We start from the raw sequence: 144179 nt of genomic DNA on the forward strand, positions 1-144179 counted from the left end.
GACCTGTGCTGTACGTGTTCTTGACGGACAGCGCGCGTTCCCATTAATTTAATGTGTGTATTTACACATCAGTGTTTTAGCATGTATGCATGCTCTATTTTGTCCGTGTTCGCCGATCCATCACACCCACTATAGTCTATGGGTCTGTGAAAACCACAGAGCATTAAGAAGAGATGCTTTGAAAATTATTTTTCAGCTATGCAGTGTCAGTGAAACCCACACGGGCAGCAAAAAATGGACACACGGACCACACACAGATCCTTCACGGGCAGCTTCACAGATTTGTCTAAACTGCGATCTGCTACTCAGGAACAATGATTTTGTATGGGGATGAGCGATAGCAGCAACCACCACTAGTCTTCATACTGTGGAGGTGACTGCCGCATGTAAATGAAGCACTTCACCTCTACTTAACAAGCAGCCAATTGTCGGGAAGGAATGCTTCATGCCCAAAAATCAGCTGCTCCTTGCAGCATCTATATAAGCTTTAAGAGGCTTAATGAATCAATAAATAAATAAAAAATACAGTTCCAACATAGCACATGACCAGATAAAGCGCTAGAAGGTAGGGGGAGGCCGCATGGCATCGCGCTCACCTTTTGTTGTGTAAACCAGGCACAAAGCTCTTAAGTCATATAGTAGTAGTCCTTGACTACAGCACAGCATAAGGTTCCTGTATTTTTTGTCCAAAGTATGAGAACGAGTGATTGCTATGGCTATCACTTGTTCCCATACAAAATCATTGTTCCTGGGCAGCAGGGTGCTGTTTAGACAGCTCAATCTGCTGCCCTGGAATGATGACTTAAGGTGCCTGCACCTCATATCAAGTGATTTGTGACACTTTTAGATGGGCAGATTATTGGGAATGAGCGTTGTTGGAAATTTTGAAAATTACAGACGTTTTTGGGGAGTTTTAATTTCCTTTTTACTTATTTATTTGATCTAACAGTATGTCAGACAGAGAAGTGCCAGGCCCTGCACAGTAGATTTGCAGAGGCCTAAATGTCTCTGGCACTGGTCACAGCAGAGTAAGCGGGCCTGAGCCCCCATTGTAATCTAGCGGTCATGTATTGACCAGCAACCCAGCAGTTCTTGAATGGTTGACTCGGTCATCCACTTCATCCCAAGTGACATCTGACACCGCCAGCCAAGAGTCGGTGGGTTCGTTAGACACAACCTTAGTTGGCATGACCTGGGACCAGGCCCTGTGCCTTCACCTGTCCTCAACCTGCCTTTGTCCTTTTCTGTTCCCTCAGCCAGAGAAGTATTATATGCTGTGGGCTCAGCTCCACTATACAGCGAGGACTAGCTACTAGAGGACAGCCAAGATGTGGAGGAGACATCTGCCGCTTCCTCCGGTAGGCGGGCAAGTAGTAATGAGGAGAGTGGCGTGGGAGCTGGTGGTGTGAGCAGTCAGGCTCCTCAACCAGAGACTGTTGAGGAGGACATCAGTGACGTGCAGACAGTACTCAATGATGATGATGTAGCTGATCGCACTTGGGAGCTGGGTGAATTAAGGGCTTCATCATCATCGGGAGAAGGTGGCAGCTTGCCCGTGAGGCAGCGGCGGAGCCAGCAAGTTGCTAGCATGGCCGGGAGTCAGCAGGGTGGCAGCAGTTGAAGGTCGGGAGCCAAACGTGCTCGGGGTAGACCACCCACTCCACAGGAGCCTACCTGCCCGGAAAGTAGTGGTGCAGGGGTACACGGAAGCAGCGGCGGTAGCAGTCAGTCACCTACTCGGCGGTGTGGCAGTCTTTTGTTAAGCCACCGGAGGAGGTGAACATGGCCATTTGTAGAATCTGTGGGCAGAAGGTGAAGCATGGCCAGGATGCCAGTGTTGGCACCACGGCCCTGCGTCAACATATGCAGTGTCACCAAAAAGTGGCCTGGGAGAACCGTGGCTATGATGTGGTGGTCCAGCCTGCCGCAGCAACTGCTGCATCACCCAGTGACTTGCACCCGATTTCAGGCAGTCAAGGTTCAGCAGAAGGGAGCTGTCTGTCCTTTTCATCTTCTGCTGGTCCTGATGCTCCTGCTCCTCCTGCTTGTCAGTCATTCCATCAGCAATCGTTCACCGAAGCGATTGCCAAGAGACAACAGTATGTGTGCACTCATCCAACGGCGCAGAAGCTGAATGTGCTCCTGGCCAAGTTACTAGTGCTGAAGTTCCTCCCTTTCCAAGTGGTGGACTGCACCTTTCAGAGAACTGATGGCTTATGCCGAGCCGAGGTGGAGAGTCCCAAGGCGTCATTTCTTTGCCAAAAAGGTAGTACCAGCCCTGCACATGTATGTAGAACAGAAGGTGGGCCAGTCCTTGAGCCTGTTGGTGTCTGCCAAAGTGCACGGCAGCGCCGACGTGTGGAGCTATAACTATGGTCAGGGAAAATAAATGTGTAGCGAAATGGGTGTTTTTTCTACACAGGTGACAGGAGAGGAGGAGCTACAGGGCGATGAGGAAGACGAGGCAGAGGACCCAGACACACTGTGGCAGTATGCAGTGATGATGGAGGGAGGGAGTCCCTCTGAGTCACTTGCACAAATGGCCCGATGCATGCTCACTTGCTTTCGTAGTGACAGCCGAATTGTCACCATTCGGCAGAGGGATGACTTCTGGCTCTCCACCTTGTTGAACTCTCGCTACCGGTCATAAATGGGGGCCTTTTTTTACACCCGCTGAGAGGGAGGACAAACTGAACTACTATAGAGACATCCTAACTGCACCATCATCCATCTACTCGCAGATCTGACCAGGAGGACCCTCTGCGCTCACGTTCCTCTGCCATGGCTGCTGTGGCAGGGTGGGTGGGTAGGAGCAGTTCCAGCTCCATCAACAGCAACTTGAGTCTATCTAGAGTCGCTGATGAGCAGCTTTCCTCACCCGCCTAGTGAAGAAACTACTCACCAGCAGCAGCCGGTAGACCTGGAGCAGGACCTGAACCAGCAGGTGGTGGCATACTTGGACAGCACCCTGCCACCCCACATTGAAGATCCGCTGGACTACTGGGCAGCCAAACTGGATTTGTGGCTGCAACTGGCAGAAAAGCTGTCCTGCCCAGCCAGTAGTGTTGCATCAGAGCAGGTGATTAGTGCAGCAGGGGCCTTAGGCCCCTTTCACACGGGCGAGTTTTCCGTGCGGGTGCGATGCGTGCGGTGAACGCATTGCACCCGCACTGAATCCTGACCCATTCATTTCTATGAGACTGTGCACACGAGCGGTGATTTTCACGCATCACTTGTGCGTTGCGTGAAAATCGCAGCATGCTCCTCTTTGTGCGTTTTTCACGTAACGCAGGCCCTATAGAAATGAATGGGGTTGCGTGAAAATCGCATGCATCCGCAAGCAAGTGCGGATGCGGTGCGATTTTCACGCATGGGTTCTAGGTGACAGTCTATTCACTGTATTATTTTCCCTTATAACATGGTTATAAGGGAAAATAATAGCATTCTGAATACAGAATGCTTTGTATAATAGTGCTGGAAGGGTTAAAAATAATAAAAAAGTTAACTCACCTTCTCCTCTTGTTAGCGCAGATGCCGGTCTGTTCTTTATCTGTGGGCTAAAGGACCTTTGATGACGTCAGATCACATGCTCCATCACCATGGTGATGGACCATGTGATTGGAGCATGTGATCTGACGTCACCTCAGGTCATTCAGTCCACAGCTAAAGAACAGAGTGGCATCTGCGCGAACAAGAGGAGAAGGTGAGTTAACTTTTTTATTATTTTTAACCCTTCCAGCACTATTATACAAAGCATTCTGTAGTCAGAATGCTATTATTTTCCCTTATAACCATGTTATAAGGGAAAATAATACAATCTTCAGAACATCAATCCCAAGCCCGAACTTCTGTGAAGAAGTTCGGGTCTGGGTACCAAACATGCGCGATTTTTCTCACGCGAGTGCAAAACGCATGACAATGTTTTGCACTCGCGCAGAAAAATCGCGCATTTTCCCGCAACGCACCCGCCTCTTATCCGGGCAAAAAACATGACGCCCGTGTGAAAGAGGCCTTAGTTACCCCAAAAAGAACTTGCCTGTCTACCCAAAATGTGGAGAGACTGACCTTTGTCAAGATGAATCAGGCGTGGATCAGCCAGGATTTCCACCCACCAATGCCTGAAGCTTCAGACTAGATCATCCATGGTGCCACACCAACACTTTGACAAAAGAGAGTGGTTTCTTATGGCTACCTGCCTCAGCTACTATTCTGATGCTGCCACCCGCCTTTTGCCACACATCTGATGCCAAGTACTCCTTCTTTCACCCACCATCTTCAGCTGGTACTGGTATTGCCACCCACTGGGTCACTCTGTGGTTTCCTGATGCTGCTTCCACCTCCACACTATGTCACCTTGTCACTCTGTGGTCTCCTGATGCTGCTGCTGCCACCTCCACACTATGTCACCTTGCCACTCCGTGGTCTCCTGATGCTGCTGCCACCTCCACACTATGTTTCTTTGCCACGCTGTGGTCTCCTGATGCTGCTGCCACCTCCACACTATGTCACCTTGCCACTCTGTGGCCTCCTGATGCTGCTGCCACCTCCACACTGTCATTGTGCCAACCTGTGGCTTCCTCCTGATGCTGCTGCCACCACCTCCATACTTTGTCATTGTACCACTCTGTGGCCTCCTGATGCTGCCACCTCCACACTGTCATTGTGCCACTCTGTGGCCTCCTCCTGATACTGCTGCCACCTTCACACTCTGTCATTGGGCCACTCTGTGGTCTCCTCATGCTGTTTCCCTCTCACCACTATGTCATAGGGCCACTCTGTGGACTTCTCATGCTGTTCCCACCCTCCCCTTCATGACTGGGCCATTATTTTGCCTTTCGACCTTACTGACATCATCATTTATTTGACCCTTCTTCTGATCTGTCAGAAGGAAGGAAAAATGAGACGCACAACAGATCCTGTCCATGTAACAGCTGTAAGGCCTGCATGATATGGTCCCTATTTTGCAGCAGAATTGGCTTATGATTTGGTAGCCAAAAGCAGGAGTGTGTACAAAACACAGAAGACAAGCAAATATTCCATTCAAGTGTCATCTTCGTTTTGGATCCACTCCTGTTTTTTTGGGTTTAGCAATACTGATGGATTGCTGACTGAGTGAAGGTGGATGCTCCACAGACAGGATCCGTTTTTTGGGGGGTTATTGTTCTGACGGATCAGAGGAAAACTTACTGCTGACAACCTCTCTACTCTGTTGGGGAGCTCTACTTGTATAAGCATTTAATAGAACAGGTTCTGTAGACATCTATGTGGAATCAATTGCCGACGGTATAAAAGGAGTGCGCTTCTTCTTGACGCTAACATTGACCTGCAAGGCTGAGTTCACACTTGAGTTATTTGGTCAGTTTTGGCCCTGTAACTGCCCAAATAAGTGAAGTGAAGTGTGCAGTGATTCTAAGAGTGACGCCTGTCATCTGCATGTCATACTGACTCACAGTATTGTTTCACTACCACAGCAGACTCCCTATGCGTGTTACTGCAAGGCACAGTGTTCTACACCACTATAAACGCTCTCTGCAACCAAGAAATAGCAATTTTTTAATGCGATTCACCACAAATAAATTAGGATCAAACTAATTTTTTTCCAAAAATTTGGCGAACTGGCCGAATCGATTTTTTTTTTTATTTGCTCATCTCTAACTATGATCTTGAAGACAGCTGATAAGATCTTCAGCTGAATCTCTGGGGGAATAGAGTTCAGGAGGAGACATGAAGTACAGAGGGGACAGACTGTGGTAATGGAGACTGTATACTGTACAAGTGCTGCTGCTCATTAGCCACATCCCCACCTTCTCTCTGTACTTCATGTTTCCTCATGATCTCCATTTCTACAGAGATTCACCTGTATTCAGGATCATAATCCCTGACGAGCAGAGAGGAGAATGAGGCAGCTCTTTAGCTCCATGTTCTGAAGTAACTTGTCCTGCTGTGTGATTAGGGTTTTGTGTATATTAATAGGACGGCAGCCATTTTATTTCCCCTGACGATTGCTCCCTAGACAAAACGAGCCATTATAACTAATGAAAGGTATTTGGGAATATATTTATAATAAAGTAATATTTAGGTATTTTCAGTAAGTTTATTTTCTTAATTCCCAGAGAACCTATTTAAATGCAAGCGCTCAATATTTGTGCCTGTTGCTTTACCTGGCATGAAGCGGATTTGGTCAGAGTGTATCAGGGACTGTAGTGTATCAGGGACAAGAATAGTAATAATTTAATTTAGAAGCAAATTTGGCCAGTAGGAATCTGGGATTAAATGATCCTATCCCTGGCTTCAAACAATAAAAGTACAAGCGCCTCACACATGTACATAGGGAGTATGTCTCTTTGATAAACTGCTTCCAATATCTCCCTTAGCCTAAGGCCTCATGCACACGACCGTTGTGTGCATCCGTGGCCGTTGTGCCGTTTTCTGTTTTTTTTCGCGGACCCATTGACTTTCAATGGGTCCGTGGAAAGATCGGAAAATGCACCGTTTGGCAGTCGCATCCGTGATCCGTGTTTCCTGGCCGTGAAAAAAATATTTTTTTTACGGCCAACGGTTCACGGACGCATTCAAGTCAATGGGTCCGGGAAAAATCACGGATGCACACAAGATTGTCATCCGCGTCCGTGATCCATGTCCGTTTTTTCCTATCATTTCAATGGCAAACTTGACTTAGATTTTTTTTTCATTTTTCATGTCCGTGGATCCTCCAAAAATCAAGGAAGACCCACGGACGAAAAAAGGGTCACGGATCACGGACCTACGGACCCCGTTTTTGCGGACCTTAAAAAAAAAAGGTTGTGTGCATGAGGCCTAAGTTTAATAATATCATTATTAGTTTTATACCATTCTCCTACCAAGCCATCAAGTAAGTAACTGTATATAGAGTGGGAGTGTAGATAACTAGCAGTGAGAGATGTGTGCTATATAATAGAGCCATCACCTGCAAGTGGTGGCACATGCCCAACAGCTTAGTCACTGAGCATTAACTATGAGCATGCAGGGGCGGACTGGGAACTTAAAGTGGCCCTGAAAAAATAAAAAAAATGTAAAAGTGGCCCCAGGGTTGTACCTAGTCCAAACTGACAGAAGGCGGAGCAAAACAAGTAGGTAGGGCTCACATAAGCCACAAGTCAGCAGAGACAACAGAAATAGACTAGGCCAGCAATACCAAAGTACAGCACACACTGCCCCAGTGTATTGTAAGGGTATTTTTTAAGTACAGATTGGTTCTGTCCCTTTAATTCTGTTCCCTTTTATTATTACCATTCTGTGTAATGATGTGCGCTGTAAATTTAGTAGCCATCCCCCATTGTGCTGATAAGACCACATTCCTGAGTGATCTCAGAGATATGTGTGTTGCACATTGGATGAGGGGCTAACAGGTTTAAACTCTGTGGAACACATTCATTTGGGAGACTCCATTGATGACTTTATCCTAGGTAGGATGTAAGTATTGATTTTCCCTATCTCTTGTACACCCTCGAGTGTCGGCCATGCCTTTATTGAACGCATGTGACTGACCACATTCATAATCATGCATTTTGGGTGCGTTTTATTTTTGTCTGTAATAGTTTATGGACTGCAGTTTGAATTGTTGTGAATGTTTGTGGTTCTTTAGTATTTTGAACAACTTTAAATAGTGACACATGCAGTGTCGGACTGGAGTTTCTTTCCCACCAAAATAAATTATTCTTGGGGCCCAAGCCATATATCATCAATAAAGTGTAACAGGTGGAATAGACACTAGTGACAAAGCCAGCTCCAAATATATTTTTTCTCCTTGATCTTTGGGGCCCCCTACGACTTCAGAGACTGGGCCCACCAGAGAATCCTCTGGTACTCTGGTGGGCTAGTCCAACCCTGAACATATGTGGTAAAATGTGTTAACCCTTTCAGCCCCAGAGGATTTTAATTTTTTCACTCTTTTTTTATTTTTCATAGCCGTATGAGGGCTTGTTTTTTTGTGACAAGACTTGCATTTTCTAGTTCCACCATCTAATATTGCATAGAATGTAGTTTGGAGCTGGAAAAAAAATCCAAATGAGGTGAAAAAAAAAAAAAAAAATGCAGTTCTGCATTCCCTATAAAGTAAAACTGATCTGTTACATTCATTGTCCAGGTCAGTACGATTACAGTGGTACCACATATGTCTAGTTTTTCTGGCATTTTAATACTGAAAAAAATAAAAAAAACATAGAAAAGAAATGTTTTCTCTTTTCATCACCATATTCTGACCCTATAAGTCTTTTGTGTACGGAGCTGTGGCTCATTTTTTGCGGGGCAATCTACTTTTCATTGATACCATTCTGGGGAGTGTAAAACTTTTACTTAATTATTTAATTTCATTATTATTTACTTATAAAAAAAAAATGTCGGACGTGAAGCGACCCAAAAAATGGCGAATTGACCATTTTGACTTTTTTCTGTTTTGCCGTTTGCCACATGGGGAAAATATTTTTATATTTTAATAGTACGGGCATTTTTGCACGCTGCGATACCCAAAAAACATTTTTAAACTATTTTAGAGTTCTTATAGGGAACTATAACAAGCAATCATCAGGTTGCTTCTCTCATACACTCCAATTCATTAGCAATGGAGTGTATAAGAGTTACAAAGTATTCCTTTGGAGCCCTGCATAGGAACTAATGTGCAGCAGCTTCAGTTCGTTCCGGAGAACTGAAGCTGTCGCACAATGCATCTGGCTCCCCCGATCTCCGCCAGAGCACACGCAGAACTGCGTGCTTCAGGGTTTTAGAACATTCAGATGCTGTGGTCATGTCTGACAGTGACATCTAAAGGTTTGAAAGTTCGCGTTTCGGCATTATTGCCGGTCGCAGACATTAGCTCCAGGTGTCTGCTGCACGTGCGAGCGGGCACCATGTTTAAAGTCTTGGCCAGGTCAGGAAGGGATTAAACATGTAATGCAAGCGGCTACTCAACTGCATACCCTATGCGGTCAGCAGCCGCAAGCAGCAGGACATGTTTTACGTGCGGTCAGCCACATGTAAAACAGGTGTAGCCATCACAACTTTAAAAGCGCCAGGTCTATTTCCCAATTGACCTCTATTGATAAATGAGATACTGCAGTTCCTAACGGCATCATTGTTGCTTCACAACCGCGCATTGTGGCCTTACAACTAAGTACAACTTGTGCCACAAAAAACAAGCCATTATACAGCTATGTGAATGACAAAATAAAAATAAATGATGGCTCTTGGAAGTCTGGAAGTAAAAAAAAAAATGAAAATGCAAAAACAGAAAATGGCTGCGTCAGGAAGGGGTTAAGGAGGTAACAACAATAGTAAGACTTTTCTAATGATGTCAGGGAGGGTGTATTCTAAGCACAACATATACTACGCCGCTGTCACTGCGCGCTGTGGTTCACATATTAATCGTCAGTCTGTGGCTTTTCAGCTCGTTACCATATAAGGATGAACAAGAACATTTTTCTCTTTGTGTCTCAGCTTTGGTTAAACCCTATCAGAAAATGCAAAGCAGATACTGGATTAAGGGGAAAATCTTTAAGGCAGGTTGTGAAGAACAAAGACTTCTTTTAGAATGATAATTTAAGTAAAAAGAGAAACTGCTGATGCAAAGCTTCTCAAAAATGGCTCTGCGTATACAAACCCATTCTGGCGGAGATGCTTTCCAGAGACAACATTGCACAAGCCACCAATGAAACGCTGCTCTCTGCCTCCATGTTTACAACCCTGACATTGAAGGAGTGTGCATGTGCACTTTAAAGTGCTCCAGTAATGCAAAGTTATGAACCGCTACCTTCCTGAATGTCACATAAGCTGAGAAGGAGCAGCCGACCAAACACAGACTACATGCAAAGGCTTTTCTCCCCTCAGATCTTCCTGGAAACCAATCACTGTGAAACAGGCCGCCTGATCTCCGTCACTGAGCAGAGATGTGCCTGATTTCTGTCTGTAGCTTCTAAAGGGGGACTTCAGGACATAGGGTTGCAGCTAATCTCAATACGATCTGCTATAGAGAGCAGACCCGAATTGCATGACAATATAAGATGCCATAAATAGGAAGGCGTTCGACTTTATACATTCACAAACACAGTAGATATATATATATATATATAGACATATGCAAAACACCAAAATAATAATAATGAATTATAATAGACAATGCAGTTCTGTAATTACATCTTCAAGGGTATATAAGAGCAAGAAGGGTATATATTTAAGGCCTCTTTCACACGGCCATGTGCTAGCTGGGCCCGTACCTGAGCTGCGGACCGCAAATTGTGGTTCACAATGCACGGGCACCGACCGTGGGGCAGCCGCATGCGATCCGCCCGTTCCGCAAAAAAGATAGAACAAGTTCTATATTTTTGCGCAACGGAAGCACGTAACGGAACACCACGGAAGCACTCTGTAGTGCTTCTGTTCCGCACATCTCCGGATTTGCAGACCCCTTTAAGTGGCTGGTGACTCGTGTACTGCAGAACCGCCGCCGCAATACGGCTACGGAAGCACTACGGACGTGTGAAAGAGGCTTAATTCATCATGTTTTTTTTAATTGAGCACTTAAAGGGGTTGTCCCACAAAGAATATAAGGACCTGGGTCTGAATTAATTTTTAATTGCATGTATTATAGCTGCTGAGTTATTCAATTTAATCTATCTGTGTAGCGCCACCTGCTGTTTGCTCTTTTTCTAAATCTTCTGTCCAGCTCACTGAGGTTGACATAAATGCTCAGTTTCATCCTTCAGCTGCAGTAGAAAAGGCACATCCCTTGAGAGTGCACACACCCTAAGATGCCAGCTTGAAATAAATCCAGCAGAACATTTGCATTCTGCAAGAATATAACATCTCCGGTATAAGGTTTAGGCCTCATGCACATGACCGTTTTTTTGACGGACAGGATACACGGATCACGGAGGCGGATGACAAACGGTGCATTTTCCGAGTTTTCAACTGACCCATTGAAAGTCAATGGGTCCGCAGAAAATTACGGAAAACGGAACAACGGCAACGGGTGCACACAATGGTCGTGTGCATGAGCCCTTAATCAAATAAATTTAAAGGAGTTGTCCAGTTTCGGCGATTATTGGTTTATAGGCTAATTTTCATTAACAGCCTACATACAAGTACCTTTATTTCTTTTATCAGAGGTCCTCATTCCTCAGGCTGGAATCGTGTTTTTTCTTACAGCCGGTGACGTACCGGGCTCCTTACTGGTGTGCTAAGCCTCGTCTTCCGCTTAGCAAAGAGCCCGTGATGTCACCGACACAGAGGGGTTTTCTGGAGCATTCAAGGAGGCTGTTTCGGAGGAGGGAACTGGCAGCGCTAGAGAACGCCCCTCTGTGTCAGTGATGCTAGTATAGAGCATATACAGGGAGTGCAGAATTATTAGGCAAGTTGTATTTTTGAGGATTAATTTTATTATTGAACAGCAACCATGTTCTCAATGAACCCAAAAAACTCATTAATATCAAAGCTGAATATTTTTGGAAGTAGTTTTTAGTTTGTTTTTAGTTTTAGCTATTTTAGGGGGATATCTGTGTGTGCAGGTGACTATTACTGTGCATAATTATTAGGCAACTTAACAAAAAACAAATATATACCCATTTCAATTATTTATTTTTACCAGTGAAACCAATATAACATCTCAACATTCACAAATATACATTTCTGACATTCAAAAACAAAACAAAAACAAATCAGTGACCAATATAGCCACCTTTCTTTGCAAGGACACTCAAAAGCCTGCCATCCATGGATTCTGTCAGTGTTTTGATCTGTTCGCCATCAACATTGCGTGCAGCAGCAACCACAGCCTCCCAGACACTGTTCAGAGAGGTGTACTGTTTTCCCTCCTTGTAAATCTCACATTTGATGATGGACCACAGGTTCTCAATGGGGTTCAGATCAGGTGAACAAGGAGGCCATGTCATTAGATTTTCTTCTTTTATACCCTTTCTTGCCAGCCACGCTGTGGAGTACTTGGACGCGTGTGATGGAGCGTTGTCCTGCATGAAAATCATGTTTTTCTTGAAGGATGCAGACTTCTTCCTGTACCACTGCTTGAAGAAGGTGTCTTCCAGAAACTGGCAGTAGGACTGGGAGTTGAGCTTGACTCCATCCTCAACCCAAAAAGGCCCCACAAGCTCATCTTTGATGATACCAGCCCAAACCAGTACTCCACCTCCACCTTGCTGGCGTCTGAGTCGGACTGGAGCTCTCTGCCCTTTACCAATCCAGCCACGGCCCATCCATCTGGCCCATCAAGACTCACTCTCATTTCATCAGTCCATAAAACCTTAGAAAAATCAGTCTTGAGATATTTCTTGGCCCAGTCTTGACGTTTCAGCTTGTGTGACTTGTTCAGTGGTGGTCGTCTTTCAGCCTTTCTTACCTTGGCCATGTCTCTGAGTATTGCACACCTTGTGCTTTTGGGCACTCCAGTGATGTTGCAGCTCTGAAATATGGCCAAACTGGTGGCAAGTGGCATCTTGGCAGCTGCACGCTTGACTTTTCTCAGTTCATGGGCAGTTATTTTGCGCCTTGGTTTTTCCACACGCTTCTTGCGACCCTGTTGACTATTTTGAATGAAACGCTTGACTGTTCGATGATCACGCTTCAGAAGCTTTGCAATTTTAAGAGTGCTGCATCCCTCTGCAAGATATCTCACTATTTTTGACTTTTCTGAGCCTGTCAAGTCCTTCTTTTGACCCATTTTGCCAAAGGAAAGGAAGTTGCCTAATAATTATGCACACCTGATATAGGGTGTTGATGTCATTAGACCACACCCCTTCTCATTACAGAGATGCACATCACCTAATATGCTTAATTGGTAGTAGGCTTTCGAGCCTATACAGCTTGGAGTAAGACAACATGCATAAAGAGGATGATGTGGTCAAAATACTCATTTGCCTAATAATTCTGCACTCCCTGTACATGGAAGCAGGGAGGGTTTGTGCCTGTAGGCGTTGACAAGGCGGTTTTAGAGATGTTACTAATACTGATGAGAGAAAGTGGTAGGGGCTGAGACGTCAATCTGCAGAGTCGCGTGGGCACAATAAGGCAGTCCATGTGGGACCTATAAGTCAGTGCAGCAGAAAGTGACATAGAGGGAGAGCTGCAATGTAAATAAAGATTGCAGCGTCGGGGACCTGTAGAACCGCCAGAGGAGGGGGAAAAAAACTGGAACCATTCAGGGGGACCTTACTGCTACGTGTAAAGGTGAAATGTTAGTTAAAACGACTGTAACCCCAACAACCCCTTTAAGAGAGGATTTGCACAAAATGTGGTAATAGAGATGCAGACTTAGCTCATCTTCTTTGGTGGTGTCCCAAACTGTTTAGATATTGGTCCCAAGTAAAGGATTATATCAATAAACTACTAGATGAATAATTACAACTTGATCTACTTGTATTTGCCTTGGGTGATTTAGATGTTAGTATGTTGAGAAAAAGGACAAAATGTAATTTTATAGTTCAATTACTCTTTTTGGGCTCACTCTGTGTCTTACAAAAAGAGATGTCTAAAAAGATTCCTAGTCTGAATGACTGGAAACGTTTAGTGGGCAGGGTGATCTAGTACAGCCCACCGTAATACCCCAGTAGTTATAATGACCCCATGAATAATGCCTGCCTATAGTGCCCCCCAGTAGTACTAAAACCTCCTATACAGTCTCAAGTAATAAATCCCACCGTACTACCCCAGTAGTAATAAAGCTCACCACGGTGCCCTTCAGTAATTATAAAGACCACCATAATTCCCCCAATAATATTAAAGCCCCCCACAGTGTGCTCCAGTTGTATATATGCCTCTTATAGTGCCCCCATTAGTACGAATTCCCCTCAGAAGTAATGATGACGACCATAGTGCTCCCCAGTAGTAATAAAGCACCCATAGTCTTAATGCTCCCATAGTATTCACCAGAAGTATTAATGCCTGCCTATAGTGCCCCCAGTAGTAGTACTATTCCCTGAAAGGCTTGCATCCTGGCTGTGTAAGGATGACCTTCAGGCATATTGGCTTGTGGCCTGTGAGAGCGATTGACGAGACAGGGAGTTATGGTCTTTGGTGTCTTGCCTCAGTATTAAACTGTATCGCTGTCCTGGGGATGGCGATACAGTTTAATGTGGAGTGGCTCTAGCTACCAGCAATGATAAACTGCTGAATGTGAAGCCCGTCCTGCGTTCCCCTCTCATCCTGTGGCACATACCCATTGGGGTTCGTGTACTGCAGGTTGAGAGACACTGGTCTAGGCTACAGATATTGATCACCTATTCTTATGACAGGTCATCAATATCAGATCGGTGGGGTTCCAACACTCAACATTCCCACTAATCAGCTGTTTCGTGCAGCCACATACCCAGAAACTATACAGGGTACAGAGCTGGAAGCAGAAGGCTCTATAAATTGTGTAGTGGCCATGCCAGCTTCTGCAGCTCAGCTCTTATTTAAATGAATAGGAGCTCATCTGCGTGCCAGGCATTACACAGTGTTCAGGGCCTTCTGCTTCCAGGAACAGTAGGGTTGACAGTTGTCAGAGACCCACCAATCTGACAATGACCATCAATATTTAATAAAAACTGTATAGCTGGCACTCACACTATCTGACAATCTAATGTAATATTGTGATGACGTTGTATAGTCGGTAGATTGTGAGGATCACATGTAATAAGTTAGTTGACGTGATCCTCACAATCTACCAGCTATACACCTTCATCCCAAAATTACGTTCTATTGTCAGATAATGTGAGTGCCAGCTATATCGTTAGGTAGGGGTGAGGCGCTAATCGCTCTACCTTTTGGATCATCAATATCCATAGCCTGGACATCACAGTTCTAAATTGGTATCAATGGTTGTTAACTATTTTTCTCAGGCAGGTTATGATGGTTATATGAGGCTTCAGACCTCCAAACCCATGATTATTTCCCTGTGCAACGAATATCCCATTTGCTTCTGATCAGAGAGATAAGACAGCCCTGACTCAACATAGGTTGTCAATATCTGAAATCTTTATTTTCCAGCACATAGTTATAGTGTTTCTTGGGGGTGGGAACATTGTGTCCCTCAAGATCCAATTGCAATAATCCTCCTAGAACTCAGCAGGCATTGGGAAGCATGTGTTTGTCAATATACAGTTGAAACTTTGCTAAACAATGCTGACATCTGCTATATACAATACATGAAAGGGTTATTTTACATTGAACAGGTTTTTCTCTCCATGCTAACAAGTTTAAATAGGAAATCACAGGTTCCTGTCAATGTATGTGAGGTGAGATGTTAAATAGCCTTTTGGTCAGGAAGGCTGCTATTGTGTCCAGGACTGGCAGAGGGTGTGAAATATGTTAATGCAAGGTACTGCATTTCCACAAGAGATGAGGCTTGTATAATATATGTCTAATCTGTGATGTATCAAAAGTAAGATTATGAAAATCCCTTTCAATCCAACCATTGATCCCAACTTTTATATATATATATATAAAAACACGGGATCACTGTATGTTTTCCTCCATCTAAGGCTGTGTGTGTGTATATGTGCATGTGTGTGTATATATATATATATGTGTGTATATGTGTGTGTGTGACACATGAAGACACTAAAGACTATGAAGGAGATAAAAAAAACCTTCTGTGTAATTTGGCGCACAGTAGGAAAAAATCTCCTGCATAGTGAAAAGAGAGAAGAAAGAAAAGTAAGAAAAAACATAAGGCATGCAAGCTCTGCACATAGACTTTTACTGGGCTAACCCCGCCCTCCATGGCACATGGCTGCCCAGTAATGTTGCAGATAGGCAGGTACATTCCACCTCATGCCTTGACCAATAGAAATTCTTTTTAAACCTGGAAGGTATACATTCGCACATTTCCCGAGAGTGCCGGTGGGTGGCGCTCAAACACTCACCATCCACTACCACACTCAGAACATGCGCAAATGCTCCCAAATGAATCAGCCCTTTTTTTAAACAAATGTGGCCTTAATCGGACAGCATCTATTCAATATGGTACAAAGATGCTACTAACCCACAGTGAATCTCTGTTAGACATGGTTCCGAAAGGGGGGATCAGTCCCTGAGGAAGGTCTTTTAAAACAGAGTCGACCAAGAAAGGTGATATAGCATTCACATGGACACCAGTCTCACCAACCAATGTTTCATGTTGGGGCACCCATGGTTCAGTGAGACTGGCATCAGCGTGCCATACCCCACCGTTGCTGATGAGGACCCGCTGGTAGCTTTCACTAAGAACATTGCTCTCAGAGCCAGCAGCCATTAGATCCCTCTCAAACCAACGGTGGCGGCTTTCACATGGGTAGCAGGAACCAGAGTGCTGATCTATAGACCTACATGCCATTCCTAAGCCAAAAAGAAAGTCTACCATAGTCATCCTATGCTTAATAAAACTTTCCACGACAGTTCCCTCCTCTCTGCAATATGTCCCCTGTGTTCTTTGAGTCTCTTGCTGAATCTTCGGTTTCCTCAGCTTGCCCTCGTCGATTGTGGTGCTCCTTGGGTGTTATTGCCTCCATGATGATGCTCCATCCTTCGGTTCGATTCTTCAGGGAGTTGACTCTGAGCCCTGATGTGGTAAGGTGTGGCGTGGCGATGAACGTTTAGTTGGACATCCTTTCTATCAAAGACATAGGTTGATCCGTGGTGTATCTGGGAGCTGCGATGAGGATGTGATTATCTGCACGTGACTGGGCGATCCGATCGATCAAACAGCAGGAGCATCTCACCAGGATATATATGATAAAGAGAAAAACAACAACATGAGGATATATATTCCTATTTCCTTCAACCAGTTACCTATGGAAATCAGGAAATCTCCAAAACCACCCAAAGCTGTGAAAGGATTCTATCCCTCATTAGTAATAGCCCTATCTACGCCCTGAATTACAATGACTTTATCCATATGGGCCTGGACTTTATCCCTGGTATCTGCAGTCCTCTCCTATAAACTCACAGAAACCCCCCCTTAGAAGCTAAAAGATAATTCAGTGCCATCTTTTCCTCTAAGACAAGGGTTGGGTTGGTGCACCTGTTGGCAAGGGAAACAAAAGCGAAATATCATCATAATCAATGTTTAATTTTTCAATCAGTTTTGCCACATATTCCTCTTGTATCTGCTGCAAGTATCTAGGCATCAGAATTAATGGACTCATTGTCCATGGGGTTGGGAAAGGTCTGCCCATACTACTCCTCCCTTTGAGCATAGACCATTTAGCGTCTTTGGTCATCCCTTGAATCTTTGATGCCCTTGCATATATTGTTCTACTGGGCTGTGCAGACTGTACAATAGGCTGATTAGCATGCTCAGACAAAACCTGTTCCCCAGGTTCTGGGAAACCAGAAGCTATGGTAGAGTCAAGTGTGCGCATATCTTATCATCTGATTCTGTTGTTAATTTTGGGGGTGGGACAGGAGTTGGAGTCACAATGGGGATTCTACTTTGTTGTTTTGTATTTGAACTGCACAAGTCAGTCAAAAACTTCTGCACAGATAGCCATGCTTGGCCGCAAGTTTTCATATACATTTTATTCCAGTGAGGGTCTCCTGTGCCATGGAAAAGTGTCTATGTCATTCAGACATAGGCTCTTGATCATGGCCATATGAAAGTCTGAAAAAGACCCTTCTCTTGGGAACGGGTCAGTACATTTCATTCCTTCTGTCCATTTACACATATTATCAACCCAAGGATCAGTATAAAATGGACCTTAACACCTCTGGACAAACATTTTTTATTTAATTTTGTTATTTTTTTTTTACTTTCCCCCAATTCATTTTTAGGAAACAGTTTCGCCATAGAGATTTGCAGCAGACTCAGGGTACATGATTTTCAGTTCCAAATTTTAAAATTGTTTCTTTATGGGATCCTTCTTACCATAAGAATTGCCCATTTTTACTTAGCTAAAATATACAGTGAGATCAGCTGAATTTGAAGGTTTATCTAAGGATAATTATGTTTGTGTTCAGTGCGAAAATACTTACTGATAAACCTTATGCTTATCAGTTTATGTGTTTTTTTTTATTTTTTTATCCTATTTCTTCTAATTCAGGTTCATAACTACTCCTGAATTTATGGCAGATTTTTAACTATTCTGAATGGAATTACTTCTAATTCAGGCTCATATTACTCCTGAATCTATGGCAGATTTTTAACTATTGATGGCCAATTTTATACCTTCAATTTCAGCATGAACTCACATACAATCTATACACAGTCTATACAGTAAATTCAACCTTATACATATATATAACGACTAAAAATGCTTAAGCAACTATACAGCTATATACAGGTTTAGCAAAGGATATTCGTTGCACACAATACTGTTTTTCAAATTAGGGGAATACAGACCCCATTTTTTCTTCAGGAATATCAGATTCCTGCGGGATTTCAGATCCCTCTATTACTTTAGGAATATCAGATTCCTGGGAGACGCTTATCAGAAGCGCTTACCGGGTTCAAATAATCCACTCTTACAGTATAGGGCAGTGATAATATATATCTTAAATATAGAATCACTTACCCGATACTGCTTTGGCGGATCCCACTTCTGACACCAAACTGTTAACTATTTTTCTCAGGCAGGTTATGATGGTTATATGATGAGGCTTCAGACCTCCAAACCCATGATTATTTCCCTGTGCAACGAATATCCCATTTGCTTCTGATCAGAGAGATAAGACAGCCCTGACTCAACATAGGTTGTCAATATCTGAAATCTTTATTTTCCAGCACATAGTTATAGTGTTTCTTGGGGGTGGGAACATTGTGTCCCTCAAGATCCAATTGCAATTATCCTCCTAGAACTCAGCAGGCATTGGGAAGCATGTGTTTGTCAATATACAGTTGAAACTTTGCTAAACAATGCTGACATCTGCTATATACAATACATGAAAGGGTTATTTTACATTGAACAGGTTTTTCTCTCCATGCTAACAAGTTTAAATAGGAAATCACAGGTTCCTGTCAATGTATGTGAGGTGAGATGTTAAATAGCCTTTTGGTCAGGAAGGCTGCTATTGTGTCCAGGACTGGCAGAGGGTGTGAAATATGTTAATGCGAGGTACTGCATTTCCACAAGAGATGAGGCTTGTATAATATATGTCTAATCTGTGATGTATCAAAAGTAAGATTATGAAAATCCCTTTCAATGGTGTTTTATTTATAGGACAGAAAACACACATGGTGACAGAAGAGATGAATTTTTAGGATCTTCTGAATACATATTACACTGTTAACATTCATGAACTGATACAATACTCTCTGATATTATTTCTTTTCCTGGTATGAGGGTTTAGAATGCATTGTACGGGACAGCACCAAAAAAAAGATGCAAGGTGTCTTTCTGACATGACATTTTGAATCCTTATAGTTGTTCACTATGCTGTTCTTAAAATGACATTCAGAAATTAAATGCAGACTTGATGCAAGAGAAAGGCAGCTCTTGGTGGGCGAGATCTCATTTTATCAAGTAAATGTTTAAAACTATATATGAACAGTTAAAGGCTTCATTCACATCTGCATTGGACATTTTCGTTCTTCTGTTCAGTCACAGGAAGGTAAAAACTGAATGCAAGTCAAAGACAAACCGGTCATGTGACACACACCAACAGCGGCAATCGAACCCCATTGACTATATAGGGTATATCAGGCTTCCATCATGGTGTCTGTCATACTGTGTTATTTTGTAACATCTTTTACAGACTCTGCAATGGAAGCCTCCAATGCACATGTGAGCAAAGACACAGCTGCATGTTTGTTAGGCTACATGCACACAAACGTTGTTTGTTTTCATGTCCGCACATGAACGTTGTTTGTTTCCATGTCCGTTCCGTTTTTTGTGGATAGGATGTCCTATTTTTTTCTAGTTTGCAAACAAGCATAGGCATTATTACAATGGATCCGGAAAAAAAAAACAGACCAGCAAAAAAATTAAAAAAACGGATGCCATACGGAACGTCATCCTTTTTTTTGCGGACCGCCAAACACATACGGTCGTGTGCATGTAGCCTTATACACACATTGCGAAGATTTCTGCAAGAGATTACAAGAAATGTGACTGACATTGTGAGCACCACTATTTATCCCATATACACAACAGCAAAAATGCTGCAAGACCTTATCTGACATTGCATACTGTCTACACGTGTAACCTGGACATTAAGAATACATATGAAATAAATAGATCCATGCGTTAGTCTGACGTGTGAACATACTCTAACTACAGCTATTACAACAGTCTTCTTATGTATTCAACCACAATAATATAATAAAGGCAGGAAGATATGATGATATAAAGAATCAAAATGATTAAAGATAATCTTCTGAAGGCTACATGCACATGACAGTGAAAAAAACTGATGCCTTTCTGAGAGACGGACGTTAAAAATGGACCCATTCAATTGTATGGGGGCAGTCTGTCAGTGAAAAATGGACAAGATAGAACATGTTCTATTTTTCAAAGCCCGTTAAAAAATAACCCCATTGACTACCATTGGTCTTAAAACAGACGTGTGATGGCCGTTACAAAAAAAATGCACATCATGGACAGATACAGAAAACCAAATTGGTAGTCTTTGGGTATAATATTAATATATATATCCAATAGTTCTAACTACACGGTCAGGTTTCTGCATGCAGTTTTGGAAACCAAAACCAAGAATGAACTAAAAAAAAGAGGAGATGTCATATCTGACCTTATACACTTTCCTCTCATTTTATGATCGACTCCAGGTTTTGACTTCCAAAACTGCAAGCAGAAAACTAGTGTGTGGACGAAACCTGAGGCAAGAGTAGTCAGAAAACTTGTTCCATTAGAACAACTCCAGTGTTTCCTTCTTGGCATAAAAAAAAGTCACAAGGGACCTTGAGACCATCACAAAGAGTCCAACAGATTCTACATGTCTCCTGAATCCTTGAGCACTATTGAGATATTTCTGTCTCTAGAAATGTGAGACCAGTAAGGGCTCTTTCACACGAGCGGATGTCGTGCGTGGAATCCACTGCGTGAAAGAGAGCCAAGCCCCGTTCCGGACAGCAGAGACACGGAGCATTAACATGATTAATAATGCTCTTTGCCTCTTTGTGACCTTTTTGCTACAAAATCACGGTGACAACTTTATCTCACTGTGATTTTGTGGTAAAGAGATCACAGAGAGGCATGGAGCATTATTAACCATGTTAATGCTCCGTGTCTCTGCTGTCCGGAACGGGGCTTGGCTTTCATGCAGCGGATTCCACGCACGGGATCCGCTTGTGTGATCGAGCCCTAAAGCTGGAAACCTCTAATGGTACTGAAGGTGTTTGAGTGCTATATTATTTTGTACATTAACATAGGTGTGAGTTTAGAGACTCCACTGATGTGACTTTTTTGTCTCGCATCTTGAATGTTTTACATTTTCAAATATGAAGAACTATAGACATTGGCAGTTAATGTGATTAACGTGCTTTAAATAGTGTAAAAAATAAATAAATAAAATGCCTAATTTAGGCACCATCGACATGGCACACCTGTGTGCGAGGCACATACACTCCTGATAGTTCTATGGAGCAATAGGCTCTCTGTGTCACCTTCTTTTAGAGATAATGTGTACCTTAGATATTGTAAACAAGCCACAATTAACCCGTAGAGGACTCACGCTGTACTTGTACAGCGCTGGTGGACGTCACTTAAGGACCAACGCCGTACATGTACGGCGGGATGATCGGGAGGGTGCAGGAGCTGACCCCGCCAGATCAGCGGCATGGACCCGACAGTCACCAACAGCTGGGCCCCTGCTGCATACGCCGATGCCGGCGTATTAACCCCTTGTATGCCGCGGTCAAAGCCCTTCGCATCTCCATCGGGTCCCCGCACTGCAGAGGCGGGGACCTGATGGCAGAGAAAGCAAGCCCGATGTCTTCCATAGGCATCGGGGCTTGCCTTTTACGGAAGCCTGTGAGATCTAGCCCTTAGGCTGGTTCTCACAGGCAGGCTGTCAGCTTACAAGCTGACATGTAATGTATTACAATACAGGATGTATTGTAATACATTGCAGAGGGGATCAGACCCCAGAAGTTGAAGTCCCAGAGTAGGACAAAAATAAGTAAAAAAAAAAGTATATTTCATAATTTAAAAAAATAAAGTTTCAAGTAAAAGAAAATTAAAAATGTAAATTACATTTTCCAAAATAAAACATAAAATTGTAAAAATAAATAAATAAACCAGACATATTAGGTATTGCTGCATCCGTAACGACCGGCTCAATAAAGATATCACACGATCCACCCCCTGACCTGCATTTCGTAGAAAAAATGAAATAAAAACTGTGCTAAAACAATCATTTTTTGTCACCTTACATCACAAAAAGTGCAACACCAAGCGATCAAAAAGGCGTATACCCCCAAAATAGTACCAATCAAACAGTCACCTCATGCCGCAAAAAAGTAGCCCCTACATACAGTAAAACAATCGGGCAAAAAATAAAAAAAACTATGGCTCTCAGTATACGGAGACAATAAAACATGATTTTTTTGTTTAAAAAATGCATTTATTGTGCAAAACATTAAATAAAAAAAGTATACATATTAGGTATTGCCGTGTCCATAACAACCTGCTGTATAAAAATATCACATGATATAACCCCTCAGGTGAACATCGTAAAAAAAATTAAAACTGTGTCAAAAAAGCCTTTTTTTGTCACCTTACATCACAAAAAGTGATATACCAAGCGATCAAAGTCATATGCACCCTTAAATAGCACCAATCAAACCATCTCATACCGAAAAAAAATGAGCCCCTACATAAGACAATCGGCCAAAAACTTTAAAAAACTATAGCTTTTAGAATATGGAGACACAAAAAAATGCTTTATTATGCAAAACTGAAACAAAAAAACAAAAAAAGTTGTCATATTTGGTATTGTCACATCCATAACAACCTGTTCTGTAAAAATAGCAAATGATCTAACCTGTCAGATGAACACTGTAAAAAAAACTAAAAATAAAAACTGTGCCAAAACAGCAATTTATTTGTTACCTTACTTCACAAAAAGTGTAATATAGAGCAAACAAAAATGATATGTACCCTAAAATAGTACCAACAAAGCTGCCACCTTAGGCCTCATGCACACGACCGTTGTGTGCATCCGTGGCCGTTGTGCCGTTTTTTTTCGCGGACCCATTTACTTTCAATGGGTCCGTGGAAAAATCGGAAAATGCACCGTTTTGCAGCCGAGACCGTGATCCGTGTATCTTGTCCGTCAAATAAATATGACCTGTCCTATTTTTTTGACGGACAACGGTTCATGGACCCTTTCAAGTCAATGGGTCCGTGAAAGAACACGGATGCACACAAGATTGGCATCCGTGTCCGTGATCCGTGGCTGTAGGTTACTTTCATACAGACGGATCCGAAGATCCGTCTGCATAAAAGCTTTTTCAGAGCTGAGTTTTCACTTCGTGAAAACTCAGATCCGACAGTATATTCTAACACAGAGGCGTTCCCATGGTCATGGGGACGCTTCTAGTTAGAATATACAACGAACTGTGTACATGACTGCCCCCTGCTGCCTGGCAGAACCCGATCTCTTACATGTGGCTGTGATCCGTACAATTAACCCCTCAGGTGCAGGTTAATTGTGCGTATCATAGCCCCCTGTAAGAGATCCGGGGCTGCCAGGCAGCAGGGGGTAGACCCCCCTCCCTCCCCAGTTTAAATTCCATTGGTGGCCAGTGCGGCCCCCCCCCCCGCCCCCCTCTTCCTCCCTCTATTGTTTTAATACATTGGTGGCAGTGTGCGGCCTCCCCTCTCCCCCCCCCCCTTCTCGATCACTGGTGGCAGCGGAGTTCCGATCGAAGTCCCAGTTTAATCGCTGGGGCTCCGATCGGTAACCATGGCAACCAGGACGCTACTGCAGTAGTAGCAATAGTTGAAGCATCATACTTACCTGTTGGCTGCTGCGATGTCTGTGCCCGGCCAGACACAGACATCGCAGCAGCCAGCAGGTAAGTATGATGCTTCTTCTATTGCTAAGTAACCATGGCAACCAGGACGCGTCCTGGTTGCCATGGTTACCGATCGGAGCCCCAGCGATGTAACTCATATCCGACAGTATATTGTAACATAGAGGCGTTCCCATGGTGATGGGGACATTCAGGTTAAAATATACCATCGGATTGGAGAAAACTCCGATCCGATGGTATAAAAGGGACTCCAGACTTTACATTGAAAGTCAATGGGGACGGATCCGTTTGCAATTGCACCATATTGTGTCAACGTCAAACGGATCCGTCCCCATTGACTTGCATTGTAATTCAGGACGGATCCGTTTGGCTCCTCATGGCCAGGCGGACACCAAAACGACGTCACTCCGGTCATGACATGATCTTTTACCATGGTGATGGATCATGTGATGGAACATGTGATGACCGGAGTGACGTCATCACAGGTCCTGTTCATCTAATTAATGCTCACCCCAGGTCCTGTTCAGCAAAGGAGACAGAAGGAGATGCCGGCTACGTGAACAAGTGGACTAAGGTGAGTTAAATCATTTATTTATTTTTTTAACCCCTCCAACGCTATTTGACTATGCATTCTGTATTCAGAATGCTATTATTTTCCCTTATAACCATGTTAGGGTACTTTCACACTTGCGTTTTTCTTTTCCGGCATAGAGTTCCGTCACAGGGGCTCAATACCGGAAAAGAACTGATCAGGCATATCCACATGCATTCTGAATGGAGAGTAATCCGTTCAGTTTGCATCAGGATGTCTTCAGTTCAGTCGTTTTGACTGATCAGGCAAAAGAGAAAACCGCAGCATGCTACGGTTTTATCTCCGGCAAAAAAAAACTGAAGACTTGCCTGAACGCCGGATCCGGCATTTTTTTCCATAGGAATGTATTAGCGCCGGATCCGGCATTCAGAATACCGGAATGCCGGATCCGTCGTTCCGGCATGCGCATATCGGTAAAAATGAGAAAAATGTACAAGACGGATCCGTCGGTCCGCATGACAAGCGGAGAGACGGATCCGTCCTTGCAATGCATTTGTGAGACGGATCCGTCTCACAAATGCTTTCAGTCAGCGGCAGATCGGCGGATCCGGCGGCCAGTTCCGACGACGGAACTGCCCGCCGGATCACACTGCCGCAAGTGTGAAAGTAGCCTTATAAGGGAAAATAATGATCGGGTCTCCATCCCGATCGTCTCCTAGCAACCGTGCGTGAAAATCGCACCGCATCCACACTTGCTTGTGGATGCTTGCGATTTTCACGCAACCTCATTCACTTCTATGGGGCCTGCGTTGCGTGGATTATCGCACTGCAACGCACAAAGAGGAGCATGCTGCGATTTTCACGCCATGTATAAGTGATGTGTGAAAATCACCGCTCATGTGAACAGCCCCATAGAAATGAATGGGTCAGTATTCAGTGCGGGTGCAATGCGTTCAACTCACGCATCGCATCCGCGCGGAATACTCGCCCGTGTGAAAGGGGCCTTAGTCTTTTTGAATCTGCTGTTAAGGATGGCTGTAGTGTCCAGCCAGGAGACCACTACAGATGTGGAGCAGCTAAATGCAGAGAGAGGACACTTCAGTATGAGGGACTGCCAAGAGGGGAGCGGCACAAGGAATGTTAAAACTTCTATTTCTTACCTATGGAGCTAGAATAAGCAGCACCCTACTTACGAGTTAACTGCTCTGCAGGTCACCGGTCAAAACTGCAGACTGACTTCTTTTAATGGATACCATTCTCCTTGTCTAACTGTATTAGAAAAATGGTTTCATGGTCCATATTGAACATGGGCCATCACTACTTATACAGACATAAATGTGGTGAAAATTTCAGATTGCTTTAAAACTCAGGTTAACTAGACACTTGCCATTACAGTGAAAGGAAACTGTTACTGATTATATATGATCGAATTCAATAAAAAAAAAAAAAAATGAATGAAATAAATACATAGGATTTGTATTAATAGAATCTGTGCAGTATGTGGTATTTAATGATGTGCAATCGTTGCAGTATACTTTTTAGAGCACCAGATACATTACCTTCTACTGTATATTGGAACATAGAGATTATCAGATTTGGTAGAATAGCTACAGGACAGACAGGAATCCTCCTACAGCAACAAAATTAAATTCTAAAACTTATGACTATACAGTACAAGTACAGAAAATTACTTGGGCAACACAGCCAACAGAACTGGCATTATTTGTGCCAAATGAGTAACTGATGGCATAGCAATGACATGTTTAAAAATCATATTTCATTGTGTTTCAAACAATTAACAAGACATTTGAGCAAGCTGTGCTTTGAATTTATATAACTTTAGAGAGAGGTAATGGGTTGTTATGCTGGCCTAAGGTTAGGTAACCAATCTTTTCGTGGACCAGTTTGTCAACTCATACAGTAATAAGGGCTGGACGATTTGGCATAAAATTTTAATTTCTATTTGTTTGCAACTTAGGAACAATTCTCGATTTTCTTTCTACTCTCCGGCAGACCGATAGAGAATGACCATCACTGTAAGATTGACAGGCTGTCTATTGTGTCTGTAGCACAGCCTAATAGGCATACAGTCATGGCAGGCCTTGTGGTGCTTCAATGATTACTGAATTAAGTGCAAAAACAATAGGCCATCAATATCAGAATTGTGAGTGTCCGACTCTTGGCAGTCCCTCCGATCAGCTATTTAAAGTGGCCACTGTGCAGCCTCTTCATTAGTTACACTGTGTGAGAAGGCACAAGGTGCCATAGTGGATGATAGATACGGGTCACCGAGGTGCCTGGCTTTGGTGAAATGAACCAGTAGTGTTTTACGTCAGTAACGCTAGGTAGTTTAGCTGCTGGCTGCAACTGATCTGGGCTGGGTTTCACTGGAGTAGTCAAAGAGCAGGGGGAAGATGACTACTTCCAGGTATCCAGGCCAGGTTTTGCCTGGCCTATATAAGCCAGGAAGCCCAGGAGAGCTGTGGATGTGGTTCCTAGTCTGAAAATGTGTTAGACTTGGTGTACAGATGTGTGGAGTTGCTTCAGCAGAGAGTCTGCTATTGCCAAGTCTTTCTTCCCCCTCATGCTGGTGGTGGCAATAAGGGAACTACAGAGGACTGTGAGTCAGGCGAGTTCACATGGACTGTATATTTTTGTGTTTACATGCTGAAGTAAACACATTTTTGTTGATACTGTTTTTGGAGGGGAAAAAAACTTTTTTTTGGACTATTTCTGAAGTTGCCATTTGAGCTGATCGCCACAAATTGGTGGAGGATGCGAGGCATAAATTGTGACAGGAGGAGCCTTGCAGAACATGACTCTAGAGGACAACATCGAGGCTTGCCTCACCGTGTTCGAGGGAAAAGCTACCGCTGCATGAGTGGCCCGAAGTCCTGGCCGCATATTTAACCAGGGAGCTCTAAATGGCATATTACAATCTTATCCTGCAGGATGCTAGAGAGTACCCTAATTTAAAAGCGGAGATCGTGGCACGGCTCGGTGCCACCTTGGCTGTGCGGGCTCAGAGGGTACACTACTGGGCCTATTGCCTGGACAAACCGTTGAGATCCCAGCTGTTTGACTCATTACATCTAGTCCAGAAGTAGTTACAGCCAGAGGTCTGCTCCCTGGCCCAAATGGTGGGGCGTGTGGTCATGGACCAGTTCATGCACTCCCTTCCCCAACCCATACAGTGCTGGGTTGCACATGGTGACACCCATATGGCAGATGACCTGGTGGGACTGGTGGAGATATTCAATGCCATGGAGAAGTTCCTGGGCGGTCCAGGGAACCTAAAGTCACCCTATTGAGAGGCCCAGAGGGACTCGGACAGTCAGAGACTGGGGTTCAACCCCCCTCGAAAGGGTCGCGCCAAGGCCAGGGGGATGCCAGAACCAGTGACCAAAGTGATACCCTGGGAGATCATTTGTTGGAGATGTCAGGCCCCGGGTCATATGGCAACCCAGTGTCCCCTCACCATAGAGCCCATGGACTGTTCTGTGGGCTGGCGCAGTTCGCTCTTCGTGCAGCCAGCTTGCATCTCCATAAAAACCAATGGGAAGGAACCGCAGATGTGTACACGGACGATAAATGGGACTCTTGTCTCACGACTGGTAGACTCAGGGAGCTTGGTCACTCTTATCCTGGCCTCTCTTCCTCATGTGTTGGCCCCTGGGAAAAATCTGGGGGTCACATGTATGCACAGGGACACCAGAGTTTACCCAATGGCCCAGGTTACTCTGCAGACCGGCTGGTATACCCTGACGCACAATCTGGGGGTGGTAAAATGCTTGCTGCATGATTCTATTATTGGTTGTGACTGCCCTCTATTATGGGACCTGTGGGCAAAGACGGCTATGCCAAATAACCAATCTGGTGGGTGGAAGTCCAGAGGTAACCCAGGAGTTTCCCCTCTGACTGTCCTGGTAGGGGACAATGAGGAAGAAGCCACCACAGAGGAAATTGTCCCAAACTTTGAGGTCTCTAGCTGAAATTTTGGCACGGCCCAACTCCAAGACCTTGAAAGGGGCACTAGAGAATGTGGTGGTCCTTAATGGGGTCTCCGAGGAGCCTGGGGCTGACCTTTTATACCGGGTGACCTAGATACGGGACGAAGTGGTGGAGCAGGTACTAGTCCTGGGACCATATAGACGTATGGTTATGGCCCACTCCCATGTGTTGGGTGGTCACCTATGGGCAGACAAAACGCTTGAGAGGGTCCTACAGTGGTTTTATTGGCCAGGGTGTTACTAGGACATTAGTAATTTCTGTCAATCTTGCCTGGTTTGCCAGGTCACTTTACCGGTAGCCCACTTCTGTAGGCCTGTGGTCCCATTACCAATCTTTGAAGTCCACTTTGAAAGGATAGCAATGGACCTGGTAGGGCCATTGGTGAAAATCAGCTAAGGGGCATCAGTACATCCTTGTAATTATTGATTACGCTACCCGTTACCCTGAGGCTGTCTCACTACGGAACCCCTCATCCAGAAATATTGCCAGTGAATTATTCTCTGTCTTCTCCTGAAGGGGGATTCCCAAAGAGATTCTTACAGACCAGGGAACCCCGTTTATGTCAAAGGTGATGAGGGAATTTTGTAAAGGCAGATGGCATTGTGGAGCCATTTAAAAAGACCCTAAAGGCCATGCTGATGAAGGTTGTAGAGAAGGATGGGCGGAACTGAGCTGGTCTTCTACCGTACCTGTTGTTCTCCACTAGAGACGTGCCCCAAACCTCCACAGGGTTTTCATTCTTCGAATTACTGTATGGCAGGCACCCCAGGGGGCTCTTGGATGTGACAAAATAAACATGAGAAAGTGAGATCACGCCCTACAAAAGTAGAGTAGAGTGTGTAGCACAGATGCAGGAGAGGATGTCGAGGGTGATGCCAATTGTAAAGGAGCATATGCTCCAGGCATAAGAAGCACAGGCCAGAATCTATATGTCCGCCTATCTGAGACAGTTTTATCTGGGATATCGTATATTAGTGTTAGTCCCCACTGTTGAGAGCAAGTTTCTAGCCAAATGGCAGGGTCCCTACGAGATAGTGGAAAAGATGAGGCAGGTTAACTATAGGGTACACCAGCCAGGTAAGAGGAAGCCCTTTCAGATCTACCATGTCAATTTGATCAAACTCTGGAAGGAGAGAGAGACCCACCTGAGGCTTCTTGCATGATGACTCAACCAGAGTCTACCATTAAAACTAAAAATTTCAGAGACCCTATCCCCCTCTCAAAAACAAGTGTAGAGAACTCCTGTATAGGAATAAGGATCTCTTCAGAGAATCCCCGGACGTACTAATGTGATAGAACATGAGATCCTCACGGATCCCCAAGTGAGAGAACGTGAAACTGTATAGGATCACTGAAGCCTGCCGGAAGGACATTTCCAAGGAGGTCCGGAACATGATAGAGCGAGGGGTGATTGAGAGGTCTAAAAGTGGGTGGTCCAGCCCCATAGTGCTAGTGCCAAACCGCAAATGGAGATTTTGCAATGACTACCGCAAGCTTAATGAGGTTCCACGGTTGATGCTTACACCATGCTCAGGGTAGATGAGCTGGTCAAATTACTAGGCCCGGCGAGGTATATTAGCACCTTAGACACTAAGGGTTACTGGCAGATCCCACTGTCAAAAGAAGCTAAAGGGAAGACTGCTTTCTCTGCGCCTGAAGGGGCATTTCGAATGTCGTTTGGGTTGCAGGACCAAGTTCTAAGCCCCCATAGGGAGTATGCAGCGTGTGTTTCATCTTTAGTCCCGACTGGGAAAGCCATCTGAGAAAAGTTCAGGCCATCCTTAATGCCTTAAAGAAGGCTGGGTTTATGATTAACCTAACAAAATGTGCCCTAGGGATGAAGGAAACCAGATACCTGGACTACACAGTGGGGAGAGGAAAGATTAAACCGCAGCTTACTAAGGTAGAAGCCATTAAGAACTGGCCCCGCCTACTAACCAAGAAGCAGGTCAAGGCATTTATGGGAATTGTGGGATACTATAGGCGGTTCATCCTCAGGTTCACAGAAATAGCGGTTCCCCTGGCCAACCTGACAAAGGGCACAAAGTCAGCCATAGTGAAGTGGAAAGGGCCTTTTGAAGCTTAAACAGGCCCTGTGTAAGCAACCTGTGTTGCTAGCCCCAGACTTCTCCCGTGAGTTTGTGGTCCAGACTGATGCATCTGATGTGGGTCTGGGTGCAGTCATGTCTCAGGTAGTGAATAGAGAAGAGCAGAAAACTGTCCCCAGCAGAAAGGAATTATGCTATCATTGAGAAGGAGTGTCTGGCCATAAAATGGGCGCTAGACTCCCTCAGGTACTATCTGTTGGGAAGGAGGTTCAGGTTAGTGTTGGACCATGCCCCACTTAGGCTAGTTTCACACTTGCGGCAGGACGGATCCGGCCGGCTGGTCTCCCTGTTGGATCCGTCCTTCCGCTGTTTCGCCGAGCCGCCGCTCCGTCCCCATTGACTATAATGGGGACGGGGGCTGAGCTCCGGCGCAGCACGGCGAAAGCCGCTGGACTAAAAAGTCGGACATGCAGGACTTTTTAGTCCGGCGGCTTTCGCCGCGCACCGCCGGAGCTCAGCTCCCGTCCCCATTATAGTCAATGGGGACGGAGCGGCGGTCCGGCGAAACAGCGGTTCCGACAGGGAGACCAGCCTACCGTATCCGTCCTGCCGCAAGTGTGAAACTAGCCTAAGGTGGATGTAAGAGAAGATGGGGAATAATGCCCAAGTTACCCGCTGGTTCCTTGCACTTCAATATTTCTCCTTCTCAGTAGAACACAGGCAAGACAAGATACATGGGAATGCGGATACCCTGTCAAGGGTACACAGTCTGGTGGCTAAAGATACCAAGCCCCTGGCATTGGATGGGGCGGGGTATGTGAGAAGGCATAGGGTGCCATAGTGGATGACAGATACGTGTCACCGAGGTGCCTGGCCTTGGTGAAATAAACCAGTAGTGTTTCGTCAGTAACCCTAGGTTACTGACACTTGCTATTAGTAGTTTAGCTGCTAGCTGAAGCTGATCCGGGCCCAGTTTCATTGGAGAAGTCAAAGAGCAGGCTGGAATGACTTCTCCTACGTATCCAGGCCAGGTTTTGACTGGCCTATATAAGCTGGAAAGCCAAGGAGAGCTGGGAGTGTGGTTCCTAGTTGAAGGGTGATAGATTGGGTATAAAGCTGTATGAAGTTGCTTCAGCAGAAAGTCTCTTCCCCCTCAGGTGGTGGAGGAAACCAGGAACTACAGAGGACTGTGAGTCAGGCGAGTTCATATGGACTGCATATTTTAGTGTTTACATGCTGAAGTAAGCAATTTTTTGTTGATACTGTTTTTGGACAAAATAAAAAGACTATTATTTAGACTACTTCCGAAGTCGCCACTTGAGCTGATCGCCACAACTGCGATATACTGCAGAACTCTGTACTTTGCTTAGTGGCCGTGCTTGGTATTGCAGCTTTGTCCCATTCTCTTGAAGGTAACTGATACACTGCCACAATTATCTGGTCTGTTCAACTGTGACACTTCTGTAAATAACAAAATTATGTCGCTGTCACATATTGACAGCGAGAAAGATCAGAACCTATTACTCTCATCTCTCTCTATCTACAGTCTTCCAGTGACCCCAGGCATATTTGCCTAATGCGATAGGATATGTGCTTGATTGTCTCATACAGGGGTCTATTTGTTCCTACTTAAAGGGGTTTTCCTGGATTTTAATATTAATTACCTATCCTCAGGATAGATTACCAATATCAGATCGGTGGGGGTTCGACACCCAGCACCCCCGCAGATCAGCTGGTTGAAGAGAAGGCCACCCTCTGTTCGAGCGCAGCCTTCCCTTCATTGTTTACCTGCTTTTTGTCGACATCGCAACAGTGTGCAGGTGTAGTAACAAGCCGTCCCATTCACTTCAATGGGACGGCTCCTTCCTATTCAAGTGTATAGGAACAGACCCCGCCCATCCAATATTAATGACCCATCCTGAGGATAGCTCATCAATATTAAAATCCAGGAAAGCCCCTTTAAGAAGTGATAAGATGAACAGCTGCACATGTAATTACTCAAAGCCTAACTGTACCATTTATTGACTTGAATGTTTCCATGCTTTTGGATCGTGGATCTTATTGGTCTCTTCAGTTCTGGTGATTATGTGAAGATAATATGTACATCTACACAGGCATAATTGGCAGGTATGAATTCTGCACATCTACAACTTTGAAGGTGCTGTGCATCTAAAGCTCTGATTGGGTCACACTTTTAGCCATAAACATACATTTTATTGCATAAATTTGAATGCTAAATAGTACAAAGGTGGCCATGAGTGTAAAGTTCTGGGTGACAGGTGTCTATGATAGGAAAGTGTAAAAGGGGCTATGTGGCTTTAGTACTATTCGATATTGGAGGTTTGTCAAGTATGCAAATGAACAAAATATAGGAATTTGCTGAAATACATACTACTGTAATACATGCCAATTTCCTCCATCTGGTAACCTAACTCCAGTGGTAAAAATCCCTTTCTATAACCTGATGATAAAATATCATGCTGATGGGCATTTTTTAAATAAATCATGTTTTTACGCACTCCTCCTCTCCACTGACCACGCTGTTCACACGTGCAATAGTCAAGATACCTGTACTCAATGGTAGTTATTCTGTGCAGCACAGTAAACCTGCACAAAATACTAAAAGAAAGTAGTAACATAGCGCTTGGTTGTTACATAAGTTTGGTGAACATGAGCTGAAGATATAATGCAGGCAAATGGCTAGCCAAAACTCAGGGACTACCACATGGAAACATAGAATGTGTCGGCAGATAAGAACCATTTGGCCCATCTAGTCTGCCCAATATACTAAGTACTATAGATAGCCCCTGGCCCTATCTTATATGAAGGATGGCCTTATGCCTATCCCATGCATGCTTAAACTCCTCCACTGTATTTGCAGCTACCACTTCTGCAGGAAGGCTATTCCATGCATCCAATACTCTCTCAGTAAAGGAATACTTCCTGATATTACTTTTAAACCTTTGCCCCTCTAATTTAAAACTATGTCCTCTTGTAGCAGTTTTTCTTTTAAATATTCTCTCCTCTTTTACCTTGTTGATTCCCTTTATGTATTTAAAAGTTTCTATCATATCCCCTCTCTCTCGTCTTTCTTCCAAGCTGTACATGTTAAGGTCCTTTAGTCTTTTCTGGTAAGTTTTATCCTGCAATCCATGTACTAGTTTAGTAGCTCTTCTCTGAACTCTCTCCAAAGTATCAATATCCTTCTGGAGATCTGGTCTCCAGTACTGAGCACAATACTCCAAATGAGGTCTCACTAGTGCTTTGTAGAGCGGCATGAGCACCTCCCTCTTTCTACTGGTAATTCCTCTACCTATGGAGGTAGACCTCATGCACGTAAGCATGTTACTTCTTCATATATGTTCCAAGTTGTATGGAGCCATAATTCAGCACTGCTAGCAGTATATGAGCCCATATTTTACCTTCATAGGCCTTTGATTTCATATAGGTTATAAAGAATGAGACAAAATAAAAAGTGTGCAATGTTCAGTTGGATGCAGTATTATGGAGGTACTATTCAGCAACCTTCAGTGCACCCGTGTTTTCATACTACAGCACTTTGGGAATCTATTTAGCCCTGTTTCACACTTGTGTTGTTAATTCAGGTTTTGAGATCCGGCAGAGCTCCGCTTTGAAATCCGTTAGGATGCAGATGTGTGAAATTAAAACGGAACAAACCAGATCAGTCCCTAAATACATTGAAAGTCAATGGGTGACAAATCATTTTTTTAGGATGCTTAAAAAACTATTCCATCATCATTGACTTACATGTTTTTTAGTGACAGATTCGGTTTGTTCTGTTTCTATGACCGGACACAAAACCACAGCTTGCAGCAGTTTTATGTCCGGTCACAAAACGGAATGTATCCTGAACAGATTTCTTTCCATTCAGAATGTATTAGGACTAAACGGACATTTTTTGTCCAGTTTTGATACTGGAAAACAACAACGCAAGTGTGAAACAGACCTTACTTTGTCCAGGAGGCACAAGGCTTTCTTAAACAGGTCAAATATGTATGTACTTAGCCATTCTCAATAAATTATCATAAGGACGATATTAACAATGCTTCAGAAAATGTTCAAACCATTTACTTATTAAATTAAGACATTAACAAAGAACATAATGATACAAAGAAGAGAGGCACTTGTTCCCGTAAAGGTAGAAATGAACAGAGACATGATCGTTCTCTGTGTATACCGGCCATGTCTCTGGCTGCTAACTGGAATTATTTCATCCCATAACAAATATTTGATGAATTTGTAGGAAGGGGAAGTCGGGGATCTGGTTTCCATCTATACATGCCTTTCCCCTTTCTCACAGAGAAATGATAAACTAAACACTATAAGATAATGAATAAATTATCCATGGCAGTATGTGTCATGAACAATCTATCCTGTGAGGTCAACTATGTTGATTTAAATTAGGAACTATACATTATATTACTACAGCACTCTGCAGCAGAACAATACAAGGCACTTCTAGGGCCACAGCTGAGACCTGACATGCGGTCTGGCTGCAGAGGCGTAAGGGCCTCTTCTCACACAGATTTCATCTGGCGTTTTCTTGTTTACTCAAAAACCGAACTAGAAACAGCTTGTGTTTTTTTCCATACTGCATTTGCGTTTCTCTGGAGTTGTTGTGTCATTCTTTTCTAAACTGTGTTAAAGTTTTTTTTCTGCAGTTTATTTCTCCTATAGAAATGTCTAAATATAAGAAAAAAAACGCCAAATGCTTCAACATGCAGAAAAAAATGCCAGAGATCCAAAACAAACCCCCCATCTAATTAACACACCATTCGAAAAAAATACGCTTGCAAATTTCCCCACAGACGTTCAGCTAATATCTGGAGCTGGTGTTTCTACCGACAACACACCTAAAACCACTGGTGCAAAAAAAAAAAATGCCACTAAAGCCCAATGTGGGAACCCACTAAAAGGCAGTATTTTATCAAGTCATTTGCAGCTACAAAACTGATAAACAAGAGCTGCGTTTTGCTGATTTTCTTCTTATTATTATTAAGAAGTTTGCCATACTACCAACTCTGATAAATTACCCACCTTCAAATACTGACTGGAAAAAAAACATAAAAACAGACCATGTATAAAACAATGAGGCATAATATTATAAAAAGTTTTGCATTCTATAAACAAGAATATAATAATGACTATCAGATACAGGAATGTACTGTGTGATCGATTGCAGGTCGCAGTCAAAGTTTCATGAGCCAAGAGAACAGACTGTATAATCCATGGGCTTTTTCCCCCCATCATGTCCAAGGCATAGATGTCTGTATTTCTCCAACGGAACAAATATTTAGAAGAAAAGAAGTTATCACTCTGCTGTCTGTTACTCCCGGAGGCAATAAGTCACAGCTTTCTGCTGGTGCATTATTAAATCCACACAGAAGTCTTTCCATCTCCAGACCGGCTGCTGACACTGCTTTTACATGAGCTTTTCTTGGACCTCTTCTCTTTGGTGGAAGGCGGATTGTTATGGCTACTGTAAGCTTGAATGGCAGTCTCCAGACGTTCCTTGGCGACACGGACTTCCCGTTGAAGGTGTTCTAGTTCAGTAGGAATATTGTCCTCACTGTTCCCGTACTGCTGTTCCTGAGCAATATTGGCCCTGTTCTGTTTATAAGCTATTTTGGCATTTGTAAGTTCTGTATAATGGATCTGTTCTGGTTTCACAGCTATGTTATATCCAGGAGGAGCTGAAGGAGTGTTCCATGAGAACGGATAATTATATGAAGAGGAATCATCCACTTGTTTACTCCTGTTATTAAGTGCATCACGTATTGTTCCAAACCCAAGATGGAGCATCTCCCAAACATTCAGGAGCAGGCACAGACAGCTTACCCCATACATGATTAACAAGAAGATGGTCTTCTCAGTGGGCCGAGAAATGAAGCAGTCCACAGTATGTGGACAGGGTTTCCTGTGGCATTCATATTTTGAAATCACTTCAAACCCATACAAGAAATACTGTCCAGCCAAGAAGCCAACCTCAAAAACAGTCCTAAACAACAACTGAAGTACATAAATTCTTAACAGTCCATCTGCTTTTATTCTCCTTCGTCCATCGTGTTTCATCTTATTGTGGCTCAATTTCCCTCTGTCACTGTCCAGTTCAGTCTCTGGATACATCATGGGGTCCTCTTCATTGTCATCTTCCACCTCTTCCAGAGCGCGATTCTGCTTCCAGCGTAAGGACAAAGCTCTAACCCTTGCCTTCCTGTCATACTGGTTACGCTCCTCCATCTTTGCAATTTTGTGAATAGCATAGCCCAAGTACAAGAGAGGTGGAGTGGCCACCAAAATAATCTGAAACACCCAGAACCGAACATGAGAAAGGGGGGCAAAGGCATCATAGCAAACGTTCTCACAACCTGGCTGTTCAGTGTTACACTGAAACTTAGACTGTTCATCATAGTAAATTGATTCTCCTCCCACCACAGTCAGAACAATGCGGAACACTATAAGGACAGTCAGCCAAATTTTTCCAACAAACGTCGAGTGATTATGAATTTCTTCTAAAAGACGAGTCAAAAAACTCCAGCTCATGTTGCTCGTTCCTCCTAGAATACAAAAGGGGAAAGCTAATAAATTTCAAAATTTACTCATGAAGAAATTACATTTACCACACAGAATAACAACAAGGACATGCATTGTATAGCAGGAATTTCTTTCCAGATGATGGTTTGTCCCTGGATTGCTAAAATGATCATTTGTTCTTAACCCTTAGGATAACAGAGGTTTTTTGCATTTTCATTTTTCTTCCCTATCTTCCTTGAGCCATACCTTTACTGTTCCGTTCAAATAGCAGTATGAGGGCTTATTTTTTGTGGGACAAGTTGTACTTTCTATTGTCACCAGTTAATAAGGCATACAATGTAGTGGAAGGCGTGATTTTTTTTTCAAATAGAGTGGAATTGAAAAAAAAAAAAAAAAAAATGGCCTGTGCGCTTCATTCTCTGGATCAGTATGATTACAACACAACAATGCCATATATGTATAGGTCTACACAGTGTAAAAAGAAATGTAAACTATAAATTTTAATATTTTTTTACATCACCATATTATGACCTGAATAACTTTCTTATAATTATATCTACTCTGCTATATGGGGGCTCATTTTTTTTCGGGCCAATCTGTAGTTTTCATTGATACCCTTTTGGAATGTAGGTGAATTTGATCACATTTTTTGGGGTAAGAGAAGCGATGACCATGGTGATGGCCATTTTGACCCTTTTTTCCGTTACGCCATTCGTTATATCGGAAAAATATTTTTATATTTTAATAGTAGAGGCATTTTTGGTCACGATAATGCCCATGATGTTCATATTTTTTGACCGCCACTTTTTCCTATAGTGTACAAGCACAACCGCAGTTGCTGGATTGCAGGGTGGTCATAACCATGGAAACTAGCAGTGTATAATGTGATGGAAAAATAAATAAAGCTAGCAGAGGAAGCAATATAGGTATAATACATTAGTAAGTGCCTTGCATTAACTTTCGCTACATGATTAAGTTTTGTGTACTTTTTGGGTTATGTACACCTTTGTATGTTAAAAATATTTAATAAACAGATCTGATTTAAAAAAATAAATAAATAAATTCACTACATGATAAATGCCATTTTCTGAAGTGACACAATCTCTTTAAACGTTGGCAGAACCAAATTTGCGCTACTTGCGAACCGTCTAATGTGAATGGGGGGCCTCCAACTCTCCCCTGGTGGCAGTTGTCAGGGAAGGGGGAGATTAGGGTGATGTCTGATTCTTATATTCTTGGTTTACACTCCTCTGGCAGTGCCTTTCTCCTCTCTCAGAACACATGCATGCCAAATACAAGAAATGATGTGGGGGGTTGGGAGGTGCAGCAGTCAGCCAACAGCTAGCTAATGTGTACAGCCAGCCTTAGGCAAGGTGCACGTGCAATAATTTTGAGAATATCCAGTTTGCAATCTGATGACTGCCAACAATTATACTAAAAGTATTTACATGCAGATGTTTGCAATAGGCTGTGAACAATTCCTTTGAACATTGATCAAATTAGGACTTTAAAAGGCATTCATGCTAACAACAAAAAGATTCCAGTTTATCAGACTCCACACAAAATCATCAGTAAATATGGTAATAATGGCAAGAAGTGCACATAGTCTAGTACGTTCTATGCGGACAATGTTCTATGATTATAACTGTCAGCAAGCACCTGGAAATCTCTCCCTTTTATGCTATGACTGGGGCTGCTCACACAAGTAAGTATACATCTACACACCCTATTGGAGAACAGGAGCACCTTGGCTTCTTCTACTCTCTTTTTTTATATTATACACATACAAGAGCCTCATGCACACGGCCGTGCCATTTTTACGGTCCGCAAAAAACGGAAGCCGCCCATGTTGCCGTCCGTAATTTGCGTAACGGAACGAGCGCCATTAATATAAATGCCTATTCTTGTCCGCAAAGCGCAGACAAGAATAGGACATGCTATATTTTTTTAGCGGGGCCGCGAAACGGAGCCACGGATGCGGACAGCACAGAGTGCTGTCCGCATCTTTTGCAGCCCCATTGAAGTGAATGGGTCAGCATCCGAGCCGCCAAAACGGCTGCATGAGGCCAAACCAACATAATTCTGATTAGGTAGTATTTTTTCCAATGTAGTATGAAACTGCTCTTTAGGGGGTTTCCATCTTGCTTTTAATGATAAGGAATAAAACTGGATGGGTGATCTTTATAATATAAAAAGTTGATTTTTGCACTTTACAATGAACACCCAAGCAATACCCACAATTCCATGTTGCAAAAATCCTGTGAGATTATAGTTACCTGAACAAAAAAAAAAATTTGGGGTACTTTCACACTAGCGTTACACTTTTCCAGCACTGAGTTCCGTCCTAGGGGCTCAATACCGGAAAAAAACTGATCAGTTTTATCCCCATGCATTCTGAATGGAGAGAAATCCGTTCAGGATGCATCAGGATGTCTTCGGTTCAGTCACTGTACGTTTTTTGGACGGAGAAAATACTGCAGCATTCTGCAGTATTTTCTCTGTCCAAAATTCCGGAACACTTGCCACTGAAATGCATTAATGCCGGATCCGGCCCCAAGTGTTCTGGAAAAACAGATCCGGTCTTGCATGCGCAGAACTTAAAAAATGTGAAAAAGATAAATACCGGATCCATTTTTCCGCATGACACCGGAAGATCGGATCCGGTATTGCAATGCATCCGGATCAGTCTACAAATGGAATCTGTTTGCATATAGATTGCCGGATCTGGCAGTTCCAGCGACGGAACTGCCTGCTGGAATCCAACAACGAAAGTGTGAAAGTACCCTAATCCATGCATTTTGTTGCATATACTGCAAATTACTGTGTGAAATATAATTTTGCAGAAATTCTAGAGAAACTGTGCGCCATGTCTGGTTCTACACCAACAGGCCTCCTTATATCAGCAAATGGGAAATACCTGCAGCCCCGTCTTTTGTCAGCTGATGTTTCCACAGACATAGAGGTCTCTATTGTAGTCTTCTGAAATCCCACTGAAAAACATAACATTTCCATTTATTTCATTTATGCTTAATACAATTTTGTATGTAGATACAACGGTTTGCATTATGGGGAATGTAAGCTGGCATAACACCGCATGGCAGATTCTGTGGCAACTAATAGCAGATTCCGGCCTCCTCTGGTTGAAGGGCGAGGTTAATCACTGTTGTTGTAAATCACTTTTAATTTTTGACATTTTCAAAGCTCATCAATGAGGGATTCTGAGGTAAGAGTCACCCAGGGGAAATAACTTCTCATATTTTGGATGTTGCTCAGCAACACAATATCCCATCAATGGGTGATGTAGACATCAATATGTTAACACCAATTTCTAGCATGCCCAGCATTGTACAGTCATGGTCAACAGTTTTGAGAATGACACAAATATTAGTTAACACAAAGTTTGCTGCTAAACTGCTTTTAGATCTTTGTTTCAGTTGTTTCTGTGATGTAGTGAAATATAATTACACGCACTTCATACATTTTAAAGGCTTTTATCGACAATTACATGACATTTAGGCCTCTTTCACACTACAGTTTTTTGCGTTCCGTATACGGTCCATTTTTTGCGGAACCATCTATTGAAAATGTTATGCCCAGCCTAATTTTTAATATGAAATTACTGTATACTGTATTTGCCATACGGAAAAACGGAACGGAACAACGGAACGGAAACGGAACCACAACGGAAGCAAAAAACGGAACAACGGATCCGTGAAAAACGGAACTCAAAACACTGAATTCAACATACTGTAGTGTGAAAGAGGCCTTATGCAAAGAGTCAGTATTTGCAGTGTTGGCCCTTCTTTTTCAGGTCCTCTGCAATTCGACTGGGCATGCTCTCAATCAACTTCTGGGTCAATTCCTGACTGATAGCAACCCATTCTTTCATAATAACTTCTTGGAGTTTGTCAGAATTAGTGGGTTTTTGTTTGTCAACCCGCCACTTGAGAATTGACCACAAGTTCTCAATGGGATTAAGATCTGGGGAGTTTCCGGGCCATGGACCTAAAATGTCAACGTTTTGGTCCCCGAGCCACTTAGTTATCACTTTTGCCTTATGGCACAGTGCTCCATCGTGCTGGAAAATGCATTGTTCTTCACCAAACTGTTGTTGGATTGTTGGAAGAAGTTGCTGTTGGAGGGTGTTTTGGTACCATTCTTTATTCATGGCTGTGTTTTGGGGCAAAATTGTGAGTGAGCCCACTCCCTTGGATGAGAGGCAACCCCACACATGAATGGTCTCAGGATGCTTTACTGTTGGCATGACAGGACTGATGGTAGCGCTCACCTTTTCTTCTCCGGACAAGCCTTTTTCCTGATGCCCTAAACAATCGGAAAGAGGCTTCATCGGAGAATATGACTCTGCCCCAGTCCTCAGCAGTCCATTCACCATATTTTCTGCAGAAGATCAATCTGTCCCTGATGTGTTTTTTTTGAGAGAAGTGGCTTCTTTGCTGCCAGCCCTTCTTGACACCAGGCCATCTTCCAAAAGTCTTCGCCTCACTGTGCGTGCAGATGCGCTCACACCTGCCTGCTACCATTCCTGAGCAAGCTCTGCACTGGTGGCACTCCGATCCCGCAGCTGAATCCTCTTTAGGAGACGATCCTGGCGCTTGCTGGACTTTTTTGGATGCCCTGAAGCCTTCTTAACAAGAATTGAACCTCTTTCCTTGAAGTTCTTGATGATCCTATAAATTGTTGATTGAGGTGCAATCTTAGTAGCCACAATATCCTTGCCTGTGAAGCCATTTTTATGCAACGCAATGATGGCTGCACGCGTTTCTTTGCAGGTCACCATGGTTAACAATGGAAGAACAATGATTTCAAGCATCACCCTCCTTTTAACAGGTCAAGTCTGCCATTTTAACCCAATCAGCCTGACATAATGATCTCCAGCCTTGTGCTCATCAACATTCTCACCTGAGTTAAGACGATTACTGAAATTATCTCAGCAGGTCCTTTAATGACAGCAATGAAATGCAGTGGAAAGTTTTTGGGGGGATTAAGTTAGATTTCATGGCAAAGAAGGGCTATGCAATTCATCTGATCACTCTTCATAACATTCTGGAGTATATGCAAATTGCTATTATAAAAACTTAAGCAGCAACTTTTCCAATTTCCAATATTTATGGACGACTGTAGAAGACACAATATACTTACGCATACAGCACATTTAAATGCATTTCTACAGAAGGTGACCTTGGATTTCTAACATTTTTCTATAAAGTATACCCAAAAATCCTTTGTTTTAGAACACTAGGAAGGCTACTTTCACACTTGTGGCAGAGGATTCCGGCAGGCAGTTCCGTCGCCGGACGCAATCCGGGCGCAAGCTGATGCAGTCGTGAGACGGATCCAGGTGCAGATCCGTCTCAAAAATGTATTGCAATACCGGGTCCGTCTTTCTGGTTGTCATCTGGAAAAACGGATCCGGTATTTCTTTTTTAAAAATTTTTAAAGTTCTGTGCATGCGTGGACCGGCAGAACTGATCCGTCAATGGGGCAATTTTAACCTCTTCAGGACACAGGGTGTACCTGTACGCCCTGTGTATTTCCGATCACCGCCGGGCGACGGGCGGTAATCGGAAGCCGGTGCCTGCTCAAATCATTGAGCAGGCACCTCTGCTAAATACGCAGGGGGTGGGGTCCTGTGACCACCCATGTCGGCGATCGGTGCCATCGGGTCCCCATGGGGCTGTAGGGGGGACCCGATGGCATGGAAGGCAGCGCGATGCCTTCCTGAGGCATCGCCGCTGCCTTCCTGGGACGTGCCTGTGAGATCCAGCCCCCTGGATCTCACAGGCCGGAAGCTGTATGAGTAATACACACAGTATTACTCATACAGCCAATGCATTCCAATACAGAAGTATTGGAATGCATTGTAAAGGATCAGACCCCCAAAAGTTGAAGTCCCAAAGTGGGACAAATAACAAAGGAAAAAAGTTGAAAAAATAAAGTTTCCCCCCCCCCATAAAATTCAGTTTCAAGTAAAAATAAACAAAAATGTCATTTTCCCCAAATAAAGTTAAAAAAATAGGTAAAAATAGGAAATAAAAAAAAAATAGACATATTAGGTATTGCCGCGTGCGTATCGACCGGCTCTATAAACATATCACATGACCTAAGCCTTCAGATGAACACCATAAAAAATAAAAACTGTGCTAAATAAACCATTTTTGTCACCTTACATCACAAAAAGTACAACAGCAAGCGATCAAAAAGCCGTACGCCCACCAAAATAGAACCAATTTAACAGTCACCTCATCCCGCAAAAAATGAGCCCCTACCTGAGACAATCGCACAAAAAATAAAAAAAACTATGGCTCAGAATATGAAGATACTAAAACACCATTTTTTTTGTTTTAAAAAAGCTGTTATTGTGTAAAACTTACATAAATAAAAAGTATACATATTCGGTATCGCCGTGTCCGTATCGACCGGCTCTATAAAAATATCACATGACCTAACCCCTCAGATGAACACCGCAAAAAATAAAAACTGTGCCAAAGTGTAATAGCAAGCGATCAAAAAGTTATATGCACCCGAAAATAGTGCCAATCGCCCAAAAACTGAAAAAACTAGGGCTCTCAGAATATGGAGACACTAAAACGTGTTTTTTTGTTTGTTTCAAAAATGATATTATTGTGTAAAACTTACATAAATAAAAAAAGTATACATATTAGGTATCGCCGCGTCCGTAATAAGTTACTTTATAAAAATATCACATGACCTAAGCCCTCAGGTGAACACCGTAAAAAAATAAAAATGGTGTGAAAAAGGCAATTTTTTGTCATCTTACATCACAAAAAATGTAATAGCAAGCAATCAAAAATCAGTGACAACCTGCTCTATAAAAATACCACATGATCTAACCTGTCAGATGAATGTTGTAAATAACCACAAAAAAAAAATAAAACTGTGCCAAAACAGCTATTTCTTGTTACCTTGCCTCACAAAAAGTGTGATATAGAGAAACCAAAAATCATATGTACCCTAAACTAGTACCAACAAAACTTCCACCTTATCCCGTAGTTTCTTAGATGGGGTCACTTTTTTGGAGTTTCTACTCTAGGGGTGCATCAGGGGGGCTTCAAATGGGACATGGTGTCAAAAAACCAGTCCAGCAAAATCTGCCTTCCAAAAACCGTATGGCATTCCTTTCCTTCTGCGCCCTGCCGTGTGCCCGTGCAGCAGTTTATGACCACATATGGGGTGTTTCTGTAAACTACAGAATCAGGGCCATAAATATTGAGTTTTGTTTGGCTGTTAACCCTTGCTTTGTAACTGGAAAAAAATATTAAAATGGAAAATCTGCCCACAAAGTGAAATTTTAAAATTGTTGGTCTATTTTCCATTAATTCTTGTGGAACACCTAAAGGGTTAACAACGTTTGTAAAATCAGTTTTGAATACCTTGAGGGGTGTAGTTTCTAGAATGGGGTCAGAAGTAGAGAAATTGAAACTTGGAAATTTGCAAATTTTTCCAAATATTTGGAAAATTTAATATTTTTTCAATAAATAAAAATATATTTTTTTTTACTCCATTTTGCCAGTGTCATGAAGTACAATATGTGACGAAAAAACAATCTCAGAATGGCCTGGATAAGTCAAAGCGTTTTAAAGTTATCACCACTTAAAGTGACACTGGTCAGATTTGCCAAAAATGGCCTAGTCCTTAAGGTGAAATAAGGCTGTGTCCTTAAAGGGACTCTGCCTCGTTGAGCAAAGCGCGCGCGTGTTCCGCACGTGCGCGCATGCGCACTTCGCTCAACGAGGCAGAATCTAAAAGTCCGCACGGGCGCATCAGGCACAGGCCTGTGCGCACGCGCGGGATCTTTGAAAAGGAGGAGGGGGCACTGAGGAGAGCCGGAGGCGGATTTCTTTTACATTCAGGCGGCGCTGAAAGGATCAGGGGAGGAGCTGGGCACCAACGGCGGCGGCGGAGAGCGGCAGATTCAGACCTTCAGAAACGCCCTGGGCACCTTATCCAGAAGATTGACAGGTTAGATAAAAGCGATTTTTATCAAAACTAGACGGCGGATTTATCTTATAACAACAGCTTTGTAATGACAAGGGCACCATGGAGAGAACAATAGTTTTAAAAGGGGGGGGGGGGTTAGAAACTGGTGACAGAGTCCCTTTAAGGAGTTAATGCCAGATCCAGCACTAATACATTTCAATGGAAATTAATGCCGGCATTCAGGCAAGTGTTCAGGATTTTTGGCTGTAGAGAAAACTGCAGCATGGTGTAGTATTTTCTCTGGCCAAAAAACGTAAAAGGGATTGAACTGATGCATCCTGAACGGATTGCTCTCCATTCAGAATGCATTAGGATAAAACTGATCAGTTCTTTTCCTGTATAGAGCCCCTGTGATGGAACTCAATACCGGAAAAGAAAATCGCTAGTGTGAAAGTACCCTAAGTCAACTTTAAAGGGGCTGTCCACTCTTAGAACTGACAACCCCTATGGTCCCCAATTAGAAATGAGTGAATTCCATATTTTGCAGGACTCCCCTGCATAACGGAAACTGAACGGATCCATTTTGCAGGCCATAGACTTCTATTATGACGGCATGAATAATGGAATGCCTCTAAAGGCATTCCGTCATGCTTTCCATCGCGGAATTGCATTATGGTCCATGGTAACGGAATCCATAACGCAATTCACCTTTTATGAGTAAACGAAGCGTGAACGAATTTCATAACCTGAAATTCGCTTATCTCTAGTCCCATAAGGAAAAAAAACTAAAACAAACTCCTGTGCCTCACTCTCGGCCGCTTCTGGTCCCCACAGGTCACAGCGGTCAAATCTTCTAAAACAATACATCACAGCAGTGACATACCGTTCAACCAGATATGACTACTGAGATACCACATGTGGTCAACAGACCAAGCCACCTCTTGGTCCTGTGGGGACCGGGAGCAGCTGAGAACGGTAGCAGTGTAGGTAAGGGTCCATTCACACGTCCGCAAAATGGGTCTGCATCCGTTCCGCAATTTTGCGGAACAGGTGCGGACCCATTCACTTTCAATGGGGCCGTAATGTGCTGTCTGAATCCCCATTTGCGGATCCGCACTTCTGGATTTGCACTTCCATTCCGCAAAAAAATAGAACATGTCCTATTCTTGTCCGCAATTGCGGACAAGAAAAGGCATTTTCTATGAGAGTGCCGGCGATGTGCAGTCCGCAAATTGCGGAACGCACATTGCCGGTGTCCGTGTTTTGCGGATTCGACATAAGGACGTGTGAATGGACCTGTAAGGGGATCGCGGAGCTTTTCTACTAGTGCCTCACCAATCAGAACATAGTCATTCCTGGGGCTTACCATCACTGGGAAAAATCAAAATCTAAGGTCTCTATCAGTATGTCTTTGGAACGTGGGCAGAAACCGGAGTACCCGGAGGAAACCCACGCAAACACGGGGAGAACATACAAACTCCATGCAGATGTTGTCCTTGGTCGGATTCAAAGCTAAGACCTAGGGTTGTTGCAGGTATCGAAATTTCGATACCCAAATCAATACTTTTGTCCCGGTATCAATACGATACCGGGATTTTCATTTTTTCCGATACTGGGCTGCGCTGCTGCACAGTCTAGTATCTCTGAACATGAGCGCACTGCTGTCGGTGCGCTCATGTTCTCTCAGCAGCACAGGGGAGAAGGAAGCAGTCCTCCCTCCCCCTGTGCTGCTGCCGCTGCCACCAATGGAGAGAGAGGGGCGGAGGAGGGACGGGCGCATTGCGCAACCAATGATACGACTTTTCCTACACAGAACGGCGCCACTCCGTTCGCCCGCAGTGCCCCATTACTGTCTCCTCTCCTGCTCCATATGCTAATTACTATCGGAGTAATGGGGAGGAGACATCAGCTTCTCTAGTGGACGTTCCTTCTCGCTGCGCTGCGATCGGACAGCGCTACAGCCAGGGAGAAGGAAAGCCCACTAGAGAAGCTGATGTCTCCTCCCCATTGCTTCGATAGTAGCAGGAGATAGTAATGGGGCACAGCGGGGGAACGGAGCGGCTCTATGTAGCCTAATACTTAGGCTGGACTCATATAAAGAAGTATTTAACACATAATAAAGGAGGCGGGTGCCGGCAGAAGAATCGCAATGCCGGCACCCTGCCCCTGACAGGGAGCTGCGATCGGCGGCAGTTAACCCCTCAGGTGCGGCACCTCCTGTATTAAGGGGTAATTATCATTGGTGGCGCAGTGCGCCCCCCCCCCCCCTTAAAATCATTGGCACAGTGCCCCCTCCCCCCATTATTAAAATCATTGGTGGCAGTGCCAACAGGGTCCTCTCCCCTCCCCCTCATTGGTGGTGCAGTGGCAGCTTCTGATCGGAGCCCCAGCTGTGTAAGCCTGGGGCTCCGATCAGTTACCATGGCAGCCAGGACGCTACTGAAGCCCTGGCTGCCATGGTAACATCCCTGATGCTGTGTGCACAAAGCACAGAGCAGCAGGGACAGTGCGAAGTCCTATTCACCCTGATAGAGAGCTCTATCAGGGTAAATAGGACAAGGGATGAAAGATCCCAGGTTCTGGCCCCTGGGGGGGGGGGGGGGAGGGGGAATAGTTATTAAATAAACAGTGTAAAAAAATATATATAAATATTAAGTATGAATCACCCCCTTTCCCAATTTCACATATAAAATGTATAAACAATAAATAGACATATTTCATATCGCCACGTCAGAAAAGTCCAAACTATTAAAATCTAAAAAAAAATTATGTGGTGAACGCCAGAACAGAAAAAAAATTTAAAAAAATGTGCGATTCGCCATTTTTTAAAATGCGGAATGCACGTGGCTTTTTTGGTTTATTTTTTTGCATGGTATCGAATATCGCAATACTTTTTTATGGTATTGAAACCGAATCAAAAATTTGGTATCGCAACAACTCTACTAAGACCCCAGCGCTGCAAGGCACCAGTGCTAACCACTGAGCCACCGTGCTGCTCCATATAGCATTAAAATGTTGCTAACTTAGACTGTGGTGCTGAAAATTGAACTTTATACACAGCACTGAGTCTTGAATGCTGAAACATACTTAAGGCAATCCACAAACGTAATGTTACAGTCTAGAGGACCTTTATCAAGCACTGATAGCCTTGGGAAGCAAGAGAATGATTTGAAGACAACTTGTGTCAGTATGGAGAACTACAACCACACGTGTCATAAATCTGGCAATCTATGTTGTATTACTTCCTACCAGTGTTCCATACTGATGCAAGTCTTCATATCTTCCTCTTCACATGGCAGTCAGTGATCGGTAAAGGTCCTCCAGACTGAAACGTTACACGCAGATTGCCTTAAGTCCCATTAGTCATACCTCTACAATGTGAGCAGAGTTCTAGGTGCTATTGTGAGTGGGACCCTCCTCCATCATCTATCTCCACATATCAAGTCACCGTGGACAGCATTCTGCATGACATTGATGAAGCCAGACAAAGGTCATTGCAGTTTATGGCAATGTCTGTCAATACGACTTCCATACCTGCCCCTCATCAACAACTTGGGGGAGTGGGATTCACCAGGGAGGACTGTCTCACAGTTTGAGAATGACTGACATAACTGTAAATAAATAACCTTTACGTTTTCACTGTTTGTTGCACTTGAAAATGTATTGACCAGTGACCCAAATAAAGCCAGAGACCAATTCTGGATACATCTGAGAAGTTACAGGATCTACTGAACTATGTGAGGAATGTAATGGCTAAGCTGTATTTTATTAAAATCTAGGACAGAAAAAATAAGCAATAATTGCCTTGTAGATCACAAATTCTATTATTCCAACCATGGTATATCGGAGAAACACACCATAGGAATGCAACATTTGTCCTCAATCACAGCAACATACGTTCCTAAAGAGAAATGCATGAACTAGGATAACCCAAGCACCCAATGTTACAGAGCACTGCGGGGCCGGCCTGGATAAGGTGGAAGGTTCAAAATAGTGCTGGGCATTTTCACTCCTAGGATCCCCCAATCCTTAACTCACTGTACAAAAAGCCTCTCCAATTCAGACCAATGGAACACAACTTACTACCCCCAGTATAGGTGTTCACCACAGCCGAACAAAAATTGGGGATGGCCGGGCATGGAAAGTACAAAATAAACCCCTCTCATTTGCTCTGGTCACCCCAATTCCTGTGGTGAGTCTCCGTCCCGCCACTTCCGTTCTCGCCAGGCCGGAAGTGTGACGTGCCATTAGCGGCCTCAGTGGTGACCCACACCACAGCTGAGACCACCAATTGGCTGGCAGTGGAAAAGTACAGGGAGTGGACATGTCACAGTTCTGCCCAGACAAGGACCAGAAGCTATAGGGACAGAGACGAGCTAGGGGAACTGAGATGACCTGGGATGCCCAGCCGTCCCCAATTTTTTTTAAGAACCAGAAAACCTCACGCCGTGGCCGATATTCTCTAGTGCAGTGTTGGCAAACTTTTTAGAGACTGAATGCCCAAACTGCAACCCAGAACCTATTTATTTATTGCAAAGTGTCAACACAGCAATTTAACCTGAATTCTACAGTCCAGTATAGTATATCTTCCATGTACTTTATCTTTTAGCTATAATAGCTACCTACATTCAGTGCGCTGCCTGTGCCGTTCATAGTGCGCCCTGCACTGATGACTGACAGGAAAGGTCTAAGGCATATTGGTACACCATGTTTTCAAGGTGCGGGTGACCACAGAGAAGGCTCTGAGTGCCGCCTCTGGCACCCGTGCCACAGGTTTGCCACCACTGCTCTAGTAACGTGATTTATCAGACTTTTTGTACTACTTACAGTTTAAGGTTAAGCGGCATTACAATGCAGAACACATGTGGCAATGATGAGTGGAAAATATACAGGAAAATATCAGGTGTTATAAAGGTAGCATAGAAACTAAATATTTTTTACCCATAGACCTCACACATTTCCCAAATCCTAGGTATTAAACAATAAGGAGTGCAAGGTCCATTGATGCCCCTTATAATTCTATGAACTGCCTTAAGAAAGACTGGAGAGCTGACATCTACTGGAGATGAAAAATTATTCTTGCAGGGTGACAAATAAGGACCCTAACTGAGCGTGTGACTGGGCTAACAACTGCAGATCGGGTAGTGGGAGTCTCCTGCACAATGTGAACTGGCAGCTGGACCCATCTCAAGACACCCATACAGTAAAACAACACAGGTGGAAATGCAGGTAAAACACGCAGTGGATTACAGCACTAAGTAGGTGCTGATCTTTAAAACTGCAGCATGTTCATTTCTGTTGTGTAGATATTTGCAGATTTTCCCCATTAACTTCAATGGTGAATTCAGATTCCACAGTTAAAGGGAACCTGTCACCGGGATTTTCTGTATAGCGCTGAGAACATGGGTTGCTAGATGGCCACTAGCACATCCGCAATACCCAGTATCCCCATAGCTCTGTGTGCTTTTATTGTGTAAAAAAAACGATTTGATACATATGCAAATTAACCTGAGATGAGTCCTGTAAGTGAGATGAGACAGGGAGAGGACTCATCTCAGGTTAATTTGCATATGTATCAAATCGTTTTTTTAACACAATAAAAGCACACAGAGCTATGGGGACTGGGTATTGCGGATGTGCTAGTGGCCATCTAGCAACCCATGTTCTCAGCGCTATACACAAAATCCCGGTGACAGGTTCCCTTTAAATCTGCTGTATTGTGGTGAATTTTGCCATGGATTATCCACAGCACTGGGATTTCAATGAATGATTTATTTATATTTTTTTGGGCGACTACAAATATCACCTTTTTCCTGACCTGCTGTTTTAGCCTGGCACTGGTTTTCTATGCTGAATAGGCTGCATATTAGTGTAAAACAAAAAGGAATAAAACACTGCAATATAGAAATCAAAATTAAACAAATAAAACTAAAAAAAATCCCAAATAAAACAAAAATCCACATTTTTCCCTATAAAACTTATTTTTGGGGAAAAAATAAAACACACACAATAGTTATTGCCACATTCGAAACAATTCAAACTATCAAATCACCACATTATTTATTTTGCACAATGAATGCTGTAAAAAAATTATTAAAGCAGCACTGAAATTGGCAGTTTTTTTGAACATTCATCTTTGCAAAAAGTATAAAAAACAAGTAATCACAAAAATTTGTGCCCTAAAATGGTATCAAATAAAAACTACAATTACAAATAAGAGTTCTAATAAATGAAAATTAAAAACGTTAAGGCTCCTGGAATGTGGTGACAGAAATACTTATTTTTTAAAATGTGATTTTATTGTGCAAAACTACTTTCACATCTGTGTTTTTCTTTCCAGTTTTGAGATCCAGCAGAGGATCTCAAAACCGGAGGAAATCGCATCCATTAGAATAATACAACCAGCTGCATCCATTCAGAATAGATCTAGTTGTATTATATTGAAAATGAACATTATATTAAAAATGAAAAACCGGATCTGGTACCATTGACTTACATAGTTTTTGATTCTGGAACCGGCATGTTCAGTTTCCAATGCCGCACAAAAAAAAGGCTGCTTGCAGCAGTTTTGTGTCCAGCATGGGAAAGCAACAAAGTGGAAGGAATGCATTCTGGTGCACTCTGTTACTGTTTGTTCAGTTTTGTCCCCATTATTATTTATTATTAAAGCGCCATTCATTCCATAGAGCTGTACATATGATAAGGGGTGCACATACATAATACAGACAATTGCACTAATCATAAACAAGACGAGTTACAAACTGGTACAGAAAGAGAGAGGGCCCTGCCCGTGAGGGCTTACAATCTACATGATTGTCAATAAATGGGGACAAAACTCAAGCGTTTTCCTCTGGTTTTGAGATCCTTTGCTGGAACTCAACGTCGGAAAGGAAAATGCAAATGTGAAAGTAGTCTAAAATTTGATATCGCCACAATCAAATTATCCCAAAGAGATACCTTTACCATGCTATTTATAATGTATGCTAAAAACAAAACAAAAATGAATGGCAAGATTCCCATCCCCGACCCTAAAAAAAAGGTTATACATTATGTGTACACAAAAATGGTGTTATTAACCCCTTAAAGACTTTTATTTTTGCATTTTTCCTCCCCATGTTCCAATAGCCATACATTTTCATTCACATAGCCATATGAGGGCTTATTTTTTGCAGAACAAGATGCACTCTATAATACCACCATTTAATCTACCATGTTTTGTACTGGAAAAGGGTAAAACAGTTCTTTCTGGGGTAAAACTTAAGAAATATCCCACAATTCTGCCAAGGTTTTTGGGGTGTTGACATCACAGTGTTCACAGTGCACTAAAAATGACATGACGCTCAATATGATTGTGGCGATCCAAACTTGCATAGTTTTCTTTATTTTTTTATCACCGGTACTTAAAAAATAAAAAACATTTTCTTTGCACCACCGATTTCTGACAGCTATAACGTTTTTACATTTCAGTCTACAGAGCTGTATCATGGCTTAGTTTTTGCATAATGAACTGTAGTTTTTATTGGTACCATTTTTGTGGTATGTATAACTTTTTCATCACTGTTATTAAATTTTTGGAAGCCGTATCCCTCTGCCTTGCCTCACAGATGCTGCGATCAGTATTGCCCGCACATCTGAGGGGTTAAATAACAGGGTGCAGCATGATAGCTGCTCCTCGTCATTGCAGCCAGGTGCCTGTGGTATGATACATCTGGCACCCGCCATGTATGGAGCAAGCTTACTCCATACAAATGGGGGGCACATAATGCCATACATGTACAATATTATGCGTTAAGGGGTTAAAAAATACAATTCGGTCCTCAAAATACAAACCCTCATACAGCTATGTCGACTGAAAAAAACTTATGGCTCTTGAAGTGTGACAGTAAAAAGGAATTTTAAAAAATTCTCAGTCACTAAAGGGGCGAAATAGAAAAGATTATAAATCCACATCAAAGGTGCATATTTCAGTGCAGATTTAGAGTTAAAGGGTTTCTGTCAGCAGGAAAATGGTTATTAACCTGAGTGACATTAGTGATGTACTAATGTCAGCTGAACACAACTATATTAGTGCCATTATTGAGCAAAAAACTTGCATAATATGCAAATTAGCCTCTAGGAGCGGGGGGGCCACGCCCCTGCTACACTTGATTGACAGGGCCAGGCAGCGCTGGTCTCCTCTTGCCGGCCCTGTATGCTGTGGAAATCTTGTGCCCTGTGCTGTCCCGTTTAGTATTCGGCGCAGTGAGTGAAGCAGTCAGCCAGCGAGCGTCCTTCACTCACTACGCCGAATACTGAACGGGGCGGCGCAGGCGTGAGATTTCACCGGTAGGAGGAAACCAACGCTGGCCTGGCCCTGTCAATCAAGTTTACACGGGCGTTGTAAGAGTTGGGTGAACGGAGCCTCTAGGAGCAGGTGCAATCCCCCCCCCCCCCCCCCCGACTCCTAGAGGCTAATTAGCATATAATAAAATTCTGCAGTAAGGGGCATAAGAATAGGCTAGTTAGGGTCTGCTGACATCAGCACATTGCTAATGTCAGCCACTTAAATAGGGTTAATTCTGGTGACAGAAACCCTTTAAGGTGGATTTACATGGCCCAATTTTTGGGCAGATAATCAGGAACAACCGTTCCTGCGAATGCTTGTTTCAGACAATCTGCTGATCTAAATGTGCCTGCCGATGCCACATGATGAATGAGCGAAATGCTCGTTCATTGGGTGGTCCTGTCGTTCGTGCAGGCACATCAATCATTTCTGGGCAGCAGATTGTGTGGTCTAAACAGTGATCAGCTGCCCAGACACAATGATCCTCCGGCTCTATAACATGCTGCCTGCAGATTACTTCACATTTCATGGGGACAGGTTCCCTTTAAACATTAGATTTAATTATACAACCCTGGAATTGGTTAAAATAAAGTGCAAACATATTTGCCACTTTCCAGATGTTTCTTATTGCTGCTTATTTTCCACACTTTTTTAATACGAAAAAACCCCCCACAACTGTGGCATGTTCTACCACATGCAATATTATGCAGAGTTTTTCCCTAGAAGAAGCCTGTGACCACGACTTGCCATGTACATAACCCTATAAGACAAGCACACCACTATTTCTCTTATAATTTGCAAGTGAAGCCGGGTCCGCATGGAGCTGTAAACTAAAGGTGCACATATATCTTTAATAGTTGTCAGTTGACAGCTACCTCTCCTGACTCCCCCTTGGGGCATATTCATATCTTCATTGGAGGCTCCGTTCGGTGCCTCCATCACAGGGTTCGTCAAAAATAGTGGAGTGAAAAGTCCGGATGCAGATCTTTTTTCTCAGCTAAAAAAAAATAAAATAAAAAATGTTCTCCTGAATGGAAACCAAACGCATCCCATTGCAGTCGATTGGATACGTTAGGCTCCGTGCCTGTCAGTCCGGTATTTCCATTATTTTCTTTCTTCTGCTCCTAAAATAGAAAAGAAGAATGGAAATAATAGCACTGATGTGAAAGTGCCCTTACACATACTGTACATGCTCGGTTTGGCTGAGCATGTATGTTTTCAAAGGGGGGAAAAGGAAACGGCCACTACTAGACGCCTCTGACGGCAGCTCAGACACGGAGATTTAACGCACTAAATACCATTGTCTCCCAGTATCATGTGTTGGGGAACAGTCAGGAGGAGTCCATACACATTACTCTGTCAACCGTCCCCATGAAAACGGCAGGTCCGGGAACAACTGGCAACAATGAAAAATATGTAGAAGATTTGTGGAAGGAAGCTTACCCCAGCATTACTAAAGATAATAGACCTTTTCACATAAAGCATGGTCACAGACACAGCCCATGAATGATATCCTAGTTTTGCCTTGCAAAAGTATTAAGCTCAATGTTTTGTTAATCTCAGGCTATGAGCTGAGCGCTGTGATTGGCCAGCGCTACAGCATGGAAGAATGAGCCGACGGCAGGTTCCCCTGAGTGGAGCCTAACTGTAAAGATACCGGAGGCAATAACGGGAGAACGGAGCGGCGCCCAGGTATAACAGTAAGTGCAGGGGGGTCCCTGGGTGCCGCTCTACATGCCTGTATAGTTACTTTAGAAGTTTTATTCTGGTGAAAGGTCCTCTTTAAGTGGTTTAAGGGGAAACATATAAATGTGTTGGAATGGCCTAGTCAAAGTACAGATCTCAATCCAATAGAAAATCTGTGGTCAGACTTGAAGATTGCTGTTCACAAGCGCAAACCATCCAACTTGAAGGAGCTGGAGGAGGAATTGGCAAAAATCCCAGTGGTAAGATGTGGCAAGCTCATAGAGACCTATCCAAAGCAACTTGGAGCTGTGATTGCCGCAAAAGGTGGCTCTACAAAGTATTGACTTTAGGGGTTGAATAGTTATGCACATTGACTTTCTGTTATTTTGTCCTATTTGTTGTTTGCTTCACAATTAAAAAAATATAAATAAAAACATCTTCAAAGTTGTGGGCAAGTTCTGTATATTAAATGATGCAAATCTTCAAACAATCTATGTTAATTCCATGTTGTGAGGCACCAAAATACAAAAAAAAGTCAAGGGGGGGGGGGGGTTGAATACTTTTCCAAGGCACTGTATCTGTAGAACGAACCCTAGGATTAAGTTAGCATTAAGTTAATATACTCCATATTTATAAAGCGTTCCTGACAAGAGTTTCTGCCCCCTGGCTACAACAATGGTATGTATAAAAAGGACAAAATCTCTGCCAACCTTGCAAAAAAAAAAAATAGAATTAATAAGCAATTACATATAAGTCTAATGTCTACAAACTAACTATAATGCAAAAGACAATGTGTAGCCTTCTAAGTATGGTGATGCAGTATGTTGTGATCTGGAAATATCTGAGATGAACATTAACTCGATATTTGTGTGGAAGGGACATGAAAACATTAGAGGTGACACCTGTCAAAAGCCGAATACTAAGCAGATACAGGAATCATTTTGCTTAATTAGCCTAGAAAGTAGAAAATAGAGATGTGGTACAATTGTCGCTGCTAAATATCTTTCATGGTTGACATGGTTTGAAGGGTTTGCTGACTTCAGCATAAAGGAAGGCAGCGTCTAAACTGCTGAAGTTCATCATGAAACAGACGATGTATTCGGCAGTGTAGTTTTTCTGCAACGGAAAATCCGTTCCATTCATTTGAATAGAACTTGCAAAAACCCAGGTGCTTGCTGCCAAAATAACCCCATTCAGATGAATGGAACTGATATTCAGTCTCAGAAATGTCTGCAACAAAATCTACTGTGTGTGAGGGCTCCCGAAGGCTTCCTTTACATGCACTGAATTCAATGGTTGTTTCTTCATTAAAATCAACACTGGAATGAAATTTATTGGCCCCGGATGCCAGAAAACTGCTGTAAAAAAGTTGCAGACCCAGGGTTTGTGAAAGATAAGCTAGTCTTGAGAAAGAGTCTGATTCACAGTTTTTTGGTCGCTCCACCTCCCACAAAAAAATTGAATAAAAAGTGATCAAAAAGTCACACACACCCCAGTATAGTATCAATAAAAAGTACAGATTGCACCGCAAAAAATGAGTCCCCACACAGCTCTATATAACAATTAAAAAAAAGTTATGAGGGGGGGGGGGGGGGGGTCACAATATGGTGATGCAAAGAAAAAATTAGTTTTTAACCCCAATTATTATTTTTTCAATATTAATACGCAAGAAAAACTATACATATGTGGTATTGTTGCAATCGTACTGACCCAGAGAATGTGGCGGAATTGTGTTTTTATAATCCCACTCCATTTGGAATATTTTTCCCGCTTCCCACTACATTGTGTGTAATTGTAAATGGTGCCTTTAGAAAATACAACTTGTACCGCAAAAAACAAGCCATCATACAGCTATGTGAATGGAAAAATAAAAAAGTTATGGGAAAGCTGAGAGTAGAAAAAAGAAAACTGAAAAATTGAAAATCCCCTGTTTTTGAAAGGGTTAACATTCAGTGGGATGACACAGGTTACTCTCAACCCCTATAGACCTCAAAAGTATACACACCTCTTTGTATAAATATGCTCAAGGCAGGGAGGGAAGTGTAAAAACTGGCACTTTTTTCAGAGAGTACAATGGCCTGAATACACGTCTATGACAGTTGTACAGGCGTTACTGCAACCTCTGCCCTTGAAAACCTGTTAACCAAAAAAGAATGACTTGCTAACCCAGATGATCATTGCAGCCAAGTTCCTAGTGCCCCTGCAATAGAAATCTTTGGATCCCCTCTATTTTTGAGGAATGGCTGACCAAACTAGAAACAGTCTGTAGATTGGAGTAGCTCCTTAGCTGGGAACTGCAAACATGATAGGTTTACCCAGGTCTGGAGCCCATGGTCGTATATAAGCTTAGGCCCTTCCAACTTCAAGTCACTCTAGGGGTTTCAGTACGTTCCATAGTAGATCACCTTCATTTGCAGTAATCAGCCCACTCCCCCTCTTCCTTTACATTCCCAAGGAGTATCTCTACCTATGCAATTTGAGCCCTACAATATAGTCTTACTGGTAACTTAGTTACTTGTTCATATATATATTTTTCTTTTTGTTCCTATAAGTGCCACACCTGTCCAGAGGTTGTGAGTAATATTGCAGCTCAACCCCATTAACTTCAAAGGAGCCGAGCACAATAGCAGACACAACCTACAGACAAGTGTGGCATAAAAAATAAATGAATAAGAAAGCGGAATCTAGACAACCAATTAATGGGGAGTTGGAGTAGCTAAAATGTCACATCTATAGATGAAGGGGACGGGTACACTGGATAAAAAAGGAAGGATTAAAGGGGAGCTATATGGAGCCAGTCCTGACAGAGATACATGAAGTCCCCTGGTTAGCAGTTTCAGTTATCTAACAAATTTATGTTGGACCATGTTTCTGGCAACAAATCCTATATCACAAACTGGTATCAATACAGTAATATCACTAGTATATCAGTTATAATTTCACTTTAAGTTATAATACAGCACATAGCAATACAGAGCTAGTGGTCTAACCAATCTATGGCATATTTCTCAGCACAATCGGAGCTCAAAACCAGAGTGACATAGTAAGATAGTATATAAGGCTGAAAAAAACATCTGTCCATCCAGTTTGGGTTGTTATCCTGCAAGTTGATCCAGAGGAAGGCAAAAAAAAACAACCTGTGAGGTAGAAGCCAGTTTTCTTCACTTTAGGCCTCATGCACACGACCGATGTTGTGTTCCGTGTCTGTTGTTCCGTTTTCCGTGATTTTCTGCGGACCCATATTACCTGTCCTATTTTTTTCACGGACAACGGTTCGCGGACCCATTCAAAAAACACGGATGCACACAAGATTGTCGTCCGTGTTCTTTTTTTTTTCCCCCTATCATTTACTTTCCTTCATGTTTGGAGATCCTTCAAAAATAAAGGAAGACACACGGAAACAAAAACGGACACGGATCACGGAACCCCGTTTTGCAGACCGTGAAAAAATACTGTTGTGTGCATGAGGCCTTAGGGGAAACAATTCCTTCCCGACTCCAATCAGAATAACTCCCTGGATCAACGACCCCTCTCTATTAGGTATAGCCTGTAATATTATTACGCTCCAGAAATACGTCCAGGCCCCTCTTGAATTCCTTTATTGTACTCACCATCACCACCTCCTCAGGCAGAGAGTTCCATAGTCTCACTGCTCTTACTGTAAAGAATCCTCTTCTGTGTTTGTGTACAAACCTTCTTTCCTCCAGATGCAGAGGATGTCCCCTTGTCACAGTCACAGTCCTGGGGATAAATAGATGATGGGATAGATCTCTGTACTGACCCCTGATATATTTATACATGGTTATCAGATCTCCCCTCAGTCGTCTTTTTTCTAAAGTTAATAACCCCAATTTGATAATATTTCAGGGTACTGTAGTCCACCCATTCCAGTTATTACTTTAGTTGCCCTCCTCTGAACCCTCTCCAGCTCTACTATGTCTGCCTTGTTCACAGGAGCCCACAACTGTACACAGTACTCCATGTGTGGTCTGACTAGTGATTTGTAAAGTGGCAGGACTATGTTCTCATCACGGGCATCTATGCCCCTTTTGATGCAACCCATTATCTTATTAGCCTTGGCAGCAGCTGCCTGACACTGGTCTCTACAGCTTAGTTTGCTGTTCACTAAATTTCCATGTCAGTGTTACCCAGTGTTTTACCATTTAGTATGTGCGGGTGACTTGCATTATTCCTTCCCATGTGCATAACCTTACATTTGTTAGTGTTAAACCTCATCTGCCACTTATCTGCCCAAGCCTGCAGTCTATCCAGATCGCTCTGTAGCAGTATACTGTCCTCTTCCGTGTCAATTACTTTACACAGTTTAGTGTCATCTGCAAACATTAATATTTTACTGTGCAAGCCTTCTACAAGATCATTAATAAATATATTGAAGAGAATAGGGCCCAATACTGACCCCTGAGGTACCCCACTAGTGACAGTGACCCAATCTGAGTGTGTACCATTAATTACCACCCTCTGTTTTCTATCACTGAGCCAGTTACTTACTCACATACAGACATTTTCTCCCAGTCCAAGCATTCTCATTTTATATTCTAACCTTTCATGCAGTACAGTATCAAATGTTTTGGAGAAGTCCAGATATACGATTGATTCGCCAGTGTCAAGTCTAGAACTTACCTCCTCGTAGAAACTGATTAACCCTTTCATGACCAAGGGTCATTGATGCCCCAGTGTCCAGGTCAAAATGTACAAATCTGACATGCGTCACTTTATGTGGTAATAGCTTTGGAACACTTTTACTTATCCACGCCATTCTGAGATTGTTTTCTCGTGACACATTGTACTTCATGATAGTCATATATTTGAGTCAATATATTTCACCTTTATTTATGAAAAAATCCCAAATTTACCCAAAATTTACCCTTCTAAAACAGAAAGTCATACCTAATAAAATATTTATTACTTAACATTCCCCATATGTCTACTTTATGTTGGCATCATTTTGGAAATGTCATTTTATTTTTTAGGACATTAGAAAGCTTAGAAGTTTAGAAGCAATTCTTAAAATTTTTAAGAAAATTTCCAAAACCCACTTTTTAAGGACCAGTTCAGGTCTGAAGTCACTTTGTGGGGCTTACATAGTGGAAACCCCCATAAATGACCCCATTGTAGAAACTACACCCCTCAAGTTACTCAAAACTGATTTTAAAAACTTTGTTAACCCTTTAGGCATTCCACAAGAATTAAAGGAAAATGGAGATGAATTTCACTTTTTTGGCAGATTTTCCATTTTATAATTTTTATAATTTTTTTTTCTTTAACACATTGAGAGTTAACAGCCAAACAAAACTCAATATTTATTACCCTGATTCCACGGTTTACATAAACACCCCACATGTGGTCGTAAACTGCTGTACGGGCACACGGCAGGGCGCAGAAGGAAAGGAATGCCATACGGTTTTTGGAAGGTAGATTGTGCTGGATTGGTTTTCTGAACGCCATATGGTTTTTTATTTTTGTGCCGATCGTCTTGTGCAGGGGCTCGTTTTTTGCAGAAAGTGTTGAGGTTTTTATTGGTACCATTTTTGGGTACATAGGATTTTTTGATCATTCATTATTACACTTTATGGGACAAGGTGACCCAAAAATTGGCTGTTTTGGAACAGTTTTCATTTATTTATTTTTACAGCGTTCATCTGAGGAGTTAGGTCATGTGATAGTTTTATAGAGAAGATCGTTACGGACGTGGCAATACCTAATATGTATACTATTTCTTATTTAAGTTTTACACAATAATAGCATTTTTGAAACCCAAAAAATGATGTTTTAGTGTCTCTATAGTCTGAGAGCCATTGCTTTTTTATTTTTTGGGTGATTGTCTTAAATAGGGTATCATTTTTTGCGGGACGAGGTGACGGTTTGATGGTACTATTTTGGGGGTCACAAGCCTTTTTGATCGCTTGCTGTTGCACTTTTTGTGATGTAAGGTGACAAAAATATATTTTTGGGCACTTTTTATTTATTTAATTTTTATGGTGTTTATCGGACGGGGTCTATCATGTGATATATTTATAGAGATGGTCGTTACGGACGCGGTGACACCTAATATGTGTATTTTATTTTATTCTTTCAGAAAAGGCAATTTCTTTTTTCAAATTTACATTTTTATTTATACTTTTATTATTTTCACTTTTTTTTATCAGTTCCCTCTTGGATCTTGAAGATCCAGTGGGGTTGATAGTTGTACTATACTTTGCAATGCTCTTGCATTTTAAAGTATAGTACTTCCAGATTGCCTGTAGGTGGCAGCACTGGACGCCTTTGCCATGGCAACCATCGGTGCTGCAATCACAGCGCTGCAGCCCCGATGGTTGAGAACCCCATGGATGCCGCAACCGCGGCATCTATAGGGGTTAGAGGAGAGTGTCAGCATAGAGCTGACACTCTCTGCTGATGGCGGCGGCTCAGTAATGGAGCCGCCGCCATCGCACACAGCAGGGGGATCGGGGGGGGCAGCGCTGGAAAGGGGGGGGGTCGGGAGGCTGCCTACAATATCGAGGGATGCTGGGGCAGGAGGGGCGGCTAGAAAATTAATGCAGGGGGCGGGAAGGGGGCGGACCGCATGCCATCAGGGCAGGAGATGAGCGCAGGAGAGGGGCACAGATCGGCGGGGCACAGATGGGCACTAAGGGCTTGGGAGGGCCACAGATCGGGGGGCATGAGTTACACTATCGGCTTTCAGCCTCTGATCTGCAGAGCGCAGATCAGAGCCTGAAACCGGCATTTTTTCACTGCCGCGATCCGATTGGTTAGTCTGCACAGACTAACCAATCGGATCGATTGCCGGCAAGGGGCCACTCTGATTGGTCCCTTGCCGGCATTACTGCACTGTATGCTGTCCGTGACAGCATACAGGGCAGGGGCAGAAGCTTTAATCCAAGCGCTTTGCAGCGCTTGGATTAAAGAGCTGCCAGAACGTATATATACGGGTAGCTGCACGGGGTATGTGCAGCTATCACGTATACATACAGATTTCAGTTGGGAAGGGGTTAAATTAGTTTGACATGACTGATACCTCATGAAGCCATGCTGATATGATGTTATTTGCTTATTTTCCTTGGGGTACTCCAAGATAGCATCTCTTAGGAAACCTTCAAACAGTTTACCCATGACAGATGTTAAACTTTCCGGCCTAAAGTTTCCGGGTTCTGTTTTTGGACCCTTTTTGAATATTGGCACCGCATTTGCTATGCACCAATCCTGTGGAAAACTCCCTGTCAGTATAGAGTCCTTAACCACTACCCGACTGCCTAACGCAGGATTGTGTCCTGCGGGCGGTCGGTCTGTTCCTCCTGGACGCGCCGGCGCGTCATCTCGCAAGAGGCGAGATTTCCTGTGAACGCGCACACACAGGAGCGCGCGTTCACAGGATCGGAAGGTAAACGAGTGGATCTACTGCCTGCCAGCGGCGATCATTCGCTGGCAGGCTGTAGATGCCATTTTTTTTTAACCCTTGAAAGGTAAATCAGACGCTGTTTTGTTAACAGCGTCTGATATACCTGCTACCTGGTCCTCTGGTGGTCTCTTTTGCTTGGATCGACCACCAGAGGACACAGGCAGCTCTGTAATAAGTAGCACCAAGCACCACACTCCACTACACCCCCCCCCCCCGGTCACTTTTTAACCCCTGATCACCCCCCTGTCATTGATCACCCCCCTGTAAGGCTCCATTCAGACGTCCGTAAGTGTTTTGCGGATCCGCAAAACACGGACACCGCGGATCTGCAAAACACAGACACCGGCAATGTGCTTTCCGCATTTTGCGGATCCGTACATTGCCAGAACTATATAGAAAATGCCTTTTCTTGTCCGCAATTGCGGACAAGAATAAGTCATGTTCTATAGGCTCTAGAAAAAAAAACAGTGTTCGTCCGATCAGGCCTGCTCTTGTGTGCACACTTGCGTTCAGTCCGCCCCACCGCAGTGACAGAATATATTTTTTTCTGATTACTGCAAAAACACCGTAAAATCGCTTTTGAGGGGCATGGCGAGTTCAAAGTTTTTTTGGGCACAAGTTAGTGGAAACTTATTTTTTATTTATTTTTTCTTCCATGTCTTATATTCCACTAACTTGTGACAAAAAAATAAAATCTTACATGAACTCACCATACCCCTCACGGAATCCAAATGCGTAAAAATTTTTAGACATTTATATTCCAGACTTCTTCTCACGCTTTAGGGCCCTTAAAATGCCAGGGCAGTATAAATACCCCACAAGTGACCCCATTTTGGAAAGAAGACACCTCAAGGTATTTCGTGAGGGGCATGGCGAGTTCATGTAAAATTTTATTTTTTGTCACAAGTTAGTGGAATATGAGACTTTGTAAGAGAAAAAAAAACAAAAACATTTTCCGCTAATTTTTTTATACAAAGTTGTCATATTACAGAGATATTTCTCTCACCCAGCATGGGTATATGTAAAAATACACCCCAAAACACATTGCCCTACTTCTCCTGAGTACGGCGATACCACAAGTGTGACACTTTTTTGCAGCCTAGGTGCGTAAAGGGGCCGAAAGTCCAACGAGTACCTTTAGGCTTTACAGGGTTGCTCACAATTTAGCCCCGCCCAAAATGCCAGAACAGTAAACACACCCCACAAATGACCCCATTTCGGAAAGTAGAAACCCCAAGGTAATCGCTGAGGGGCATATTAAGTCCATGAAAGATTGAACTTTTTGTCACAAGTTAGCGGAAACAGACTTTGTGAGAGAAAATAAATAAATAAATAAATTTCCACTAACTTGTGCCAAAAAAAAAAAAATTCTATGAACTCGCCATGCCCCTCACGGAATACCTTGGGGTGTCTTCTTTCCAAAATGGGGTCACATGTGGGGTATTTATACTGCCCTGGCATTTTAGGGGCCCTAAAGCGTGAGAAGAAGTCTGAAATCCAAATGTCTAAAAATGCCCTCCTAAAAGGTACTCATTGGAATTTGGGCCCCTTTGCGCACCTAGGCTGCAAACAAGTGTCACACATGTGGTATCGCCGTACTCAGGAGAAGTAGGGCAATGTGTTTTGGGGTGTCTTTTTACATATACCCATGCTGGGTGAGAGAAATATCTCTGTAAAATGACAACTTTGTATAAACAAAATGGGAAAAGTTGTCTTTTACAGAGATATTTCTCTCACCCAGCATGGGTATATGTAAAAATACACCCCAAAACACATTGCCTTATTTCTCCTGAGTACGGCGATACCACATGTGTGACACTTTTTTGCAGCCTAGGTGCGCAAAGGGGCCCAAATTCCAAAGAGTATCTTTACGATTTCACAGGGCATTTTTTACGCATTTGGATTCCAGACTTCTTCTCACGCTTTAGGGCCCCTAAAATGCCAGGGCAGTATAGACACCCCAAGGTATTCCGTGAGGGGTATGGTGAGTTCATGTAAAATTTTATTTTTTGTCACAAGTTAGTGGAATATGAGACTTTGCAAGAAAAAATAAATAAATCATTTTCCGCTAACTTGTGACAAAAAATAAAAACTTCCCTGAACTCACTATGCCCATCAGCGAATACCTTAGGGTGTCTACTTTCCGAAATGGGGTCATTTGTGGGGTGTTTCGACTGTCTGGGCATTGTAGAACCTCAGGAAACATGACAGGTGCTCAGAAAGTCAGAGCTGCTTCAAAATGCGGAAATTCACATTTTTGTACCATAGTTTGTAAACGCTATAACTTTTGCGCAAACCAATAAATATACAATTACTGCATTTTTTTAATCAAAAACATGTAGAACAATAAATTTAGAGAAAAATTTATATATAAATGTAGTTTTATTTGAAAAATTTTACAATTGAAAATGAAAAATGTCGTCAATTTCGATTAATAACAAAAAAAGTAAAAATGTCAGCAGCAATGAAATACCACCAAATGAAAGCTCTATTAGTGAGAAGAAAAGGAGGTAAAATTCATTTGGGTGGTAAGTTGTATGACCGAGCAATAAACCGTGAAAGTAGTATAGTGCAGAATTGTAAAAAGTGGTCTGGTCATTAAGGGGGTTTAAGCTAGGGGAGCTGAGGTGGTTAAATAAATATCAGAAATAAGGGTCTGGCTATGACATTAGTTAATTTTCTTAGGATACAGGGGTGTATGCCATCCAGTCCTGGGGACCAGAGTTTGATCCAGAGCAGCCCACAAAATCCCTTATAATTAAAAATGTTGTATGTTCAGGTCAGGTCTATTAAAGCAGCTCCTCAATCTGATCCACCGAGGTCATGTCCATAGAGGAGAAGTCTATATGCCATTCATAGGACAACCCTTTTAAAGGAGTTATCCCACAAAAATAATTTTCACCTTTCCAGTAACAGCATGTTGTTAGGACCCCCTGGAATCCCAGGAATAAGGGGTCTGAAGAGAGCAGAGCCTTCATTCATGGGATCAAGTGGTCCAGCTGGTACGATATTTATCACCTATCCTTATGGTTTGCATGGTATGACCCCTTTAAAGGTACGGCCTTTCGAACCCCATAGAATATAATGGGATCCAGCAGGTATCCGGCCTCTCCCTGGCATTTATGCTGTGATACAGACTGACAAATATTGTTGCGCGATACGGTTTTTGTCCGGCCGAATCCCAGCATGAATGTCAGGGAAAGGCCGGATCCCCGCGCTTCCCATTATAGTCAATAGGCTTTGAGGTGAACGACAGTATCCGGCTAGGAACAGCCTGCCGGATTGCTCTTCCACATGTGTGAAACTAGCCTTAGGGGTAAAGTCAGAAACTTACCATACATGTTAAACTATCGTCCGTCCCCAACAAAAATAGTGGGTTCGGCTGACAATGGTATGATGATTATGGGGTCTTTAGTGTCCAAAAAGCACAGGAAATGTCACATTGCTGGTATATGACTGATAATTTAGTGTGGGAAACTGCAAGTAAATGGCTGAAGAGGTGAAAGGCCAATATATAATAGCCGTATATAAATAATTCCACACACAAAATTTCCATGCTTATGTAAAGCTTGTGAATCAGAGATGATTCTAAGGGAAATGCCTAGATTATCAGTTCATCTGACTCATATTTTCCATTTGCTTTCATAATACCAAAATGACCTGTAAATCACAATCTGAGATCAAAACACACTAAAAACTGCTGTACTGTGGTCCCTTAAAGGGAACCTGTCCCCGGGATTTTGTGTATAGAGCTGAGGACATGGGTTGCGCTAGATAGCCGCTAGCACATCCGCAATACCCAGTCCCCATAGCTCTGTGTGCTTTTATTGTGTAAAAAAAAACGATTTGATACATATGCAAATTAACCTGAGATAAGTCCTGTCCCTGACTCATCTCGCGTACAGGACTCATCTCAGGGACAGGACTCATCTCAGGTTAATTTGCATATGTATCAAATCGTTTTTTTTACACAATAAAAGCACACAGAGCTATGGGGACTGGGTATTGCGGATGTGCTAGCGGCCATCTAGCAACCAATGTCCTCAGCTCTATACGCAAAACCCCAGTGACAGGTTCCCTTTAAAGGGGTTGTCTCACTTCAACAAGTGGCATTTATCATGTAGAGCCAGTTGATGGGGGTCACATGACGACTGCAGCCAATCACTGGCCGCAGTGGTCACCTGTCACACATGCTGTGTGTCACAGGCCACATGGTTGACAAGTCACCCAGGTTAGTATGAACCCCCTCGTGGTTCATACTATGAAGGCAATCTGAAGAGGTCAGTTGAAAAGTTTAGCTTTGGATAACCCCTTTAACTATATTTATATCTTTGCATGTACGACTAAGGCAAATGCTTCATATTCAATATTACTTCAATAAACTGTACTTTTTTAAAAAGGTAGTTTAATGTACCAGGAAAATAAAATGAGGCTGCCCACACCAGTCATCCAAAGGAGTAGCTCCTCCTGGCACAGATAGAGGGCAGTATGGGACATGTAGTACCGCACTGTACTGTCAAAGATGAGTTACTAGACACCAATAGAGGTGTTTTATTGGCATTGTATGTTGAGTCTAGTTGCATCCCAAGGACATTGTATATCATTACATGGGCACAGCTCTGTTTCTATGTTACAGAGATCCAAATGCCCTGGTTCCCTTCACACACAGATTGAGTTCAAAAGGTATTGCTGTCTAAAAATGGTTGGGCATTGTACTATGGCCTCATTCACACAACCATATTTTTGGTCGGAGTCCGATCTACATTTTCTTGTGGACAAGAATAGGTATTTTGACAATGGGGTCCATGAAAAGTGTGAGATGCACACGACCAGTATCTGAACTTTGTGGATCTGTGGTATGCCTACCGCAAAATGGGTACAGATGTATGAATGTAGATGTACAATAGGTGACCAAGAGTGGCGCTGTGCGGACTCAGTGCAGGGGGCCAGTTATACATGTGGATCAGCGGTGGCCCTGGCAGCCAGAATACCACAGTTTAGGAAGTTATTCCATACCCTATTTATCAGCCACCACTCGTCATAACAAAAACACGTTTCCCTCATACAATTCGGCCCGCAGCCACCACCGGAGGGTACTGAGGGAACAGAGGTAAACCGCAAACTAGACAATGGACACAAAAGGAGAGATTTAGGAAGACTCGCATTTCTATGCAGTTCTATACATATGCACTGCAGTAAAATGTACCAAATTTAGTGGAGGTTTAAAGATAGTGCCTGCCCGCCAGCAGGCACCAGGGACTAATTTAACCCCTCAGATGCTGTGGTAAAACAATAAGCCCTCACAAAGCTCCCTACACATAACAAATAAAAAAGTTATGGGTGTCAGAATATGGTGATGCAAAAAAATAAAAAAAAATAAAACTGTGGCAGAAATGTTTTTTTTTATTTTTATAATTCAACCCCATTTGTTGTTTTTCTTCCCGTTTCCACTACATTGTATGCAATAAACGGTGCCATTTAAAAGTACAACTTGTCCCAGAAAAAACAATCTCTCATACGGCTGTGTGAATAGAGAAATAAAAAAAGTTATGGCTTTGGGAGGGCTTGGGGGTAAAAAAAAACAAAAACATGAAAAAACAGAAAATTGCCCGATGCTAAAAGGGTTAAAAGACGCACGCCTCTTACTGAAGAGGACTCATGTGCCCATGTACTGTAGTCCGGACTATGTATTTCAATGTAGCATTGACCGTGTGGGAACAGGGAGCTGTAAGGAAATAAAGAACAGTGATCTGGACTCCATATCTGCAGTACCACTCATGTATTGCGGTAGATGCAGACTATGTCAGCACTATATAAGCGAGATAGGCCTCTTTCACACGACTGTATCCGTTTTGTGGTTGGCAAATTGCCGATATGCAAAAGACAGATGCAAACAGCAGATTGGACATACGGATGTGGAAAGCACACAGATGAATCCGTATGTCCGTTCTGCAATTTGCATAGTCGGGTGCATGAGGCCTACAATACAAATAAATTAATTAATTATTAGTCCATGATCATCCTGACAGATTCCTTTGAAAGAATTTCGCGTATTTTGCTTTTTTTGGGGGAAAAAATAGTTCAAAGCCAATAATTATTAACATCCCCCACCATATAAAAAAATAAATAAAGCATTTTTCTTCCTTTCATCAATTGCATGAAATTGTTTTGCTTTTCATTGCTGAATGTACAATCAAAGATAACTTGTATAGCCAGACATACTGACTGTGTTCGACTTCTAACAGTCAGGAATTACTAGAAAATTAAATAAATGCCCTTTCTAATGTTTTATGTACATTAGCAAACTAAGAGACAAATCTACAAAATAAACAGCAAATTAAATACAAAAATATACTTACTGGTTGCAATGGTCCCTACAGAATTGTTTTACTGGAAAGGCAAAGCACATCCCAAATATTTGAATCTATTGTCTGCAAACTAACTCTCAATGGTCTGCCCATATTCTATGTGACTGACCTTAAAGCGGCTCTGTCACCAGATCACCCCTATTACACCGAGCACATAGCCTGGTAGGGGTGATCCTGCAGTGTAAAATGATACCTTCCCCCTCACTGTCATAATCTTATTTCTTTGCTTGCAGGCAATTTCGAGCACCAGCAGGTTTTTTTCAGTAAGAAAGAACACCGCTATACGACATCTACTGACATCTAAACACCCCCCCTCCCCTCGACTGACAGCATTAGACCAAATCTAAGCCGTCGCTGTAAATCAAGGGGAGGGGGTGGTGTTTAAATGTCAGTAGGCGTCGCATAGCGGTGCTCGTAGTGAGAAAGTGGTGTTTAAATGTGCAGCTGCCGAGCGGGGGGCCCTCTGTCAGTGACAGCAGGGCACCCCAGAGAGAAGGCAGGGACAGTTCCCAGGTGTCCCTGCCTTTTAGATCTCTCAGCGATGTGTACACCGATCAGGAAGCGCATAGGACGGTGGTCATGTAACCGCCGGGGCCAGGAGAGTGCAGGAGCTATCGGGTCTTCCATAGAACTCGATCAGCCCTGCATTGAGGCTGTACAGCGCTGTATACTGCTGTACATCCTCTCTGGGGGGTGTATTTCCCCTGTAACTGGGGCTACTATGTAAAAAAAAAAAAAAGTGAAGTTAAATGTCCCCCAGAGGTCTTGTGGGGGACACAAAGTGTAAAATAAAAATATTAAGTGTTTTATAAAATAAAAATTAAAAAATATTAAAAATCCCCAAGTAATAAAAAAAATAAAAAATAATAGAAAATAAAATAAAATACACATATTTGATATTTCCGTGTCCGTTATGGTCAGCTCTTTAAATATATCACATGAGCCACCCAGTCCGATAAACACCATAAAATAAATAAAAACTGTGTAAAAAAAAAGCCATTTTTGTCACCTTACATCACAAGATGTGCAACACCAAGTGATCAAAAAGGCATATGTCCCACAAAATGGCACCAATAAAACAGTCACCTCATCATGCAAAAAATGAGCTCCTACATAAGAAAATCACACCAAAAAAAATAAAATATAGCTCTCAGAACATGGAGATATTAAAAAAAAAATTGTTTCAAAAATGTTATTATTGTGTTAAAGTGAAATAAATAAATAAAAATTCACATTAGGTATCGCCGCGTCCGTAACAACCAGCTCTATAAAAATATCACATGACCTAACCCCTCAGGTGAACACTGTAAAAAAATAAAAAAATAAAAACAGTGCCAAAAAAGCCATTTTTTGTCACCTTACAACACCAAGCGATCAAAAAGGCATATGCCCCCCAAAATAGTACCACACAGTCACCTCATCCTGCAAAAAATTAGACCCTAACTAAGACAATTGGTCAAAAAATAAAAAAGCTATGGCTCTAAATCTACAGAGACACTAAAACATATACCGTATATATATATTTTTTTAAATCCTATTATTGTGTAAAACTTTAAAAAAAACTGTGCTAAAACAACCAATTTAATGGTCACCTTGCCCCATAAAGTGTAAAAATGAATGATCAAAAAATCTTATGTAACAAAAAATAGTACCAATAAAAACGTCAATTCTTCTTGCAAAAAACCTGCCTCTGCACAAGACGATCAGAAGAGAAATACATTTAAAAAAATGGTGTTCAGAAAATGGAGACACAAAAACATAATTTTTTAAAAAATTCTTTATTATGTAAAACTGAAACAAAAAAAGTAGACATATTTGATATCATCGCGTCCGTAACAACCTGCTCTTTAAAAATAGCAAATGATCTACCCTGTCAGATGATGGTTGTAAAAAATAAAAACGTGCCAAAACAGCCATTTTTTGTTTACCATTCCTCACAAAAAACATAATATAGAGCAATTAAAAATCATATGTACCCCAAAATAGTACCAATTAAACTGGCACCTTATCCCCTAGTTTCCAAAATGGGGTCCCTTTTTGGGAGTTTCTACTGTAAGGGTGCATCAGGGGGAATTCAAATGGGACATGGCATCTAAAACCAGTCCAGCAAAATCTGCCTTCCAAAAACCATATGGCGCTCCTTTTCTTCTGCGCCCTGCCGTGTGCCCTTACATCAGTTTATGACCACATGTGGGGTGTTTCTGTAAACGCAGAATCTGGGTAATAAATATTGAGTTTTGTTTGGCTGTTAACCCTCGATGTGTTAAAGAAAAAAAAATTGATTCAAATGGAAAATCTGCCAAAAATTTTGAAATTTGTTCTCCATTTTCCTTTAATTCTTGTGGAACACCTAAAAGGTTAACAAAGTTTGCAACATCAGTTTTGAGTAAATTGAGGTGTGTAGTTTCTACAAAGGGGTCATTTATGGGGGTGTCCACTATGTAAGCCCCACAAAGTGACTTCAGACCTGAACTGGTCCTTAAAAAGTGGGTTTTGAAAGTTTTATTATTGCCTCTTTCACACGGGCGAGATTTCCGCACGGGTGAAATGCATGAGGTGAACGCATTGCACCCGCACTGAATCCGGACCCATTAATTTCTATGGGGCTGTGTACATGAGCGGTGATTTTCACACATCACTTTTGCGTTACGTGAAAATTGCAGCATGTTCTATATTGTGCGTTTTTCACGCAACACAAGCCCCATAGAAGTGAATGGGGCTGCGTGAAAATCACAAGCATCCGCAAGCAAGTGCGGATGCGGTGCGATTTTCACGCACGGTTGCTAGGTGACGATCGGGATGGAGACCCGATCATTATTATTTTCCCTTATAACATGGTTATAAGGGAAAATAATAGCATTCTGAATACAGAATGCATAGTACAATAGGGCTGGAGGGGCCGGCATCTATTCTGTCTTCTTCTTTGAGGAATAGGACCTTTGATGACGTCACTGCGCTCATCACATAGTCCGTCACATCATCCATCACCTTGGTAAAAGATCATGTGATGAGCGCAGTGATGTCATCAAAGGTCCTATTCTTCAAGAAGAAGACAGAAGAGATGCCAGCTGCACGAACAAGTGGATTAAGGTGAGTTAAAAAAAAAAATAAAATTTAACCCCTCCAGCCCTATTGTACTAAGCATTCTCTATTCAGAATGCTATTATTTTCCCTTATAACCATGTTATAAGGAGAAATAATACAGTCTACACAACCTTGAACCCAAACCTGAACTTCTGTGAAGAAGTTCGGGTCTGGGTAGCACATTCTTTTTTGTATCACGCGCGTGCAAAACACATTGCACCCGCGCGTTAAAACGGAACAACGGAACGGAATTGAGGTATTACTTTCTGTTTTAAAAGCAGAGAAAGGCCGAAGGCACATGGCCGTTTTTCAAGGCCGTGAGCGGTCAGTGGAACCGCGGCCTGGATTCCTGCAGAGAGCAGGAGCGCACGGCGTCACGCGGTTCCACGGACCGCTCACGGCCGTGAAAAACGGCCGTGTGCATTCGGCCAAATAGAAATTTTGAAAATTGCTAATTTTTGGTAAATTTGGGATTTTTTCATAAATAAAAGGCGATATATATTGACTTAAATTTATGGTTATCATGAAGTACAATGTGTCACGAGTAAACAATCTCAGAATGGCTTGGATAAATAAAAGTGTTCCAAAGCTATTACCACATAAAGTGACATGTAAGATTTGCAAAATTAGGCCTGGTCAGGAAAGGGGGTAAATGGCCTGGTCTGGAAGTGGTTAAGGACCAGGCCATTTTTTTAAAATCTGACATGTGTCGCTTTATGCGGGGATAACTTTAAAACGCTTTTACTTATCCAAGTCATTCTGAGACAGTTTTCTCTTCACATATTCTACTTCATGATAGTGGTAAATTTAAGTTAAAATATTTCATTTGTATTTATGAAAAAAATTACCAAATTTATAAACAATTTAGAAAAATTCGTAATTTTCAACATTTCAGTTTCTCTGCTTTTAAAACAGAAAATAATACCTCTTAAAATAGTTTTTACTTTACATTTCCCATATGTCTACTTCATGTTTGGATCATTTTCTAAATGACATTCTCTTTTTTTTGGGACGTTAGAAGGCTTAGAAGTAAATCTTGAAATTTTTCAGAAAATTTCCAAAACCCAATCTTTAGGGACAAGTTCAGGTCTCCAATCAGGCCTAGTTCACACGAACGTTTTTTTTGCGAGTGTATGGGCCATTTTTTTGTGTTCCGTATATGGACCGTATACGGAAACATTCATTTCAATGGTTCCGCAAAAAAAACTAAATGTACTCCGTATGCATTCCGTTTACGTATTTCCGTTCCGTTGAAAGATAGAACATGTCCTATTATTGCCCGCAAATCACGTTCCGTGGCTCCATTCAAGTCAATGGGTCTGCAAAAAAAAACGGAACACATACAGAAAAGCATCCCTATGTCTTCCGTATCCGTTTTTTCTGAACCATCTATTGAAAATGTTATGCCCAGCCCAATTTTTTCTATGTAATACTGTATACGGCATACGGAAAAATGGAAAGGAAACGGAACAACGGATCCGTTAAAAACGAACCGAAAAAAAACATAAAAGCCATACGTTCGTGTGAACTAGGCCTCACTTTGTGAGGCCTTACATAATAGAAACTACCCATAAATGGCCCCATTTTAGAAACTACACCCCTCAAGGTATTCAAAACTGATTTTAAAAACTTTCTTAGGGTCCATTCACACGTCCGCAATTTTGTTACGCATTCTGCGGAACGGAATTGCGAACTTATTCATTTCTAAGTGCTGCCCGGATACAGAATTGCGGACCTGCACTTCCGGGTTCGCAATTCCGTTCCCGAAAAAAATAGAACATGTCCTATTCTTGTCCGCAATTGCGGAAAAGAATAGGCATATTCCATCAGTGACGGCAATGTGCGGTCCGAAAAATGTGGAACGCACATCACCGCTGTCCGTGTTTCGCGGATCCGCAAAACACACACATGTGTGAATGGACCCTTAACCCTTTAGGTGTTCCACAAGAATTAAAAGAAAATGTAGATGAAATTTCTGAATTTCACTTTGACAGATTTTCCATTTTAATCTATTTTTTCCAATAACAAAGCAAGGGTGAACAGCCAAACAAAACTCAACATTTATTGGCCTAATTCTGTAGTTTACAGAAAGGAACGCCATATGGTTTTTGGGGGCAGATTTCACTGGGATAATTTTAAGTTGCCATGTCACATTTGAAGACCCCCTGATGCACCCCTAGAAACTTTAAAAAAAATTACCCCATTTTGGAAACTACGGGTTAAGGTGACAGTTTTGTTGGTACTATATTAGGGTACATATGATTTTTGGTTGCTCTATATTACACTTTTTGTGAGGCAAGGTAACAAAAAATAGCTGTTTTGGCACAGTTTTTATTTTTTGTTATTTACAATGTTCATCTGACAGGTTAGATCATGTGCTATTTTTTATAGAGCAGGTTGTTACGGAGGTGACAATACCAAATATGAGTTTTTTTGGTTGTTTGTTTCAGTTTTACATAATAAAGCATTTTTGAAAAAATAAATAAAAATTTTTAGTGTCTCGATATTCTGAAAGCCATAGTTTATTTTTAGTTTTTGGGCAACTTTCTTATATAGGGGCTCATTTTTTTCGGTATGAGATGACGGTTTGATTGGCACTATTTTAGGGTGCATATGACTTTTTAATTGCTTCGTATTACACTTTTTGTGATGCAAGGTGACAAAAAAATTGCTTTTTTGATACAGTTTATACGTTGTTATATTTTTTTACGGTGTTCACCTGAGGTGTTAGTTCATGTAATATTGTTATAGAGCAGGTCGTTACAGATGTGGCAATACCTAATATGTATACTTTTTTTTATTTAAGTTTTACACAATAACATCATTTTTTAAACAAAAAAAAATCATGTTTTAGTGTCTGTCATAGTTTTTTTAATTTTTTGGGTGATTGTCTTAGGTAGGGGCTAATTTTTTGCAGGATGAGGTGACGATTAGATTGGTACTATTTTGGGGGGCATATGCCTTTTTGATCGCTTGGTGTTACACTTTTAGTGGTGTAAGGTGACAAAAAATGGTTTGTTTAGCACAGTTTTTATTTTTTTATGGTGTTCACCTGAGGGGTTAGGTCATGTGATATTTTTTATAGAGCCAGTCGATACAGACGTGACGATACCTAATACACTTACAGCCTTCCCACATGTGAGATCCAGGGGGCTGGATCTCACAGGCTGTCACGGAAGGCAGCCACGATGCCTAAGGAAGGCATCTGGCTGCCTTCTCTGCCATCGGATCCCCGTCACAGCAGCGCGGGGACCTGATGGCCATCCCGTACCCGGCATGATCCCGCACGTGCAGTGTGAGGGTTAATGCGCCGGCATCTGTGTTTTCCCCCGATGCCGTCGTATACAGCAGTGGTCTGGCTATCAATGACTGCCGGACCCCTGCCGCTAATCGGGCTGGTCCTTAAGTCACGTCCACCAGTGCTGTACATGTGCGGGTCCTTATGGAGTTAAACTGCAGGATCAGCCCTACCAGGCTATGTGCTCGGTTTAATAGGGGTGATCTGGTGACAGAGCTGCTTTAAACAGCCAGATAATTGTGCAGATTATCAAGAATGACCGTTCCTGTGAACACTCACTCCCGATAATCTGCCTGTCGAAATGTGCCGCAGATCAGCAAAATACTCGATCATCAGGTGAAACTGTTGTTCGTGCAGGCACCACCAATCATCGTTTCTAGGCAGCAGATCATGCAGTCCAAACAGCGATCTGCTGCCTAGAAACAATGCAGCAGATCACAATAGCGATCCCTCGTCCTCATACTGTGGAGGAGATCACTGCATGTAAATGCAGCGCTTCACCTCCCCTGAACGAGTAGCTTATGGCGGGAGCTGAAGCGGAGAGGAGTAGCTAATCACCTCCCCGGAACGAGTAGCTAATGTTTCTTCCCCACAATCTAATGCTCATCCGCCCGTATAAATCCACCATAACCCCTTAAAGGGGTTGTCCGAGTTATGAAAAATAATATATAGCACTGTAAATCTGATGGGCAGCAATATATAACTAAGCAAGTTTTAGGCAAAAAAATAAATAAATCTATCCTCATTACCTGGTTCTCTTCTGGCCCTTTGTTTACCTGCAATAACAACAATCTCTGAAGTTTTCCTCATGAATATTTGTGCCCCTCCACCTACTCTGCAAAGGGAGTGAATACCATGAGTGACATGTCTGACAGATGGGATACTCATCAGCATGTTGTATGTGTAGGACTATAAGTTCCAGCTATACAATGACACTGCTGATACACACAGGATCTTCTCCCTACCTGTTTTTGTGCAATGCTCTGCAGAACTCCTCGAGTCTGTCAGCTCTTATTCCCAGCATTTGTCTCCTCACTGCCTGCAACTACTCAGTAAAGCTTTCAGCCCTGAGTCTGTGCTGCTGAAGGGGTTAATCCAGGGAGAGAGCAATAAGCACCAGACGTCAGTGCAGGGGGGCGTGGCCAGCACAGTGACCTCTCGTGTACAGACACCTTGTAGTGACTCAGAGAGTAAAGTTATCATTAAAATGGAAATTCAAAAGGCTAAAAGCGATTCTGGCTCGGCCAAATTCAAATAATTGAGATGAAATACAGCAAAATCTTGGAAACCAAGGCCTAAGAAGATAGAGCAGAACCAACCTTTAAAGAACAAAATCTACTAAATAATGGTCCACATTTACTAATGCGATTGCGCTTAGGCATGGTTATAAAATGTGCCAAAATCTGGCACAAATTGGTGCATATAATTTGAGCAAAATCCATTGCAACTATGTTGCCATGGGGGTGCGGCTTATCAGGTAAGGGTTGTGGGCTTGGACGGAAATGAGACACAGCCTAAAGACTTTCATTTTGTGGCAAAGTGCACTAAAATTTAGAACAAAATTACAAAATTCTGTTGCATAGCAAAAAAATAGCAATAGTTGGTAGAAAGTCAGACAAAAGTGTTTAGCTGTGCACCAAATTTATCATCAAATGGGTAATTTTTAGGGCTCGTGCACACAACTGTGTTTTTGGTCCACATCCGATCAGCATTTTTTACGGATTGGATGCGGACCTATTAATCTCAACAGGGCCACCAAACTCCAACGCTAACTTCGGTCCTTGGGACCCACCTATGGCCTCTTGCACACGACCGTAGTTTGGTTCCGCATCCGAGCCGCATTTTTTGTGGCTCGGATGCGGACCCATTCACTTGAATGGAGCCGCAAAAGATGCAGACAGCACTCCATGTGCTGTCCGCATCCGTTGCTCTGTTCTGTGGTCCGCAAAAAAAATAAAAAATAACCTGTCCGCAAAACGGACAAGAATAGGCAGTTATATCAATGGCTGTCCGTGCCATTCCGCAAATTGCGGAACGCACACGGACGCCATCTGTGTCTTGCGGATCCGCAATTTGCAGACCGCAAAACACACAACGGTCGAGTGCATGAGGCCTAAAACTGACTTGTGATCTTCATTCTCCAGGTCACTACGAATCTGATGATACCACTAGGGCTGAAACGTTACTCAATTGAATCGAGTAATTAGACACAAAAAAAATCATCTATGCTAATTTTTTGCATCGAGGATTCGTTTGTGTCATGTGACCACGGAGCAGAAGTGAAGCGCTTACTATTAGTTACCGCTCCGTGGTCACCCGCCGGCCCGTACCACGCTGCACTGGATCCTGAAACATCGTGTGACGTGTCAGGCTGTGTGACATCAGGATCCAGGGCAGCGCGTGGAGAAGAAGAGGAAGGAGCTGAGGAGCGGCGCCCCTACAGGAGAGGTAAGTATTTTATTTCACTGGCGCTGGGGACATGGCACTGTAGGGGGACAGCCGGCAATGGATGTTATGGAGTAGCAGATGGGAGTGGGGGACATGGAGGGGCTGATCCGATGGCACTGGGGGACATGGAGGGGCTGATCCAATGGCACTGGGGGACATGGAGGGGCTGATCCAATGGCACTGGGGGACATGGAGGGGCTGATCCAATGGCACTGGGGGACATGGAGGGGCTGATCCAATGGCACTGGGGGACATGGAGGGGCTGATCCAATGGCACTGGGGGACATGGAGGGGATGATCCGATAGCACTGGGGGACATGGAGGGGATGATCCGAAAGCACTGGGGGACATGGAGGGGCTGATCCGATGGCACTGGGGGACATGGAGGGGCTGATCCGATGGCACTGATGGACATGGAGGGGCTGATCCGATGGCACTGGGGGACATGGCAATGAATTGCATGGAGGGGCTGATCCGATGGCACTGGGGGACATGGAGAGGGTGATCTGATGGCACTGGGGCAGTGCAGCTGAAGGCACTGGGGTGGGGGAGAGCTGAAGGCACTGGGGGAACGGAGCTGATGGCACTGGGGTGGGGGGGAGCTAATGGCACCGGGGGAACTGATGCACTTGGGCTGGGGGGGAACGACGGGTGTTGAGGACTGATGGGAGGGGGTCTAATGAGTTTTTATAAAGGAAAACATTCTATTATTTCATTTTTTCTTATTAGATTACTCTATTAATCGTAAAAAATAAATAGATAGAATACTCAATTATTAAAATAATCGTTTACTGCAGCCCTAGATACCACATAACTATAGTTTTCCTTGCATTTTGATAATGAAAAAAAAAAGCTTGGAATGTTTTTTTTCTGTCATTTTTTGACCCCTATAACTTTTTTGCAGTTATGTGTTACCATTCTGGGGTGTGTACAACTTTTTGATCCGTTTTTATTACATTTTTTGAGGGAGGAGAAGCGACCAGAAAATGGCAAATCAGTAGTTTTGACCCTTTTTTTTCATTTCGCCTTTTTCCTTATGGGATTAATACTTTTACATTTTGATAGTACAGGCGTTTTCACGATACCCATGATGTGCTTTTTTTTATTCTCATTTTGGGGAAAGGAGGGGTAATTTGAATTTTTATATATTTTATTTATAAAAAAATATTTTTTCTCTACACTTTTTTTTTTCCCATAGGGAACTATAACAAGCAATCATTAGATTGCTATTGTCATAGACTCCAATGCACTAGCATTGAAGTCTATGATTATTTTACTAGTTTCCTATGGAGCCCTGCTACAGGCAAGGGCTCCATAGGAAAGACTCTGCAGCAGCCTCCCGTCATTCACAGGGGCTGCCATACACAAGCTCGAGTTCCTAAGATCAACACATGGGGGAGCCAGAGCATTACCGGAAGCGCACGCTTACGGTATTTAGGGCGCGCAGATGCCGTGGTCAGGTCTAAAAGGTTAAATGTCTGCGATCGGCATTAACGCCAGTCGCAGTCATTAGCCGCGGGTGGATCAGTATGCTGTCAGTTAAAAAAAGTGGACAAAACAGAAGTGTGGACAAGGAATAACACTGCAGATTTTCCACCTGCAAATCCGCAGTCTTCATGCCAAGTGTGGACATGCGCTTAGGCAGGATTTGAACTACATTTTTTTCCAGCAAAAATACTCCTCTGGGCTTTATGTACACAGCCATATCCATATTCCGGTCCGCAAACAACAGATCCGCAGAATACGGAAACCTTCAGTCTAGATTACATATTTTTCAAATCAACAGAAAGGACTATTCTCATCCACAATACAGGCAAGAATAGGACACGTTCTATAATTTGCAGAACGGACACACTGATCCACAAAAAAATGTGTGCAGTGTTCCACAGAAATGAATGGTCAGTTTGCTATCTGCAAAAAATGCAGATGGCGTGAGGAAGGCGGACATGTGCATTATGTCCTAGGCTAAAGATCATAAAGAGTTTGTTAGAGTGAATTCTGGCACGTATTCTGCCCCTAAAATCTGTATTGAAAATACTTGCAATAGATCACTGTTTTCCATGGAAAAAATGCCTATTAATTTATACCAGGCTGCGAAAAAAAGTAACATGTCCATTACTGACGGGGATTCCATGCAGAATCTGTGTCAAGTGTTCCCATAAAGTCAAAGGGAACAGTAAAAACTGCACTGCCACTCAAAAAAAGCACGCAGAATGAGGGGTATTTTATGCCATGGAGGAGTACAAAACAAGATGCTAGGTGACAGTTTTTCTGGCCAGAGGTCGCACTATATTTTTTCCAGAAGAGTAAAAATACTCTTCTTAGCAACTTCGAGGAGTATTTTTAGCCAAGGAGACATACGAATTTTGCAGATAGATATATATATTACATAGGCCTACATAACGTTATGAGGCTGCTATTTTTGCAGGGGAAGCATTACCAGTCTCCTCTATAATCTATTCCATGCAGAAATAGCAAATGTAGACAATTTTACATTTGTCCAACACTAAACATAGAGTTAGATACACAGTGCCCACATAACGCTGCCATACACAGTGCCCGCATAAGGCTGGGTTCACACGGGTGAGATTTCTGCGCGGGTGCAATGCGTGAGGTGAACGCATTGCACCTGCACTGAATCCGGACCCATTCACTTCTATGGGGCTGTGCACATGAGCGGTGTGTTTCACGCATCACTTGTGCCTTGCGTGAAAATCGCAGCATGCTCTATATTGTGCGTTTATCACGCAACGCAGGTCCTATAGATGTGAATGGGGCTGCGTGAAAATCGCAAGCATCCGCAAGCAAGTGCAGTGCGATTTTCACGCATGGTTGCTAAGATGACAGTCTATTCACTGCATTATAACACTGGTTATAAGGGAAAATAATAGCATTCTTTAATACAGAATGCTTAGTAGAAAGTCAATTGAGGGTTAAAAAATATAAATAAAAATGATCTCATCTCCTCCTCTTGATCGCGTAGTTGCCAATCTCTTCTTACTTCTTTACTCATGAGCTGCCGGCTAAAGGACCTGTGGTGATTTCACATCACATGGTCCATCGCCGTGGTGATGAACCATGTGATGAGCTTAGTGAAGTCACCACAGGTCCTTTGACAGGTCCTGAAGATAGAACAGGAAACCGGCAGCTACGCGATCAATTGGAGGAGGTGAGTTAATTTTTATTTATTTTTTTACCCTCAAATGACCTTGTACTAAGCATTCTGTATTATAGAATGCTATTATTTTCCCTTATAACCATGTTATAAGGGAAAATAATTACATCTACACAACACCGAACCCAATCCTGAACTTCAGTGAAGAAGTTCGGATCTGGGTACCACATTCAGTTTTTTATCACGCGCGTGCAAAACGCATTGCACCCGTGCGATAAAAACTGAACAACGGAACACAATCGCAGTCAAAACTGACTGCAATTGCGTAGCTACTCGCGCAGGTTTGCCGCTTTGCACCTGGGACACATCCAGAGCCAAAACGTGACGCCCATGTGAATCCAGCCTAACGCTGCCATACACAGTGCCCACATAACGCTGCCATACACAGTGCCCACATAACGCTACCATACACAGTGCCCACATAACGCTACCATACACAGTGCCCACATAACGCTGCCATACACAGTGCCCACATAACGCTGCCATACACAGTGCTTCCATAAGTAGTTGTCCTGTTATAGAGTCAAACGCAGTTCCGTATGTAGTGCCTTCATACCACAATCATAAACGGTTCTCCCAAGACTATTCTGTTATTATTTGGCTATTACTGCCCAATTCCTGCTGTGAATTCACCTCAGACCCAGTCACCTCTTACAAGAGGCTGCTTACCACACCAAGCCACCACTCCACTAACAGTATTGGTGAAGATGGTGGCACCACTGCACAGGCATCTTCCACAGTGGTCTCAGAGTGGTACAGCAATCGGCCCGGTAGCCCACCCAAATTGACAAATCAGCAGCCTCTTAACCAATAACAAAACTCAACACATATCAAGCATATACAGAGCCCTGCTACATGTCCACTGCACACACAGCCCTGCTACATGTCCACTGCACACACAGCCCTGCTACATGTCCATTGCACACACAGCCCTGCTACATGTCCATTGCACACACAGCCCTGCTACATGTCCATTGCACACACAGCCCTGCTACATGTCCATTGCACACACAGCCCTGCTACATGTCCATTGCACACACAGCCCTGCTACATGTCCTCTGCGCACACAGCCCTGCTACATGTCCACTGCACACATAGCTCTGCTAAATCTGCATTACATATAGAAAACTCTACAATACGTTCATTAAACTTCGCTGGGTGGTATTTTCCTGTCCCCGACATTCGGAGATCCTGCGCATGCGCCCGGCACCCTCGTTCGCCGGGATCACATTGCGCCAAGTGAATACTAATGAGATGGGCGTGTCTGAGGATCCGGCAGTTGGGACGCGGCTGGGCACAAATGCGGCACAAAGAACGCCCCTTGGGCAGAAAGGACAGGTGATTATAAAGATTATTTTTAACGTTTTACAATGCGCACAGGGATAATACTTATATGAATTAGAAACTTATTATAAGACCTAGGGGGGCATTTAAAAAAGGGAAGAAGAAAAAAAAAGTTTTTTAAAGAATTTCACCCCTTTTCTCCATAGTAACAATTGGGGCTGAGCAAATACAGCAATCCGAACCAGTCTTTTACCTTAAGAATATGGGCTCCATCCTACTGTAAAATGTATGGCTTCCGCAAAGGTCTTTCTGCGGTTTTAGCAAATATCGTGAGACTTACCGTACTTCGCCTCGCTTCTATAATGTATCACTTTGTTTATTCATATAAAACAACTGTATCAAAATATGAAGTTGTACTCGACTTTGTCAATGAGGCACAAATCCGAGTTCGGCTTGGTATTTTGATGAAATAATTAGTATTTGATAAACATAAAATTAGGCATAAGACTTTTTCCCAGGCGTAAAATGGCTGTACAGGGGCACAGTGACTTCTGCTCTTGCTGTACGTTCACATGTAATAACACAATGGAAATTTAAGAGCAGAATCCGCAACAAAATTCCACGTGTTTTCCACATTGTTTCTATGGCGTTTTCAGTTTGAAATGGATTTTGAGGCAAATTTTGATGTGGTTTTTAGGCCTCCGATATATTTTAAAGGGAATTTCCATCCAGAATCTGCACCAAGAAAGAAATTTAGCTTTTTTCCCCCCCAATCATTATCAACCAACAAGTGAAAAAAACGCTGCTCATGAACTGCAGCATGGATTTCCTATTGAAACCAATGGGAGGTGGAGTGAGAGCAGATTACATACAAAATTTGCTGGGGAGAGTTCACCAAAATCTGCTGGGTGACCATGGCCTTGGGCCCCTTTCACACGGGTGAGATTTACGCGCGGGTGCAATGCGTGAGGTGAACGCATTGCACCCGCACTGAATCCGGACCCATTAATTTCTATGGGGCTGTGCACATGAGCGGTGATTTTCACGCATCACTTGTGCGTTGCGTGAAAATCGCAGCATGCTCCTCTTTGTGCATTTTTCACGTAAAGCAGGCCCCATAGAAATGAATGGGGTTGCGTGAAACGGATGCAGTGCGATTTTCAAGCACGGTCATTACCCGACCATTATTATTTTCCCTTATAACATGGTTATAAGGGAAAATAATAGCATTCTGAATACAGAATGCATAGTACAATAGGGCTGGAGGGGTTAAAAAAATAAATAAAAATGTAACTCACCTTAATCCACTTGTTTGCGCAGCCAGCATCTCTTCTGTCTTCTTTTGTGAAGAATAGGACCTTTGATGACGTCACTACATAGTGATGGATCATGTGACGGACCATGTGATGAGCGTAGTGACATCATCAAAGGTTCTATTCCTCACAGAACAAGACAGAAGAGATGCCGGCTGCGCAAACAAGTGGATTAAGGTGAGTTAAATTATTATATATTTTTTTTAACCCCTTCCGCATTTTGCAGAATCGAAATTCCACCCCCCCCCCCTCTACAAAACTGTCCGAGCCTTGTGCAAAAAAATGCAGATCAGATGCAGACAAAATACATATTTGTGTGCAAGAGCCCTAAGGGTTAATTCACACAGCCGTTGCCCCATTGCGGAGAAGCTGCAGATTAGAAGCAGTGTCATTCTTTACGTAGGAAAGGATGAAATCCGTAGTATACATAGACGTGCTACAGATTTCGAATGCCGCACGAAAATCCTGTGTTTGTTGTGGTGTTTCTTTCCATTGTTCCACACCACAAATAAATATGACATGTCATATTTTTTTGCGGTGCGAACAGACCACGGACCCGTTCAGGTTGAATGGGTCCGGCCTGCTGCACGAATGTTGCCCGTGCATTGGGGACCGCAATGCACGGAACGGCCGTGTGCATGAGGCCATACAAAGACAAGAAAAAGATCGTTTAGGCCTGTATCACATCCGTTTAAGCAGCTCCAGATCTGCTGAAGGGCTCATGCACACAAACGTATTTTCGTCCATCAGTTACTGTTTTTTTTTTTTTTTTAGGCCTGTATGAGTAAATTCAATGGGGCCTTATGGACAAGAACAAGACTGTTCTACTAGGGGCCGGCCATATCCGTGTCTTGCGGATCAGCTATTTGGGGACCGCAAAACACCCAACGGTCATGTGCATGAGCCCTAACGGAGATGTGAAACAAGCCTGGAAGCAGCGACAGTTGGAGAATCTATGGTGAGACTTTGGTTCCATCTCAGGGACATCTACTCCAGCAGATGGAAGAGCCTCAGCATCTAGCGTAACCGCCAGCCGTTCGGATCCTGTCAGCATATCAAAAAGTGTGGGAGTGAGCACTTACTGGTAGGGATGATATAAAATATCATGACATATATATGAACAATATATCATATAGCATCTGTATGTATATATATATGAGAGAGAGATATTCTATATAAAATGCTATATAAACTATTGCAATATGTCGCATGCCCATGTCATACAATATAAACTACCAGAAAACCAAAAAGAAAAAGACACCTGGAAACCTTTATGCGCTGGACGAAGTATAAACTGCTAGAGGTGCTTGGTCAATGATCCCACAACCAAGGTGGTGCCCCCTTTTTTGGGGTTCGGCAGCAGGGTGTATGTTGAAGCAGGGTCACATTACCGTGAAATATGTGGAACGATACAAAAAGCTACATGGCGACATTTCATATAATGTATTTCTATGGTGCCTCAACCCAACACGTATCCGACTGGGATGTGACAGTTTGGATGGATCAAACATATTATATGCAATGTCACCATACCCTTAGGCACCGCCATGCCATGATAGTGGGTGGCATCTCCTCAGGCTGGCACTCTGGTAACATAGTTCAGCGGAGGTGGAAGACATTGTATAAGATACCACTATACATAAGAGATTGTACAAGATGTCACAACATAAAATAAAACACTATGAAATATCACAGCATATAAAATACTACACGACTTGTCACGATATGCAGGATGCCATGCACAGTAACTCAAGCTGCAGTATGGGAAGTAACACTGGTACCGCAGTCCTCTTTCCATCCAGCACAATGCTATGGAATGCGGAATATCACAGGGGACAGAGTATGGACGGGTCCCCTGCCCCCAGCCTGAGACACGGTCACACTGCACTGGGAGTCCACAGGGGGTGGTTGCTGGGAGACTTGAGCAACAACTCGGGAAAGTACAATGGAAACGTCCTGCTACTCACTCGGATTGGCTCCCGTTACCGGCGGTGTCCATGGGACAATGTCCGAACTCCAGCGGCGGAGCTTTCTTTCCCTGGCTCGTTTCCTCAGCTCCAGCAGCGGAGAGACACGGGCGACTCCCCCTGTCAGTACTGTGCTCCGCCCCGCCCCCGCCTCTAGAGACTCCTCTGCCTCCGTGCGCTGCGCGCTGCAGAGACTTCCCGCCCTTCGTCTTCTCCGCCAATCAGAGTGCGGCGTCTAACTGTGTGCGGCCCGCGTGGTAGTAGTTACCTCACAAACCAGAACTCTACGAATACGTACACTGCTGCCCCCCATCACCACAATGTATTTACATTGCACTGCATGAAGAGCTATCACTGCTTGTACACTTGAAAACTGTTTAGGAGGAGCATAAAGTGATTGGGAACTTAAAAGGGTTCTCCCATCTTGGACACTGGGGGCATATAGCTAGGATATGCTCCCAACGTCTCAGGTCCCACCTATCCTTAGAACAGAGCCCGCAAAGTAACAGAGGGTGCACTGCGCAGGCGTGTGTCCGCCCTCTGCTATTTTTGGAAGTCCGATTGAAATGGATGGAAAGCGCACCGCGGAAGCGCGATCATTACTCCGTTCGCTAATATAGGGTTTATGGAAATGGCCGAGCCAGCGCTCGGCTGTTTTCTGCAGTCCCATAAAAATAAATGGAGGGTGGTCGTTAATGCGCAGTGCACCCTCCTGCACTTTGCAGGCTCTGCTGCAGTATCTTTTCCAGCCAAAATCCCGGAACAATACCGCACTTGCCGGCTCCGGCATTAATTTCCATAGAGATGTATTAATGCCAGATCCAGTACCAAGTATTCAGGAAATTGCTGCATTGCCAGATCCGGTTTTCTGATCTGCACATGCGCAGGGATATAGGAGGAGCTAGTTTCGCTTTTGATCTTTGAAAAAATTTAAATACCGGATCTGTTATTCCGGATGCGACGGAATAGTGAAAGCCATAGTTGAAAAAAAAAAAAAAAAACACGCAATTCGCCATTTTTTTGTCACCTCGTCCCACCACAAAAATTGAATAACAGTGAAAGTCGTATGTACCCCAGTTGGCCCTGCAAAAAACAAGTCCTCCTATAGCTCTGTAATGCAAGTGGCTGATTAAAAAGTTTCTTTTTTTCCAAGTAGTAAAACAAAATAAAAACTATACAAATCTGGTATTACTTTTATCGTATTGACCCCCAGAATAAGAACGTCATGTCATTTTTAGTGCACAGTGAACTTTGTAATATAAAAATCCAAATAACCTTCTTGGCATTGTGTGTGTTTTTATTATAATTTTTTCAATTTTACCTCACTAAGAATTTTTTGATAAATTAAGTGGTGGCATTAAAATTACAACTTGTCCTGCAAAAAATAAGCCCTTATTATGGCTATAAATGGAAAATGTAAAAAGTTCTGGCTCTTGGATTGTGGAGAGAAAAAAAATAAATCAAAAATACAAAAATGGGCGTGGTTTTTAAGGGGTTAAATGAATGAGGACGGCACTGTTTTATTGGCCTCGTGTTGTAGGTGGAAAAAGATAATTGAAGCAGCGCTCACCTGCGTTCGGCCACTCAGAAGCACGGACACAGCCCGGACGTGGCTGACATGAATTGTGGACAGGAAATAAAGGAATCCAGCCTCTGAAAAATGTGTCACTTTATTCCAATGTTAAAATCTCCACATACAGGAAAAAAAACGTACAGGTTCTACGCGTTTCGGACCTAAAGAAAAAAACTAAATGGTCCTTACTCAGAAAATGGTCCAAATTGACAGAAGGCAGGGCCAACACAATTTATATAGAATCTGTCAGCTCCAAAACCCCCAAATTATAGTAAGAAGTGTATAATGTAAATGATGCTGAGCTCGGTTATATCATTTTTATCTTCATTCTGACGCTGTGCTCCCACAAACCAGCAGTAAGATGCATTGAAAGGACTCCTGAGCTCATGTACATAACGGATAGGACTCAAAGAGGAGTCCTCTCCAGGGGCGTAGCTAGAAATGCATGGGCCCCATAGCAAAAAAAAATTATGGGCCCCCAGGATATCAGATTTAGATAGCGCCTGCCTCATAGTCCCACTCACTCCACAGCAGGACAGGTCAGGTAGGTCATAAGTTCATAACCCCCCCCCCCGGCCTGGCCCCGCCCCCTCCACCGCCTGAGTCCTCCCACTCACTCAGTCTCAGTCCCTCTAGTTAGGAGCCGGAGGAAATTCATTCCTTCCTAATTCCTACACTGGGTCTGCTCTGCGGCGCTGGTGCCACTGCCAGCCTGGCTCCGCCTCAGGGTGGCAGAAGGGACGTTTCTACTGATCATTAAAGGGAGTCTTTCACCTAATCTGAGCGTTTTAGACCGCTCAGATCAGGTTATAGACTCTTTAACCCTCATTACGATCATACCTGTCTCTTATGTGTCCCTCGCCCAGATAATGAAAATAACACTTTTTAAACTTATGCAAATTACCTTCTGAAGGTGCCCAGGGGCGGCGTTACTGGGCGATGTGCCCAGAAAAACACACCTCCAGCCGGTGGACATCACGAGCGGCACCAGAGGACGGCGGGCTGTCTTTAGTTGGCCGGCGCATGCGCAATATGAAAAGCTGTTCATCTGCCCATAATGGGCAGAGCAGTGTGTAGTGTACGGGAGAGTAATACCCCATCACTACAGAAGGGTCACTTGGGTACTGTCGTTCCCCCTGTATTTATGGGGAGGTTGGTATAAAACATCTTGTTAATGTAATGCTATGTACTTCCTGTTACTGTGAAATGTGCATGTGCAGGCCGGCTAGGGTGTCATTCCAGCTCTGAGTCACTAGAGGGAGCTAGGGAACCCTAGTTTATATAAGGCCCAGTCAGGAAGTAGTAAGCAGGCAAACAGTGGGAGAAAGGAGTCAGAGATGATCCTGTGTCTGAGTCAAGCCCAGGCCATGGGCCTGTGAGAGTAGAGCAGGCCTGAAGCCTGCCGACTAGGAGAGGGTAGTAAGCCCTGTAACCGGGTTCCGGACCCAAGGAAAAGGTTCCCCTCCTGAGTCATCATCCGTTTTAGCTGAAACATCATGAGCAACCAGCCGGGACACAGAATACAGCAGAGGCCAATCTGATAAAGCAAGAGGTACTCAAGATAACAGAGGAGGTACTAGATAAAGACAGCTTCAAGGATACGCCAGATATAGGGCATTAGACCTTGGAGAATAAGTCACATGTTTCAGGACCAGTCAGGAATAGTGTGCAAGCCGCCTGTACTGCATCTCCTGTAATTAACACTCTGTAAAGAACATTGCTATAACCGGCCAGTCTGTACTTCTAAGAACCAACTGTATTCAAATAGAAACCAACTGTCTTCCATGGAACTGCGCTTCCAACTGCGTCCATGTATAATTATCACTGACATTCAGTAAAGTTCCAGTTTTGGTTGGCTATCCCGTGGTTGCTTCATTCTTCTACATTACTTTACACGGCGTGTCACCGTTTAACTGACACTGGCGTCACGAACATTAAATACCTGCCTGTTCCAGTATTAGCCCCGATTGAAGACGACAGTGGATCCCAGGTTAGGGGGTTAATCTGCACTACAAAGCCCAGCATACACTACTGACCCCCTGGGACACTGCATCGCTCTTTTTGGCGTCACGAACAGGATCCGCATACTTCTGAACTGCAGAGAAGTGTGAACTGTGTGCTTTAACTATTCCACCACCGTATTGCAAAGACTGTAACCTTTATTCCTAAATCTGTGGATTACAATTGTGCCTGGGAGGAATCAGAGACGCTGTACTGTGTTGCGCTACCCCCAGAGAGAAAAATCGTATTTGTGGACTGTGATTTATTGGACTTTTCATCAACCTGCTTGCTGTCATTGAATTGCAGCATCAGGACATCCCAAAATGGCCGCCGACACCATGAGGCTTTTTGCTGCGCCACCACGAGGTACAGAGGCACGAATATTTGGCGCCAAAACCCTCCAAGAAGGAGGAGGAGATTGCCCTGGAGCGCCACCCACCTTGAGGAGTGATGATGCGGCTGACTTCCCTGGAGAGTTACGCCTGGGAGGCGGGCCTCAGATGGAGGTAGACCGGCCCAGTGTGTGGGAGGAGTCAGTGTCGACTCTGCACCCAGTGAGAGAAGAGATGGCTATGGCGTGCGCTGAAGAGCCGGAGTTCGATGCCACATGTGAGTGGGGCGCCACTCCACCGGACTTTCCCGATTTGGAGGCATGGGACCCTCTAGCCTGGACGGCCAGTTCCTGGGGACAAGCCATGGATCTGAGTATAACTCGTCCCCGGTCCCCACCGATCCGTCGCCGGCATGAGCAATGGCCGACAATCATGGCCGAATTAAAAGCCGCGGTCGCGAAAAAGAATACCAGCCGGAAGAAAAGATTCGAAGAGATGGCTAAATCCATTCAAGGGGACTCCTTCCCAGGTAAGCCCCAGCTGGAACGGCGCTGCGGGATCGTGGTGGCATTTGATAAGGAGAGAGGGTTCGGATTCATCCAGGAGCTGGGGACTGGCCGGGACTTCTTTGTCAACCGGCGCTCAGTAAAGCGGCACTATCTTCCGGAGCATCTCCATAACCTGACCCTGGGGGAAATAGTTGAGTATACCCCAGCAGAAAGCTTAAGGGGCCCCTATGCTACCGCCGTCACTCGCCCGAAGGCGCCGGCTGAAACTTGGGACACAGAGAAAGAGGAGACAGACCCGAGTGAGGCAGAGGAGGCGAGAATTGGGCCGGCCCGAACCACTCACCTGCATAGTCAGGTTTATCTAAACCCCAATGTCTTTTGGGAGCCCATCATCTTGCAGGGGCCGGAAGAACCATACCCCCCTCCCGATGCGGTGAGGCGAGAAGAGGAGAGAGAGCGGCTGGACAGCTGCCAGCGGGCGGAAGAATGCGCTGAGGCCCGACGTCTAGCAGCGGCTGCCACCGTTACCCTAGAGGCCACTGTCACCGGACCTCCGGTAGCACCACTGACCTGCACAAAGGCCGACATAGAGGCTCTGCGCAAGAGAATTTACTGGGTGGAGGACCTCGGGTACGCAGGGTGCGTGCAGTGTATCCCGTTTCCCAGAACCGATGCAGAGATGGAGGCAATGAAAGACAAGCCTCCCCCTTTAAAGATTATCAGAGGGGACGGATTCCAGATGTGGCCTGCCTTACCAGAACAGTTGCTGCAAGAACCTTTCATCGAGTCTTCATCAGATGAGGAGTATGACACTCGTCTGTGAGTAGGCCTTGCTATAAGTCTTTCTCTATAATGGCTGAGTTGTCCCTCCGTTTGGCAAAGCTGGTGAAGCTCGCTGCCAGTTCTCCACGGCCGGTGGCATGATGACCAAGAAACGGTGCCACTGTATACCACAGCTCCCAGCCTGCCTATGTTGTGTTTGAGACATCCAGCCTGCTGCTAAAATCCCAGTTGTGCCTTAGTTTGCACTGTTTTTCCCTTTTTACCCCCATTTCAGGTTGAAAAGACATTTTTATGTCAGCACTATTTTAAAGGGTAAGCAGGACTTGCCAGGATAACATGGCCCTGGTATTGTTAGAGTCCTGTATTGTCATTTTATATATGTGCTGCTGACAGTATTTAATAACCGTTTTTTTATTCACGCCTATGTGCCCAGAGATGGACTTCCTATGTGCAAGCCTCTGAGAGGTTAATTTTATTATGGACTTATTTATTGTCATGGACTATCCTGGTTTTTTAACATTCGCTGTGCCAGGTCAGCGCCCCAGTTCCACTCACTATCCTGAGAAGAAGAGATCGACGCCCCTTGTCACCGCACTTCACCTTTGCCAATTGGGTCTGATATGAGTGTAATTGACATATATGTATGCATGCATGTGTCTTTCTCTATTTCAGGTAATGATTCCAGTTGGGCGGGCCCTGATGGAGTACGAGGTCGTACTCAGCTTAAAGCAGCGGGGTATGTAGTGTACGGGAGAGTAATACCCCGTCACTACAGAAGGGTCACTTGGGTACTGTCGTTCCCCCTGTATTTATGGGGAGGTTGGTATAAAACATCTTGTTAATGTAATGCTATGTACTTCCTGTTACTGTGAAATGTGCATGTGCAGGCCGGCTAGGGTGTCATTCCAGCTCTGAGTCACTAGAGGGAGCTAGGGAACCCTAGTTTATATAAGGCCCAGTCAGGAAGTAGTAAGCAGGCAGACAGTGGGAGAAAGGAGTCAGAGATGATCCTGTGTCTGAGTCAAGCCCAGGCCATGGGCCTGTGAGAGTAGAGCAGGCCTGAAGCCTGCCGACTAGGAGAGGGTAGTAAGCCCTGTAACCGGGTTCCGGACCCAAGGAAAAGGTTCCCCTCCTGAGTCATCATCCGTTTTAGCTGAAACATCATGAGCAACCAGCCGGGACACAGAATACAGCAGAGGCCAATCTGATAAAGCAAGAGGTACTCAAGATAACAGAGGAGGTACTAGATAAAGACAGCTTCAAGGATACGCCAGATATAGGGCATTAGACCTTGGAGAATAAGTCACATGTTTCAGGACCAGTCAGGAATAGTGTGCAAGCCGCCTGTACTGCATCTCCTGTAATTAACACTCTGTAAAGAACATTGCTATAACCGGCCAGTCTGTACTTCTAAGAACCAACTGTATTCAAATAGAAACCAACTGTCTTCCATGGAACTGCGCTTCCAACTGCGTCCATGTATAATTATCACTGACATTCAGTAAAGTTCCAGTTTTGGTTGGCTATCCCGTGGTTGCTTCATTCTTCTACATTACTTTACACGGCGTGTCACCGTTTAACTGACACTGGCGTCACGAACATTAAATACCTGCCTGTTCCAGTATTAGCCCCGATTGAAGACGACAGTGGATCCCAGGTTAGTGGGTTAATCTGCACTACAAAGCCCAGCATACACTACTGACCCCCTGGGACACTGCAAGTGCGCAGGTGCGGGCCAGTTCCCAGCCCGCCGTCCTCTGGTGCCGCTCGTGACGTCCGCCAGCTGGAGGTGTGTTTTTCTGGGCACATCGCCCAGTAACGCCGCCCCTGGGCACCTTCAGAAGGTAATTTGCATAAGTTTAAAAAGTGTTATTTTCATTATCTGGGCGAGGGACACATAAGAGACAGGTATGATCGTAATGAGGGTTAAAGAGTCTATAACCTGATCTGAGCGGTCTAAAACGCTCAGATTAGGTGAAAGACTCCCTTTAACCGCCTAGCTGTGTATTTTATTGTGCATAGAGGTGTGAGGAGGAAAATGCAGAAGTTTATGAGAAACTTTCTAAACAAATGAGATGGAGTCACCGCCAAGCATCATTAGGGACAACTTCTGACCTCCACCAGACTCCTGTACCAATAAAACCAGCCAAGCGTTCAGAGTGGAGAGGCTCATCGGGTATGCTGTGCCCCTTGATGCGGTCGTTGTCTGGCTGCATCATGAATATTCATGTCTGTGTCTGAACCAAGAAGCCGTTCCGGCCCCCTCCACCGCGCCGACCGCCAGCCTAGTAGTACGTACCAACTTGCCGTCCGACTCCGTCCTGTCCTCCTGTCCTCCTCTCCTCCTTCCGGCTTCCGGCTTCCTTCCCCGGGCCCCAGCCAGGCCAGAGCCGCGGACCGCCCGCGCCCCGCCCACTACACTGGGCGGGCGGTCGGGCCTGGCTGCCTGAGTGTATTAATAATTTTTTTTTTTTTAAATAAAAAATTATGCAGTCAGGACGGGCCGGGCCCCCAGTGGCGTAGGGCCCCATAGCAACTGCTATGGTTGCTATGGCGATCCCTACGCCACTGGTCCTCTCAATTCATTTTACTGCTGGATTTTGGGAGCACAGCGCCAGAATGTGAGTATGAAAATAAAAATTACATAACCGGCACCACGGCTACTTTCACACTTGCGGCAGAGTGATCCGGCCATCAGTTCCGTCGCCGGAACTGCCTGCCGTATCCGGCAATCTGCATGCAAACGGACAGCATATGTAGACGGATCCGGATGGATCCTGAGGATTGTAATGGACAGCACAGCACTTCTACTGTCTGTATACTACACCTGACAGCCAGTTTACACAGCTCACAGTAGAGAGTACACTAATCCTCTGCCATTTTTAAGTCGGATCTTGACTCCAATCTTCACTTCCAATAGGTGGCGCTGACGAAATGGTTTTCTTTCTTGGAAGATACCTACTACTGTAAGGAGGGCATAACTTCTGTGTAAGGGCACTTTGAGAGCACTAAGTGGGTGCAGTATGGAGGCATAAATACTGTGTGGGGGAACTAAGGGGACATAACTCATGTGTGGAGGCACAAAGGGGACATAACTGCCCAGTGGTGCACTAAGGATGTATACCTAATGTGTGCAGGCACTAAATGAGTATAATTACAAGGTGGGGGAACTAAGAATGTATAACTACTGTGTGGGGGCACAAAGGAGGTATAACTAGTGTGTGGGGGGCACAAAGGGGGCCTAACCACTCTGTGGGGTCACTAAGGGGGAATAACTACTATGTGGGGACACAAAGGAGGTATAACTAGTGTGTGGGGGCACAAAGGGGGCCTAACCACTGTGTGGGGTCACTAAGGGGGTATAACTACTATGTGGGGCCCTTGAGGAGGAATAACTACTGTGTGCCACTATAATAATATTAATATATTCTTATTAGCCTTCCCAGCATGTGTTATGTCTTTTAGACTTGAAAAAGAAGTACCACACTCCGAAACATGTTGTTTTAAAGAGATTGAATATTTCCCTGCTGAGAGACAAACTGAATAAAATGTGGTTTAAAAAAAAAAAAAAAGAGATATTGAATAGAAGGAGGCCTCCTCTACGTTTCTGAATGGTTGTGAATTTGCGCCCTGAGATGTTGCAACTAATCATGCTCTCCAGCCCAAAGCTGAGCCCTCTACTTATGGTTGTCCTTTCCTCCTGGTGGTGGACACCCAATGAGTGAGGATGCATGTTCTACACCAACAGCGTTGGCCAGACCGTTTCACCATTCTAAGCTATATGTTAGCGTTGTGCCTATCTGCCCTACCCAAAAAGGTGAGCAGCAATTCACCTAGCAAAGATTTTTTTTTTCACTGTATGTTTCCCTATGAGCGCCTTTCTTTGTGTTGTTTATAATACTGTGTAGGAGGACTAAAAAGACTGGGCAGAAATTATGGTAGCAATAGGCCTTTCTAAGTCTCACTCTAAGTTCACCTTGCAAACTTCCCAAATAACTACAGGCGTGTAATTCCGTTCTCATTAACTCTTTCTGCACTTTCCAGTTGTAGGGTGCAGATCTCATATCGGATGGCCAGTCTGTCTCAATGCGTGGAGGAAATTAAACCTTTCAAAAAAAAAGTAGAGTCTTATTGCCATAAACTAGCGATACCCAGGGCCGGTGCAAGGATTTTTGCCAACACAAGCGAAGCTACATTTTGGCACCCCCCCCCCCCCCCACGCTTCTCCTCTCTGTGGTCCAGGTATCTTCTCTTGGCTTCAGACAATGGCTGGTTTTTAAGTACCATATTTTCTGCCCTCTAAGACACACCTAGGTTTTAGAGGAGGATAATAAGAAAAATATATTTTCCATTACACCTCAGGTCAGATCAGCAATCAGACCCCCAATGTTAATCAGACCTCAGCTCACAGCCCTAATCAGACCCCCAATGTTAATCAGACCTCAGATCAGAACTCCATGTCAGACATCATCCCCCAGCCATCAGCCCCTAATGTCAGCCATCAGACCCCCATGTCACATTTCTCCCCCTCCATGTCACATTTTTCCGCCCTCCCCCAGGGTGCGCCCTAAGGCGGCCGCTTGGTCTGCCTTATGGTAGCACCGGCCCTGGCGATACCTTACTGTCTGAATCTATTGCATGCCTTAATGTTCTAAACCTTCTAATATGTCCGATCTCTTTCCCCAAGGAGTAGTCTTTCAGTTGGTCTTTGTCAGCTTCTCAGTCTTAGGAATGATGTTTTAAAGGGAATCTGTCACCTATTTTGACCATATAAAACCGTTTACATAGCAATGCGCATGCCCAGTGACACTATTGAGGCTGTTGCCCTCTGGAACAGGAGAATCGTGCAGGCGCAGGCACTCACCGATACTGCGCCTGCGCGGGATTTCGGAGGACAAGAGAGGAGGAAGGGAGGTCCGGTGCAATGAATAAAATAAATGACGTAATGGGGAGGGGGCGGCGCCGTAGGCCAAGAGAGGAGGAAGGAACGCCCGATGAAGTGAATAAAATAAATGACGTAATTGGGAGGGGGAGGCGCTATAGGCCAAGAGAGGAGGAAGCACGATGGTGCAATGAATAAATTAAATGACGTACTGGGGAGGTGGCAGCGCCGTTCGGCAAGTATGTGGGAGGACATTTATTTCTTAGAAGGCGTGCTGGGCTTGGAAGAAAGGCCGGCTGGGCACTGCAGGGGGGCGTTACTGGGCACTAGAGCAGAGTAATAACGCCCCTCTGGGCACCTTGGAACCTCATTTGCATATCAGACAAATCGCTTTTTTATAAGAATGAAAAGTTGAATAAAAGAAAGAAGACACATGTAGCTAAGAAGGTACTTTATTGCACATTGCTATGTAAACGGTTTTATATGGTCAAAATAGGTGACAGATTCCCTTTAATGTCTGATTGGTGAGGATCCAACTCCTGGAACCCCTACTGATCAGCTGCTTCGAGAGAAGCTGCTCCTTCTTCAAGATTACATTCTCTTGTAGCTGTACAGTGTGCTTAAAATGCTGGTCCCAGTCAAGTGAATGAGATGAGCACATGTAAGTACTCTGCGCCGGCGAGACACCGCACAGTGTAATCTTAACCTTAAGGAAGAACTAGCACTCCCATGAACAGCTGATTGCACAGGGTGCTGGGATTACCTTTAAAAAGCATAGAAATTTGGACATATTTGGATGAGAAAATTAAAATAGGTCAGTACTCGGCTGAAAGATCTGCCAAATGTGGTGAAACAGTCTGTTCTTCTTAAAGATACCATCATGGCATGGAAAGCAATCAGGAAGTTATACAAACTTCCGATTTACTTGTCGCCCCAGATGCCCTTGTGGTCTCTACCGGCTTTTCCGCAAGGACGAGAAAACAAAATGTATAAGCAGTGGAGGGAGAAAAACATTCACACGCTAAGTGATATATTAAAAGGACCAGATCATAAGTTGATGTCATGGGAGCAATTTGCGAGTGGACATCAGATGGAGACTTCTCACCCATTAGCATTCTATCAGCTTTCGGCTTACTGTAAAGCCCAATCGGCTTCCTTGGGGGAAGCTGACAGAATGAACTGGTTTGAAGCTCTTCTGGGGAGAGCTGGAGTTGTGATCTCACTTGCTGACACATATAGACGACTACGAGATATTTGTTTTATGGGCTTAGCGAAAACTATTTTTGCACACTGGGAGAGGGATGTCGAGGTGGAAGACTTAACCCTTAAAATGAGAGAGGGGTTGGAATATATCAGGAAGGCTGTTAGTAGTGAGCAATGGCAAGAGTCGCAAACTGAGGATCTTACATAAAGCGACATATGCTTTTAATCTTTCATACTCTAATGCCCCAGCGCATTATCTTAGGGAGTGTCCTAAATGCTCACAACCTAAAGCAGACCTACTGCATGGTTTGTGGAGCTGCCAACACATTAAGTCACTGTGGGAGGACGTAATCTCTCTTATTAAGGAGGTTTGGGAGATAGAGGTGAAGGCAGATCCACAGCAATGTATATTCCAATATATTCCAGTGGGCCAGGATGTCTCGCAAGGAAAAGGGGTAGCAGAACCAAGGATACACATTGCCCTTATGGCAGTTAAAAAGTGTCTATTGCGACATCGGTTGGTGCCCACTTTTCCTACCAAAGACGAAGTAGTAGGTCTGGTTAAAAAAATCCTTTATTTACAGAGACTAGAAGAGGGTAAGAATAAAGAGAAGGCAGTGGCAAAGTTCTTTAAAAACTGGAAAAAACTGGTTGAGCATATTATGACGAGGGAAGAAATTAAGGAGTTGGTATCTCCATTTGAGCAAACTAAGTGGTATCTGGAGGCAAAATTGAAAGGCACGCTTGGTGCTTTGGAGGTCTAAATGTGTATTCTCAGACAGTATCACAAAATTGAAGTTAAGAGGAGGCGAACAAGATTTGCATGGGTAGCAGATGTTGGGGTGGAGAAGGGGGGGGTGGGTAGGGTTAAGGGAAAGCAATGATTGTTTGATTATATGGTTCTTTATGTGATGTAACCAAAGATATAAAAGGATGTATTTGAATGTAATTAACATGGAATATGGCTGTATATCTCATGCAATATGTCTTCTGTAGTATGTGATTGTATGCCTCGAACATCCGAATAAAGAAAGTTATAAAAAATAAATAAAAATAGGTCAGTATTAGTCACAAAATGCTTACCTTGATAGTATGATAACTTGGTGACTATCATGTTTGGTGACTCGGGATAATGTGACTTATTTCTACTTGCTGCTACCAGTCACAGGAGTAATAGGAAACAGCTGTAAGTAGTGTGGATTTAATATGTATATTTCATGTATTACTGTAATTATATTCCACTTTACTCTTGATATTTAAGCCTCACTAGTTGTGAAAAACTTAATGCCCCAGAGGAAATCAGACATGCAACATGGGTGCACAGCGGGTGGCCTGGGACCCAGAAATCCAATTAGCTTAATGAGGTGCGACAGATAGTGACCACCCTCTCAACCGCTAACTTACAATGACTGCATAATGAAAAATATCAAAGCCAGAGTAAGCTCACTGCTTTTAATGCCATAACTTATCACTGCTGCCAAAAATAACTCTTTATGCATTAGGCATCGAAATAAGACAACAAAAAAAAAAGGTCTCATGATTAGACTAATTGAAAAAAGGCGGTCCCTATATTTAGATCTAGGGAGTAAAATATCCGAGTGTTATGCGGAATTATCCAAACACAGAGCACACATCAACTTACCTAAGTTTGATCGGCTTATCTCACATCTAGGATACTCACTCTCGAAAAAGATACCCTAACCCAAAAAAGTGGCAAGCTAGCCAGAGACCGGTCAGATTTTGCCACAAATAACAAAAATATAACATAAAACTTTGGCAAAAACCCACCGAGCAACCCACTTCTAACTATAAAACACGAACAGAACCACAAGTTCAACCAAGTGACACTAACAGAGGAGACATCAATCGTGAGCAGACCAATACAACTACTTCCAAACCACCATCTAGACTAACACAAAATCATAAACATTCACAACACTGGAAACCACGGAACCTCTACTTCAATAGAAACAAGCCCACCCACCACCAGAACACACGGACCCAACCTAGACCCCCGCAAAGGACATTAGAAGCCCCAAGACCTTTGCCATCCATCAGTAGAACAGAACACACACTTCAAAACAAGACCCACCACATCAGAAAAATCATAGACCCCATAAACAATGAGACCAACATAAAAGGTTCTACCCCAATTTCATATCCAGATACACCAAATTCAGAGTTTTTCACTCCATCACATAGCCCAAGAAAATCAGACTCATTCTTTTCCTTCAAAAACAAAACACCCATCCTCTCTCCATCTATTGTTTTTCCTGAAAACGTTAGAGCAGCATGTGGACCACTCAATCTACCACCCACCAGTTTTTCCACCCATTTCCACCTCTCAATGCCGACTTCCCCTAGGCTTTCCACTGCCTCCAATTCCTCAGATGTGGAAGCTGATTCACTCCTTACTGTCCATATCTGTACACCTCCCACTAATACTTCCGATCCAGACTGTGTAATATCTACTCCAGACCCACCCAACTGTCCCTCCAATACCCACCTCATGCCTCCCCTAACTAGCCCCATCAACCCCAATTTGACCACAGACCACTCTGTAGCAGGTCCCTCCACCTCTCTTTCGTTTATAGCTCTCCCTCCCCTTATTCACCCCATGGTAGCATATCCCATTCTAAAGAGTCCCAAAACAACTACCATTACTCATTTTTTTCACCCACTAGGCCGAGAACCCACCAAGCGAAAAAAACTAGAAGAGGATGTAGAGCAGGCAAAAGTAAAAAGAAAAACATAAATTCAGTTGGAAAACAACCACTGGAAGATATAGAAAAATCATGTGGCATATATAACCTATCCTCATACACTTTGAAAACAGCAGAAATTGCCGTACTATCCAGAGGCCTATATTTCTGTCCCAGTAGTAAAATCTATGAATTTGATCTATTTTTAGTAACATAAACAAGATAGTGGGTGTGGACTAGTGGACAATAAGCTGCGGTGCCCTTAATAGGATAGGTTCAAAATCCTTAATCCGAAATAGGAAAAAAGTTACGGGTGCCGCGCTAATTATAAAGCAATATACAACTCCATATATTGCTTTATAATTAGCGCGGCACCCGTAACTTTTTTCCCATGATCTATTTTTAGACCTCAACCGGTATATTAAAAAAACTCAGCCTAAAACGACATTTCAAAATAACAGAAAACTCTGCAAAAATGCTACCCACAGGATCCACTGCCATTTCTCCATTTGAGAAAGAAGACCCTACAGCCATCCCCTCTGGTTTAAAACCACCCTCCAATTTTTATCCAATCCATCATAAGGGCAATTTCTTAGATACATTCTATTCCCTGGTCTCCAATGAATTTAGGCAAATTAATAAAGAGACCACTCCATTTCCTTATCTGAGACAACACAATCTTAAACCCTTTGAAATAGCGGCCCTCAAAAGTCTACAGTCAAATACAAATATTATAATTAAAAATGCAGACAAAGGATGTGGAGTTGTGATCCAAAACAGAGAGGAATACATCAAAGAAGCCCTCAATATATTATCCGATAAAAACTATTATCTACCCATTCAACAGGACCCATCAATACAGGATAAGGAAGATTTCGGGAAACTCATCAAATCAGCAGAAACTATCTTAAACAAAAAGGAGAAAGAATATATTCTTGTGAAAGATGCAACACTCTCCACCTTCTACCACCTCCCCCAAATCCATAAAGACCTAAAAAATCCCCCCAGGAGACCCATCATCTCCGGTGTCACCTCCCTTACTAGGAATCTTTCCCATTACATTGATATCTACCTCCAAAAATATGTTCTAAATTTGAAATCCCATCTGAAAGACTTCACATCCCTGATCACACTACTTAAAAATATCAAATGGAAAGAGAGTTACCTTCTGCTCACTCTAGATGTGTCAGCACTCTACACCAACATATCCCATGACTTGGGACTGAAGTGTGCATCCACTTTTTTGAACAATGATCAAGAGATGCCTATACAACAGAGATCATTTATCGTTAAAGAGATGGAATTCATCTTAAAGGGACACTGACAGGCCCAAAAAGCATATTTAGGTATATATATATGAAAGTACAGGTCATATAAGGGGTATTAGAATCATCTAAGTATCCCCCCTGTCCACCTTATAAATACAGTAAAAAGAAGTTTTATAACCTGCTTTCACCGTGTTCAATCTGCCTAAGGGGCGGTGTTTCATCTCAACTTGCGCCCAGCCAGCCTCGCCACAACTGCCGTTTGAAGCGCCGCCCAGCTAATCAATATTCACTTAGTTGGGCAGCTACTCTGAAGCGCTGCTGTGCCCGGCGCATGCGCATTAAGCAGAGGCTGCATCGGCCTCTGGGAATCAGACTGTGCGCAGGCGCGATGCGATCCCGGCCAGTGAGGATGCCGGGCGCATGCGCTGAAGATGGCCGGGGACACTAGTAGCCGCCCAGCGAAGTGAATATTGATTAGCTGGGCGGCGCTTCAAACGGCAGTTGTGGCGAGGCTGGCTGGGCGCAAGTTGAGATGAAACACCGCCCCTTAGGCAGATTGAACACGGTGAAAGCAGGTTATAAAACTTCTTTTTACTGTATTTATAAGGTGGACAGGGGGGATACTTAGATGATTCTAATACCCCTTATATGACCTGTACTTTCATATATATATACCTAAATATGCTTTTTGGGCCTGTCAGTGTCCCTTTAAAACACAATGTTTTCATATTTCAAGACAAAATCTATAGACAGACAAGGGGGAGATGGGGATGCGTTTCGCGCCAAGTTATGCTAACTTGTTCATGGGAGCTTTTGAAGAGACCCTCATTTACCAAACTAAATTCTGGACAGATAATATAATTTTTTTCAAAAGATACATTGATGAGCTCATTTTCATTTGGGATGGCGACCAGACAACAATAAAAAATTTCATTTCCCACCTCAATACAAACAACTGGGGCAAACAGAAACGCATGATCCGGAAAAAATAGATTTTTTTGGATCTAGAGATTTTTATACAAAACAAAGAAATCAGGACACGTACATTTTTCAAAAAGGTAGACAGCAATAGCTATCTCGATTTCCGGAGCTCACATTACAGGAAATGGAAAGCCAACGTTCCTTTTAGCCAATATAAGCGCCTCCGTCGAAACTGTACATCAGATACTGACTTTACACTACAATGCGATACCTTAACATCTAGGTTCAAACAAAAAGGATACCCAAGAACCATCATCATGGGTGCAAGACAAAAATCAGCTGATCTTACACAATCAGAATGTCTGGCCCCAGCAACAAAAAAAGAGAAGGGAAACGCCAAAATCAGTCCCTATGGGTACAATTTTATAACAACATATAATCAGAACCATAAGGCCATCAAAGCGGCTATGGAGAAACACTGGCACATCCTAAAAAGAGACCACATTTTGAGCCAAATAATTCCGATGAATCCCCGCTTTACATACAGAAGAGCAAAAACCCTAAAAAATATTCTGGCGCCCAGTAAACTAAGATCTATTACTTATGTTGTAAAGAAGATCTTATGTTGTGCTTTTTCTATTAGATAGTTTTATACTCCAATCTAGCTTCTTCTAACTGTAGTTGAGTAGCTACATTTTGATTATTAGATATCAGTCCTAGTAGGGATTGAACTCTTGTTTTTAAACCTAATTCTTTTGCCACATATTCTTTTTCCCCCCGTTAATTCTGGCTATGTACACCCCACACAAAAATGTTTTAAAAGAGTCCCATACAATATGCAAGTGTGCTGATGGAGCATTCAACAGCCAGAATTCTCGGATCTCCTTAGCTATATTCTCCTGATCCTTAACCAATTTCATCCAATGGGAATTTAATCTAAAACTTCTAGTTTTCTTCTCCATATACCCCGATTTAATCGTTACTACAAAAGGAGAATGGTCAGATATCGTATGTATTTTATATTTCATCCTTATTGCACAATATAAAAGATCAGAGTTGGCTAAGGCTAGATCTATTCTGGACATAACCATATTCGCCCGACTGAAACAAGAGAATACTCTTTTCTCCCCATATATATATATTGCCAAATGTCTGTCAATGCCATTTCCTGGCAGACCCTTCTTAACTGAGTTAATTTGTCTTTTTTGATTTTGTGTACATGTTCCTTAGAATATCTGTCTTCCTCTAGGTTCATAACATCATTAAAGTCCCCTATTACTAAAACCGGGCACCTTGCTCTGGAACCTATAAAGTCTACCAAGTGTGACATGACAGACATAGAGAAAGGAGGAGGAACATACACAAAGGCCAATATACAAACCATACCATTTAAACAGCAGTACAAAAATACGAATCTACCCTCTCTATCAGTTCTAATGGCGATTGGGATGTAATCCACATCTCTGTGAACATAAACACTGACACCCCAGGAATAGGCCGAGCAGCAGGCATGGTAGTCATATTTTGCCCATTTCCTTTTTGCAATGTAAATATTCTCATATGTAAGATGGGTTTCAAGAAGGGCTATTATTGCGGGAAGGTGTCTTGCAACTACATCAAACATGACCACCCGCTTAGCTCTCTCGGCCATTCCCCATACGTTCCATGTAAAAAATCTGTTCATATGTTATCCTACCAAACAAAGTAACCGCTAATGCCCAGCTGTACGGAAGGCAGCAGAGGGGAGAGAGAGAGAGAGAGCACACCGATGCCCCACCTTCCCACCCAACCCATCCCACCCGAATCCCCGTGACCTCCCCCCATCCCATCCTTCCACCCCCCCCTCCCCCTCCTGGTCAATCAAACCAACCAGTTCACTAACCTCTTACACTTCGCCCCCCCCCCCCATCTCCCCACCCCCACTCGGCCCCCATTAAGTACAACATTGTGTCTAACTTCAGGGACCTATTCCCTTACCGTCTAACCATTCCCGCACCTCATCTGGTTTGGAAAAAAAGAAAGATTGGTCCTGATATATTACTCTCAATTTTGTAGGGTGGAACAGAGAATACTTAATCTTGGCTACCGCCATTCTCTTCTTAACTTCTCTGAATTCACGACGTTTAGCCTGTGTGGCCCTTGAATAATTTTCATAATATTATCCCTGTCCCTGACATTTGTCATTTTCGCCAGAATAGCTCTTGGAGGGCTCCCTACTGGTAGCTGTTTATTTGGTATCCGGTGAGCTCTCTCCACCAAAAACCCCATGGACAAGCAATCTGGACCAAACATTTTTAGTAACCATTCCTGAACAAACCCTGTCGGGTCTTCTTTTTCTGATCCTTCAGGGAACCCAACCAGACGTATATTCGCTCTATGCGATCTATCCTCCATTTCAGTAACTCTTTCCTGTAATGATTTATTTGCTGTTTCCATCACTCCCATTCTATTTTTAATCCCATCCATCTCTCTCTTTAACTCTTTTGTAACTGTTTGGAGATCTTTAACTTTCTCACGTATTTTATTCATCTCCACTTTGATCACAGACAGATCCGTCTGAACGGTGGACATTTTAACTGACAGATCTCCCATTGCTTGGTTCGATTGCTGAACCAAGCATTCAGGATATCTGTCAGTTTCCCGTCCATTAATTTTATCCTCATATCTGTTGCAGCCTTCCTATCTCTCTTTCCCTTTTCTCTATGCCTCATATCCTCTGAATTTAATAAGTCCGTTGGATCAGATCTATTCTCCCTACTACCCTTCTGGTATGTCCTAGTCTTGTATTGTATTGACTTCAGGAATTTATCCATTTTTGATATTGGACTGCCACCGCTAGCGCCCAAAGACTTTCTATTTTTAACCTTTTCTGGCATTATCCCCTGTAGAATATAAAAAGATTATATAGCATACCAATCTAGGATATGTATACAGATTAAATAAATAGACAAATAAAGTCCCTTAACCCAGAAGATCAAAGGGAAAAACCCATGCAGCATAACAACAGGTTATATAGCCTAATAGTTCAAGAAATATATATATCATAAATGGTTAGAGAGAAAAAAGCTCATTGACCAGGGAAGTTAGTGGAGCAGGTAACAGCAGGTATTAGCAGATGGTTATTTCCCTGCCGTTATTAAGAAACATATATATCATAAATGGTTAGAGAGAAAAAAGTCCATCAACCAGGGAAATTAGTGAAGCAGGTAACAGCAGGTATTAGCAGATGGTTATTTCCCTGCCGTTATTCAGAAACATTAATGCATCAAAAATCGTCTCTCACATAGCTCTCAAATAGAGTTGAGCGAACACCTGGATGTTCGGGTTCGAGAAGTTCGGCCGAACATCCCGGAAATGTTCGGGTTCGGGATCCGAACCCGATCCGAACTTCGTCCCGAACCCGAACCCCATTGAAGTCAATGGGGACCCGAACTTTTCGGCACTAAAAAGGCTGTAAAACAGCCCAGGAAAGAGCTAGAGGGCTGCAAAAGGCAGCAACATGTAGGTAAATCCCCTGCAAACAAATGTGGATAGGGAAATGAATTAAAATAAAAATTAAATAAATAAAAATTAACCAAAATCAATTGGAGAGAGGTTCCATAGCAGAGAATCTGGCTTCCCGTCACCCACCACTGGAACAGTCCATTCTCAGATATTTAGGCCCCGGCACCCAGGCAGAGGAGAGAGGTCCCGTAACAGAGAATCTGTCTTCATGTCAGCAGAGAATTAGTCTGCATGTCATAGCAGAGAATGAGGCTTCACGTCAGCCACCACTGCAACAGTCCATTGGCATATATTTAGGCCCAGCACACACACAGGCAGAGGAGAGAGGTCCCGTAACAGACAATCTGGCTTCATGTCAGCAGAGAATCAGTCTGCATGTCATAGCAGAGAATCAGGCTTCACGTCAGCCACCACTGCAACAGTCCATTGGCATATATTTAGGCCCAGCACACACACAGGCAGAGGAGAGAGGTCCCGTAACAGAGAATCTGGCTTCATGTCAGCAGAGAATCAGTCTGCATGTCATAGCAGAGAATGAGGCTTCACGTCACCCACCACTGCAACAGTCCATTGGCATATATTTAGGCCTAGCACACAGGCAGAGCAGAGAGGTCCCGTAACAGACAATCTGGCTTCATGTCAGCAGAGAATCAGTCTGCATGTCATAGCAGAGAATCAGGCTTCACGTCAGCCACCACTGCAACAGTCCATTGGCATATATTTAGGCCTAGCACACAGGCAGAGCAGAGAGGTCCCGTAACAGACAATCTGGCTTCATGTCAGCAGAGAATCAGTCTGCATGTCATAGCAGAGAATGAGGCTTCACGTCAGCCACCACTGCAACAGTCCATTGGCATATATTTAGGCCTAGCACACAGGCAGAGCAGAGAGGTCCCGTAACAGACAATCTGGCTTCATGTCAGCAGAGAATCAGTCTGCATGTCATAGCAGAGAATCAGGCTTCACGTCAGCCACCACTGCAACAGTCCATTGTCATAAATTTAGGCCCAGCACCCAGGCAGAGGAGAGAGGTCCCGTAACAGACAATCTGGCTTCATGTCAGCAGAGAATTAGTCTGCATGTCATAGCAGAGAATCAGGCTTCATGTCAGCCACCACTGCAACAGTCCATTGGCATATATTTAGGCCCAGCACCCAGGCAGAGGAGGGAGGTCCCGTAACAGAGAATCTGTCTTCATGTCAGCAGAGAATCAGTCTGCATGTCATAGCAGAGAATGAGGCTTCACGTCACCCACCACTGCAACAGTCCATTGGCATATATTTAGGCCTAGCACACAGGCAGAGCAGAGAGGTCCCGTAACAGACAATCTGGCTTCATGTCAGCAGAGAATCAGTCTGCATGTCATAGCAGAGAATCAGGCTTCACGTCAGCCACCACTGCAACAGTCCATTGGCATATATTTAGGCCTAGCACACAGGCAGAGCAGAGAGGTCCCGTAACAGACAATCTGGCTTCATGTCAGCAGAGAATCAGTCTGCATGTCATAGCAGAGAATGAGGCTTCACGTCAGCCACCACTGCAACAGTCCATTGGCATATATTTAGGCCTAGCACACAGGCAGAGCAGAGAGGTCCCGTAACAGACAATCTGGCTTCATGTCAGCAGAGAATCAGTCTGCATGTCATAGCAGAGAATCAGGCTTCACGTCAGCCACCACTGCAACAGTCCATTGTCATAAATTTAGGCCCAGCACCCAGGCAGAGGAGAGAGGTCCCGTAACAGACAATCTGGCTTCATGTCAGCAGAGAATTAGTCTGCATGTCATAGCAGAGAATCAGGCTTCATGTCAGCCACCACTGCAACAGTCCATTGGCATATATTTAGGCCCAGCACCCAGGCAGAGGAGGGAGGTCCCGTAACAGAGAATCTGTCTTCATGTCAGCAGAGAATCAGTCTGCATGTCATAGCAGAGAATGAGGCTTCACGTCAGCCACCACTGCAACAGTCCATTGGCATATATTTAGGCCTAGCACACAGGCAGAGGAGAGGTTCATTCAACTTTGGGTAGCCTCGCAATATAATGGTAAAATGAAAATAAAAATAGGATTGAATGAGGAAGTGCCCTGGAGTCCAATAATATATGGTTATGGGGAGGTAGTTAATGTCTAATCTGGACAAGGGACGGACAGGTCCTGTGGGATCCATGCCTGGTTCATTTTTATGAACGTCAGCTTGTCCACATTGGCTGTAGACAGGCGGCTGCGTTTGTCTGTAATGACGCCCCCTGCCGTGCTGAATACACGTTCAGACAAAACGCTGGCTGCCGGGCAGGCCAGCACCTCCAAGGCATAAAAGGCTAGCTCTGGCCACGTGGACAATTTAGAGACCCAGAAGTTGAATGGGGCCGAACCATCAGTCAGTACTTGGAGGGGTGTGCACACGTACTGTTCCACCATGTTAGTGAAATGTTGCCTCCTGCTAACACGTTGCGTATCAGGTGGTGGTGCAGTTAGCTGTGGCGTGTTGACAAAAGTTTTCCACATCTCTGCCATGCTAACCCTGCCCTCAGAGGAGCTGGCCGTGACACAGCTGCCTTGGCGACCTCTTGCTCCTCCTCTGCCTTGGCCTTGGGCTTCCACTTGTTCCCCTGTGACATTTGGGAATGCTCTCAGTAGCGCGTCTACCAACGTGCGCTTGTACTCGCGCATCTTCCTATCACGCTCCAGTGCAGGAAGTAAGGTGGGCACATTGTCTTTGTAGCGTGGATCCAGCAGGGTGGCAACCCAGTAGTCCGCACAGGTTAAAATGTGGGCAACTCTGCTGTCGTTGCGCAGGCACTGCAGCATGTAGTCGCTCATGTGTGCCAGGCTGCCCAGGGGTAAGGACAAGCTGTCCTCTGTGGGAGGCGTATCGTCATCGTCCTGCCTTTCCCCCCAGCCACGCACCAGTGATGGACCCGAGCTGCGTTGGGTGCCACCCCGCTGTGACCATGCTTCATCCTCATCCTCCTCCACCTCCTCCTCATCCTCGTCCTCCTCGTCCTCCAGTAGTGGGCCCTGGCTGGCCACATTTGTACCTGGCCTCTGCTGTTGCCAAAAACCTCCCTCTGAGTCACTTCGAAGAGACTGGCCTGAAAGTGCTAAAAATGACCCCTCTTCCTCCTCCTCCTCCTCCTCCTCCTGGGCCACCTCCTCTTCCATCATCGCCCTAAGTGTTTTCTCAAGGAGACATAGAAGTGGTATTGTAACGCTGATAACGGTGTCATCGCCACTGGCCATGTTGGTGGAGTACTCGAAACAGCGCAACAGGGCACACAGGTCTCGCATGGAGGCCCAGTCATTGGTGGTGAAGTGGTGCTGTTCTGTAGTGCGACTGACCCGTGCGTGCTGCAGCTGAAACTCCACTATGGCCTGCTGCTGCTCGCACAGTCTGTCCAGCATGTGCAAGGTGGAGTTCCACCTGGTGGGCACGTCGCATATGAGGCGGTAAGCGGGAAGGCCGAAGTTACGCTGTAGCGCAGACAGGCGAGCAGCAGCAGGATGTGAACGCCGGAAGCGCGAACAGACGGCCCGCACTTTATGCAGCAGCTCTGACATGTCGGGGTAGTTGTGAATGAACTTCTGCACCACCAAATTCAGCACATGCGCCAAGCAAGGGATGTGCGTCAAATTGGCTAGTCCCAGAGCTGCAACGAGATTTCGCCCATTATCACACACCACCAGGCCGGGCTTGAGGCTCACCGGCAGCAACCACTCGTCGGTCTGTTGTTCTATACCCCGCCACAACTCCTGTGCGGTGTGGGGCCTGTCCCCCAAACATATGAGTTTCAGAATGGCCTGCTGACGTTTACCCCGGGCTGTGCTGAAGTTGGTGGTGAAGGTGTGTGGCTGACTGGATGAGCAGGTGGAAGAAGAGGAGGAGGAAGCCGAGAAGGAGGAGGTGGCAACAGGAGGCAAAGAATGTTGCCCTGCGATCCTTGGCGGCGGAAGGACGTGCGCCAAACAGCTCTCCGCCTGGGGCCCAGCTGCCACTACATTTACCCAGTGTGCAGTTAGGGAGATATAGCGTCCCTGGCCGTGCTTACTGGTCCACGTATCTGTGGTTAGGTGGACCTTGCCACAGATGGCGTTGCGCAGTGCACACTTGATTTTATCGGATACTTGGTTGTGCAGGGAAGGCACGGCTCTCTTGGAGAAGTAGTGCCGGCTGGGAACAACATACTGTGGGACAGCAAGCGACATGAGCTGTTTGAAGCTGTCTGTGTCCACCAGCCTAAATGACAGCATTTCATAGGCCAGTAGTTTAGAAATGCTGGCATTCAGGGCCAGGGATCGAGGGTGGCTAGGTGGGAATTTACGCTTTCTATCAAATGTTTGTGAGATGGAGAGCTGAACGCTGGCGTGTGACATGGTTGAGACGCTTGGTGACGGAGGTGGTGGTGGTGGTGTTGGTGGTACATCCCCTGTTTGCTGGGCGGCAGGTGCCAACGTTCCTCCAGAGGCGGAGGAAGAGGCCGAGGCGGCAGCAGCAGAATAGGCCGAGGCGGCAGCAGCAGAAGAGGTAGCAGGGGGAGCCTGAGTGACTTCCTTGGTTTTAAGGTGTTTACTCCACTGCAGTTCATGCTTTGCATGCAGGTGCCTGGTCATGCAGGTTGTGCTCAGGTTCAGAACGTTAATGCCTCGCTTCAGGCTCTGATGGCACAGCGTGCAAACCACTCGGGTCTTGTCGTCAGCACATTGTTTGAAGAAGTGCCATGCCAGGGAACTCCTTGAAGCTGCCTTTGGGGTGCTCGGTCCCAGATGGCGGCGGTCAGTAGCAGGCGGAGTCTCTTGGCGGCGGGTGTTCTGCTTTTGCCCACTGCTCCCTCTTTTGCTACGCTGTTGGCTCGGTCTCACCACTGCCTCTTCCTCCGAACTGTGAAAGTCAGTGGCACGACCTTCATTCCATGTGGGGTCTAGGACCTCATCGTCCCCTGCATCGTCTTCCACCCAGTCTTGATCCCTGACCTCCTGTTCAGTCTGCACACTGCAGAAAGACGCAGCAGTTGGCACCTGTGTTTCGTCATCATCAGAGACATGCTGAGGTGGTATTCCCATGTCCTCATCATCAGGAAACATAAGTGGTTGTGCGTCAGTGCATTCTATGTCTTTCACCGCTGGGGAAGGGCTAGGTGGATGCCCTTGGGAAACCCTGCCAGCGGAGTCTTCAAACAGCATAAGAGACTGCTGCATAACTTGAGGCTGAGACAGTTTCCCTGGTATGCATGGGGGTGATGTGACAGACTGATGGGGTTGGTTTTCAGGCGCCATCTGTGCGCTTTCTGCAGAAGACTGGGTGGGAGATAATGTGAACATGCTGGATCCACTGTCGGCCACCCAATTGACTAATGCCTGTACCTGCTCAGGCCTTACCATCCTTAGAACGGCATTGGGCCCCACCATATATCGCTGTAAATTCTGGCGGCTACTGGGACCTGAGGTAGTTGGTACACTAGGACGTGTGGATGTGGCAGAACGGCCACGTCCTCTCCCAGCACCAGAGGGTCCACTAACACCACCACGACCATGTCCACGTCCGCGTCCCTTACTAGATGTTTTTCTCATTGTTATGGTTCACCACAACAACAAATATATTATTTGGCCCAATGTATTGTATTCAAATTCAGCGGGATATAAATTTGAGGCCTAGTATTTAGGCGCTGGGTGACCGGTATGGATTTAGTGACAGAATTAGACTTGGAAATGCACAGAAGCGTGTGTGTGAAGTTATTCTGAATGACCCTATGTGCACCTTCAATATGATCTACCCTTTTAGGGATAGATTTCAAATAGCTCTGATATAGCAGAAACGACTAAATTATGAAATTGCTAAATTGGGAATTGTATTTCAACCCAGAACAAAAAATGTGCTTTGACGGACACTAAATAACTTTCCCAGCCACAACAGGACAGCGGTAACGAGAGATTTAGCGGGATATAAATTTGAGGCCTAGTATTTAGGCGCTGGGTGACAGGTATGGGTTTAGTGACAGAATTAGATTTGGAAATGCACAGTAGCGGGTGTGTGAAGTTATTCTGAATGACCCTATGTGCACCTTGAATATTATATACCCTTTTAGGGATAGATTTCAAATAGCTCTGATATAGCAGAAACCACTAAATTATGAAATTGCTAAATTGGGAATTGTATTTCAACCCAGAACAAGAAATGTGCTTGAACGGACACTAAATAACTCGCCCAGCTACAGCACTAGGGACAGATTTAGCGGGATATAAATTTGAGGCCTAGTATTTAGGCGCTGGGTGACAGGTATGGGTTTAGTGCCAGAATTAGACTTGGAAATACACAGTAGCGGGTGTGTGTGAAGTTATTCTGAATGACCCAATGTGCACCTTGAATATTATATACCCTTTTAGGGATAGATTTCAAATAGCTCTGATATAGCAGAAACCACTAAATTATGAAATTGCTAAATTGGGAATTGTATTTCAACCCAGAACAAGAAATGTGCTTGAACGGACACTAAATAACTCGCCCAGCTACAGCACTAGGGACAGATTTAGCGGGATATAAATTTGAGGCCTAGTATTTAGGCGCTGGGTGACAGGTATGGGTTTAGTGACAGAATTAGACTTGGAAATACACAGTAGCGGGTGTGTGTGAAGTTATTCTGAATGACCCAATGTGCACCTTGAATATTATATACCCTTTTAGGGATAGATTTCAAATAGCTCTGATATAGCAGAAACCACTAAATTATGAAATTGCTAAATTGGGAATTGTATTTCAACCCAGAACAAGAAATGTGCTTGAACGGACACTAAATAACTCGCCCAGCTACAGCACTAAGGACAGATTTAGCGGGATATAAATTTGAGGCCTAGTATTTAGGCGCTGGGTGACAGGTATGGGTTTAGTGCCAGAATTAGACTTGGAAATACACAGTAGCGGGTGTGTGTGAAGTTATTCTGAATGACCCAATGTGCACCTTGAATATTATATACCCTTTTAGGGATAGATTTCAAATAGCTCTGATATAGCAGAAACCACTAAATTATGAAATTGCTAAATTGGGAATTGTATTTCAACCCAGAACAAGAAATGTGCTTGAACGGACACTAAATAACTCGCCCAGCTACAGCACTAGGGACAGATTTAGCTGGATATAAATTTGAGGCCTAGTATTTAGGCGCTGGGTGACAGGTATGGGTTTAGTGCCAGAATTAGACTTGGAAATACACAGTAGCGGGTGTGTGTGAAGTTATTCTGAATGACCCAATGTGCACCTTGAATATTATATACCCTTTTAGGGATAGATTTCAAATAGCTCTGATATAGCAGAAACCACTAAATTATGAAATTGCTAAATTGGGAATTGTATTTCAACCCAGAACAAGAAATGTGCTTGAACGGACACTAAATAACTCGCCCAGCTACAGCACTAAGGACAGATTTAGCGGGATATAAATTTGAGGCCTAGTATTTAGGCGCTGGGTGACAGGTATGGGTTTAGTGCCAGAATTAGACTTGGAAATACACAGTAGCGGGTGTGTGTGAAGTTATTCTGAATGACCCAATGTGCACCTTGAATATTATATACCCTTTTAGGGATAGATTTCAAATAGCTCTGATATAGCAGAAACCACTAAATTATGAAATTGCTAAATTGGGAATTGTATTTCAACCCAGAACAAGAAATGTGCTTGAACGGACACTAAATAACTCGCCCAGCTACAGCACTAAGGACAGATTTAGCGGGATATAAATTTGAGGCCTAGTATTTAGGCGCTGGGTGACCGGTATGGATTTAGTGACAGAATTAGACTGGGATATGGCCAAAAAATAAACAGACTATTGCTGGTTAAATGCACTTGGTGTGACAGCTTCACCCTGATGTAGGCTTTAGCCAAAAAACAACCACACCATTGAGGGTTAAATGCACTTGGTGACAGGCGCAGCTTGCCCCTGATTTAGTATATGGCCAAAAAATGAACAGACTATTGCTGGTTAAATGCACTTGGTGTGACAGCTTCACCCTGATGTAGGCTTTAGCCAAAAAACAACCACACCATTGAGGGTTAAATGCACTTGGTGACAGGCGCAGCTTGCCCCTGATTTTGTATATGGCCAAAAAATGAACAGACTATTGCTGGTTAAATGCACTTGGTGTGACAGCTTCACCCTGATGTAGGCTTTAGCCAAAAAACAACCACACCATTGAGGGTTAAATGCACTTGGTCGCAGCTTGTGCTGGCGCACCACAAGACACAAAATGGCCGCCGATCACCCCAGAAAAATGTGACTGACAAACGGTCTGGGCAGCCTAAAAACAGTGAGCAATTGAGGATCAGCAGCTCAATGATCCACAGCTGCAGATCGATCAGTTAATCAAGTCCTTTGGAGGAGTTAATCTGCCTAATCTCGCCCTACTGTCGCAGCCGCAACCTCTCCCTACGCTAATCAGAGCAGAGTGACGGGCGGCGCTATGTGACTCCAGCTTAAATAGAGGCTGGGTCACATGGTGCTCTGGCCAATCACAGCCATGCCAATAGTAGGCATGGCTGTGATGGCCTCTTGGGGCAAGTAGTATGACGCTTGTTGATTGGCTGCTTTGCAGCCTTTCAAAAAGCGCCAAGAAAGCGTCACAAAAGCGCGAAGAAAGCGACGAACACCGAACCCGAACCCGGACTTTTACGAAAATGTCCGGGTTCGGGTCCGTGTCACGGACACCCCAAAATTCGGTACGAACCCGAACTATACAGTTCGAGTTCGCTCATCCCTACTCTCAAAAATGCAAACAGGGAACCATACAGGTCTCTCAACTTGCTCACATAGTCCTTGCGGGAAGCCGGAGTCCACACAGAAAACATGCGTTATACCACAGAATAATCCAGCTGCAGTTTGTATCATAAATTTAGCAGGCAAACTGCGCTTCTTTAGGCCTCATGCACACGACCGTTCTGTGCATCCACGTCCGTTCCGTCATTTTTCACAGTTTAGCAGAGGTCCTATTTATTTCTATGGAGCTGTGAAAAAAAAACTGATAGTCCTCCGTTTTTTTCTCCACGTCCGTGATCCGTGATTCCAGTCCGTCAAAAAAATATAACCTGTTCTATTCTTGTCAGTGGAAAACGGACCCATTCAAGTCAATGGGTCCATAAAAAAAAAACGGATGCACAACTGGTGTGTCATCCGTGTCCGCTTTTTTTCTACAAGACCTTGGTGCAATAAAATTACACTTTTCATTAACCTTTCTTTTTTTTCCCCTGTCAGACAAAAAAAAAGGAAGACATAAGGAAACACAACTGAAGCAAAATCGGACACGGACCACTGAAGCCAAATCACTGACAGTGAAAAAACACTGTTGTGTGCATAAGTCCTTAATCAGAGGTCAGCAAATGTTCGCAGGCCTTCTTTTTTTTTTCTGTTTGGCTTTCTGCTATTGTTCCCCGCAAGCTACTCACATGCCCCAGACCTACCATGGGGCACGTATATTAAGCAGCAAATGTTAATTAACCGGAGAAGATTAACAAAACCAATATTAACGCATATTAGCAAATGTAAATTTTAGTTGTAAACATTTTCTAATAGAGTCCCTGCCATGCATTCGAACAGTCCCGCAGGCATATATAGCAAAAGTATAGGAGGCGTATATGACTTAGCTGGTTAGTGGTTAGTCTCCATATGTTCGTCAGCCAACAAGATTAGCAGATTAGATAACAACAGGTGTTAAAAAGTATTTGTTTTGGTTGTTTTCATCTCCCATGTATTTTCACTGCCGAACATTCAGACATTCCAATACCTTTGTACATGGGGGTAGGCTGGGTGCCACACACAATGACCTAAATTATGCCACAAAGTAATCCAGATAAAATTAATAGCGTAAAAATATCAGGCTGCCGACACTCTTTTCACTGGAGATCAGCCGTCCGCAAATATTGGCGAATATTGGTATTGCTTGTTGGTTATTTACTTCTTTAGCTTTCTTATTTGTTTCCCCCCACCCTGTCTTCCATAGAGCTGGTGCACAGTGGTCCCCCCTCAGACTACTCACGTGCCCCGGACCAACAACATTGCTCAGTATAGGTTAGCTATGTCCGCTAGACGCCCGACACACACCCATCCGTCTTCAGTATAGTGTGTGTGTTCTCCACGGAGTCTCCGTTATCCTGGCGGGTCAATGGGGGAGCAGGAAAATTAAACAGCCACAACGCCGACTCTGCTGCTGACTCAAAGGTCCGTCACGCTGCCAGCCCCATCAGCGCCGTCCATACGTCCCGCCAGCAACCTGCAGCCAGGGCTCCTCACGCAGGTTGAAAACGCTCCCCAGTGTCTCCGACTCTCTCTAGTCAGGACCGCGATAGGGGAGGATGCCGATGCATAGCAGGGGGTAGCGTGTACACGGGATCCACGCACATGAAGCTGGGTGAGAGGGGAAGGTGGGAGGGATTGCGGCACGCCCACGTAGTCACATCATGCCGCTACGCCCCAGCTTGAATGTCCTTCCGGGGTACTCTGATGATAAAGTTGCTTCTTTAGCAGCTGTAGTCTCAAAGAAAGAGGTTCTCTAGACTCCAGTCTAGTCAGCAGAAGCTTGCACATGTAGGTCTTGTCCATACCTTTGCTCTGGTCCACTACTAACTAGCTAGGGGGCGTGCTAAGTCATCACCCTGGTAACCTGACCAGTTTTTTAGTTTTAACCATAAATTGCCCAGACATTGCTATTAGGTATACAAAGTGCATAATGGACTAAGTGCTGTAACAATAAATCATTAACCCTTTGCATTCACCCTCTGGGGCACTGCATACTCATGCCAACAGTTTTGTAACGCGCTACAGATACTGTGCCCCACAAGAACTTGATTGAGCACTTAACAGGCACTGTATACTTATAACAGCCACAGTTTTACCATAACAGTCACTTTGTCCCTGTAATAGCCAAAGTAGCCACAGTGTCAATTAACAACCAATTGTGCCACAGTATTTCATACCTTCTGCAGTGCCCTAAACAAACTCTTACTATGCTGACTGATAGGGCATTTTTGTAGCATGACACTTTCTAGGCTACTGCCTTGAATCTATTTGAACACAACATTGGTGACAGGAAATACTATTTAGTTATTTTTTTTAGTTTTCAAGATTCCCATGGAGAGGAACTAACCTTTAACCTCAAGCCTTGCTTCTGTGTTGAGCTGCAGATGTTATTGCGATACTAGTTGTAGTCTCAAGTGACTGCTAGACAAGAAGGAGTAGACAGGATATTATTAAGGACGGCCACTGGCTGTTGGCAGCAACAGATATTACTATATACTCGGTCCACGGATGCAGACCAGGCACACAAAAGCTTGGCCTTTGCAAAAGCTCATCTGGACAAAGAAGACTTCTGGTCTTCTGTGTTATGGTCAGATGAACCAAAAATTGAATTGTTTGGTCACAATGATGTTTCCTTTAACACCATCCCCACTGTCAAACATGGTGGAGGGAACCTAATGCATGAAAAAAGAGCAATACATGAGGATTCTCAACGACAACATCAGGCAGTCTGCAGAGAAATTTGGCCTTGGGCACCAGTGGACATTTCAGCATGACAATGACCCAAAATACACAGCAAAAGTGGTGAAGAAATGTACATTATCTGTACACAGAAAGTTATCACTGTTATCTGGGCTGTTACATAGGACTGCAGGTGACAAATTAAAATTTTAGTTGCCAAATTGTAAATACATATGATTATGATAAAAAAAGACTTGGAGGAGAAGATTAGACACAGGTCACAGTAGTGAGCCAGCTCTACATATAGGAGAATACAGTACCACATACCTGTTACATCCAGTGACTTCTCCTGTCATGAAGATCTTCTCTTTCCTCTCTTTCCTCTTCTCCTCCGTTTGACCCAGAACGCCATGACAAATTCTTTCACCCGCATCTCGTCTCTGTAGAGTTTGTTACAGAGACACACTTGATTTCTCATAATTTATCAAACTGGTGTAAAGTACATCTGGCTTAGTGACCCCATATAGTAATTTCCCCCACACTGCTCCATATAGTAATTTCCCCCACACTGCCCCATATAGTAATTTCCCCCACACTGCCCCATATAGTAATTTCCCCCACACTGCCCCATATAGTAATTTCCCACACACTGCCCCATATAGTAATTTCCCCCACACAGTAATTTCCCCCACACAGTAATTTCCCCCACACTGCCCCATACAGTAATTTCCCCCACACTGTCCCCCTATAGTAATATCCCCACACTGTCCCCCTATAGTAATATCCCCCACACTGCCCCCTAAAGTAATATCCCGCACACTACCCCATACAGTAATTTCCCCCACACTGCCCCATATAATAATTTTCCCCACACAGCCCCTATATAGTAATTTCCCCCACACTGCCCCATATAGTAATTTCTTCCACACTGCCCCATATAGTAATTTCTTCCACACTGCCCCATATAGTAATTTCTACCACACTGCCTCCCATGTAGTAATTCCCCTCACAAAGTAATTTGCCCCCGCACTTCCTCCATCAAGTAATAAATAACCCCACACACTGCCCCCCATTAGATAATTTGCCCTGACACTGCCATCCATTCAGTAATTTGCCCCGACGCTGCCATCCATATAGTAATTTGCCTCCACACTGCCATCCATTAAGTAATTTTACCCCCCACACTGCCCATTATTAAGTAATTTGCCCCGACACTGCCATCCATATAGTAATTTGCCCCCACACTGCCATTCATTAAGTAATTTGCCCCCACACTGCCATTCATTAAGTAATTTGCCCCCACACTGCCTCCATTAGATAATTTACCCCGGCACTACCATCTATTAAGTAATTTCCCCCGCACACTGCCCCCACAATATTAATTTCTCCACACTTCCTCCACAGTATTAATTCCCCCCTTGGTAGTAATTTGTCTCCACAGTATTAATTGTCCGCCACACTGCCCCCAGAGTACTAATTTCACCCACACTAGTAATTTGCCCCCACGTAGTAGTTTTCCCTCCACTGCCCCTTCAGTAATGTCCCTCAAAGTTGGCAGTTGGCACACAAAAAAATAAAAGCTAATACTCACCTGTGTTCCAGTCGGCGCTCAAAAGGCAGATGCCTTCGGTCCCCCAGGGGCAACTGGGCCCGGGGAAGCTGCCCCTTTTGCCCCCTGGCACTGCCGATGTCACAGTACTACCTTAGAGTTTTCAATGGTTTTATTGTGATGTTAGTAAACATTAAATTTTACAGGGTTTGTCACTATTACAAAAATGATCTGACTTTTGCTAAAAGCAGCAACACTCTAAATTAGATTCTGAACAACTCCATTAAAGGAATTATTTGTAAAAAAATAAAATAAAATGCTCACCACTACCCCCCTGCTGATCCAGTGCAGATGTTCCAATGGACCTAACCAGAGGAACTTAAACGTATCTCAAAATATGTTTTACAGTATACGCCAACTATACTGTATATAGTTACAGTGGATATAAAAAGTCTACACACCCCTGTTAAAATGTCAGGTTTCTGTGATGTAAAAAAAATGAGACAAAGATAAATAATTTCAGAACTTTTTCACCTTTAATGTGACCTATAAACTGTACCACTTGAAAAACAAACTGAATACTTTTAAGTAGAGGAAAGAAAAAATATAAAAATAAAATAAATGGAGCGACAATTTTTGAATAAGAAATGCCCAGCAACGCTACTAAATTCCTCATTAAATAAAGTACGCAAAATGGACACAAAAACATTTTTCACCCAGAAACACAAAGAGGGAAATAAACAGAAAGATGAACAAATTAGGGTCATTTTACCATATAATACAGAATATAGAAAAATACAGAATATAATTAATAGACATTGGCACCATGTTCGAAGGGATAAGATCATAGGTACTTTAGTCCCCACAGAGCCGAAAATCACATTTACAAAGGCCCCAAATCTTGGTTTAAAAATTGCGCCCACAGTGAAACACACTACAGAAAAGAATCCAACGATTCAGGAATGGGTTAACTTGGAGGGCTTTTTTAGAAGTGGAAAATGCTCTAATTGCACAACCACATAATTTCCAAGAAAAACCATGGAAGTTGTATCCACATCCAATTCCCACAAACACGAGAATTTCTTACTTGTAGTTCAACGGATGTAATTTACATATTGGAGTGCCCATGCCACAAGCAATATGTGGGTAGGATGAAGAGATCCTTGAAAAAAAGGGTGGCAGAGCATTTAGCAAATATAAAAAAAGGATTCACTAACCATAGGGTATCAAATAATTTTAAACTAGTTCATAACCAAGACCCTACCGGACTAAAATTTACAGCAATAGACAAGGTCAGTAAGAACTGGAGAGGTGGCAATCATATTTGTAAAATGTCTCGGTTAGAATCAAGAAGGATATTTGAATTCAACTCCATCATCCCCAAAGGTCTAAATGCTGAATTTGAACTTTTCGGTTTCCTGTAGGTTTTTGGGTGGGTTCCGCTCGCCGACGGCAAACCTGGATGTTATTTGATACCATCCTGTTTTTCCCTTGGCGATAGGTCCCCACCCCAATAAATCTTTTTTCCGATCCGTGGTGCATCTAAAAGAGATAAAAAACAAGATGAATAAATAAGTATAATCAGACGCATATATTTTATATTATACCTATATACTACAACCAAACATTATACAACTTACTAGTTCCCATCACACATTTTATTATCGATTCTATATTAGAGAATGAAAAACCACAGTAAAAAAGGCATAAATAGTGTACACCAAACACCGCTGCAAAAACGCACAAGTAGCATTATACCACATACTAACAGCTCCAGAACAAGTCTTATATATGCTAATTCCCTTACAATGAAAATTAATCCATTTTATGTTTATCATATTTTATCTATGTAAGATTTTTAACAATAAGAATAAAAAACTTTTTAAATGAAATATTTTTACTACCTTTTTATAAAATTTGTTTATTTCCATTTTTTATCTTGATTTATATTTTTGCACGATGTATGTATTACTAATTGTTTTAGATGTATTTCAATTTTATTTCTCTCATTTTTTTCTGATTAGTACAATAGAATATTGACATTTTCAATCAGATATATTGCTTGCTATATCAATGCAACTTCAGGTGATGTGAATCCAATTGAAACTAACCTAATTGGATACTATATATAAAGAACTATGTATGAACAGTCCCCCACTCACTGATGAAGAGACCGAATGTCCCGAAACGCATTTGAGGACATTTGGGGACTTATTATTACCTCGATTTTATGGTGGAATTATTCTGGACTACAGGGAGTGCAGAATTATTAGGCAAGTTGTATTTTTGAGGATTAATTTTATTATTGAACAACAACCATGTTCTCAATGAACCCAAAAAACTCATTAATATCAAAGCTGAATATTTTTGGAAGTAGTTTTTAGTTTGTTTTTAGTTTTAGCTATTTTAGGGGGATATCTGTGTGTGCAGGTGACTATTACTGTGCATAATTAGTAGGCAACTTAACAAAAAACAAATATATACCCATTTCAATTATTTATTTTTACCAGTGAAACCAATATAACATCTCAACATTCACAAATATACATTTCTGACATTCAAAAACAAAACAAAAACAAATCAGTGACCAATATAGCCACCTTTCTTTGCAAGGACACTCAAAAGCCTGCCATCCATGGATTCTGTCAGTGTTTTGATCTGTTCACCATCAACATTGCGTGCAGCAGCAACCACAGCCTCCAAGACACTGTTCAGAGAGGTGTACTGTTTTCCCTCCTTGTAAATCTCACATTTGATGATGGACCACAGGTTCTCAATGGGGTTCAGATCAGGTGAACAAGGAGGCCATGTCATTAGATTTTCTTCTTTTATACCCTTTCTTGCCAGCCACGCTGTGGAGTACTTGGACGCGTGTGATGGAGCATTGTCCTGCATGAAAATCATGTTTTTCTTGAAGGATGCAGACTTCTTCCTGTACCACTGCTTCAAGAAGGTGTCTTCCAGAAACTGGCAGTAGGACTGGGAGTTGAGCTTGACTCCATCCTCAACCCGAAAAGGCCCCACAAGCTCATCTTTGATGATACCAGCCCAAACCAGTACTCCACCTCCACCTTGCTGGCGTCTGAGTCGGACTGGAGCTCTCTGCCCTTTACCAATCCAGCCACGGGCCCATCCATCTGGCCCATCAAGACTCACTCTCATTTCATCAGTCCATAAAACCTTAGAAAAATCAGTCTTGAGATATTTCTTGGCCCAGTCTTGACGTTTCAGCTTGTGTGTCTTGTTCAGTGGTGGTTGTCTTTCAGCCTTTCTTACCTTGGCCATGTCTCTGAGTATTGCACACCTTGTGCTTTTGGGCACTCCAGTGATGTTGCAGCTCTGAAATATGGCCAAACTGGTGGCAAGTGGCATCTTGGCAGCTGCACGCTTGACTTTTCTCCGTTCATGGGCAGTTATTTTGCGCCTTGGTTTTTCCACACGCTTCTTGCGCCCCTGTTGACTATTTTGAATGAAACGCTTGATTGTTCGATGATCACGCTTCAGAAGCTTTGCAATTTTAAGAGTGCTGCATCCCTCTGCAAGATATCTCACTATTTTTGACTTTTCTGAGCCTGTCAAGTCCTTCTTTTGACCCATTTTGCCAAAGGAAAGGAAGTTGCCTAATAATTATGCACACCTGATATAGGGTGTTGATGTCATTAGACCACACCCCTTCTCATTACAGAGATGCACATCACCTAATATGCTTAATTGGTAGTAGGCTTTCGAGCCTATACAGCTTGGAGTAAGACAACATGCATAAAGAGGATGATGTGGTCAAAATACTCATTTGCCTAATAATTCTGCACTCCCTGTATACACAGTATAAGTAGCGAATATAAATAATTGGCGCGCTCCAGTATTATTGTTCATCTAATCAGAGACTTTATCGCATCCCTGGTTTTGTCTTTTTTCCATTTCAACTACATCCCGGTCACGTGTGTAGGATACGTGGTGAGATAGCTCAAACAACCGCACTTCCTAACCTATGCGAAGCGCGCCACCAGACTCCACGTGGGACGCCGAGGCCTTGTCTGGGTAAGGCTACAATTGACCAAATCGGAAGAGCTGCGTAGGGGAAAACTCTGATAGGTAAGCGATTTTAGGTGCCGAAAAAGACGCTGGACGCCGCGTTAAGGCACAGCTACCGAAGAATACCTACCCCGCACTTAAAGGGAACCTGTCATGTGGATATTTGATTATAATCTAACTAATTATATACAATCATTAACTTCTAAAAAGTTACCTCATAATATACACACAAAGATGCCGCATGCTAATGAGCTGATTCGAGTCCGGCGTGATGTCATTGAGTCCAGCGTATATTTAATTCAAAGCTATAGCCACTCCCCTGCCCACCTGCTGCTGATTCATATGGAAACAAACTGTCATTCAGCAGTAGGTAGGCGGGGAGAGTCAGGAGCTCATGAATATTCATGACTCATCATTATCAGCTGAAGCTTTTCAATATAAGATGTTGGCAGATTGACTGGGTCAATTAAAGAAAGTGACCCAGCATTTTGCTAAGCGAATCAGTCACTTATTTATGTTGCCCTTAGTTAGGACACTATAAAACTGGTGACAGGTTCCCTTTAAGTTCCTTTGACAGACTCCCTCTGATAGGATACGAATTCAACAGGAGGGTTCTCTGTGTTTTTACTAAATATGATTTTAACCTGATACCAGCAGTATACTAAAACTTGTACCTGAGACTAGCAGTATTATGATTATGATTTATACCATTGGAAGGACTATATATGCAATATTGGTTTATTTTAACATCATCACCTTTATACCATTGGAAGATACAGTATATGCAATACTGATTTATTTTAACATCATCACCTTTCTGCAGATTATTAGACACCTGGTTTTACTACAATTTTTTATATCATTTATCTACTATAATTTGGGACTATTACCTTGCCTATTATTCCTCTTATCATTATTTATTACCTTCATCGCATCAATATTTATTAAAGATTTGTATACCTGCTATTATTCAGCATTTTATAGAAATACATCTAATTTTTGATAACTCAGTATTATCTGGTTATATTATTACAATTAATATGTGGCTCTAAATTTAGAGAGTGCCTGCTACCATAGTTCCTCTATATACTCTTTGGGTATGAGTCTATCAGCATGGCACATTTTGACTTGGCAAGATTTGCCCACTTTTATTTGCAAAAACACTCCAAATCTGTCAGATTGCGAGGGCATCTCCTGTGCACAGCCATCTTCAGATCACCCCACAGATTTTCAATCGGATTCAGGTCTGGGCTCTGCCTGGACCATTCCAAAACGTTAATCTTTTTCTGGTGAAGCCATTCCTTTGTTGATTTGAATGTATGCTTTGGGTCGTTGTCATGCTGAAAGATGAAGTTCCTTTTTATGTTCTGCTTTCTAGCAGAAGCCTGAAGGTTTTGCGCCAATATTGACTGGTATTTGGAACTGTTCATAATTCCCTCTAGCTCAACTAAGGCCCCAGTTCCAGCTAAATAAAAAAAAAGACCCAAAACATGATGCGGCCACCACCATGCTTCACTGTGGGTATGGTGTTCTTTTGGTGATGTGCAGTGTTGTTTTTGGGCCAAACATATCTTTTGGAATTATGGCCAAAAAGTTAAACCTTGGTTTCATCAGACCATAACACCTTTTCCCACATGCTTTTGGGAGACTTCAGATGTGTTTTTGCAAAATGTAGCCTGGCTTTGATGTTTTTTTTCGTAAGAAAAGGCTTTCGTCTTGCCACTCTACCCCATAGCCCAGACATATGAAGAATACAGGAGATTGTTGTCACATGTACCACACAGCCAGTACTTGCCAGATATTCCTGCAGCTCCTTTAATGTTGCTGTAGGCCTCTTGGTAGCCTCCCAGACCAGTTTTCTCGTCTTTTTATAAATTTTGGAGGGACGTCCAGTTCTTGGTAGTGTCACTGTTGTGCCATATTTTCTCCATTGATGATGACTGTCTTCACTGTGTTCCATGGTATATCTAATGCCTTGGAAATTCTTTTGTACCCTTCTCCTGACTGATACCTTTTAACAATGAGATCCCTCTGATGCTTTGGAAGCTCTCTGTGGACCATGGCTTTTGCTGTGGGATGCGACTAAGAAAATTTCAGGAAAGACCAACTAGAGCAACTGAACTTTATTTGGGGTTAATCAGAGGCACTTTAAATCATGGCAGATGTATGCTCATTCATATTTAGCATGATTTGGAATGTGATTGCTTAATTCTAAACACAGCTACATCCCCAGTTATAAGAGGGTGTGCACACTTATGCATCCACATTGTTTTAATTTGTTTTGTTTTCTTCCCTCCACCTAAAAGATTTCAGTTTGTTTTTCAATTGAGTTGTACAGTTTATAGGTCACATTAAAGGTGGAAAAAGTTCTGAAATGATTTATCTTTGTTTCATTTTTTCACACCACAGAAACCTGACATTTTAACAGGGGTGTGTAGACTTTTTATATCCACTGTATTGCTTTATAATATGTTTTTTTACTTTTTATTTTACTACATTCTATAAACAGTGGTTCCACTTTCATTTAGGGCATGTGATGCCTGAAATACTAGAAATGTCATGTTTGGTAGATACACAACTACACCATAGCTAATGTTTCTGCTGTCCAAAAATATTTTTCGCTTTTTTCCATTCAAGCAGAGAATACATCAATTAGGGATGTGCCTCTCTTATCTCATCCGTCCTTGTCCCTCTGAACTCCCCTTGCTACTGTCCCCACACCCGCAGAGACTACAGGAAAGTGATGGACAACTGTGGAATACCCTGCATGTAAACAGAAGATCATGAGAAAGAAACATGTGGTCATATCCGATGGGAACCGGTGGATTCTCACAGCTGGAGATGGCTTGGACGTTGTGCATCGCCTCTCCAAACACATTCATATCTAGACCCATCTTATGTATACACTGAATTCATCACGTAAATGTGTATTATAATAGGCTTATAATTCTTATAATTTATACGGCTATTATACCACACATGGAATATGCTATAAATGATAGATGTGGATCCCAATTATTTTGATAATAAAGGCCCCAAAACCAAGTATGGCCCCTGCCCCCCAATCAGCAATTTTTTGTATATTAAAGAGTTTGACCATCTCACACATTGGAGGCATATCGCTAGGATACGCCCCCAATGTCTTACAGTTGCGGATCCCACTTCTGGGACCCACACCTATCTTTAGAACGGAGCCAACAGAGTGAAGGAGGGTGGACTGTACATGTGTGGTCATCCTCCATTAATTTCTATGGGACTGCCGAAAATAGCCAAGCGCTGGCTCAGCTATTTCCGTTAGCCCTACAGAAGTAAATGGAGTGGTGGCCTCGACTGGGACCACAGGGGTGCAATGTGTAGTTGTTATTTACAGTTAGCAGCTACCTGGACGGGCAAGCAGTGATGGGAAGGATAGCTCCGGGTTTCTTCGGGGCACACTCTGCTGTTAAGGGGATCTTCTGCCGGATGTTGGTTGAGGTGCCCTTGGTGGTATGAGTTTTAGGTGCAGGGAAGGCAGGGACCCAGGTGTTCATGATGCCAGCACTGTTGGGTGCAAGTGAGGTGTAGAAATGAAGATGAGTCAGTTCTTATAAATAACTGGAACATTTACTGATAATCAATTGCCTTGAGGTAGATGTACAGATCATTGGCATGGCAGAGGTAGCTGTAATTCATATAAAGCACATTACACTTCAAATGTTACTTCTGCTGCAATTCCTGATAACAGGCTCAGTTGTGATACTAACAGGCTTCCTTTAGCTGGTATCAGAGTCCTCTATCTGTACTCACTGACTGGGCAACTGGTCCAATTGCTAACACCCAGGTGCTGGATATAAAATAATTCTTGTTTTTTTCAACCTACAGGGTGATTCTCCGTAGCGGCAGGCATTATTAATCTGCTCCATTCTTTGAACTGGTTGCCATCAAAACGGGTCCACACTGTCCATAGAAGAATGTGGTAACATACAACTTTAGTTATCAGGCTGTGTCTAGTTGCTTTGAGGCTTCTCTAGGTGCTGTGGAGTCCATAAGCGAAACACTGCTGATATCTACACTAGGCTATCTCTATATTCACAGTTTACTCTGGTCTGTGCTAGGTAGCTTCTGATATCTTCTCCAAACTCCTTCAGCTTGGCCAGAGCCTAGGGGATAAATTGTCAGCTACATGGTGGACATGTCTGACTCTGCTCATCACACTTCACTAACTCTCTCTAAGTCTCTACTCTAAACTTCCTGTGAATGGCCTGTCCCATATATATATATATATATATATATAATATGTGTGTGTGTGTGTGTCACGGACATACCGAGACAGACGGATGTCGCCGCGACAGTTAGTGGCAGGAGATCTTTGAGACTGGTAACACGTGGCTTGATTTGACATGTTTACCTTAACCTCCAGGTGTTGCTATTGTGGTCACTTAACGTTCCCTATTTATAGTTGTTTCTCCCACAATGCTTTGCGGTTTATAGCTTCAGTTGGACCTGTGGATAGCTGGTGTTTGGAGTTCCTGGTGCTGCCATAGCGTCTTGGAAGTTAAGTGTTACCTTTTCCTTTGTATTTTGACAATTCTGTGTGTTGTATTTCCTTGTTGCTTTGTATTAGGCCTTAGGGAGACTCCCGTTAATCCTTCCTTTTGGAGGAACAGGATGTCTCATTCCTGTCATTAGTACCACGGTCCTTTAGGGTTAGATAGGACTCTAGGTATTCCAGTGTATGAACTCACCTACCTCTGGGGTCTGTTCATACTGTTAGTCAGTCAGGGCTTTGATTAGGGTTTTCACTAGGAAGTGTCCATCTTCCCCTAGTTTTCAGGCCTTATTTCATTCCCCCTTTCCCTCCTATGTTCGGTGTGGGGTTTCCCTCCCACACTAGAGCATGACATTATAAACCGCCCAAACCGTCATTTTTTGTTGTTGGTTCGAGTGCAGCCATGGATCCAATTGCTGCACTGGACAGTTGCAAGGGCTGTCTTTCGAAGTAGCTGATCTCCGCACGACCGTCTCGCAGATTCAGAGACCACAGGCTGTTGGTCCTGGTGGTGGTGGTTGAAACCAGGCCTATCTGAAACCTAAAGTTTCCCTCCTGGACAGATTCTCTGGTGGACGTGAAATTTTTTATTTTGTTTCGGGAGGTGGGCAAACTGTATTTTAGGCTACATCCACATTCTTCATGAGAAACAGAGAGTCGGTGTGGTTATTTCATTGCTTAAGAGGGATGCGCAGTCATGGGCTTTTACTCTGCCGACCGGATCGCAGTCTCTCTGGTCGGTGGATGAATTTTATGAAGCTATGGGTCTCATCTATGACGATCCGGATCGGACATCCCTGGCTGAAACCAAGCTGCGTTGCCTTCGTTAAGGAGATCGTTCTGCTCAGATTTATTGCTCTGCGTTTAGGAGGTGGGCTACGGATACTGAGTGGAACGATCCGGCTCTCCGTAGCTAGTTTTGTCAGGGTTTATCAGGGAGGCTGAAGGACGCTTTGGCCTTTCATGAAACTCCTGTGTCTCTGGAAGCTGCTATGTCTCTTGCCATACGCATTGATAGACGCCTGAGAGAAAGATCTAGGGGCCCCCACTCTCAGGACGTACTATCACATGATGTATGAAAATAGACGGAGGTCTTCGGCCATGTCTGGATTTCTGTGAACTCAATCGGATTACTGTCAGTGATCCTTACCCCCTTCCTTTGAGTCCTGATTTGTTTAACCAGATTGTTGGTGCCAAGGTGCATTCCAAGTTGGACTTAAGGGGGGCATATAATCTGGTCAGGATCAAGGAAGGGGATGAATGGAAGATGGCTTTCAATACTCCTGAGGGTCACTTTGAGAACCTGGTCATGCTTTTTTGGTTGACCAATGCTCCTGCGATTTTCCAGCATTTTGTGAATAACATTTTTCATCACCTGGTGGGGAAGTTTGTCGTCGTGTATTTGGATGGCATTCTAATTTATTTTCCAGAAGTTGAGATACATCAGGATCACATTAGACAGGTGTTGTAGATCCTAAGGGATAATAAATTGAACGCAAAATTAAAAAAGTGTGTTTTTGCTGTACACAAGGTGCAATTTTTGGGATACCTGTTGTCGTCTTTGGGTTTTCAAATGGATCTGGAGAAAGTCCTTGCTGTATTGGACTGGGATCAACCCGAAAATCTGAAGGCTCTTATGTGGTTTTTGGGGTTCACCAATTATTACCGAAAATGTATTCAGAACTATTCGACAGTGGTGAAACCTGTGAGGAATATGGATTAATATTTACTGTCAGCCATGTCCTCACACCCCCATTTGCTGACAGATAGCGGAGGTAGTGAACTCCACAGGAGGGCCCTGCTTCAAAGCCCCCCAGTCCTGATTGTCATTTGATGCACCTCTTGGCATGTTCAGTGTACATGCAAAATTAGTTTCCACCCCCCAGCCATCTGAGTGTCAGTTGGCAAGGAAGAAAGCCCCAGGGGGTCCAGGCTTCAAGGAGAAGGTCACACCTCAGTCCACCACTTTGGAGCCAAGCTGAATCTTGCAGGAAAACCCCCAGCATGGGGTATCCGCCCTTGCCCAGGATCAATGAGCCCCCCCAGACATGTTGTCACCTACCTTTCATAAGGAATTATGAATCGCCTGGTACCAGGTTTGGACTCTACTTGTAGCCGGAACCCAGGCAGGTCCATTGGTCCCAGAACCATCTCCCTGTGACCCTCTGGTCTGGAGCTATGAACCCTAAAGGGTTTTGTGGGTCATTTGCTGCCAGCCCAGAAGAGGGGGAGTGGACCCCTCCCTGAGGCCTCGAGGGGAGGGGCCGGCTACAGGTTAAAAGTCTGGTGCCAGCAAGTAGGCATGTCTTTCTCTAAAGAGGGGTCACATCCTACAAATGTGTTTAGAGGGACCCAGGAAAAAGCTGAGATCACGGCCCTTCATGTGGACTCCAGCAAAGAACATCTCCCAACCAAAAGGAACTTTCGCCTTACCCGGTAACTGACTTTTAAACTGCTTAACCCTGTTGTAACCATATAACCTGTAATCTGTAACCTTAGACCACTGTATATATTGTCTGTGTATCAGGGCCGGCTCCAGGTTCATGTGGGCCCTTGGGCGATAAATCCCAGTGGGCCCCCATGAGGCATTTTTTTACATTGACATGTCCCCCTGTGGCTCCCACACGGTATAATGACCCCCAGTGGCCCCTATACAGTATAATGACTACTAGTGGCCCTTCACATAGTATAATGACTACTAGTGGCCCTTCACACAGTATAATGAACCCCCAATCCCCCCCCCCCCCACTGTATTATGACCACCTGTGGCCCTGCATTCAGAATAATAACCCCCAGTCGTCCCCATTCAGAATAATGACCCCCAGTAGCCCCCACACTGGGGGAATACTGTATGGAGGGGGCTCTGGGGGTCATTATACTAAATGGGGGACACTGGGGGTCATTATACTATGTAAAGGGCCCTCACAGTATAATGACCCCACAGTGACCCTCCATTCAGAATAATGACCCCCAATCGCCCCCACACTGGGGGTTATACTGTATGGAGGGGGCACGAGGGGTTATTATATTTAATGGGGGCTCTGGTGGTCATTATGCTAAATGAAGGGTCAATGGGGATTGTTATACTAAATGGGGGGCACTGGGAGTCATTATACTGTGTAAGGGGCCCTCACAGTGTGATGAATGACCCCCCAGTGGCCCCCTCACATACCTATCATTGCTGGAGAGCAGGGGAGCTGGTGGTCCTGTCATTCACTAACCGCAGCTCCCTGCGCTCCTTCTCTCCTCCGCTGCAGCAGTGAGCCAGGCCTGGAGGAGAGAAGGAGATGTGCAGTGATGTAGCTAGAACTGACTGGGCCCCACAGCAAACCCCAATGTGTGTTCACATCACGTTTTTCCTATCGGTTTGATGTATACAAATGTGCAGCACTCCACGTTTTTGTATCCTGCAGAGTCAAGTAAAAAATGCATACATTAACGTATATGTTTTTTTACAATGGAACTGTATGGTGAACGGATGCCACTGTACAGTCTGAGGCATCTGGTAACGCATACATTTTTGGTATACATTAAATGCATGGCACAAATGGGATGTGAACCCAGCCCTAGTGTCAGAATAAGCACCAGTACACAGCGGGGCGGAGAGGGGAGGCCGCCATTTACTGACAGAGCGCTGCCTGGTCCTGGTGGTCAGGGGTGAGGACTGCGTCTCCCAAGGATCATTTTCTACTGGGAAATACAGGGCCCAGTATAATACACTAGAATCTATATACTATAAAGATATTAGCGCTACCCCCAAATAATAATACAATTAGGGGGTCATTTATTATATAGAAATACGTCTATGTTAGGCTACTTTCACACTAGCGTTCGGGGCTCCGCTTGTGAGTTCCGTTTGAAGGCTCTCACAAGCGGCCCCGAACGGATCCGTCCAGCCCTAATGCATTCTGAGTGGATGCAGATCCGCTCAGAATGCATCAGTCTGGCAGCGTTTGGCCTCCGCTCCGCTCAGCAGGCGGACACCCGAACGCTGCTTGCAGCGTTCGGATGTCCGCCTGGCCGTGCGGAGGCAAACGGATCCGTCCAGACTTACAATGTAAGTCAATGGGGACGGATCCGTTGGAAGTTGACACAATATGGCTCAATTTTCAAACGGATCCGTCCCCCATTGACTTTCAATGTAAAGTCTAAACTGATCCGTTTGCATTATCATGCAAACGTATCCGTTCTGAACGGATGTAAGCGTTTGCATTATAGGTGCGGATCCGTCTGTGCAGATACCAGACGGATCCGCACCTAAACGCAGGTGTGAAAGTAGCCTTAGGCATATTTCTGACACAGATTGTGGCACAAAGGTCCTTAGCACCGCAATCTGTATCTTTTCCCGCTCATGCCAGGTCTAAAAAAGGATGGCGTGGGCAGGGAAGGGGATACAGTTATGGCCATGCAGTTATTGGATACCACCGCCATACAGTGATAACACTGCCGTACAATGATAAAACCACCATACGGTGACTGGATAAAAGGGTATAAGAGGGCACAGTACAGGGAATGACTATGGGCACTGCACAGGATGTGGTAAGAGGGCACAATGCAGGGTATAAAGGGGCACAGTACGGGGTGGGGGGCACAGTCACATGACCCTGTGAAGTTAGAAGGTCCTTATGGTGAATGCTGTTCAGATGCCACCATAATGAGAGGCAGAGGAGTGAGACAGGGTCCCTGGATGGACAGGAGGGGTGGACACAGCAAGTAGGTGGAAGGGACTCTGAGGGGGATTCATACAAGAAGTAGGGGCAGGAGGTCTGTGCAGGGCAGCAATAGGAGATCGGAGGGTGGGACAGGAGCTCTGGATACATGAGGGAGGAAAGGAGACAGCAGGGGCCCCATGAGGATGAGATAGGACAGGATATGGGGGGGGCAGGTATCATGGAGGCAAACTGCTTAATGAAACAGTAATACAACTAAATAGCAGCAGCAGATCGGAGAGTCCCCCCCCCTTCTGTCCCACAGACAAGAGACAGTCACAGTGCAGACTCACTCACAGCTCCTGCCCTCCGGTCTCTCTCCTCAGGCAGCGTGTGTCCTGTGTAGAGGGGGCGTGTCCTGTGTAGAGGGGGCGTGTCTGAGTCTCTGCAGCTCAGAGGGCCCACCAAAGGGGTACTGCGTAAGTGAAATGACAGCAGTGAGAGCTCCCATCTGTATTGATGGAAGTGCTCATAGCAGCTCAGTGGGCCCCCCCAGGAGCATTGGGCCCCGGCACTTGCCCGGGGATGCCGGGTTATGACGCCGGCCCTGCTGTGTATATTGTGTTAAATCTAGTGTGCCCATACGGCGATTAAATCTATAATTTAATCTTGTGCTATCTTGTATCTCGATCACGAATCCCCACGTCCGTGTTTTGGCCTAGTTATAAGCTACCGCGGGTTGGTCTCTGACCCTATATAATCCCGTTAGCGGACCGGGCTTATATCAAACGAGAACTGGTGGCAGATACCTGGGCTGAGGAGGCGCTGTTTCACTGTGGCAGTGAAAAGGCTCTCTCAGCTTGTTGCCTCTCTGTGTCCACGTGGACAGGAGGTGTGTGTGTAAACTATACCAACCTGACCTTACGTGCTCCACTGGAAGGCGTAACTTCACGTTTTTGGTAAACCCGTGACCATACCAGGTCTCGTGAGCTCGACGTGGTTGACGTCAAGCGGGCACGAGGGGTGGTATTCATCACAAAACCCTTAACTGACATGACTAAGAAAGGGACGGATGTCTCAGTGTAGTCTGATTTGGCGTTGCAAGCTTTTTTTGCGGTTAAGGAGTGCTTTGCTTCTGCCCCTATATTGGTACAGCCGGATGTATCACAACCTTTCATTGTGGAAGTGGACGCGTCCGAGGTGGGAGTAGGAGCAGTTTTATCATAGGGCTCGTCACCTGGTAAATGTCTTCCATGTGCCTTTTTCTTAAAAGAAAACTCTCTTCCGCAGAGAGAAATTACGATGTGGGTAACAGAGAGTTAATGGCTATTAAGTTGGCTTTCGAGGGATGGCGTCATTGGTTGGAAGGGGCGATTCATCTGATCACGGTGTTCACAGATCACAAAAACCTGGCTTACCTGGAGTCGGCTAAGCGACTTAACCCAAGACAAGCCACATGGTCTTTGTCACCAGATTCAATTTCATTGTCACTTATTGTCCTGGGGTTCTGAACGTCAAGGAAGATGCCTTGTCACATAGCTTTCCTGGAGGTGGTGATTTTGAAAATCTGTGTCCTATTCTATCGGAAGAAGTGGTGATATCTGCCCTATACCCTGATAGAGGTGAAGGTGTTAGAGGCCCAGGGAGACGCCCCTCAGGGAAATTGTTTGTGCCATCGGAACTGCATTACAAGGTGTTTGAGAAACATCACTGTACAGTTCTTACGGGACACTCTGGGAGCAGATCCACTGCCAACCTCATCTCTTGTAGATTCTGGTGGCCGGGGTTGCGTAAGTGTGTTGAGGACTATGTGTTGGCCTGTAGGGTCTATGCACGTGCTAAGGTGACACATACTCGGCTTTCTGGATCCCTACTTTCGTTGCCTATCCCATCCAGACCATGGACTCATTTATCTATGGATTTTATCACTGATCTTCCTAATTCGTAAGGAAAGACAGTTATTTTGGTGGTGGGTGATCACATTAGAAAAATGGTGCACTTTATAGCGTTGTCTGGCCTACCTAATGCTAAAACACTTGCTCAAGTGTTTGTTGATAACATTGTGAAACTCCATGGCATTCCCTCTGACGGGGTACAACTGTCTTTTTCTTCGGCTTTTCATCCTCAGTCGAACGGACAGACAGAGCGCACTAATCAGAGCCTGGAGACTTACTTAAGATGTTTTGTCTCTGAGAACCAGGAGGTGTGGTCCTCGTTTTTGTCTTTGCCAGAGTTTGCCATAAATAATCGTAGACAGGAGTCCACTGGCATGTCGCCTTTTTTGGGGGGCATATGGGTTTCACCCACAGTTTGGCACTTTTTCTGGTTCAGATACTTCTGGTATTCCTGAGGAGGAACTTTTTTGTCATCATTATTATCTATATGGCAGAAGATTCAAAAAATAACTTGAGGAATGTGGGCAACAAGTATAAACGTGCGGCTGACAGGAAACGTATGAAGGGTCCGGACCTAAGAGTGGGTGATTTGGTGTGGCTGTCCACAAGAAACATCAAGTTGAAGGTACCATAATTAACTTAACTCCTGTAGCTTTTCGTCTTGAACTTCCTCAGGTTCTGAAAATACATAATGTCTTTCATAAATCTTTGTTGAAGAGATATGTTAAACCTTTGGAGCCGTCTTCCTTGCCACCCTCTTCTGTCATAGTGGACGGTAGTTTTGAATTCCAAATCACAAAGATAATTGACACTCGAGCTCTCCGTAGATCTCTTCAGTATCTTGTTCACTGGAAGGATTATGAACCTAAGGAGAGAATATGAGCATTACAAAAGACATGCTTAAAGATACAGGGCCCCACTACTGTCACAGAGTGGGACACTTTAGGTGCGCTTCCCATTCATTTGAATGGGACTTCTGAAAACAGCCAAGCGAGTGAATGGAATGCAGCCATGCGTGTGCAGTGCACCATCCTTCACTTTGCGGGCTCCGTTCTAGAAACAGCTGTGGGTTCCAGAGGTGAGACTTGCACCTATGACATTGAAAGCATATCCTAGTGATTTGCCCCTAATGTATGAGATGGGCAAACCCCTTTAAATAAAAGGAAACTTTTAATTTTAAAAAGCTGTTCTCCGCCTCACCCACTTTACCCAAGTGAACAGATTCTTCATAAATGACACTTTCTGAACATCATATTGCTCAATGAGGGGAATTTATCAAACTGGTGTAAAGTAGAATTGGTTTAGTTGCCCATAGCAATCAATAAGACTCCACTTTTCATTTTTCACAGCTCCTTTGGAAAATGAAAGGTAGAATATGATTGGCTGCTAAGGGCAACTAAGCCAATTCTACTTTACACCCGCTTGATAAATCTCCCCTAATGTATTTACCACACACAACTGGCATAGATAGATTGATACATCTTCGCCATACAGCTCTAAATCCTCTTATTCCCGCTGGTTCCTGCAGCCACCGCTAAAGTGCATAGGAAATTATGACCGTTACCACTGAGCTTTAGGCCCCATGCACACGGCCGTGTTTCACAGCCGTGTGCGGGCCGTGGAACCGCGGCCTGGATCCCTCCTGAGTGCAGGAGCGCACGGCGTCACTGGTTGCTATGACGCCGTGCGCTCCCTGCTGCCGGCACAGTAAAGTAATACACTGGTATGATCTATACCAGTGTATTACTGTACTGTGCCGGCAGCAGGGAGCGCACGGCGTCATAGCAACCAGTGACGCCGTGCGCTCCTGCTCTCAGGAGGGATCCAGGCCGCGGTTCCACGGCCCGCACACGGCTGTGAAACACGGCCGTGTGCATGGGGCCTTAGGTGAACCTACATTTATACACAATGTTTATTAAAACCTATTGTAAATGCCCTAAAATATTTTTTCGAATATACTTTATTAGGGATAAAGGCACCTGAAGTTCAGGGTTGTCGGACCTTGATTCTTGAGATAGATGGAGCCCAAATCTATTAGACATTTATGGGGTCATTTATCAAACTGGTGTAAAGTAGAACTGGCTTAGTTGCCCATCACAACCAATCAAATTTCCACCTTTCATTTTTGACAGCTCCTTTGGGCAACTAAACCAGTTCTACTTCACACCAATTTGATAAATGACTCCATTAAAGCACATCCTGTAGATATGTCATTAATGTCTGTGATAAAAATACCCCTTTAATCAGAACATATATTGTGTTGCTGTCATGATCAAGGGTCAGGTGAACCCCTGAACATACTGTATCAAAAGCGTTCGCAAAACATACAAACAGATATACTGAAACCGAACAAGCCCAAACCAACACTTCTAACAAAGGAAAAAACTGAATGAACCTGGCCAGGCCTGGGAACAGTGGTATAAGTGACCACTGTGTCAAGTGACCAGATTGACTTTGGGCCAAACCCTAAGGGCGTTATTATGGTGCTCCCTGGTTTTTATCCTTTAACCCCTATACAGGGAAATGGTCTTCGCCACAGGGCAGGCTACAGGACCGCTACCTCCTGGGATGGTCCCGATGTGGCAGGCGCAGCACTATGAAGTGCCTTTTGCGCTGTGGCATTAGAAGAATTCTGATATCTCTGACTTTTTAGTCTAACTCTAAGACTGTCTATTACTCTAGAATTCCTCTAGCGCCATTCTATGGAAACAGTAGGTTTACCCACCTCAGCTCCCCTAGCTTAAACCCCCTTAATGACCAGACCACTTTTTACAATTCTGCACTACACTACTTTCACGGTTTATTGCTCGGTCATACAACTTACCACCCAAATGAATTTTACCTCCTTTTCTTCTCACTAATAGAGCTTTCATTTGGTGGTATTTCATTGCTGCTGACATTTTTACTTTTTTTGTTATTAATCGAAATTGACCGAAATTTTTGCAAAAAAATGACATTTTTCACTTTCAGTTGTAAAATTTTTCAAATTAAACTACATTTCTATATAAATTTTTCTCTAAATTTATTGTTCTACATGTCTTTGATAAAAAAAATGCAATAAGTGTATATTTATTGGTTCGCGCAAAAGTTATAGCGTTAACAAACTATGGTACAAAAATGTGAATTTCCACATTTTGAAGCAGCTCTGACTTTCTGAGCACCTGTCATGTTTCCTGAGGTTCTACAATGCCCAGACAGTAGAAACACCCCACAAATGACCCCATTTCGGAAAGTAGACACCCTAAGGTATTCGCTGATAGGCATAGTGAGTTCATGGAAGTTTTTATTTTTTGTCGCAAGTCTCATATTCCACTAACTTGTGACAAAAAATAAAATTTTACATGAACTAACCATACCCATCACGGATTACCTTGGGCTGTCTTCTTTCCAAAATGGGGTCACATGTGGGGTATTTATACTGCCCTGGCATTTTAGGGGCCCTAAAGCGTGAGAAGTAGTTTGGAATCCAAATGCGTAGAAATGCCCTGTGAAATCCTGAAAGTACTCATTGAAATTTGGGCCCCTTTGCGCATCTTGGCTGCAAAAAAGTGTCACACATGTGGTATCGCCGTACTCAGGAGAAGTAGGGCAATGTGTTTTGGGGTGTATTTTTACATATACCCCATGCTGGGTGAGAGAAATATCTCTCTAAAAGACAACTTTTCCCATTTTTTTATACAAAGTTGTCATTTGACAGAGATATTTCTCTCACCCAGCATGGGTATATGTAAAAATACACCCCAAAACACATTGCCCTACTTCTCCTGAGTACAGCGATACCACATGTGTGACACTTTTTTGCAGCCTAGGTGCGCAAAGGGGCCCAAATTCCAATGAGTATCTTTTAGGAGAGCATTTTTAGGCATTTGGATTCTCACGCTTTAGGGCCCCTAAAATGCCAGGTCAGTATAAATACTCCACATGTGACCCCATTTTGGAAAGAAGACACCCCAAGGTATTCCGTAAGGGGCATGGCGAGTTCCTAGAATATTATTTTTTTTGGTACAAGTTAGCGGAAAATGTTTTTTTTTCCCTACAAAGTCTCATATTCCAGTAACTTGTGACAAAAAATATAATTTTACATGAACTAACCATACCCCTCAAGGAATACCTTGGGGTGTCTTCTTTCCAAAATAGGCTCACATGTGGGGTATTTATACTGCCCTTGCATTTTAGGGGCCCTAAAGCGTGAGAAGTAGTTTGGAATCCAAATGCGTAAAAAATGCCCTGTCAAATCCTGGCATTGTTTTGCGAATCTGCAAAACACATTCGGGCGTCTGAATGGAGCCTTACAGGGGGGTGATCAATGACAGGGGGGTGATCAGGGAGTCTATACGGGGTGATCACTCCCCTGTAAGGCTCCATTCAGACGTCCGTATGTGTTTTGCGGATCCGTGGATCTGTGGATCCGCAAAACACATACAGACGTCTGAATGGAGTCTTACAGGGGGTGATCAATGACAGGGGGTGATCAGGGAGTCTATATGGGGTGATCACCCCCCTGTCATTGATCCCCCCCCTGTAAGGCTCCATTCAGACGTCCGTATGTGTTTTGCGGATCCGTGGATCCGCAAAACACATACGGAAGTCTGAATGAAGCCTTACAGGGGGGTGATCAATGACAGGGGGGCGATCAGGGAGTCTATATGGGGTGATCAGGGGTTAATAAGGGGTTAATAAGTGACAGGGGGGTGTAGTGTGGTGTTTGGTGCTACTTACAGAGCTGCCTGTGTTCTCTGGTGGTCGATCCAAGCAAAAGGGACCACCAGAGGACCAGGTAGCAGGTATATTAGACGCTGTTATCAAAACAGCGTCTAATATACCTTCTTGGGGTTAAAAAAATCGCATCTACAGCCTGCCAGCAAATGATCACCGCTGGCAGGCTGTAGATCCACTCGTTTACCTCCCGTTCCTGTGAACGTGCGTTCCTGTATGCGCGCGTTCACAGGAAATCTCGCCTCTCGCGAGAGGACGAGCCGGTGTGTCAAGGAGGAATAACAGGGCCGCCGCCAGGACGCAATCCTGCGTTCGGCGGTCCTGAGCTGGTTAAATTAAAGAGCACACCAAATGCTTGAAATAACTTATTTATTAACTTCAACTTTTCTTCATATATAACACTGCCACCTCCGCAGCAGATAGTCCATGTACATAACACGTGTTGACAAGGTATCACAAAATGGCGGTATGCATAAGATGGTGGTTCAACTGTTCAATCTTGTCATTCAACATAAAATGGTGGATATATTTTTCTCTTGAGTATCTGTACTCTCACTTAAAGTTATTTTAAGCACTTTATGATCTCTCTGAGAGGTATGTCTGAGGTCTAACTAATAGTTCACTTGCTGAATTTGGTCTCAATTTGCAATATGCAGTTTGCAGTAACTATTTGCAGATTGGTTGAGTATGATCTGGTATGGTTGTATGCAATTTGGATTGCAATATGGAATTTGAATTTGGATTGTGAACTTTGTAGTTTGCAATTGGTGGAACTGTAAGTAAACACAATATAACTGGTTCAGTATACAGTTCTTATTACTATAGGAACATTATATAACTGTTTTAAATACCTACTTTGGCCTCTCTGCTTCCATAAAACACAGCTCTTTGTGGATTGAATGTCTGTTTAGCTCCTCTCTCCGGTGAATAATGATTCCAGCAGCTCCTTCTAGGGGAATTTCCCACACAAGCTGTGTGTAAGGCTGGCTGTGATTAGTCAAAACTCCTGCTGTGTGTGAGGCTGGCTGTGATTAGTCAAAACTCCTGCTGTGTGTGAGGCTGGCTGTGATTGGTCAAGACTTCGTCCCAGCAACAACAGTTTAACTCTATGCTTTCTGTTGTTTCTGCTCTGTCATTGAGCTTACCTTACATTATATAATAAATCTTAAAGGAATATTATCTTTTCTGCTTCTGAGAACACAATATATATAACATTTATATGACATCCAAACATGAAGTCACTGTAAATAACTATGTTTTTGTCATTAACACACAAACATAGGAACTGTATTAAGGTTATTGGCAGGTTTATCTGTATAAACACACAAGCTATATTAGCAACCTAGGACAGGTCTTAGCTGGCCAGCTGCACTCCCACCAAAATTACCTATAATTCTATGTTCTTAGTGGTAGGACTTGAACATGATTTTGAGGAATTTCCCATGAGGTTCTCAACTTCCAAGTGTCCTTTGTCACTCTCAAGTAGAACAACTAACTTCTGTATAGGACGTTCCAACTTCAGTGGAGTAGTGAGACCTTTTCCTTTTTTGTCAAGTTTTGAGCCTCCTACTTGTAACAACACTCTTCTTACTAGACTGTCTTCATCCTTTTGAGTTTCTAGAACTTTGGCTAATTTCCATTGACTTCTAGGTAAATCTTCTTCTTTCACTAACACTATGTCACCAACTTGGACATTTCTTCTGGGTGTTTTCCATTTACTTCTTAGCATCAGATTGGCTAAGTACTCTTTTCTCCATCTATTACAAAACTGTTCTTATAGATGGCGAAGAGTTCAACATCTCCTTTTAGCATATAAATCCTCTTTGGTAACTTGCCAGGTGGTGGCTGTATGTAATCAAACTTAAGGTGAAGTATATGGTTGGGAGTTAACGGGTCCAAACTTGTTGGATCGTTGATGCTATCAACTGTAAGTGGACGACTGTTAACAATAGACATTACTTCATAGAACAGGGTCCTGAAGCATCATCCATTCTTCCGGCATTCTTTTTAAACACTGAACTTAACACATTTCTTACAGTTCTGATTTGTCTTTCCCAAACTCCTCCTGTATGGCTTGAATGTGGAGCATTCATGTGAAAATCATACTGTTTCTCTAACAAATACTCAGTTACTTTTCCTTTATCGATCTATTTTAGAGCTTTCTTCAATTAATTCTTCGCTCCAACAAAATTAGATCCTTGGTCAGATCTAAGCTCTCTGACAGTACCTCTAATGGCGTTGATGAATGCGTCAGTTGACATATCTTCTAACATTTCCAGGTGAATTTCTCTAGAGCTGAGACATGTGAGTATTAGTCCATATCATTTGTACTCCTTGCAGTTCTGTTTGGTGATGAATGGGCCAAAACAATCTATTCCGCTATAAAGAAATGGTGGTGATGGGTTTACACGATCTGCCGGTAAATTTTCCATTCTTTGTTCTTCGGTAGGTCTACATGCCTTTCTGCAGACCACACATTTACTTATATACTTTGCTATAACTTTGCTTCCTTTCACTGTCCAGTAACCACCTTCTTTCAAACAGCTTTGGGTAAAGCTTCTTCCTTGATGCAAGGATTTGTTGTGGTAGTGATCAATAATCAATCTTGTGAAGATAGAGTTTTCGGGTAGAATTATTGGATGCTTCACTCTGCTAGGTAACAATGCATTTTCCAGTCTCCCTCCCTCCTTCAGTATACCATCCTGCAGAACAAGATTAAGCTTGTACAGTGGGTGGTTGTTTGGAAGCCTTTTAGGTTCTTGACTAAGTCTCTTCAACTCTTTACTGTAGAATCTCTGTTGAATGAGTCTTATGATTCTTCAGCTTTTATTCTTTCTTCTACATTCAAAAATTCCTTCTTTTTGATTCCCTTTGCCAAACGTTGAATTTGAGCTGCTACATTTATGACCGTATTCCATTTTGAACATCTGGCTAGTCTTTCAAGTATGTGATCTTGACACTTGGCAGCAGTGCTCAATATTTGTACAACTTTTACTTCTGGATTACCCATAGACAATTCTGTATAACCTTTACTGGGCGTGATTTCCTTTTCCCAAAGGAACTCTGGACCTGTGAACCAATTAGAATTTTTCAATTCTGTTACATTCAGGCCTCTTGAAACATGATCTGCTGGGTTATGCTTTGTGTCAATGTGATGCCATTGTTCCGGATTTGTTATTTCCCGAATTTTCTCAACTCTGTTGGCAACAAAGATATGGAATCTTCGAGCTTCGTTGTTTATGTAGCCTAGGACAATTTGTCAGCCTGTCCAAAAATATTCTTCATCTGTTTTCAATTCCAATTCTTCTCTCAGAAACGTGCTTACTGATGTTGAAACAACAGCTGCTGTCAGTTCAAGTTTTGGTATTGTCTGAATACTGGTAGGTGCAACTCTGGCCTTTCCCATAACCAGGGAACAGTGTATCTTTTATTCTCCTATCACTCTGATGTAGGAGCACTGACCATAACCATAACTACTGGCATCTGAAAAGTGATGAAGTTCTATTTTCTTGTACTTTCCGAAATCATGAGGTACAAAACATCTGGGTATTCGAACCTCTCTCAAATTTTGCTGGTCTCTTATCCAACTCTCCCACCTTGGCCTCAAAATCTTAATTATGGGCTCATCCCATCCCAACTTCTGTCTGCATAATTTTTGTAATATTTATTTTGCTCTGAGGATTACTAGGGCCAAGAATCCCAATGGATCAAATATAGAAGCCACTGCGGAAAGAATGCTAGTTCTAGTTGCAATTTTCTCTTCAATAGATACTTCAAAGAAGAACTTGTCATTCTCTACATTCCATCCCAACCCAAGTACATTCTGGACTGGAAGATTATCAGAATTGAGATCTACATTCTTCATTGTTGATGCACGTTCAGAGTCACTGATGGATTCCAGTACCTCTCTGTTGTTTGAGATAAATTTGTGAAGGCGCAGGTTTCCTCTTGTGCATAACTCTTGGCTTTCTTTCACTAGTTTGATTGCAGATTCTGTGGACTCTAGACTTATAAGACCATCATCTACATAAAAGTTTTTCTTCAGAAAATTTGCTGCTAATGGGCAATCCTTTTCATTCTGATTGGCCAGGTACTTTATACCATAATTGGCGCAACCTGGAGATGATGCTGCTCCAAACAAGTGTACTTTTATTCTGCATTCTGCTGGCTCTGTATCTGTATCTCTGTCCTCCCACCATAGGAACCTCAGGAAGTCTCTATCTTCATTCGTCACATGAAACTGGTGGAACATCTTTTCTGTAAACTGTTTTTTATTAATTTTTCAAAATGTTTGAAGAATAAACATACAAACAAGAGCGATGTCTCACCGCCATCAATAATATCCGTTTGTACAAGTGCAAAATTATTTGTCAAATGCCTTTTCTATGAGCATACGGATAGTAACAGAAGTCCAACGAAACTAACAGTATCAGACAATCATCTCTGTAAAATATTACGGGAGATATCCCCGAGAAAACCAGATACAGTCCCTAGTGGGTTCCCAGGGTCAAAGCAATGAAATCTTCTCTGACCTAATGGGCAGTGATACCTCGTGAAAGTAATGTATAGAACAACGCAAACAGATAAGGGGGAAAAAAAAAGAAAACAAAACAAGAACCTAGATGCTCGAGAGTATCTGGATGCTGTGGGCCCCCCCTCCCCCAGCTCATGACAGTAGAACTGGTAGTTCGCCCAGTACCGTCTGTTGCAGGAACCAAGTAGTCCCTGAAAAGCATTCGTGTATGGCCTTACGGACTTGCAACGGCAGAATATTAATAAAACTTTCCCACACCTGAAAGAAGTGTTCCACTTTTTTGTCTTTTTGATGCGAGGCCTCCACCCAGTCCATACGCATGATATAGGAGAGTTTCTCCATGAACAATCTGAAGGGGGAATTGTGGGTTGTAACCAGACTTGTAGGATCGCCTTTCTTCCTGCTACTGCTACAAAATGTAGCAACTTCCTACACCCTGGGGTACAGTTATATTTATCCTTATCTAAATAACCGAACAGCGCCCAAAGCGGGTCGCGCGGGGTAAAAGTGGTTAAGTGTGTGTTAGTGAAGGTGATGACTTTGTCCCAGAACTGTTGTATCATTCGGCAGTCCCAAAGACAGTGGTAAAGTCCTGCATCCGAAGCCCCACATTTAAAACAATTGTTGGAATCGTATATGCCCATTCTAAACCCCCGTCTCGGAGTCAGATAGGACCTGTGGCAGATTTGTAGGATCATTTCTGTGTATCTTGCTACGGGTAAATGTTTGTATGAGAACTCCAATGCCCGGAGTATCGTTAATGGGGTAGCCTGTGGCACCTCCGCCTGCCATCTAGTCATAGGGGCTGTAGATGCGGAGTAGTCAATTGGTACATGGAGGAACTGGTAGTTTGATGAAATCTGTTTCTTCCCCTTATTGAGGTTCGAGAACCATCGTCTAAAATATGGGCTCCATTCGGAGTCCGCCATGGCGGAAATGACTCTAGTGATATATCTTTTCGCTTGTAAGTACGGGAAAAAGGGGAAAACTATATGTGGGTATTCCTTCTGCAGGTCCTGGAGCGGTTTAACCATTCCTTCTGCAGGTCCTGGAGCGGTTTAACCATTTGTGTTTGCGCGCTGATGAGTTTGTCAATGCTGGTGATGCCGTGGGATTGCCAGCATTTAAATGTGGGGTGGGAAGATCCGTTCTGAAAGAAGGGATTCCTTACTAACGTCAGATGCACCGAAAATGATGCATGCAATTTGCACAGACCTCTTGCCCTGTACCACGCCCTCCATGTCATCATGAGCAGGGGGTTCGTTTAAGGCTACTTTCACACTAGCGTTCGTCGGTCCGCTCGTGAGCTCCGTTTGAAGGGGCTCACGAGCGGACCCGAACGCAGCCGTCCAGCCCTGATGCAGTCTGAATGGAGCGGATCCGCTCAGACTGCATCAGTCTGGCGGCGTTCAGCCTCCGCTCCGCTCGCCTCCGCACAGACAGGCGGACAGCTGAACGCTGCTTGCAGCGTTCGGGTGTCCGCCTGGCCGTGCGGAGGCGTGCGGATCCGTCCAGACTTACAATGTAAGTCAATGGGGACGGATCCGTTTGAAGATGCCACAATTTGGCTCAATCTTCAGGCGGATCCGTCCCCCATTGACTTTACATTGAAAGTCTGGACGGATCCGTACGAGGCTATTTTCACACTTAGCTGTTATATGCTAAAATAATGCAGACGGATCCGTTCTGAACGGAGCCTCTGTCTGCATTATTATGATCGGATCCGTTCAGAACGGATCCG

The 144179-nt window shown here is 43.7% G+C and overlaps 1 protein-coding gene across 3 annotated transcripts; it reads right to left on the reverse strand.

The window, feature by feature from the left end:
• Positions 1-34115: 34115 nt before the first annotated feature.
• Positions 34116-97790, reverse strand: GJC1 (gap junction protein gamma 1). 3 transcript variants are annotated; one of them, XM_044297021.1, is made up of 4 exons: positions 97770-97790; positions 54236-54484; positions 39996-40068; positions 34116-37101 (listed from the first exon to the last, which is right to left on the reverse strand). In XM_044297021.1, the coding sequence occupies exon 4, from the start codon at positions 37085-37087 to the stop codon at positions 35915-35917; it is 1173 nt and encodes a 390-aa protein (XP_044152956.1). In that variant the 5' UTR covers positions 37088-37101; positions 39996-40068; positions 54236-54484; positions 97770-97790; the 3' UTR covers positions 34116-35914. The 3 variants fall into 3 exon arrangements, with proteins under 3 accessions (XP_044152956.1, XP_044152955.1, XP_044152954.1); XM_044297020.1 differs by lacking the exon at positions 97770-97790 and adding an exon at positions 85404-85524; XM_044297019.1 differs by lacking the exons at positions 54236-54484; positions 97770-97790 and adding an exon at positions 85404-85528.
• Positions 97791-144179: the final 46389 nt, after the last annotated feature.

Source organism: Bufo gargarizans, chromosome 6 (genome assembly GCF_014858855.1).
Source record: "Bufo gargarizans isolate SCDJY-AF-19 chromosome 6, ASM1485885v1, whole genome shotgun sequence".
NCBI lineage: Eukaryota > Metazoa > Chordata > Amphibia > Anura > Bufonidae > Bufo > Bufo gargarizans.

Excerpts from the sequence above, each read along its gene's own strand:
- GJC1 (XM_044297021.1), bottom strand. The coding sequence starts at position 37,087 with ATGAGCTGGAGTTTTTTGACTCGTCTTTTAGAAGAAATTCATAATCAC.